General features: G+C 32.9%; 5 protein-coding genes, 3 long non-coding RNA genes and 1 pseudogene across 17 annotated transcripts; 5 read left to right on the top strand and 4 right to left on the bottom strand.

Moving 5' to 3' along the window:
- Positions 1–8,249: 8,249 nt before the first annotated feature.
- LOC148599263 (uncharacterized) lies at positions 8,250–10,255 on the bottom strand. Its single transcript, XR_015917951.1, has 2 exons — positions 10,138–10,255; positions 8,250–8,744 (listed from the first exon to the last, which is right to left on the bottom strand). It is a non-coding gene; the product is annotated as an uncharacterized LOC148599263 (long non-coding RNA).
- Positions 10,256–26,922: 16,667 nt separating this feature from the next.
- Positions 26,923–37,034, bottom strand: LOC148599262 (uncharacterized). The gene is made up of 2 exons (XR_015917980.1): positions 36,672–37,034; positions 26,923–27,990 (listed from the first exon to the last, which is right to left on the bottom strand). It is a non-coding gene; the product is annotated as an uncharacterized LOC148599262 (long non-coding RNA).
- A 10,787-nt stretch (positions 37,035–47,821) lies between these two features.
- Positions 47,822–60,996, top strand: LOC148599261 (CD209 antigen-like protein 2). Of its 2 annotated transcripts, none has more exons than XM_088559774.1 (6): positions 47,822–47,987; positions 58,494–58,582; positions 59,346–59,436; positions 59,552–59,676; positions 60,155–60,270; positions 60,913–60,996. In XM_088559774.1, exons 2-6 carry the CDS (start codon positions 58,508–58,510, stop codon positions 60,938–60,940), a joined length of 435 nt encoding a protein of 144 aa, XP_088415900.1. In that variant the 5' UTR covers positions 47,822–47,987; positions 58,494–58,507; the 3' UTR covers positions 60,941–60,996. The 2 variants fall into 2 exon arrangements, with proteins under 2 accessions (XP_088415900.1, XP_088415899.1); XM_088559773.1 differs by lacking the exon at positions 47,822–47,987 and adding an exon at positions 57,594–57,752.
- LOC148599260 (uncharacterized) lies at positions 60,991–65,298 on the bottom strand. The gene is made up of 5 exons (XM_088559769.1): positions 64,971–65,298; positions 64,266–64,404; positions 62,968–63,104; positions 62,693–62,870; positions 60,991–62,053 (listed from the first exon to the last, which is right to left on the bottom strand). The coding sequence occupies exons 1-5, from the start codon at positions 65,177–65,179 to the stop codon at positions 61,427–61,429; spliced, it is 1,290 nt and encodes a 429-aa protein (XP_088415895.1). The 5' UTR covers positions 65,180–65,298; the 3' UTR covers positions 60,991–61,426.
- Positions 65,299–68,862: 3,564 nt separating this feature from the next.
- LOC148599259 (outer dynein arm-docking complex subunit 2-like) lies at positions 68,863–93,598 on the top strand. 4 transcript variants are annotated; one of them, XM_088559767.1, is made up of 20 exons: positions 68,863–68,965; positions 69,908–70,160; positions 70,860–71,032; positions 71,542–71,791; positions 72,312–72,418; positions 73,071–73,213; positions 73,668–73,781; positions 74,200–74,471; positions 75,196–75,352; positions 75,735–75,881; positions 76,414–76,623; positions 77,082–77,315; positions 80,021–80,131; positions 80,566–80,781; positions 81,391–81,572; positions 83,036–83,150; positions 83,672–83,860; positions 89,204–89,227; positions 92,115–92,336; positions 92,884–93,598. In XM_088559767.1, the coding sequence occupies exons 2-20, from the start codon at positions 69,931–69,933 to the stop codon at positions 92,995–92,997; spliced, it is 3,210 nt and encodes a 1,069-aa protein (XP_088415893.1). In that variant the 5' UTR covers positions 68,863–68,965; positions 69,908–69,930; the 3' UTR covers positions 92,998–93,598. The 4 variants fall into 4 exon arrangements, with proteins under 4 accessions (XP_088415893.1, XP_088415891.1, XP_088415892.1 ...); XM_088559765.1 differs by lacking the exon at positions 89,204–89,227 and adding an exon at positions 85,299–85,346; XM_088559766.1 differs by lacking the exon at positions 89,204–89,227 and adding an exon at positions 84,421–84,453.
- A 3,058-nt stretch (positions 93,599–96,656) lies between these two features.
- On the top strand, positions 96,657–107,599 carry LOC148599258 (23 kDa integral membrane protein-like). Its single transcript, XM_088559770.1, has 7 exons — positions 96,657–96,984; positions 100,436–100,624; positions 101,367–101,441; positions 101,960–102,043; positions 102,625–102,732; positions 103,806–103,889; positions 104,960–107,599. The coding sequence occupies exons 1-7, from the start codon at positions 96,922–96,924 to the stop codon at positions 105,023–105,025; spliced, it is 669 nt and encodes a 222-aa protein (XP_088415896.1). The 5' UTR covers positions 96,657–96,921; the 3' UTR covers positions 105,026–107,599.
- Positions 107,600–113,566: 5,967 nt separating this feature from the next.
- Positions 113,567–117,765, top strand: LOC148599257 (complement C1q tumor necrosis factor-related protein 3-like). 2 transcript variants are annotated; one of them, XM_088559772.1, is made up of 4 exons: positions 113,586–113,715; positions 114,793–114,991; positions 116,518–116,758; positions 117,175–117,765. In XM_088559772.1, the coding sequence occupies exons 3-4, from the start codon at positions 116,632–116,634 to the stop codon at positions 117,594–117,596; spliced, it is 549 nt and encodes a 182-aa protein (XP_088415898.1). In that variant the 5' UTR covers positions 113,586–113,715; positions 114,793–114,991; positions 116,518–116,631; the 3' UTR covers positions 117,597–117,765. The 2 variants fall into 2 exon arrangements, with proteins under 2 accessions (XP_088415897.1, XP_088415898.1); XM_088559771.1 differs by lacking the exon at positions 114,793–114,991 and having other exon boundaries at positions 113,567–113,715.
- A 1,053-nt stretch (positions 117,766–118,818) lies between these two features.
- Positions 118,819–124,333, bottom strand: LOC148599256 (uncharacterized). Of its 5 annotated transcripts, none has more exons than XR_015918277.1 (4): positions 124,176–124,333; positions 122,486–122,655; positions 121,598–122,179; positions 118,819–121,436 (listed from the first exon to the last, which is right to left on the bottom strand). It is a non-coding gene; the product is annotated as an uncharacterized LOC148599256 (long non-coding RNA). The 5 variants fall into 5 exon arrangements; XR_015918280.1 differs by having other exon boundaries at positions 122,042–122,179; XR_015918279.1 differs by having other exon boundaries at positions 122,042–122,093.
- Positions 124,334–125,476: 1,143 nt separating this feature from the next.
- Positions 125,477–127,329, top strand: LOC148599255 (uncharacterized; annotated as a pseudogene).
- Positions 127,330–144,179: the final 16,850 nt, after the last annotated feature.

The raw sequence follows: 144,179 nt of genomic DNA, 5'->3' as shown, positions 1-144,179 counted from the left end.
GACTTGCATCCCTCCTTTTCAAAGTGTCTGGATCCGCTCATGGAACTAGAGTTGGAATAATGTCTGTGAGTGATGTTACATGCTTATGTTATGGTTGTTTCTTCTGTCAACTTGCGCATAAAGTGACTAGTACAAAGCAATGTAAACAGTTTAAAAACTATTGAACTTTAATGTTATATGGTAATGTTTCGGACTCCACTAAAAACTGGGAGCATGGACCTGGTGCACAAACGAGGAAAGAAAAACTATAACCCGTTGAATAAATCAGTTTTCATGGTGCAGATGGATACATCATAACGATCCACGAGTTCATGTTGAATTCTATAAAGCAGGCTTGAATCTCACCATCTTTAATATTATAATTCAAAAGTATAATGAGAGAAAAAAAAGTAATATACCTGATCTGGACTATCAATTAAGTTCGCAACATGAATTTCTAATTATTAGTTAATAATATTCGAATTTCCCTGAGCACCGAGGCTTCTATCTTTGTATTTACCATACAATAGCATAGCTCCTTTGACATTCTTTGGTAGAAATGATCGGAACCCTATTTGCATACATTATAGATTTAAATTCTTCTTGTTCATAGTTTATGTTATCTTCTGACGTATTTGGTTCTAATACAGCTGATTTCATTTTGAAAGATATGTACAGCATGTCAAAATTTTCAATATGTATATGATTAGTATTTTTGTTTTGCCTTTACACATGGATACTACGAGAAACGTATTCTATACTAAGTTGGTTATCAGTACGTTAAAGTACCGGAAGCACCAATGGAATGCTACAGATTTTGACGTCTTAATTTCAAATTTGTATTCCATCACGAACGGCCGTTAAACTTGACAAGGGCAAACGAGGTGAGTTGTCAACTGTGATGACGGAAAAACTGTCAGAAAGACCAGGTCAGTAGAACCCAGAAATTCAATTCTTTGAAATTTTCATTGAAAGCTTGCTATGTACTTTTTTTTTACATCAGTTAAATATTAACCATAAGTGTTTGCATTCTACTTCTAAAAAAACATTCCAAATCAAAATAAATTTTCAATTTTGAATGATGACATATTCCTTGCAAGATTTCCAGTTACATTACATGTTCCAAAAATAAAATACACTAAGTTCATTATATGTGTTTTATTTGTATTATACAAAACAAATCATATAAAAGAGAACATTTGAAAAATAAAATCAAATGAAAAAAAAAACTGGAATATTGTGTTCGTGTGTTTTGTTCAACGGTGATTCCAAGAAAATACAATACATGCAGTTAATCCCCAATAAAAGGCAACCATCTCTGAAAGGTGAACAAATAAAATAAAATACAACCCAACCAACGAAACGTCCTAGAGTTGACTCTAACCCTCCTCCGAGAGCATAGGACTGCCTAAGACAAAACTGTACCATTGTTTTTGACACTGTAGCTCTTAATAATATTCCTTTAAGTGTCTCTAATGATACAGATGTTACACCAGATAATACAAGTAATTCAAAATGTTATATAAATGAACAAAAGATTCCATGTGTAGCAAAAATGATAATGACTTATCAATTTCTATCATCAATAATGCTGATTATCCGAATTGTCTCAAATTTCCAAGTTTGTCTACCCCGGACTTGACTTTTTATGAGCAACTCGGCGGGTGTTTCTAGAAAAGCAGAGGACGCTTACCCTACCGGTGCAACTGGTCCATGCACCCAGTTTTTAGTGGAGTCCGAGTTGCTCATTTACTTTTGTTACTTTGTATGTATGATTTTAGTTACTTTATGTTCTTTGTTGTGTATGTCTGTTTTCCATGTCTGGTTCTTGTCCCTGGATTGCATTCTTTTGATTACCGCTATAACCTTGGTTCCCTTGATTACTCTTTGAAATGTGTGGCCTACAATCTCGTTTGAATTAGTAATACCCCGAATACCTTATTTCTGCATATGATATTATCTGTATACAGGAAACAAAAATCCGATGATCTTGATTCTATAGAAATATCATAATATATTGTAGAGATGAAAAAACAGAAAAAAGATTTAAAAAAAATCAGGTGGTATAACTTTGGCATACAAGTTATCTTTAGAAAAGTACATAAACTTTATTGAAACTCAATCACAGTTTGTAACTTTGTTTTAAATGTCGTCAAAATTTACGATATTGAATGAGGATATTTAAACAGGAAATATTTATATTACACCTGAAGGTTCTAAATATTTCACAAATGATACGTTCAACAAAATAGAACATGAGATTCACTTCTTCTCACGTAAACATGGCCACATTTGTTCAATGGGTGATTTTAACTGTAGAACTGGATTAGAACCTGATTTTATAAATTATGATATGAATTTACATGAACATGATTATAGAGAGTTAATAGAAAACAACCTTGTTACCTTTGATGAACTTGTGCATTCTCCTATTGTAGCTACTTTTAACTTTGACTCTTTTCGGTTAATCGCTGACCCTGTTAACCCATGTTTTACTATAATAATTGAATAGAAAACTACAGCAAAATCATGGTAGCACTCAAAAAGAGTTTCTCCGCCGAACTATATGCAGGGATAAGCTTAACAGAATAGAAAATGTTATTGTCTCCCCACATTCAAATTATGAAAATAAAATGCGATAAACCAAATTAAAAGAATAGATACTTGCTTTCAAACTAATGCGAGAGAAACTTTTGGCACTAACAAAATTCAGAATTTTAAGATCCATTAATTACCATTAGCCAAACACAAAATGTGGTTTAGTACTGAATGTAGACGTACGCGGCAAAAATATCCCAAACTTAAACGAAATATTAAAACTTGACCGTCCCGTTCTTTTTTGAAATTCTTAAACCAAAAAGGAATGCTTATATAGATTTTGAAAAAAAAGCTTTTGATACGGTATGGAGAGATGCACTTTGGTACAAGATATAATTACTTAGTCATACAACTGCTAAAATGTAAAATGTTGTTCTAAATATATATACAAATGTAAAATCATGTATTGTGTCAGACAAGGTGAAAATCTCTCACCTTTTCTTTTTGCACTTTATCTTAACGATGTGCAAACCTTTCTGGAAAATGCAAATTTACCATGAGTGAACTAGATACCATTACCTTAACGACAAACAAGATATTTTTTTAAAACTTTTTATTCTCCTGTACGCCGGTGGTTCTGTCTTGATGGCAGAATCTGTCACAGGCTTACTAGTAAATGTTAAATGCATTTGATACATCTTGTGAAAACTGGAGACTCAAATTAATATTGAAAAAACAAAATTATGAAATTTTCATGCGGTAGACAGAGTCAAATTCTAAAGTTTTATTTGAATGGATCAGATTTGGACACTGTGAATGAGTTTAACTACCTTGGAATTTTATTAAACAGGACAGGAGACTTCAATAAAGCTATTTAAAAGCGGGAATAAAAGGCTAGGAAAACAAAATATGCAGGTTAAAAAAGAGGGTGAACGCATAATTTGTCACTTGAGTGTCAAATCAACCTTTTCCATAGAATGGTTAAACCTATTTTACTATACGGGCTGGGTTTTAGCAAATCAATATCATGCCTGGAAAAGGTTCAACTAAGGTTTTGGCAAATATTACTCGAATTAAAGTCTTCAACACCCAATTATATGATATATATTGTGAATTGTCATAATTTCAAAGTAAGAATGATATCTTTTTGGGCGAATCTATTAAAAGAAAAAGAAGAAAAACTTAAGCGTATTTCCTACGATGTCTTATTTAAATTATATATGGAAGACAATTATGACTTTTCCTGCTTTAAACCTGTAAAGAATATATTTGGACGATACTGGATACTCATATATATATATGGTTATATCAAGCTGTTTTAATACGGATTGGTTAATAGTTCCATTAAAAGCCAAATTGAAAGACCAATGTATTCAAGAGTGGCATGCTATGATAAGAAATACCCCTAAAGCGGTAAATTATAGGTTATTTAAAGAAGATTTCAAATTGGAAAATTATTTAACAATTCTTGAAGACAAGGATTTATTCGCATTTTGCGCTTTCAGAACCACAAATCACAAATTGCCAATCGAAATAGGTCTATGGAATGGGATCTAAAGAAGTGAACGACTCTGCAATAAGTGTGATGACTATAATTTGAGACGAATTTCATTTTATTATGGAGTAATAAATAAGTAATAAATTAAGAAATACACTTAATAATAAAAGCCTGTCAACACCACCTAATTTCTTAAATTACCGACAAATTCTGTGTTCCCAAAATTAAATAAGCTTTGAAAAACTATGTAGATTTATAAAATGATCACAAAAACATATTTTCTTTAAGTTTAACGGTTAAGTGTAAATATTTTCCAGGAGTATGAATGGGTGACAGTGTGAAGTAAACTGGAAGTGTGTGTTTTCTGTTGGATTGTTGTTTTTGTTTGGTTTTTTGTTTGGTTTTTTGTTTGTTTGTTTGTTTGTTTGTTTGTTTGTTTGTTTGTTTGTTTTTGTTTTGTTTTATTTTTTGTTTTTGTTTGTTTTTGTCTTTTTTATCATTATTATGTAATGTCTCTGTCCCATTGCATTTATGGTTTATGAGAATTAATAATATCTATCTATATACCACGTACATTATAAAATAATAACTACTCTCCTCTTTTCCCTGTCAAGAATGAAAAAAAAAACAAAAAACAATCTGAAAAAAGTTATTCTTAGTTGGCATTCAAAGGTAAATTGCAGAATACAGAAAAAAAGCAAAAATAGCATACTTTATAATTAAAAAAGAGGTTAATAATTAATCCATTTCTCACTTTGTGATTTTTAGTCAAAATTGTGTGGTTTTTAGTCAACATTTTGTGGTTTTTAGTCAAAATTTTGTGGTTTTTAATAAAATTGCTCAAATGGAAATAAAACTATAGTATGACAAACAGGTTCCCATAATGTCATTTTTATTGCAAGAGTCTCACAAGACAGACTAAACATATTTTTTTTAATTACTCTTAAGTTTTAGTGTTGAGATATTTTAAGAATGTTTTCCAGTTTTTTATATTTTTTTAGCAATGGAGACCATTATAGTTTGATTAGTTTTGGCACATCTACTTTGATGGTACACCTAGATACAAATATATAGTTCTTGGTAGAGAGTCCTCATACTTCGTAAGAAATAATTCCAAATCATCTATCAATTATACAGAAGAAGATATTTACAAAATGCTGGAATTTTTAATCGTCCATATTTGTCCAATGTGGTGGACGCGTTTTTTCAACAAACGGTCGGTATTCCAAAAGAAACGAATTGTGCTCCTCTACTTGCTGACCTATTCCTTCACTCTTATAAGGCTGACTTTATAGCTGATCTGATCCGAAAGAAAGAATATCGTGTAGCTAGATCCTTTAATCTTCCGCTATATAGATGACGTATTATCTTTAAAGAATCCTAATTTAGGGGATTTGATACATTGATACATTGCATCTAACCCAAAGAACTTGATATAAAGGATACTACAGACACATATCTTGACCTACACTTTGAAAGGGAAAACTACTGACCGAACTTTACGACAAACGAGATGACTTTTCATTCAGAATTATCAACTTTCCTTCCATATGTGGGAATATTCCTTCAGCACCTGCGTATGGAGTGTTCATATCCAGAGCTTTTTATATCCCGTTAGACTTCTAACAAGTAGGCTTCTGGAACAGGGTTACGTTGCTACAAAATTGAAGTCATCACTACAGAGGTTTTATGGTAGTCATCATGAACTCGTGAATCGTTACGATGTATCCATATGCGCCATGAAAATTGATTTGTTCAACGTGTCATTGTTCTCCTGTCCTCTTTCGTCTACCCCAGACCTGACTTTTTATGAGCAGCTCGGCGGGTGTTTCTAGGAAAGCATAGCTTACCCTACCGGTGCACCTGGTCCATGCTCCGAGTTGCTCATTTGCTTTTGTTACTTTGTATGTATTATTTTATTCATGGACAGTAAATGTGTTCGCACTCACACATTTGCAGGAATATGACATTTTTGAAGAATTTTGACTCAAAGTAATGTGTCGCAGCCACCCACTTGATAGTTATATTGACAAATTTAGCATTTTAGTCATTAATTTTAGACCCTCATGGAAATTAAGTGTGGACATTCAAAATATTTGAAAGAATATGATATTTTTAAAGAATTTTTACTCAAATTAATGTGTCGCAGCCTCCCACATAATAGTTATATTGTAAAATTAATCATTTAAGTCTTTTTTCTTATACTCTTTGGAATTCGGTAATAAAAAGAATGTAATCCAGGGACAAAGACCAGACATGGAAAACAGACATACACAACAAAAAACATAGAACACCGTGTAGGGTGTATTACATTGTATAGGTATGGTTATAACATCAGAAGAGGGTGTATTATATTGCATAGGTAATTGTATAGGCATGGTTATGACATCCGTATGCGCTGTATTATATTGTATAGGTGTGGTTATGACATCCGTAGAGGGTATATTACATTGTATAGGTTTGGTTATGAAATCTGTAGAGGGTGTATTACATTGTATAGATATGGTTATGAAATCTGTAGAGGGTGTATTACATTGTATATGTATGGATATGACATCCGTAGAGGATGTATTACATTGTATAGGTATGTTTATGACATCCGTAGAGGTTGTGTTGCATTGTTTAGGAAAGAGTAATCAAGGGAACCAAGGTTATAGCGGTAATCAAAAGAATGTAATCCAGGGACAAAGACCAGACATGGAAAACAGACATTCACAACAAAGAACATAAAGTAACTAAAATCATACATACAAAGTAACAAAAGTAAATGAGCAACTCGGACTCCACTAAAAACTGGGAGCATGGACCAGGTGCACCGGTCGGGTAAGCGTCCTCTGCTTTTCTAGAAACACCCGCCGAGTTGCTCATAAAAAGTCAAGTCCGGTATGCTTATGACATCCGTAGAGGTTGTTTTACATTGTATCGGTAAGGTTATGACATCCGTAGAGCGTGTATAACATTGTATAGGTATGCGGGTGTATTACATTGTATAGGTATGGTTATGACATCCGTAGAGGGTGTATTACATTGTATTCCAATGTCTGGAGATGTTGGTCATTCATGTGCCTTTGTGTCGTAATATTACATTTTAGAATTGTCATCGTTCTGTTACCGTGGATTGTATTAGCTAGGTTGTCAAGGCATTTCAAAGTTAATTAAAAGTTTTTTTACGCTTGTTGAGGACCTTTTTATGATCTCTGTAAGCATTTACTATTTTATATTTTGGATATACGCTGCTGTATTTTTCACACTTCACCATATCCGTTCTTTTTTTTTCTAGAGTTTAACTTAATATCATATATTAGATGATAAGCATTATTGTTCATTTAAAGCTTATAGAAAATTTTATTTTACTTTGAACAAAGTTCAATCACCTATATTGTGTTAATACATTATTGCTTGTAGTTGAGATTCCGTCTCCCGCTTACGGGTTAAATCGCTGTTATTTATGATCTCTGTCACGCCTGTTATCAAATCATGCTACTATATGTAGATTCGCACAGTATACCGGGAAGATCCATGCAGATTTTGTAATTAGTAGTGTTCATGCCTTGTGGAAAAACTTAGCCGAGTGATACTGAGTAAATCAGGCCGTCTTGCTTTTGCTTTTTTTGTTTTATGGTTCTTTTATCAATTTAATTATAATTTAGTATTTTACTATTTACGGTTTACTATTAAAGAACTGATGTGTAGTAAATGTGTAGTACTGTACTATTGTACTCTGTATTTTGTTTTGGTTGTGTATACATGACTGGTTCACACTGTTAGTTGGAATTGTCAAAAAGGAATGACTATTCATTATGTATATGCATTTTGACTTACAGAACATGAGAATGCCTTTTATTTTTATGGGTGTCCATTCTTATTTGAAGAATGACATTTAGACCATAATACTTTTACTCATTCTTCATCCTGTTATTCATTGTTCTAAAATAAAACATGCTGCAATATTTCCTCTTGAAACAAAGTGACCAACGACTGTATTTCTAAACCATTCGGTGAATAAACTAAAAAAAAATTTAAATTGGACATAATAGTAAATTTGATGAACATATGTAAACCCGATCACCATACTATACCGGACAAAATTTTCTGTTCAAAGGAATTTTGGTTCGGTTTATAAGTTTTTAATCTACTCGTTATTGTTGTGTATTCAAAACTTAAAATGTGTTTTTTTTTCTTGACACAGAGTGGTTTTGAACATACCTTCTAAATTTGAAAGAAGAAAATAACGTATTTTTAAAACAAAAATTTATTTGTCTTCTCATTTTCTCACATGTCTTACAATGGTCCATATTATTGTCATGATGGGAACGTATATAATATTTTCGCATACTACAACTCAAAACGTCCTTAATAAAGCTTTTATCAGACTAATGTACATCATTTAACCTTGTTTTAAGAGTTTGATTTGTCCACCTTCTCTGATTGGCTGCAGTTGAGGAGCGCCTTCTACTTTTTGTCCTGCCGGAAGTAGAATTTTTCTCAGGAGGACTTGTACGGGTTGTTCCTTTCGTCTTATACACGAGCTACGACAGGCTAAATCCCTTCGTTTGCAGTGATCTTCACAGTAATAAAACTTTGCATAAGTCGGCATCCATGAGCATCTAAAAGCACAATGATCGGCCATTCGGTTACACTCGTGACATTCCATTTTACTGAAAGTGGCGTATGATTCCGGTATTAAAAACATTGCGACTACCAGGAATCCTAGAATCTTTACACAAAACTGTAATATAGAAATAGAAATATTTCGTTATAATATGATTTTAGGCTATGCTGTTGCGAAGGTGGATAGAAATGAAGACCAAAACGGACGTCAAAACGTGCATACTTCAGGTCTTTCCTGGTCTTCTCTTGTCTTTATTTATACAAATGTAGTCATCTCATGTTGCTATTCGGTGAGGAGAATGTTTTAGACTTTCTTCTGGGATAGCCTAATACATTTTTACACAGCTAATAATTTTCAAATCATAAATATTAAATAAATAAAAATAAAATCGTATCCACCGACGCGCAATCATCTACACTCCTTGAGACTTTTAGGTTTCCCGCATACACGATACCTAAACGCACTCTAAACGCTTACTTCTATTGTGCGTTTTAAAGAACGTTTCCATCGTGCGTTTGAACGCATGATAAATGAATACTCTTAGCGTTCGTTTAAACACACGATACACGAACGCTCTAAGCGTGCGTTTAAATGCACGAAACACGAACTATCATAGCGTGTGTTTAAACGGACGATAGACAAACGATGGAAAATATTAATGTTGACAAATATTAATGAAGAAAGTAAAAATCGAAAATGGAATTAATAATAGAACAAAAAATAATAGCAAAAAATATTAGCGTGCGTTTAAACGAACTCTTTGTTGTGTGTATGTTTTTCATGTCTGGTCTTTGTCCCTAGATTACATTCTTTTGGTTTCCGCTTGAATATTGGTTCTCTTGCTTATTCTTTTGAATAATAGTTGACACATGATATTCATGTCTTACATTGTGCATTGTAGAAAACAAATCCAAGGTCTAGATAGCCTGATACAAATACTTGATAAAGTGGTGTGTAGGTTTCCTCGTCGTTCATTGTCTCTTTGACATACCCACTTTATCCATTCTCCGTATATTTGAGTTATCTTAGCGTTTCCTATTCCTAATAATGTCTAGATTCTTACCGTGTTTTTTCATCCATCAAAAGCCCGAGCAAAAGTAAACAGTAAAGAGTATGTCTTTTGCTTCATTTGCTGACAGTGACCCTGAGTGAGCAAGCTTCGTTTTATAAATCTCATACTTGTATTATTTCGGCAGCAGTCAATACTTATTCGCAAAAGATGCCAAAAGCTCCAATAGAACGCAGAGATCTTTTATGTACCTTTATTTAAGTATAAAATGTTTGTATTTTGTTTTTTTTTTCCCTTCAAAATACAGATTTTATCAATCGTGTCTAATTTTTACAGATACCTACACTTTAAAACCTCACCGTATTAAAAAAAGTTTTGACATAAGTAAAAGAAAACGCTTACTTCCTTTATTTAATCTACTTAAGGTACAAATGGAAATATATGTAACTTCTCCATGTCACATGCTAAGGAAAATATTTTCGTTCTTATAACAAGTCTTACCATTTTTCAAGAAATTAAAATCCAACCTAGTGGTTCAAAAGCCTAGTGTACTAGATTTTGTATATTGTTTCACTATGATCGTATCTTTAAACAAAGAGAATTAGGTTGTCTGTATTAGATTAGTTAAATTGTTACATTTTTGTGTAACCCGGAGTAAATTAGGGATAAAATTGATAGGCTGTCTGTATTCCGTGAGGCTGAAGTGCTGTATGATATATATACATTGTTTTAAGGAGGTTTTTGATAGTTGCATTTATTGATAGTCACACGTACATGAACATTCAGTATCCTTATCTAACCATTTAGTTTCTAGCTTGCTCGTCTATCAGTTAATGAGAAGAGCTGGCTTCGTATTATACGATGGATATCATAATTTTATATTTCGTGTCGAATGACGTTGGTGCTTGTTAGATAAACATAAAAAAAATGCATGTATACGTACAATTTTTAATGAAATATCTGCAAAAAATATCGATTGGTCAAAAACAGGAAAATTCAGAGACATACATGTACAAAACATAAACGTAAAAACAAGAATCTACATTAACAATCTACATTAACAATCTAACTTAACAATCTACATTAACAATCTAACTTAACAATCTACATTAACAATCTACATTAACAATCAAAAAAGTATTACATTTAAAAACTGAAAATAATATTTAAAGTGTTACTAAAGCGTATCACGGACATGCAGAAAAAAAAATGTTAATTCACCATGACGAGTTACCACAGTGCGCATGCATGTTGACAACAGTAGGTTCCAATGCATCTACATGCATAAAAAATGGATTTTGGCTTCAGTGAGATATAAAAAGAGGCCAAAAATACAAAACTTTTACAGGTTATTTTTTGGAAACAATGGGATGTATTAGGATACCTGAGAATCATATTGGAGTTTATAACGGGTGCTGTTATCTCAGCCTACATATTCTAATTAAAGAAAAATGGTATGTTAAAATAGACACTGAAATGATAGGGTAGATTCAAGATTCAATATATTAAAGAGTAATCAAGGGAACCAAGGTTATAGCGGTAATCTAAAGAATGTAATCCAGGGACAAACAGACATACACAACAAAGAACATAAATTAACTAAAATCATACATACAAAGTAAAAGTAAATGAGCAACTCGGACTCCACTAAAAACTGGGAACATGGACCAGGTGCACCGGTAGGGTAAGCGTCCTCTGCTTTTCCACCCGCCGAGTTGCTCATAAAAAGTCAAGTCCGGGGTAGACAAACGAGGAAAGGAAAACCATGACCCGTTGAACAAATCAGTCCTCGTGGTGCTGACGGACTTACAGAGTTGATATCCAAAATAATACTTCGTTTACCTTTTAGAAAATGTGTATTTTGTTTTCATTGTTTTGGGTGCATTTGGTGTTTTGTTTGTTAGCTTCAATTTTGTCGCTCATGTGGCATATTATCTTAAGTCAAAGCTACTTAGACTATGTGGACGTCAAGCAGATACGGAACCTGCATTTTTCCTCTTAAAATGCATATTTCCATTTCATAATGTTCAAACTGAATCTGGATGAAACAAGACGAAGATGTATTTTGTTAATTTTAAAGCTATCAAAATAACGATCATAACAAGAACCACAACATCTTGGCATTATCTTATCATCAAACTGTAAATGGTCGATCCACATTGATTATATCTGTCTGACCGCAACCAGACAACTAGGTGTACTGCGAAGGCTCGAGTTTACTCGGAGTCGATCAAATCTTGATAAAATTAATCATACACGAGTTACCATTACTTGAATACGCATGTGAACTTTGGGATGGATATGCAGAAAAAAACTTGAGAAAATACAACATGAAGCTGCTAAAATTGCAACTGGCCTTCCTAGGTATATGCCAGTATAGAATCACTGTATTTTGAAACTGGGTGGGAGTCAATAGCTGACCTTTGTCGTAGACGAAAATTGTGTCTTTTTCATAGAATTCACAATATTAAAGTACCCGAGTACTTATCTCATTGTTTGACACCAAGTGTAAGTAATACCACTAGATATACCGGTAATTTGAGAAATGAAGCTAATTATGTTTATCCTCCAACTCGCATTGAAACTTATGCAGGTTCCTTTTTTCCTTCCACCACAGGCCTTTGGAGCATTAGACATTTGGTTACGAAACATACCTACATGTTCAATTGTAGATATACTAAAGAATCGAAACCCGATTTTAAAACCACATGCGTACTATGCTGGTGGTATACGGAAACTTCTCAATACTAGACTTCGTCATAGCTGTCCAGAACTGCACCTTTGGTTGGCCTGCAGAGGATAGTATTCATTTTTGTTTAGAGTGCCCATTATGCAGCGTCAAGCTTCCAGACACTGGTGAGGACAAACTTACTGTCATTCTCTTCGGTAGTTCTATACTAGACACAAACTTAAATATCACAAACTTAAAAAAATACAACATTTCATTCACCAATCAGGTCGTTTCAGGATTTCACTTACTCTGTTTTCTCCTTTATATTATTTTTCAATGTATGCACGGCGGTCCGTTACCTTCTCCTTACCTCATCCTGCCTGCACAAAAAATATGAACTGTGAGCATTACATCCACAATATGTAGTTAGTTTTTATTATATTAGTTAATATTGTTATTTATGTCAAGAAGGAGAAATATAATGTAACATTCACAATTTGTATTCATGATATACCTAGTACATGTATATGTATGCAGACAAGTTAATAATCAGTTGCATAGCTTTGGTCTTGCTGGTTCATGTGTGGAGTCCTTGATTACTATTGCTAATAATGTTCAAAGGTAAACCCCGAGAACATCAGAACTTTCATTAGCATGTGAGAATCTGTGAAATATTATGACGACCTATTAGAAATATCCAGGTTTTCTTGGAAGAATATATATTTTAACATATTAACTTTGATTTCCTACAGAAAACAAGTAATAGCTTTTTCCAAAAATCTACCCTCTCTTAGCTTTAATTGTAGTTTAAGATACGTAGTATATTGAATATAACGATATTGAGACAAGATTTCTGTTGGTTACATACTTGCTATTTAATTGGAGATGCGGCTTCAAGTTTTCAAGTTTTTTTTCTACTTTGTTTTACTTATTTAAAGAAGTAAATATTACGTTTATAAAAACTTCGGGAAATACGTGGATGTACGTACGCGTATTTCCGCTGTTCCACTGTTGCTGTTGTCAAGAACCTAACCCGCCTCGGAAAAAAATATAACTCCGATCAAAGCACAGCTTTTCTAAGATAGGAAAGGCAATCATTATCTTGTTTGGAATTTGCAGCTGTCGTCTGAATTTTGTTTACGTCCCATGATATGTGTAAAATATCCCACCATCCGTGGAGAACTGTAATATTTCCGGTGTCAGTACAGATTGATCTGACAGGCCAAAACTGAAATGGATGTTGCTACAAATGTATGGCAAGCCAAAGTGGATAAAAATGAGTATTTTCTAATATTAAAAAAATGATTTCTAAATATTACAAATTCATTTTCTGATATTACAAATTAGATTTCTTATATCACAAAACAATTTTTAAATATTAAAAATCATTTTTTGATATTTAAAATTCGATTGAATTTCTAAAATTAGAAAACTATTTTTTAATATTACAAATTAATTTTTTAATATTAGAAAATGGGTCTGTTGTATTCAATTACGATTTTTTAATATTAGAAAATCATTTTGTAATATGAAAAATGTGACTGAATATTTTGCAATATTGCAAAGTGATTTTCTAATATTAATAATTCATTTTCTAATATTACAAATTCAATTTGTAATATTACAAAATGTGTGATGTTTTATAATACTACTAAATCAGGAATTTGTAATATTAGAAAAAGATTTTTTAATATTACAAAATGAATTTCTAATATTAAAAAATGGGTCTGTTGTATTCAATTACGATTTTTTAATATTAGAAAATCATTTTGTAATATTAAAAATGTGACTGATTTTGCAATATTGCAAAGTGATTTTCTAATATTACTAATTCATTTTCTTATATTACTAATTCATTTTCTAATATTACAAATTCAATTTGTAATATTACAAAATGTGTGATGTTTTATAATATTACTAAATCAGGAATTTGTAATATTAGAAAAAGATTTTTTAATATCACAAAATGAATTTCTAATATTAAAAAATGATTTTGTAATATTAAAAATTCATTTTCTAATATTACAAATATTGATTTTTGTCCACTTTGGCTTGCCATAGAAATGCCCTTAAGGAATAAAAAATGTTAATCATCGCGAAGTGCTATAAAGTTATTGACCATTGGGTTTGGAACTTTGGGGGAAATTGTTCAAGTTATTCATTTATTGAAAAAAAAACTCCCCCATTAATTAACAAGACATATTTTCAAATAGAAATATTGATTTGCTTGCTGGTTAAATATAAATAAAAATATTGCACTTGCGAAGCAAACATTTTCATCCGGGTCGACTCCCCACCCACGCCATGTATAGTAAAGCCCACGGTGCTCACTGATTTAGGCAATGCCTACTCCATATTAATATGCACCTTTAATATCCCACTCAATTAGATACTGAGATAAACATGTAGCGAACAAAAGAGAGAAAAGGAAGAAACTTTTTTTTAATTGATAAATTTAAACGCACAAAAACTCTCAAATATTAACATCAACAAGAATGATGTAGTTTCTTCTGTTTTCCAAGTCTATTTTAGTTGTGGGTAAACACCTAAACTTATAGATCAATGCAGTAACTATTTTACCCATATCAATATCTTTTAAAATATTTTGTTCAATATTTCGTCTTTCGTATAAAAAAAACCGTCCCGTTCGTGAATCTCTTGTTCTGTTACGGTTATCTCACATTCTTCGTTACGGTCATCCCGCCGATTTTTTACCATGTAATTTCTTATTAATCATACATTTTTCCCATATGCTTCCCGCTTCAAATATCAAGTATTGATGAATGACTAATATTTGTCATATTTATTTTGTTGAATAACTTGAATAGAAAACTTTATTAAAGAAAAATATTCAGACCCGAATTTCTATCCTCCATCTTGGGATGACCGTAACGGCCGCTTTACCCCAGTGATAATTGAAGAACAAATAAAACAGTAACGGCCGCCTAACCCCAGTGATAAACAAGCACCAAAACACATTGTAAATTCTTACATATATCACGCTTTTAAAGAAAGTTTACAACCTTATTGTAATAGTACTGGTTCAAGTTAAGGAAGGACTTCGGTAGATATCTTGTCGATGACAATGACTAGCAATACTCAGGACGCGTCAATGAATAAAACAACTAATTTTATAAGCAACTATTTCAGAAAAAAAAAATTGACAAAAAAAAGCTAAAAAAGCTGAAATTTATACGTCTTAGATACATGAACAGAGTTTCAAAATTCACTGGACATCTCCAGATGGCTATTTTCGCAAAATAACAACTCGTCTATAGCAAGGAACTTGCATGTTTAGCTGATAACTTATTTCTAGATCTTTGTTTGCTCATGAGATTTTTGTGTCTTTTTGTAATATTTTTTGTTACTAATAAAGTATGTTTAAACTGAAAAAATACCTCTTTGCAAATAATATCATCTTAAATTTTCTACCGTCAATTATTATCTTGGGGAGAAACACTTACGTAGATTGTTTACTTATTATATTTTCATCTTTTTAAGTGCTTGTGATGCTTGATGTTACGCTTAACATTCAATTTATTATACTCAGTGGGATGGGAACTGAATTTTATTCCGTCATATTCTTTTCATCGCTTTAAATTTTCATAAAGTACCTCAAGTTCAACGCGCTCAAGATCCTCAGGGAACATATAAAACAATGTCCCGTATCAGTATTTGATTTACACTAATGCATTACGTACGCCAGTACGACTATTATGAAAGTACTTATCAGGTATTAATATGCATTTTCAATGAATATTTTTTTTCGCAGAGAAGCGTAAATACAGGATCAGAACCGGGCTGACGGTAGAAAATTGTTGAGAGTATAAAGTTAATATGTAGTGTTTAAAAAAGAACATTCATCATGAACATCCCAGAAATGGTGTGTCTCCACCATGAATTGTACGTCTAACTGCACAATGACATGAACTCATCTAAAGGAGTTATAGGTTGTGTCTGCACCAAGGCATGAACACGATGATATGGTGCGTCTTCATAATGTAATTGACTTGTCCAATGGTCTGGCAAGTCTACATCATGGCATAAACCCGCCCAATGTTATGGTGTGTCTTCACTTTGTGAAGAACTCGTCCAATGATCTAACTTGTCTACACCATGGCATGAACTCGTCTAAACTCAATGATCTGAAATGTCTGTGTCTTGGCATGAACTCGTCCAATGATCTGGAATGTATGCACCATGGCATGAACTCGTCCAATGATCTGGAATGTCTACACCATGTCATGAACTTGTACATTGATCAGGGATATCTGTACATGTCATGAACTTGTACAATGATCTGGCATGTCTTCAATATATCATGAACTCGTACAATGATCTAGCATATTTGCCCTATATCATGAACTCGTACAATGACCTAGCATGTTTACCCTATGTCATGAACTCGAACAGTTACCTAGTATGTTTGCCCTATGTCATGAACTCGACCAATGACATAGCATGTCTTTACTATGTCATTAAGTCGTCTAGTGATCTGGTTGTTTGCACTATGGCATAAAATTACCCAATGGTATCCTTGTTCTAGTCGTACCCTGTACATGTGTGCGCTGTGTGGAGTCTCATAATGACAATCTACATTACTGGTTGTGTGGTTACAAGAAATATAAATGCAAAATTGTTAAATATTGCATTAGTATTTTGCCAAAAACAAAAACAAAAAGACCACCACTAAACGAACCAAACTGTCTATGAACTTTTTTTCCTGGAATAGAATTATTCATTTACGGTTACATTATTTTCCGTTCTCCGTCATAGATGTTTGTTCCTAGTACATATATCTGGATTGTGACCTCTTGACCCTGGGAACCAAGATCCTTGCTTCCAGCTCGGTAAACAAACAAGTCTAAAGTACAGGTCACATTACATTGATTCGATTGTTGCAAAGACTAAGTGTACATAAATTTCTATTCTTTTCTGAATAATTAATGAGAAATAAATTAAAAATAATTCCGAACGTCTTTTATTTTAGCCCTAATCAATTTTAACAGCGTACGCTTCTCAGCCAACATAAATGAGTTCATTGCACTTACAATACTAATGGTAATCACTTCCAGACAATATGTCCTCCTTGAATTTATTTTGATGAAAATGCCACGAAAATGCCTCTAAATTTAAATGTGAAAATTGTATGTATACGTCAATTTTAGGTTTTAATTATTCATAATAAAAGCACATAGTTGCTCGCATAGTTTACTATAGGGACTGCTTAAAAATTTTATAAATCCAACATACATTGTTCATTTGTTTTTCATTATTCGTTTGATATTCTTGAATTTGTTATATACTGTGGGCAATTTCAGAAATTTCAAAAGGGGAGTTCAGAAAAAAGGGACGTTCGAGGCTATTATTCGCTCAATAATGCCACAATTTCTCATGGTATTAGCACAGTTTTCATATAATAGAAAAAGAAAAACAGATAAGATGGAACTCAACAAATGCACCACCGTATAACCCGTATCGTTTAAGTGATAAAGTCACTAAAATGAAATAAGGGTTTCCAAGCTAGCAAGTTTTGTGCGTCGTTTCATGTTGGTACTCTCACTCTGATAAATAGATTATTATTCAAAGGGACATAACTCACACAGACTACTTGACTGGTTTTCTGCCCCAAGAAGCATAGGAAGAATGGCAGACAATTTTTTTAGAAAGAAGACACATCAAACTGAATGAATTGGAAAAATGTATTAACAAATCAGCAAGTTATCAGGTAACTGTACTGTTTACTTAATCTACCCCTCCTTTATGTGACAGTCTTTCTACCCCTCTTTTATTTGGCAGTCTTTCTATCCCCTCTTTTATATGGCAGCCTCTCTACCCCTCCTATATTTGACATTCTTTCTACCCCTCCTTCATTTGGCATTCTTTCAACCCCTCCTTTATTTGACAGTTTTTCTACCCCTCCTTTATTTGACAGTTTTTCTCCCCCTCCTTTATTTGGCAACCTTTCTACCCCTCCTTTATTTGGCAGTCTTTCCAGAGTGTGATCTATCATAATGTATTCTTTGAAATATTTAAGAATCAGCAACTGGGAAAATAGGAAAAAAGTTATTGAGTATATCCTGCTTTTAAAATAAAATCGGGAACAAATATCATTATCAGTGTATTAAAACGGAGGAAATTCATGGTCAAAGCATGAAAACAGGTACATACATGTATACATAATGTAGATATCAGAATGAAAGGCAATTAGATGTACAAATGAAAACTGACGATAAGGAGAACAAGAACGCACACAATAACTATAATAAACTCGCCCCCATACAATCCACACAGGGAGTGACATCACGACATGTACCATTATATACTCCTTCATCCTTATTGCAGGGAAGTTGATTAACATGACTAGTAACAATATATACCCCCTTTGTCTTTATTGCAGGGAAGTTGATGAACATTAATGTATCATTATATATTATACTTCATAATAAATTCTTGAATTTTGATTGGATAAACGGATAAATGGTATTCCAGTATACCACCCTTCCTTTGAGTACACCACCCGCTCCGACCGGAAATGTATCTTGTCCTTACCGTTGTGCAGTCCGGTATTACTGTACATTTTTCTAATTTTCGCCCAAAACAAAAAGACCAGATGACAGTTACAATGGCTTTTGCCGAGGTTAATGAAGATGCAATTAATGAACTTATAGCGAACAAGGACACCAAAGCAGGGGCGTAGCTAGGCCTGTTTTAGTTGTACGCAAAATTACGGCGAGGGGTCCGGGGGGGGGGGTCTCTCAATGCCCCCAGTGAGTCCGGCAAGGCAAAGCCCTGCGGGAAACTCCTGAATTTTAACGATTTTGGAGCCAGTTTTTCAGAGCCTATACTACGTTCATGGTATGCATATGTGATAAATAACCTTTATTTCATCTTTAAAAAGTGTGTTTTTATTTTTGTTACTTTTTCCGAAAGTACGCAACAGCGTATTTGCGTATAGGCAGCTACGCCCCTGCAAAGGATGGTTTTGCAGAGGAAAAAAAAACACTTCACAATGAGAAATATTAAGTCAATGAATCTTTTGATATTTGTTATAAATAGAAGGGTGGTATACTGGTTAAAAAGATATTCAGTGTAATTTTGCACATACTGCCTGCAGTTGAGGGTGGCATACTGGGTCACCACACCTCGATTACGTCTCTTGCGATATTCTTCCTTTGTGTGGTAATCCAGTATACCACCCTCAATTGCAGGCAGCATGTGTATAATACCCCTTTGTCTTTATTGCAGGGAAGTTGACAAAAATGACATGTACCATTATATACCTTTTTGTCTTTATTGCAGGGAAATTGACGGACAGGATGTGTACCATAGTTGACCCTGTTGTCTGTATTACTGGGTTGTCGATGAACGTGCGATAAATATAAATTTCCACGACATAGGTATTGGTCAATTTTCTACAAACGTTTCCAGTTCATGACATGTTTTGTAAGTTACCGGTAATAATGTGAAAATTAAATTTTAGTATGGGTGGATTTGTTTTGTTGTTTTGTTTTATTTTTTGGTGATGTCCATGCATGAATATTAACAGTACAGCTCGATCCTAGCCCGATAATCAAAGGCTGTATTCTACATTTCAACAAAAAAGTAAAATTACATCGTTAATGACCCTCCCAATCTGATTTTAAAAGATTTTGCCAGATCAATTTGTTCAATAAAAATTAATTCACACACATTATCTTCATCATGGAAATATTTCAGTTCCATTCAACATCCGGTATGCGTGACTGTCTGTTTGAACATTTATATGTTGTAAAAAAATAACTTTTCAACATCCAATATCAATATGATATCACATTTCATGGCTATTGTTTCTCATGATCACAAGGCTGCAATAACAGAATAATGCAGATATGATGTGAAGGACTCTTACAGTTCTTTCCAAAGAACAGGCAAAGAAATAACTTTAATGGAACAACATATCTAAACACCCTTCTTAATTTCCAAACTTACTTTTAACAATATGCTTGAGCTTTCATAATCATATCATTCAAAGTTTTTCTCCAAGACTGGAATTTCGAGCCAGGTTACAAAATTTTCCAATTTATTAACACATATGTTTCGGTTAGTATTATTGGTCAAGTTGACAGGTAGGACAATATCAATGTAAGGCATATATTAGTGTAAAACATCAATAAACAGTCGTGTACCGTCTTCATGGTTGCTCTAGCTCATGAATGCCTCTGGTCTTTTCGATGATACCTGAGAATTCAGAATGGTAGATTAAAAAGTCAAATGTCTCATCAATCTCCTCCGTGGACTTATTACCACTTCCTGATTCATTATATATCACTCTTCTAGCTTATATGTGTATGCTCTGCTCTGCTTAACGTGATGTAAAAGCATTCGCACTACTCATAACAAATCCGTGAAGCTACTACTGTTGTAATGTATTCATTTCATAAAGTAGCAGGGTAAAGGACCTTTAGAGCTTTGAAATAGTGAGTATAGTGTATCTTCAGTGCAGGAGATTGATGCTACATTTCGTAGAACTCACTCCCCTTTCAAAATAGTGATTTATCTACTTTTAATAAAGCTTTTCCTTCTTTTTATACAGACATGTATTTTAAGTGGTCCGAAAGTAGATTGATCATGCCAATTGAAAGGATCACGGACGATTTGTTAAGCTGCGGCAATATTTGAACAAGTAATTGTTCCAATACAAAACAATAGAAGGGCAACTGAACACGTGCAGTTTTAGTAATTGATACATTATGAGATGAATGGTATCGCTTTCAAAAGCTAAAGTCTGCCAATTTGAAATTGTTGAAGAGGTATAGTAAATATCAGATCCTTTTGATGTTTTATTCATTATTGCTGCAATCTGAACGAGAACTTTAATGGCATAACAATGCCAGACACTGTTTTACTTGAAAAAAAATTAATGGATTTACTTAATGTGCAAAAAAGTGGGCATTTGGGACCTTACACTTCAGAGACCTGTAGGAAGAACTATAGATAATGCATAGAATTTATTATTTATTAAATCCTGCAACATGTTTTAGAGCATTATTTATACTAAAATGAAAATGACTTTTGAAGATGTATTTATTTCGATGAACCTAAAAATGTAATTTCATCTTTATCAAGGAGTTCTTTAAGAACGAACTTTCCAGGCGGGACAGCTGAGTTGTCTCCCCGGCGCTTCCGGGTGTGTCACAAACACGTTCCACTTCAATTTAAAATCTGAGAAAAAATATTGTCAGTCCGGAAAATGTAAGCTTGGTGATCAGTTTTCTGTCTCGCTATTGATTTGATACAAAGTCATAAAAATCAGATTGAAGGTTAAGCATAGTCAATGTGATATCACATATCTAATTTACTTTTTGTACAAAATAGAGCAGACAATATTAACAAGTACCATCTTTATTACAAGACATACAAAGGCCAGAATTTCCTGATTTTGGAAAGGTGAAAACAAATGCGGCGGGGTTAAATTAAGTACTCCCCCGTTTTTAAGTTGCTAATATTGTTAGCGACTTCTTGCACTCGTTATTTCAGTACTTTATATTCGCGTATGATTTGCATAATTATGTATCCATACTTCACGTTATGCTGCAGATCTGTGTCGTGTTTACTGCCATATTGTCATTCATGTAGTTCTAGCTTCATACGAGATAAAAATGTGCCTCTTAAATATCATGCACGTGTGTTTCTTGCTTGTATACGAACGGGAAGTTTACATGACAAGATCGGTTACCATTACCCAGTTTCCGATTCAAGCACAGGCGCTTGTAACAAGACTATAAATGCATATAGGTCATATACATTAGAACGGCCCCTTTATCTATAAATATTCATTTCCAGTTGTTTAATCTGGTACCTAATCTGGTTCCCTGGTCCATTAGGAACCCAAAGATGCTAAAATATATCATACACATGTCATATACACTATTAGGACCCTGATTTATATATATCGGGTAACCAATTGTTTTGATTGAAAACATTCGGGTCATCAGGGTTACGAAAGAGTGCGCAATCGTAATATCAAGGGAACCAAGATTCTAGAGGAAGTCATCCGATTCTATAGCTGCCATTTCGAATGTTGATCTAGTAAGCCAAAATCAGTGGCTGAGAATATTTGACGATTAGTGACTATGGAGACTTCAGTCTTTAATCTAAATCTGTGCGAAAAAATACACAATTAAAAACATCTAAAATCAGTTCAAAAAGGTTTGAGTCCTTTGTTAAAACAGAAATATAAAAACTAACAGTAAATTACACAAATTTATGTTACTGACTGATTTACCCTTTATAATGTAGTCATTTAGAATTGTCGAGATGCTGCATCATAAATGACATTGCCGACATAACTTTCAGTATCTATCTCCATAACTTACACGACAGCGATCTATTGAACATTATGTTAGGAGGGAAAATTGACTTCGACCTTTCAACAGATGACGAATTAAAGTTTCGAATTAAAGCAGTGATGTACTTATGAAACTGTTCAAAGCTGTGTTATACATAATATGAGTTTGATTTGTTTATATGTCATGTTCTTGCTATGTTGCATATACGCAATACTCTTCTTAAATGAGGGAAATAAAGACAAATATAAATATTGTGCTATGTTTCGTATTCCTGTTAATTATTTAATTAGTTCAATATAAATATGATTGCTAATCATGCATTCATTAACCCCTGCTGGTGCCCACAGGTCCACGAGGGTATTCACCAACCCAGTACTTAGGCTCGTCTGGCCCCAAATTATATCATATAACAGTATTACAAAATTAAAAATCACTAAAATACTGAGGCATCATTCCCTGTATTGCATATTGTAGAACATCTTATAGGGTATTTCGACTTCCTAATTCGACATTTGTTTTATTTTGAGTACTTCTTGTATTCAGTTAAATGTTAGATATAGGTATTTCTATGTATTTGGTTCTAATGCCGTTGATGAAAAGTTTCTCCTTGAAACATGTGTACAGCATATCGAAATCTGCAATATCAAAATAATTTACTCTGGGTACGACAAAAAATTGGAGGCATGTGGGATGATGTTCTTATACCTTCGTTCAGATTTTTAATTTCGTGCACTAAGACGTGAAATGGTGGTTTAAGCATGATTGTAAGCTAAGTGATGTATATATAGTGCATGTAGAATGTACATTTGGAAAGCTTGAAAAGAAAAGGCCTGTCTGTAGTTTTGATACTTACTGGTTCTATTTATGTACATAATTTATATGAACACACATCCGTTGATAAGGGCATTTGTACGACAAAACTTACAGTATATTGTACAAGTCTACATGGTGTTCTAGCTAGAAATAAAACGAATTTATTTTCCACCTTACGGCTTCAGGAATTTGAAAAGCTGAGTGGATGAACTTTAGTTCGTTAGTAATGAAATGATATTTAAATTTCTTTCTTTTTTTCCTAACTTTATACATAAGAGTGTTGTCAAGTATAGAACTAAATGCATACACCATTCCCAGAATTGGTTCAATATAAAGAGAAAAGACACCACAGAACATAAATCGTGACATTGTTGAGTACTTATTCCCGCTTGCAAGACGGCAGACTATCAAATCGCTGATTCCTGACAACTGAGCAAATATCTCTTAAATTATGCACCGTTTCCGTAAAACTAGCTGATTTGCATGTAATCCATCCGAAGTAAATGCGTTCTTAATAAAAGTTTACATCACGACCATGTACTTACCTGCATTCAAATGTGTCGGCTTCCGGTGCGTCTGGTATTATTACGCCACAATCAGTGCTGTGCAACATCTCGTTCTATGCAAATTATCGAGAATTAAAAGATTTTCACTTGACGATTCATTGTTGTTTTAGTTTGTTTTATTCTACTTGTTTTGAGTGAGTTTGTGTTTTATTATTATTATTTTTTTTTTTTTTGTAATTTGTTTTTTGTTTTTTTGTTTTATTATTATTATTTTTGTTGTTTTTTGTACAGTTGACAAAGGCAAGTAAGTATAGAAACTTCATATTGTCTAGTTTCAGTAGGTATGGTTTTGAGGTGAATCTTGTTGAGGTTCTCTTCTCCTTAAATTTTCGAGTACATTATTCTATTCATTTTTCCATTTGATCAGTTTATGCAAACATGACACTAGTTATTTTTTCTGTGTTTGTTTTTCTACTTAGTTATTTATGGCCTAAATAAATATAAACAAGACTTGTTTTAAAAAACAATCAGAAGTAAAAAAAGAATTATCCGCTGTAAAACTTTGAAAAAAAAATACTTGTATGTAAATGCGTCATGCAGTTCTGCTTTGGCCTTGGTTTTGTTTTATTATGCTTTGTTTCAGAGATATTTTTGTTCACGGAAATCGCTTCGAAAGAATAATTTCAGAAATAAAGTTTACTTACAATAACTTTTCTCTTAAAAAATCGATGGAGTCAACAATAAAATCAGCTTAAATACGTCATATTACAATAACATCTTTACTTTTCTCTTACAGTTGTGCAAACAAACTATTATTGAAGACGCGATGGAGATTTGAATCGATATGAAAATCTGTGAAGGTTGATGAAATCAATTACGGACTTTTTCATTTCACACAAATACATTTTTATGATACAAGTAATCCTTGTTTGAACTGTGTGGCGGAATTCGTCTGCATTTTGTTCCAGGCCCATTTAAAACTCGATCACTTCTAACATCTCTTTAATTCTGTCATAATCTGTCAGGAAAACTGTTCTACGGCAGCAAATAGAACAAAAATCCTGACAGATCCCTACAGGGTTTTTCCTGGGTCAGGACACATTTTGCCCTATTCAGCGACAGATCCTGACAGAAACTGTCCTGGATGGTGACAAAGAAATACGAAAAGCTGTTCTAAACTTTCATACCCCTGGACAGTACCTGACACTTAATCTTTCTATTATGTGTGACGTAATTTGGGGCAGGAAGTCCGAGTTTAATAATTGAAACTGTGTGATACAATCTGATTAGAAAAAAATCTTGATTTCAAAATTTACATTGAATGATTAAAATTTCTAAATACATAAGACTCGTCGTGATCATCATAACTTAATCACTCAATCGTGCTTCATTTCCCAACATTTGGCGCTACTCATCATTCAAAAATTATCATTTTTAACATGTATATTAATTTAATACATTCTGTCATAGACCTAGACGTGTTATTGAATTTCTATGATTCTGTTCTAGGTGTAAAAACGATAACTTTCAGATGTTTGGTAATTTTCACAAATTTCAAGATTGATAAATTAATATTTTTTATTAAAAGTACTTTTAAAAAAATTACCTTTGGATCTCAATTCATTCTATAGAATGTTAAACTTGACAATTTTAGCATTTAATAGGTGACTGCTATCTCTTTATTTTGGTCAAAATTCTTTAAATTGCCATTTTGGTTAGCAATACATATGAGTGAGCACTTCCAATTTACCTAATGGTCAAAATGTAAAACTTGTTAATATTAGTTTCATATTAGTGACTGTGACGTCTGTATTTCATTCAAACTTCTTCGAATTGACATATTCTTGCTAAAGTTGTGAGTGCGATCACTTTTAATTTTCATAAGGGTCTAAAATTGTTGACTATTTAATGCTAATTTTTCAGTATAATAACTGTCATGTGGATGACTGTGGAACATACATGTATATTATAGAGCTACATAGAGAAAGGAACTACTTTGACTCACGAATTGTTCGATTTTCAACAACTATTATAAAAAGTCTCCCGTTCTGTATACAATATTGTTTTCTTAGTGTACCGGTAATGCTAGCTAGTATACAATATATTTGTAGTTCCGGTTAAGATGAAACCTACTTCAGGAAATAAGGGTAACCAAAAACAAGTACTATCTTTAAAAAAAGTTAGTCGACCCAGTAAAATTTTACTTCTAAGTTTCTACATTTCTTTCAAGAAAATAACACATGGCACGCAATTTCGAATTTTGGATACAGTTTTCGAACGCAATTTCAAATTTTCTATATCTGTTTTTTGAACTCCCCTTAATTATCAGTATTTGGCCAATCGGGAAACAGAATTGTTATCATGTGACTTGCGTTTCCATAGAAGAGCGTCCTTTAGTAAAAAGCGAAACTAAAAAATAAATCTGGCAAAATAAACACGTAAGATTGAAAAACGCGCCCAGGATACCGTCGTACGAAGCTGATACCCGACTTAAGGGTGAGAAACTAGAACACTAAAATAATATATATTAGAAAAAAAGAACGGATATGGTGAAACTCAAATGTGCCGGTGTATAATCTAAATACAATATGTATGCATTTATATAGAAAATAAACAATACAACTGTCGAATGAAAAGATGCATTAGGAGCATCAGTAGGTTCTATCCTTGGCCCATTTTTTCCTGCTACCCTACCTACCCTACTTTTATGCTATGTTTGCTCAAGAACTGTTGAAGTCTACATTGTTTGCATATTAACTCGATATACAAAATGCTATTAAAAACAAAGTAAATTCTTAGCCTACATGTACCCACCCTATTTTGGTCTTCCTGGAAGCAGGAAACAAGATTATAATTTTTTGTTTGGCCTTATCTAGAATCCACCACCTTTAACATAGGATAGTGAACAGTAACCCTACGGTACAGCTAAAGATTCATGTACAAGGCCAACTATAATTAAAACAGCTTTAGAGTTTTATTACTTTTTTATTTATTAAAAGGGTGAAAAGGAAATAATGAAATTAAACTTAACGATAATAAAATTGTAAGTCCAGATACAAATACATGCATTTCTTTGATGAAGCGATTTACGTAGTGCAGATGAACGCTAGGTCTCGATTTCACAAAAAGTCGTAAGTGTAAAGTTGATCGTAAGTAATGACGTCATAAACTAAAACAGCATTGTGACGTCATGATTTACGATCAATTTCACACTTACGACTTTTTGTGAAACCGACGCCTGAGCACCTGCTAAAACGTTCAAAGGCTACCAAAATATCGTTCTGAAGAGGATTGCGTTTAAGTGAGAATCCGTTGAGCAGAGAATTTTGAAAGTCTAAGCAATATTAAATAGAGTCAAAGGATGATTTTAAAGAAACCAAGATATCTACCCTACATATTCTACCTCTAAAATATGCTCTTCTCAATGTAGCGTCGCATTCGAACACACATCTTCATACTTTAAAAAAATATGAGAAATCGGTCAACATGTACAATATCGTTTGTACGTTATTTAATCTTCGAGTTGTGATTATGTTCCTTTCTAGTATGATAATAGGGCAAGTTCTAAACACATTATTTATGGAGTCACATTAATGTAAAATGTTGATTAACAGTGAGCAATTGAAAAATATGGCACGAGTTCATATCTCGATCACTTTTTCCATTCATATTAGATACAAATTAAAGTAATCCATTTATGCTGTGTCCGTCTCTATTCAAAAGAAATCAGTTCACACCTCGTATGACGTAATACATTAATTCAAAAGTTCGCATTTATTTTGAATGTTCTCGTAACACGCCGATCAACTCCGTAATTTTTCCGTCTTCATCTTCCAAAATTAATCGTAAAATTCTTCCTCTTGAAAATGGATATTCGCATACTTCCTGTTCTGCATTTTTGTCTGCGTCTTTTCTAGCCTCTTCAAGGGAGTTGAACCACTCGCTAGTTATCTCCTCCTTGCACATATAGCCACCAGTTCCTGCCATGAATTCTGCTGACCACCTGCACTTTGGCATGATCACTATTATTGTTCTGAAATAAAATATTAAAATAAAGTTTAGATTATCACACAAAATGCTTCTAATGGCTAAACTACACAAATAAGTCATGTTAGTTTCATCTTCCTGAGAAAAATATATCACTACGGTCTTACTTAGCCTTTTAGCTCTATTTCCAATAATGTTTCCTTGACTTGCTTGAAACTCCAGTCTTATTTTTATTCCATGTGGAGTGCCTTCAAATCGTTAGACAAAAAGATAACATCTTAAAGAATAGTATATTCTTTTCATTCGACTGTTTTAATTATTTTCCTTGATATTCGTAAGTATATCGCTTGTTGCGCATCACAACTCAAGCATCTTTGAGTTATTGATTCAATGAAATCTGTCGTTTATCGAAAAAATTCAGAGACGTAGTGACACGTTCTGTTCGTGTCAGGAACCCGTTCTTACCTGTAATCAACCAATCAAAAACCTTTTACGACTTATCTGCAGTACTATTTGTTTCGGAAGAATATTTCCGTGTCTATTTACTACAGTTTAATCTTGTCATGGACAGATTAAAATTTCCCGTAATTATTCTGAGTGTCATGATTAAAATCAATTAATCCTGTTCGTCTTCTTCATCACGAAGCACTGTACTGTGTACTGACGTCAACAGGGGTTTAAAGGGGAAAAAATCTTTCAAGGAAAGATGAGAAATGGGTGTTTGCTCTTATAGAGAATTAAACAATGAAGGAACATCGGTTGTAAGAGATCTAGATCAAGACTTGTGATATAATGTACGAAATAAAATCTCAGACACATCATCACGGTTCATCGAACTATTTGTCTTATTCTTTGTGATCAACATACACATTTATCAGAGCCTGATACATGTAATTACAGTCAAACTTGTCTTACGTGACATTAAAAGTATAATTATGTAAAACCTAATCCACATATGACAGGTGATCTATATATACATGTATAAGTTAGTGTTACATGTAACGAAAATAGAAATGGTGAACATCTCAAAGAGGCAACAGTCGGAATGAAAAATGTCATGCCAAGGTCACACATTGGTCTTCAATGAATGACGAAGAAGAAAAATGTCAGACCAAGGCCACCCATTGGTCTTCAATGAATGACGAAGAAGAAAAATGTAAGACCAAGGCCACCCATTGGTCTTCAATGAATGACGAAGAAGAAAAATGTAAGACCAAGGCCACCCATTGGTCTTCAATGAATGACGAAGAAGAAAAATGTCGGACCAAGACCACCCATTGCATGGTCTTCAATGAATGACGAAGAAGAAAAACGTCGGACCAAGGCCACCCATTGGTCTTTAATGAATGACGAAGGAGACAAATGTCAGGGCAAGGCCACCCATTGGTCTTCAATGAATGAATGAATGAATGACGAAGAAGAAAAATGTCAAACCAAGGCCATCCATTGGTCTTCAATGAATGACGAAAAAACTCTCGCACCACAGAGCAGGCTGCAGCTGGCCCAAAAACATCATTATACATGTACACAGGTACGGTTGTCCCTAAATACTCAAGCAACATAGACGTAAACTGAAGTTCATTGTACATACGAATATTTCCATTTCAATTTTCCTGTCTTTTAAATGAGGTTATCACTTTCTCTTCTAAGTTTTTATAAGTACTTGTAGTTAGTGTGTGTGACACAAGAATAAATGTGTACATACATGAATGGTGTAACGTGCATGTAACATACAGAATATGATAATTAATAAATTATGTAAAAAAAAAATTTCGGTAGACCTATAAACACTGTACATTTGACTTGAAAAAAAGAATCTTTTTTTTAAATTATGGCATTTATGTTTCAATTAAACATTCGTACTGTAATCCCAGTGAAGTATTCGGAATACTAACAAAAATAAGGGTAACAACAAAATTACCGATCACTAATCCGATCCATAATCAAGTCAAGTCCAAAATAAATCTGACAAAATAGATATTACACTACCGGAGCAGCTGGTACCGCAACGATCCTGACTTGGTAAAGGCATTTGAAACGAAATGATGGGTTAAATCTAGGTTTTACAGCGCGCTAAACCTCCGTCATAAAAAAACATAGGAACAGTTTCAGACATTGTTTTTTACAGACGTTTTAACCAAAGAAGGAATGAATGTAGTTTAGATACTTGATAAAATGAATTGATTTTGGAAATGACAAATGACAATGTTTCCATTTTTTTGTCATCACTGGCGTCCGTCGTCGTTGTTGTCGTCGTACGTCACAGCAATTTTTTTTTACTCTTCTTCTCTGAAACTACTTGACCAATTAGAACCAAACTTTGTATGAAGGTTCCTTTTGGGTATTCCGTTTAGAACTTATGTGGGGATTTTCGACACGTCGAGAAACTTGACCGCCGTTACTAAAACACACAAACTGGTCGGATATGTATCTCCAAAGCCCTTAGTTTTAGCCAAATTATGACAAAGGGTAAATCTGTTAAGCCATAATGGAATAATTGCCCTTTTTCGACGCTATTTCCCTATATTTAATGTTAATTCTTTAAAAAAAAACTTCTCTGAAACTAACGACCAATTAGAACCAAACTTGGTCTGAATATTCCTTAGGTATTCTGCATAGATCTGACATGGGAATATTTTATCTTTCGCAAAAACATGACCGCTGTTACTTACAGTAGAACAAAGGGGTCAGTCAGAATTTTTATCTAATACATCTAATATAATATTTTCTAATATACCCTTGGAAGGCAAAAATTTAACAGGTGAGCGATTCAAGTTCCATTGAGCCTTTTTTTTCACTAAGGCGCCAATGTGATGATGATTATTAAAACAAATGATTTCTCTCGTAGTGTGATATTCTATCGTATCATTTTTCAGATCAGGTAAAAAAAAGCAGAGCATTCAATGTATTGATTAACCATCATGCTCAAATTATACTTTATGGTCTATTGTTCAAACTTAAGCATTTGTAGGAGAATGAAAATGGCTCTATTTTCCAATAAACTTGATAATTATCATGAAATATTATGACAGTTTTTTAAAGACAATTACTTCTTGTATTATCATTTGATGAGGACCAATTATCATGAGGATGGAAACAGTGCGTGGTTGACAATAAAGGATATGACTGTGTTAATGGAAGGATTGGCTTGCATGAAAATGGTTGGAACCGGAAGTCTATATTCAGGCGCGTGCTAAGAGATTACCACCTTGGGTTTGTATTAATTTTTTTTTACATGTTTTTTAACAAAGAACCTGAAAGTATTTTAACAATAAATTCAAATTTAATTCTTAAAATTGTAACAGTTTAGTCCTAATTAACATCAACATAAAAAAAACTGTAACAAAAATAACAAACAAAAAAGAAAAAAACACGGCCTCACTACGAGAGCTTGATGACCTAAATCTAAACACAATCTATTGGAGAAACGAAAGACAATATTTTTGGGGGTTAAGAGTTTTGCTTTTTACGTAATTTAGAGTATTTCAGGTTAAAGACACATATTTAATTCGAATGAATTCCGATTTTAATTTGATCTTATTTTTCTATAATCAATGGAATCAGGATTCGAACGGTAATCATATAATCTGATTATAAAGACAAGCAAATAGATATAGACACATGAAACAACAAACCAACATATGTACAAAGCAAATGTGCATCCCGCACTCGAGTGAAACCTTGGAGCATGGACCAGATATATATATAAAACGTAGTTACACCTTGAAAAGTAGGGGTATTATGACATTGTTTACAATTTTTTGTCAATTTTACACATGAAAAAGAATGGGTAAAAAAGAGGGTACTCCTAAGTCCACCATATGCAAAACCCGGTACTTTTAGTCGTGCATTCAAAAACACATTCGTGATAAACTTGTTATATGTTTATTAAGAAAAGATGGAAATAAAAATAAGGCACATTTTTTTTTTGTCGAGATCCACATACCGTTGCAGATACTGTAATAGAATATGCAGACACATTCAATAATTAAAGGGTTTCAACAAATCATTTAACTTGTTCAGTTCACACATTAATTTTTAATATTCATGTGTTGCAAACATACCACATTCGATTTATTGTCGGTGAACAGAACTGATGGTTTGTATGTTTTGTGAAATAGTAATATGAGTAATTGAAAGGTGTTTTTATTTTATCGCCAAAGTTTTGTTTGTTTGTTGGGGTTTAACGTCCGAGCAGCAATATTTCATCTATATTCAGACGATGAACATGAAATGGATGATCAAATGAACATGAAATGATGATGAAATAAAAAAAAAGGATGGGACACAAGGACAAACGGGTCGACAAATTTTGATTGCCACTAGAAAAAGGGGGATGGGTAAGGTCGGGCAATTTTGCCTCCTGTGGCGGAGCGCAAAGGTTCCTACTCCTATCGAATACCACAGCAGGGTTCTTTAACTTGCGAGGAACGTGATATCTTTCCCAACACGGTGCACCACTATGGTTAGCGGTCAGGTTTTCTGTACTATAACTTGACAACCCCAGCATGTAACATGCCAGGGGTACCCCATTCCACCACCTGGGGCACACATCCCAGTTGCTCTGTGGGCAGAGCGCCTAGCCCCCGGCTAGGTTCCTGAGCACTATTTAGTCGCCTTTTATGACAAGCTTAGTGCTGCTGCAGGCCTATTCTTTTGACACCCGGACCTGCACGGGGCTATCGCCAAAGTAAATTGTTATATTTTCAGCATTGAATTCTATGGTATGAATGATTGCTTTAATTAACAAACATATTACAAAAATGAGTACAATGCTATAATTTTGTCATTTTTCATGTTACACGGCCATATATGCTTTAAAAATAGAAGTATATAAATTTCTAAACATCTACATCTTAGACAATAAAGTAATACAATGCATAGTATGAAATTATCTCTAAAATCGGTTATTTGTTGTTACTTTTATGACAGCATCGTTATAATTATGTTGAAGCATATATAAAGCAAAAATTCTTTATTTTGTTGAAGTTTGATTACATGTATAAAACATTTTGGGATGTGAAAAAAATCGCGCGCGCTCGTGCATACCATATTCTGCTAAAACAAGATGATTGTTTTATCTCTATTTTCTTTTATTCAAAGAACTTTCAGTTAATTATGAAAATGAACGTAACTTTTAAATCACATTTCACCAACATGCACACAGGTTAGTTTTGAAGGTACGCGCTTGACAAAAACTTGCCAAAACTTGCGCTTCGAGAGCAAACACATTTGGATAAACGAAACAACTCAAATTATGTTACATATGTATACATGTGCATGTATGTTTACATTGTGTAAAAGGGGTGCCAATGTTAACAGACTTACAATTTTTGTATATTTTTCAAAACACGGAAATGTGCAAAAACACATAAAAATCTACAAAATTATCATTAATTGCACGAATACGTCTTTATCAGAATTAACGACCAACATTTAAATAAAATAATTATCGTTTTAAGAGTACAATTCTCCGTTTTAAAAAGGATTGCTGTACATACCTGGTATTTAACGTATCGTAATAAACAATAATAAATCCTTGCAACGCAATTAAATGACTAATAATTTCACATATCAAGTTTATTGGTGCTGCTGAGCCTGATAAGGTTTGAAGTAGTTTATATATTCAAAACCACAAACATCTATATAGTGCTGAATAAAATATGCTACTTCCCTTCTCCTCTGACGTACAATAGACACAGTCAGGTAAAATCCTTTTATTTTAAATGAAAATTGGCGATCGATTTGCCTGATGTTGTATTTATGAGCATCAGAGTTTAAATGACAATAAAGTCTCCCGTTGTCGCAGGGAACAATTGGTACGTAATTGAATTCTGCGACGGACATGAACTTATCAAGGGTTAAAGAAACGGATTCCGATCAATTAGGACTTGCTTGTGCTAATCACTGTTACAGAAATTGCCAATCGGTCAAATAGTTAACTGCTCTTATCGTTATTGTTACTTTTATATACAACTTGAAGTTAATTATAGACTGATTAGTCTTTAATCATAAGTTTGGTGACTTCCTAGCAGACATGGGAACTGCATGAAACTATAAAGTATTTGCACTTCGTGAGTTATCATACCTCTTTGGTACTAAGGTGTATCTGTAAATCGTGAGTTCTCATGCCTCTGTGGTACTAAGGTGTATCTGTACCTAGTGAGTTCTCATACCATTGTGGTACTAAGGTGTATCTGTTAATCGGAGTTTTCATACCTTAGTGGTACTAAGGTGTATCTGTACCTCGTGAGTTCTCATACATTTGTGGTACTAAGGTGTATCTGTACCTCGTGAGTTCTCATACCGTAGTGGTACACAGGTCATTCGTTAAATTCGTATAGATTATCGTTTTGTGGACTTCGTCCAAGAAATAAAATAGGTATGGACTTGATTAGTGATATAGCAATGGGAAAACTTCTATACCATGCTCGATATTTTCCAGTTCGATACATATATGTATTGTAAGTTCCTATACATGTGCAATTTTATGTATCTGTATGCTTGTTTGAAGTTACATTGTGATGTATGATCTACGCCGGGAACCTTTTTATTTCTAGGGGTGGGATAGGATCCTATTTTGTGTCCTTGATTTTTTTCAGTGTAATATATACAAAACAAATCTCCTTTGAGGTCGATAACTTGCGACAAGTCAAGCGAATACACACATCAATAGTCTATTGTGCCTCAGACTTTGTCAAGGCAGTTATCAAACTAACGAAACTCCAAAAGGAGCATTGACAATTGGCAAGCTCTGCTCCGTGTTATTTATTGATAGTTGATAGATGGTTCATTTAAATGGTCAAACCAATTTCAAATGAATAAATATTATAAACATACATTTAATTATATTATTCAAGGCCTTACCAATTGTTGAACTGAAACTTTGGGTGATTAAATAGTGAATAATGGATTTCTATTTCTCTATTGTCCAACTAAGTCATAATCTCTCAGACAGGGTTTATATGTTTATATAGGTCGGTTCTGCTTGTTTATCGTAATAAACTTGTATTAAATAGCAATAAAACATTAAATACGTGAATTTATAAAGTTGATGAACGTGACGAATTCACGGGAAAATGAAAAACAATATGCCAATTCAGGTCAGGTAGATCATACCTAATATTTTTAGTAGATAGATTTTTTCTGATTTTACTCAATGATTACCTTTAACGTACATACTGTAAACAACATAATTCAACGAACTTAATTTCGAGATAACTGAGCCTAAATATTTAGGCGATTTTCACAACATATTATATAGATTATGTAAGGAATTTTCAAATTTCGCTTACTATTAAAAAAAACTGGGAGATAAAATTCTGCACGATTTTGCAGAATGTGAGACATGAATGCGCCGTGTAGTAGGTTTGGTCTACTTTAAACAAAAACAATTAAACGGACACAATTTAAAGACATCGTAATCCCAAAACTTGAAATCAAGAAACACAGAAGATCTGCATACACAATGAAGCTATCATGACAAAATACAATTGCTTTTACACTTAGTACAGTCGTGTAAATGGAGGCGGGGTGCACCAATCGATTATGTGACAGTGTTATCTGCGCACAGACTCAGTTCAGTTTTAAAAAATAAAGCAATTTTGAAGTTCCTTAATGTCCCTACATGTAGCTTTACCTCAAATCTAAAATTCGAACTATCTTAATTGAGTAAACTTAATTATGGGAATAATTTATGGAAAATCTAAATTTGAAGTCTTTTTTATGAAACCGCAGTCAGGAAATTTAAGGGAACCTTGTTATGGTCAAATAAATGAACACTGAAGTCTAACGAATACAAGTACTTGGGTGCCGTCTCGAAATAACACTAAGGTTGAGCTAAAGTCAATATCTAAGACATTCCTTAATGAAATGTTTTCATTCATAGTTTTAATAATACATTAAATTTAGAAACATTGCTAAATACATTTTATATGAAATTTATATAAGTGAAACTTTGTAAACATGTTTTATAACTTCTATATAACATTAACAACAAAAATGTAAACAACATACTTAAGAATAAATCTATAGATAGGTCAAAAACAAGATTTGAAGTCTGAAATTCAAATATTCCTGTTTCTAAATGTATTGTGAAGTGTAAGCTAGCATTCATTTTCTTGAACATTTAAGGCAAAGCAAGTACATTCACATGAATTAATTGTGAAGTTATTCTAACCTAGTAAGTCTTGGTAAGTTCCTTAAAATCGAGCAAACATAGCAAAATCTGAATTAACATATTGAATCATATTGCTTATATGTAGTAATTCTGCCAACTTGCAGGTGTGAATGAATGCGTGTTTAGTACAGTGTATACAGTGTACAGTGACGTATTAAACGAAAAAAGATAGAAGTAGTAATAGCAAATGTTCAAACTATAAGACATTCTTTGATAAAACACACTACACAGGAAGCAAAAAAGTATAACACGAAGAACAAAATATGTACAACACAAAAGAAACGAAAATGCACATACAGAAAAATAAACAGCATGAACATCACGTAAATCGGAGTACAATCAGGTGCTCCGTAAGGGTAAGCAGTTCCTGCCTCTCGCACGCAAATCACTGGTCAGTCGTGCATTGATTACTGTGCAGAGGCAGGACTGGTCTTTAAAGTCAGAAGTACAATTAAAATATCATAATGAATGTTTCTGAGAGTCATGACTGTAAAGGATGCTTATAAAGTGTATGCATTTACAATAGAGCAGATATCAACATCTCCTACCTTTGTAGATTTTATTCCACTACAATCCGTGGGTTTTATACTTATTCCAAGTGTAAAGATATAACCAGGAAGCTTGCCCCGTTACATGTACATGTATGTCCTATTACTGTACGTGTATATCATACCAAGGTAACCTGATTAAAACATACGACAATTTGACGACTCCAGACTAACCATTTAAACTTGTATTTTCTACATTAATCCAGAAGTTTAAAAATCGATTTATCTTTTAGATTTTTATCGAAACAATTTCACGCCACTGTGTTAATGACACAACAATCAATTCTCATGGTGAATTTCTACATCTATAATGAAGTATCGCTTGGAACATGCCGAGTCATTTCATAAAAAAAAAATAAATGCTCATTCTTATGAAACCAGTTGAATACCTGCTGTGAAATTCTGCGAACTAATGACATCGGATTAACACGACGTTCTACTGGATGAAGATTTGAGTTTACAAGGAAATCTCTACCACCATTTAACTGGCAGATTAAAAACGCTATGAAACAATTAGGCCTTGTTTTATTAATGACTTTTGTGCAATAAATGATCATGAATAGTGTTTTATCAAACTTCTTTTAAGCTTGTCTTACTTATTTTTTCCGAAAATTTAGTCTGTACCTTTAAGGCAGTGTGTGATTTACACACTTTGAATAATTTTACTGTTTGAAGAGACTTTGTATATATATATACTCATTTGCTTATCACTACTCGTCGTAAATTTAGTTTCTTAGTGTTATAAACCTCATCACAGAAATCTGCGATTGATTAGCCAAGTTTTGCGACATTTATTGAACTTTTCAATTAAAAACAATTACCTTACAGATATTCAATGAAGCTTGGGTAGAATTTACATTGATCTATGTGTTTTTCTATGTATCGTGTGAGATCAATGTTTTCTCTCTTGCAAAGTACAAAGCGTTGTCCGGAAGCAGCGGAACAATGACTTCCGGTATGGAGTTTGTCAATAACAGTATGCATTAATGGGCTGTAGAGTTGGCAACAGTGCTATAGGGTTATTGTAGCTATGTATCCAATTTAAAACACTAGTAATAATGAAATTTGTTGAGACAGTAGATATCAAATCGATTGTTTGTTATTATCAATACCTGGTAAGTTGAATCACACATCTCAAAAAGACGAAATGTTTTGTAGCACTCGCGCCTATATGAATCGAGGGTTGATAACAGGGAAAATATAAAAAAAAGCCATGTATATTCCGTTCACAATTAAAAAAATATATACAAATGTAGCGTATTTGTAATACGGGTTAACTTCTGAAGTTTACACTCGTCTAAGGGACCGTGCAATATTAAGCGGCTAGTTGGTGCCGGTGCATATAACAATAGACAGATAAGAAAAAAAAACATATGTCCCATGGACTTCAAATAAAAAACAGTTGTGTCCCATGGTATTTTTTGGTTAAAAAGGTGTTTGTCCCATGCCCATGTAAAGGGTATATCATCATTTCCGTGCACTAATTGTACATTGATTGATAGATGATCAAGCTCCTTTGAAAGATCCTCCTAATAAACCTACAGCGTTGAACATAAATCTATACGAATACAGATGAGATATATCCAAATTTTAATACTTCCTGCAAACTGGTACAACAAAACAATTACACAAATTGATAGTATTTCATAATTTGAATGCAATCTTGTACTTATTCCATAGTACAAGCCAAATTCTTCTGATTTATGTGATTGATGGACCTATGCCATGTAAATACCAAGGACAAAAATTCTATAACTATTGTACAAATAATCTTAACCAAACAAATATAAATCTAAGATCATAGATCATAACAACAACTGGTCAAAATGTGAAAGAGTGTCCCGGCAAAGCTTTTAGATGGACAAATTACAAACAATTTCTCCAGATGAAATAAACGAGAAAAAATAATTAATTTTTAGGTCTAACCTTGTACAGCACTTTATGCTATAATACATCAATACGCCGCACTACTATAATTTGACTTTTCTTAATTGTTTTCCACATCTAATTCATTCTAGATTTTGATAAAAAAAAAAAAAAAAGAAAAAAAAAAACACCCGTTCTCGTTTTAATTTAGATTCATTATCATTTGTTTATGTGTGCCTTTGATAAAGGTACAATCACCCACAGCGTAATTCAACTTTGAAGCATCAAAAAAAAAAAAAAAACCCGTAAAAATGGATTTTGCCTCAATGAGCTATACAAAGTAGCCAAAAATACTGAAATGCTTCAGTTTATTTTTTGGCGACAGAGTGATTCGTAAATGGGGTATATATGAGTGTTTGATAATCATATTGTGGTTGATGAGTGGAGGTGTGCACGGGGGTTTTCTCGGCCCATGTACTGAAAGTTTTTAACTAATCTACACTGATACATCATTTCGTCCCATACACAGTCTATAAATCATACACATATAAATCACTCACCCATACATAGGATCCTACATGTATTTAATTTTCTCACCTGCATTGTAGAAGGTGCTGCTGGAGTAGGACATTTCTACCGTATCCAGAACAGACTTTTTGTTTTCTTGCATAATGTCTTGTTTCACTTGTTTTATAATCAGTTGTATTTGTTCTGTTCACCACGATTTGTATGCATCTGTGCTTCTTGGCCTTGAATTGTTCTATTTTTATCGTGCAAGTAATGTTTGCTGATATATGCTAGTATATGAGTAATGAATCTTTGGCCGAAAGTACAAAGAGTGTTAGATTCTAAATTTACTCATAATATTGGAAATCATGCAAATAATCCATTCCTCTCCCATTTTTCACAGGAAACAATACCCTTTTTAATTTCCTTGATTAGTACACATTATAAACGCGGTTCATTGATTATGGCATAGTTTAAAATGTGATATTGGATTGTTGTGTGGTCTCTGGATCGGTATCCTGATAAACTAGAGTTTAAACTTGAACATTGAATGATACTGACCTCGTATTAAATATTGAATTGTAACATTCTGGTAAAAAAAGAAATACAACATTTTAGTTCTACTTGATAGTGTAGATTTAGATTATAGCATTTTTAACCGTAGAAAAAATCACATCAATGAACATGCACAACTGCACATCAATTTATCATCATGAGTGGGTAATAATTCAGTATTTATATATATAACTTCGCTTGGGTTCATTTTTCTTAAGAATCGGATACGGGGAGGGACTGAATTATTCTGGTTACGTGAGTGGGGTACCGTATGTTATTGTTAAACGAATCAAAGAACACATTATCAGACTATATAATTCGGGATTTTATTAACGTGAACCTACGAATACGAATTGGAAAACTTTATTTAGATTCGGTACAAACTTGCTTAAATACAGTCTGGTTTCGTTGTAATCATAAGTTAATATAGTCGGATGAAGGTAAACGCGCAGTGACTTCAAGTTGAAGCCAAGGATATATAAACGAGTCGGCCCCGTCACAGCGTAAATTAGATCTCGAAATAAAAGAGGAATCAACGTCTCGCTTTCAACGTGGGAATAAGATTCACCCTAAGTAGATCGAGGGGAATGCATTATTAAGTATTTAAAAATATGTACATGTATATTTATTCACTGAAAAAAAAAAGTAAATTTCAATTAACGCACATTGATCATACAGTCGATTTGCACCATGATGTGTTTTACATTATACCACATTATTTTACTATCGACATAAACTAAAGAAAGTTTAAGGTGAGGTGGGTTTAATGCGATTACTTTTCAATTACAGAAAAAAAAATGGAAATCGTACTTGGTCAATTTTTACTAATTAACTAAGATCAGAATATAAGACGGCTGTTTATGGCTTCTGATAACGGATTATTACATGATATTTCTACAACAGAAACATTATGTTATTTGTGTTTGCGTACTGAGAATTTTAGTTCAAAAGGTACATTTTTTGTACGTGTTCATATAATATTGCTAAATTAAGTCAAAATGAGTTTGACATTTACAACATTTGAAGTGCAACGGTTGTTCCTTACTCCCAATCAAATGAAGTCCGTGTTTAAAACTTGAAAGGTCAATGGAGGTTTTATGTTTTTCTAAGTACATAAGTTACTAGCTTTTGGATCGCATTCAGCTTAGATTCTGTAACCCTAACCCATCCAAATTAATAAATTAAGTAGAATTTTAAAATAGAAAGGATCACACTTCCCGTTTTAGGTAGTAGCCATTTCATTTTTTGGGGGTGGAGGGGGAGGAGAGGGGCTAGAATCAAATTTTCTCTCTTGCCATTTTATTTTTAGAAAATATAGGTCCTGTTTTTTTTTTCTTTTGGCCTGTCCTGCCTTTTCATTTCAAATTTGATCCTAGTCCCCCCTCCCAAAAATATCAAATGCATGTAGTACAGATGAGATCAGCTCTATCCTCTCACAAAAATGTTCCAGAACTGTCAGAAGAACAGTTCTTTGACAAATTTAGAACAGTTTTCGGACAGTTCTATAGCCAACTCTTCTGACAGTTCTAGCAGGGTCGGCTCTACTAGATCTGTTATCGTAGCGCCGACTCCAGTAGTAAAACTGTTCTCATAGAACAAGCCTTGCCACATCTGTCAGCAGAGCTGGCTCTAGAAGTAGAACTGTTCTCATAGAGCAAGCCTTGTCACATCTGTCAGAAGAGCTGACTCTAGAAGTAGAACTGTTCTCATAGAGCAAGCCTTGTCACATCTGTCAGAAGAGCTGACTCTAGAAGTAGAACTGTTCTCATAGAGCAAGCCTTGTCACATCTGTCAGAAGAGCTGACTCTAGAAGTAGAACTGTTCTCATAGAGCAAGCCTTGTCACATCTGTCAGAAGAGCTGACTCTAGAAGTAGAACTGTTCTCGTAGAGCCAGTTCTGATAGTAGAACTTTCACAAGAACTGGTTTTAGAACTGTTCTATGACACTTTTAAACTGTTCTAGAGTCGGTTCTTCTGACCCGGAGAGGTTAGAACTGACCTCATCTATAGTTCCCTTACCAACTTCTGGTAGTTTTACTTACTAGTCTCATAATAAATTGTCTCGTCCCAAAATAGACCCATGACTAAATTCCAGACGAGCGGCCCTAACAGGAATTTTTTATGCAAGTATTAAACAAGGGACCTAATACTTCGTGTCTACAGACGCGTAGAACATTTGTATATGAATAATATCCGCTCTTTCGTTTTCAAACTTCACATTATGCTCCCCCCCCCCCCCGAACAAAAAAATCCGTTCCAATAAAAGTCAAGTCCTAACAGAGAGGGAAGCTAATTCAAAACTAAGAATATTTCATGCTTTTAAGTTAAGAATTTTCTCCGATTAAAGTTTTCACTTTTGTGGCGCGCCGGGTAAGGGGCATTTATGGAATTTTCGTTTTTATTTTGTTTGATGACCATATGGTTCATTCTATAACACTTTCAAGTAACTACATTTATTGGTACTCCGATCTATATGGGTATTTTTTTTATGTCGCAAATGGTATCGAGATGTTTACACATCCATTAAGAGACTTTATCAGATTGCTTTTATACGCCATAGACTATTGAGGAAATATTCTAAAGATGAATGAACCGATAAAAATTATTTCTTCAGAATTATACAAAATATTACAATATAATGCTAATGTATTGAAAAATACTTCAAATCAAAGATAAATCGGTAGAGAATTAGAATTCTCTAATATTCACGTGATTGTGCATGATCGCGAATGGACCTAGTCCGCATACCATACACTCATGTGCAAGTCCCTGTACTCTCGCGATGGACTGGTGTGGCTTTCCATAGGTTGGTCCTCCCAAATGTTATGTTGGAGTGAAACATAATTCAAATTTGTGTTCTGAAAAAACAAGTCCATAAACTACCAATTATTGCATAGTATGATATTATATTGTTATAACATACATAATGTGTACCTTTTTTTATATCTCATATGATACATGCGAGTGAGCGCTTTTTGAAAAATGAATCACTCATGCCATCAGGACGCCATGTTTTTTTTATTTGTAAACAAAGCGTTCCATGCATTTGCTGCCTGTCAACAATGTGATATGAACCGGTTGTGTCAGTGGCTAAAAGAGAAACATCATCTGTTAGCTTCAATATCCTAACGAATAAATGGACGGAATACTATATATATTAGAACATGAAACTTCATTTGCATTAAAGACATCGAAACACAAAGTATTATCTGTGATCTTCTAACACAATACTCTTCTACATGCCTGGACACGATGAAATCATAATAGAAATGCTAACCTTTTTCAGTGCTTAAATACCATTTCAATATCCTTTATCGTTGAATGAAGCAAACATTTCTTATGGGATAAGACTAAATTCGAAATAAAAAATCATAATCTCTATGAAGTAACATTTGGGACTGAACAACTGTTTAAAGACAGGGATCACACAACCACTACATTTTTTATCGTGTCCGGTAAATCAATGAACCAAAGACAGGACCCTTTAAGCTGGAGTAATAATTAGAATATATGAGAGCGGAAACTAAAACAGATGTCAGGATTTAAATTGTGATCCTTCAATGTGAAATAGGTAAGCCCCTAAACCCGACGGCCCTCTATTATCGTTAGAGCACTATATTCTTATCTACATGAACTTATTGAAAATTTCTTTGCCCACTGAATGTGACAGTAATACTTGTTTGTGTCTTAAGAGACGTATCAGAAATGAAGCTTTTCTTTGTTATTCTAAGCGTATTAGCAGTTTGCACGGGTAAGGATGTTTTGTAAAACTTCCTAAACGTTTCACCATGGAAATAAGAGTTCATATTTGTTTCCCCATTCCGCACATGAAGCGATTGATCATACATGCTAAACTTTTTGAGGAAATACAGATACGAGATTAGGTGTCGGTTGACTAATCGGTTTCATACTGTACAATTATAATAAGTTGTTTATAAGGGTGGTTATTTAGATGTAGTATAGGATGTATATTCATATTATTTAATGTAGGAATGTCAACACGAATTTTAAGTAAGTAACGCTTGTCCAAAGTTTAAGTTAATGGAGATCGGTTATTAATTACGCATCCGTGGTTTTGGGTTGTATTCATGAATGATCTTTATTTTCCTTGGTATCATGAGCTAAAGTTATGTAATATCTTAAGTTTGGAGACAGACTGATAGTATAAATTATCATCACGAGACAGGACTGATTGTATAAATTATCACCACGAGACAGGACTGACAGTATAGATTATCATCACGAGACAGGATTGGTAGTATAAAGTATAATCAAGAGACAGGACTGATAGTATAAATTATCATCAAGGGACAGGACTGTCAGTATAGATTATCATCACGAAACAGGACTGACAGTATAAAGTATAATCAAGAGACAGGACTGACGCTATAAGTTATCACCACGAGACAGGACTGACAGTATAAAGTATAATCACGAGACAGGACTGACAGTATAAAGTATAATCAAGAGACAGGACTGACAGTACGTTATCATCAAGAGACAGGACTGACACTATAAGTTATCATCATGAGACAGGACTGACAGTATAAATATCATAAAATTGCACCCGTCGTCTGTCGTCATCGTTGTTAATAATTTTTAAGCCATCTCCTCTGAACGACTACATAGGTTGTTACCGAGGTTGGTCGACTTTTGGAACTGCGTTAATCATGCTGATAAGGCATAAGACATTTTTTTATTTTCTTTCTATTTCTCCTGTAGTAACTACACGTAGAATAAACTTTCACCCGATGTAACGATTCTTATAACAATTACGAATAAATTAATTTGAGATAAATACTGTAATCTGATTGGTTAAAATAATTTTGTTATATCTCAATGGATAAAAAAATATTGACACGCCCCTATTCAGTTAAATTCAGAGCTACTTTTCTCATTTTTAAAGATAATATATGTTTTAAAATTAATTTATAAGAATTGGCTATGATAAAAAAAAATTGTCTATTGAAAAATAACAAATTTTCCATGTGCATATTTTGTGTATTGCACTTAGCGCAATAAACAATATGCACATGGAAAATTTATGTTATTTTTCATTAGACAAAGTTTTTTTCATAGCCAATTCTTAATTAAAGTCCTAATGTTCAATGCAAAAGCAAAAATTCAACTTCAGTTGAATTAATTTTAATCCAGTTTCAGAATGATGTATGGAAGGATGGGTAGAGCATAATGGGATATGTTATTTCCTTTCACACAATAAGGCAACATGGTATGAATCGCTGGTTAGTATAAAATATATATATATATATCATTCTACTATAATCAATACCCAGCAGCAGATTAAATGGAATGTCTGAAAGGTGGGCGCTATGAAGAAACAAAGCCCAAGAAAACAAGGATATCCCCACAAAGAAATATTCTGTTCTGTTAAAAAAAAACACTGTAAGATCTCATTCATCCAATTTTATTTTTCACCTGTATAACCTGAATTTTCAAAACGTTGAATAAATAGGAATGAACCCTTTAAATACCCATTCTCATAAAAACAATTTGTATGATCCAACTTGTATGTTAGTATATGTGAAAATTCCACGTTTTCAGACAACAGTTGCGGATCCAGGGAGTGGTCCCCAAACATTTAAATTTTTTCACACCACAGACTAAAACAACAATCAATCAAGGCAGGGGATTAAGAAGCCCATTAAACGGTGGTTTATAGCACATGTATTCATACGTATAAACTACTTGGTAGTGCTTCAATAGGCTGAAAAAATACAGAAAAACTGTCAATTGTCCCAGCGTGCCAAGATGTAATATTGATTCTAACTTGTGCCAAAACATGCAAACTGGCAATAGGCGATATTTGTTTACATTACTGATTTTATTTTTTTAAATTTTTCAAACTTTTTCGCCTTTTTGATCAGGCAGGATCTTATTAATATCTACTTCTTTTTTTATATTTGTATGGTTTACCTGATAATTAACTATGAAAACAACCTCGAGATAGTTACTTTTCCATAAGGTTCCATGAGCAATTTAGAGCAGGATGTCAAACGTGTTGGAAAGTCACAATTTTTGAATTTAGTTAATTTAGCAGAAGTCGAGGACGCTCATCTTTTCAAGAAATCACTTTAAAAATAATATTAAACCATCTTAACAAACACTGTCGATTCCTGCTAAATATGATGTTGGTACTTTTGCTTGCAAACAACAACTCGGCTATGAATAGAAGTACCATCTTTCACCGGTGATTCCTATAGTAGAGTTTGAAAATCCTTGCTTCAAAGGAACTTTTTCATTCTGAACCATAAATAAATTAGTATTCCTTGTTCCAAGAGTGATTTTAGCGGAAATCAAAAGAATGTAATCAAGATACAACGATATGGAAAACAGACATACACAACAAAGGATATAAAGTAACTAAAATAATACCTACAAAATAACAAATATAAATGAACAACTCGGACTCCACTAAAAACTGGCAGCATGGACCACGAGCACTGGTAGGGTAAGCGTCCTCTGCTTTTCTAGAAATACACGCTGAGTTGCTCATAAAAACTCAAGTCCAAGGTAGACGAAAGAGGAAAGGAAAACTATGACACGTTGAATAAATCAGTTTTCATGGTGCAAATGGAAACACCGTAACGATCCACGAGTTCATGATGACTACCATAAAATTGTGTAGTAATGACTTCCATCTTGTAGCAACATATCCCTGTTCCAGAAGCCTAATGGTAAGAAGTCTAGCACGATACAAAATGGTTGCGTAGTTACGGCAAGCTCTTGCATAACGTATGAGTTGTGATATGAAAACTCCATACGCAGGTGCTGAAGGGCTGTTGCCACAGATAAAAGGAAAATTGACAATTCTGAATGAAAAGTCATCAAGTTTGGTCAGAAGTTTTCCTTTATTATCAATTTTTAAGTGTAAGTCACAATGTCCGTAATATCCGATATGATTCTTCTAGGAAACATCTCTGTGTTTTTGATCAAGATATGTTGACCTCATATGTCTTCCTTCTTACAATTTCTGCTCTAACAGTTACATGTTCTTAATTTGTACACGTGTAATCGATCCATTAATTATTATACATGGTCCGTCCACACGACCAGCTTACAAAGCATTTCTCGGAAATGAAAACGACCCCCCCCCCAATAAAAAACACGGTAAAAAAACAAAACAAAACAAAACAAAAAATGCAAATTTAGAAGAAAGAATTTTAGGTACTCAATTGATGGTAAGTATTTAAAATTACATTATTACTTAAGCAAACACGAATAATGCGAAAACCCTGTCGTTTGTTGTTGTGTTGTTTTATATTGAAATTAAAACTTGCTTTAACGATGTTATATAATAGATGACTTATTGACATGCCGTAAGTGGGGGCTAATTTTGTTTGCTATGACTCGGGGATAAAAAAAATTAAACCAATTGAAGTTAATTTGGGACCACCCCAAATTTTGTTTCTGGATCCGCCATTGTTCAACAGTATGTATACAGTTTGATTAGCCGATAAGTATACAAGTCGATTGCCCTGTTGAGGGGTTATAATGTATTCCATTTGGCTTTTTACCTGGATCATCCTATGATCAAGCCTTTGTAATGTGTACTTGTAACCCCTCGTATATAATATTATTGTTGACATTATATGAAAAGGGAGTCAACTCTGTGTGTCATTGCATAAGAATTACTATGGGCATGCATGTGTTATAATACTGTGATTCTGACCCAGGGGAACCAAATAATCAGGTTCACAATATTTTGCAATTTAAGTTCTTCTCTAAAAAGCTAAATTTGAAAAAAAAATCTCAAAGAAGGATTACCGACAGACAGACAGACAGACAGAAACACAACTAAAAAAACAATAGAAAAAATAAAATAACTTTAGCAGCTAAAAGTGCAAAAATACTGAGAAATGAAATAAGATAAGCAACAGTAAGTTTCTCATTCGATCAGGAACCATGTGATTACCTACAGGAGTGTTATACCGATACATGTATGTACCGAAACTGGGTGCAGAAAATACTTAGGACCACCCAATTGGTACACATAAATCTCTGTAGAAGGGTATGGTAACTCGTCTAAAATATGTTATAAGCGGCTATTTAATGTTTAAAAAATAGATTCGTCCAGGATTCACCTGTCCTTTATATCCATTATCGTACATGTACCTGGTATTACATACTATACATGTGCTTCATTATGTAATAAGTCGTAGTCAAATGTATTTAAACGGATTCTCTAGGTTGATAGTGGAGTAGATAATTCCGATGAAGACTGTGTATTATTTAACTGGGATGGTAAAGGAGCTTGAAATGATTACTCCTGTACAGCTAGACATCTATTTATTATTTAACTGGGATGGTGAAGGAACTTGAAATGATTACTCCTGTCCAGCTGGACATCTATTTATTTGCCAGAAAAAAGTAAGTTAATGTTGTTACAAGCTCGATTGATAAACATAGATAAATTGTGTTCAAAAGTTTTCTATAAGTAAAATCCAAATTTATTTAGCCCTTGCTGAGAGAATGCCAACGCTTGTTAACCTTTCTGTAAAAATGTAACATCTATACTCGTACTCTGTTTAGTTTATTTATTGCTTGAAGGTTATTTGATATGACTGTAGAGAACAGTATACCGAACTTGATCTGTGTAAAATGTTTTGGGACCAGATGAAGCCTGTTCTGTGGTGTGAGGGTTTGCTCGTCGTTCATCGATGACCCATGGATGACCTTGACCTGTTCATCACGGTTGGGTTGGTTGTCTCTTTGACATATCCATTTGCGCCATATGTCGAACAACAGATGCTATTCGGAGCTTGTTAAGAATGGACAATAACGACTTTGAATCGCGTAAAGACGGTTCTCGATCATTAGGAATATGCTAGATTTCCTAGAACATCCGTACTGCGCCTGCGTTAAAAATTGAAAAAAAAACTTCCGAATTACATGTACATCATTTTCGACATTACTTACAAACGGCTTCTTTTCATGTGTCTTGTAAAGAAATCTGAATTGTGTAAACATGTATATTCCATCACTTTAAACAATATATTTGACTACAACGATGACGAACCACATTGTACCATATCAAAATGTGGTATAAAAAATTGCAAAACATGCAACATTCTTATAACCGACCCTTACTTCTCCAGTTCCCTTACAAACAAAACCTTCCATACAAGAAGTCACGATGACTTAAGTTGCAAATCAACAAACTTAATATATAGATTAGAATGCAACTTATGTGGTTTAATATATGTCGGAGAAACGCAAGGACGATTAAATAAAAGAATGTGCGGTCATCGTTCGGGAATTAACACCACCAAATTCCCGACAATTTATAAACACTTTAATCAACAAGATCATTCAATCGTCTCCATGAAAGTTCGTATTTTAGAAAAAATTTCCCATCCTACGAACAGTCCCGTTCTAAGTAAAAACTATAGTAGGGAAAGAGAGGAGTACTGGATACGCAGACTACGTACTGCAATACCTTACGGATGCAATGACAACATCAAAAGTATAGGAAACCATTCAAGCCAATATAACAATAACATAAATGTGATGAATTTATTTGACAAAAATCCAAGACGGGAAAGGAGTCATGGCCATCGCCACTATACGTCACCTAAGTTACATGATGTCTCCATAGATGGTCTCCTTCCTTTCATACAAAAACCTCTTGGACTTCATCGCATTAGAACCAAACTTTATTCTATACCTCTCACTCTACTACACTCCCTTTACAAAACAAGTCTTGACACTCCTGTTTCTGACCCCACCTCTTCATTATACAGACTTGTTGCCATCATTTTGGATATTGGTTTCCCCAGACTCTTTAAACCAGTTTGTGTGAAAAGTCAAGATGAAGAAAAACGATCATTTCTTCCACTACCGTTTGTCAACAAAGGTATAGATGCAATTAATTTGGCTAACATCCTCCATCACAAAAACGTTACCAACAAAATTCTCCATACCAATTATTTCATATTCCTATACTTCACCCATCGCATCCAAAATTTTCAATTATAAAAGGCTATTGCAGAACCTCGAGATTGAGGACTTCAAGGCTAAACCACCTGACTGTTCTTGCAAAACCTCTCCATTCAAATATGGTGATTATCGAAAACGAATCTCTGCGTAATATCCTTTCTAAATGTCCCAAGTACCGTGAACCACTCTCCATAAATTGGAATTATAACTTTAAAGTTCTTATGGATGCCGTCGAGGACTATGCAAGAAAATGGATAAAACGAGAACAAGACTACATTGATTCTCTGTCAGAGTGGTTGAAGGCCGTGAGGTCTTTAATTTTGAAACGAATGAAAGTTTTAAGTAGGTCAATGAGTGCCAAGGCTACATCAGTTTTCAAAGACCCCGATGTAGCAAAAACAGTGTCTACTATACATGACAAATATGTTGTCGTACCAGCAGACAAAGCCCAAAACAACATTGTTTTTGTCTGCAAAACGTTTTATATCCATTGTTTATTATCAGAGGTAGACGTAGAAAATAATAGAAGTGATAAGACCTACACTCTTTCCAAAGAAGAGATTGTGGAAAACCATAAATCTGTGCTATCCTCTTTTGGTCTCTCTACCAAGGACGATGATTGTGATTTACCGTCTATGTACTGGATTCCTAAACTTCACAAGAATCCATACAAACAACGTTTCATAGCTGGATCTGCAAAATGTACCACCAAACCTCTTTCAAAACTTTTAACTTCTATACTCACAACTGTCAAAGAGGGTCTACAGTCCTACCACAACACTTGTTACTCCCGTAGTGGTATTAATTCAATGTGGATCTTGAAAAATTCAAAAGATCTTTTGGAGACAATCAGTTCAAGACTATTATCTGAATATAATAGCATTAAAACCTATGATTTTTCAACACTGTATACTTCTATTCCCCATACTCAGTTAAAATCCCGACTTAAAAACATTATACATCGTTGTTTTTTCCAAAAAAGATGGTACACCTAGATACAAATATATAGTTCTTGGTAGAGATTCCTCATACTTTGTAAGAAATAATTTCAAATCATCTTCCAAATATACAGAGGAAGATGTTTACAAAATTCTGGAATTTTTAATCGACAACATATTTGTCGAGTGTGGTGGACGTGTTTTTCAACAAACGGTCGGCATTCCAATGGGAACAAATTGTACTCCTTTACTAGCTGACCTATTCCTTCACTCTTATGAGGCTGACTTTATAGCTGATCTGATCAGAAAGAAAGAATATTGTTTGGCTAGATCCTTCAATCTCAGTTTCCGCTATGTAGATGACGTGTTATCTTTAAACAATCCTAATTTCGGGAATTTGATACATCGCATCTAGCCAAAAGAACTTGAGATAAAAGATACTACACTGTGAAGTCAGCCTCATATCTTGACCTACACTTAGAAATCGATGGTAAAGGAAAACTATTGACCAAACTTTATGGCAAACGTGATGACTTTTCATTCAGAATTGTCAACTTTCCTTTCATCTGTGGCAACAGCCCTTCAGCACCTGCGTATGGAGTTTTCATATCACAACTCATACGTTATGCCAGAGCTTGCCGAAACTACGCAGACATTTTGTATCGCGCTAGAACTCTAACAAATAGGCTTCTGGAACAGGGTTATGTTGCTACAAGATTGAAGTCATCACTACAGAAGTTCTATGGTCGTCATCATCAACTCGTGGATCGTTATGGTGTATCCATCAGCACCATGAAAACTGATTTATTCAACGGGTCATAGTTTGCCTTTCCTCGTTTGTCTACCCCGGACTTGACTTTTTATGAGGAACTCGGCGGGTGTTTCTAGAAAAGCAGAGGACGCTTACCCTACCGGTGCACCTGGTCCATGCTGCCAGTTTTTAGTGGAGTCCGAGTTGCTCATTTACTTTTGTTGCTTTGTATGTGTGATTTTGGTTGCTTTGTGTTCTTTGTTGTGTATGTCTGTTTTCCGTGTCTGGTCTTTGTCCCTGGATTGCATTCTTTTGATTACCGCTATAACCTTGGTTCCCTTGATTACTCTTTAAAAACTTGATTATTTATCACAATATTTTTCAAAAATGTTCAATGTTAACTTTGATGACATTACCTTAGTGCTCGTTTGTAAAAGCTTTTAAAATTTTGTTGTCTGAAAGCACATGATCGTACATTTCGGTATCTAAGTAGTCTGTCTCTATATGTTTTATGAAGATGTTCCAATAAGTCTCGAGGTCTTCAGCCAGACACTTTTTCCTATTTTGGATAATTCACATGCTAAACACCATCCTTTTTAATGTCTTGACAAATTTCCTGCTCAGAAGAAATATTTGCTATACCGTCAATAACAGCTCTTGCAAATCTCGCCAGATGAAACGAGAACGGAAATGGCGCAATTATTTTTTATATAGTTATGAAAAAGAGTGTGTGATAATTTGCGTGGATGACATATTAATACATAGGTTTGATTTGGTTGTTTTCAAATATGAAAATATAATTGCATCTATTTCGACTTTTACGCCATTTTCTAGATAAACGACGTATCATCAGCTGATTTTATCCATGTAATCTGTTCTGCCACTTCACTCTGTAATTTAACACTCAACGATTAACCTTTTTGGATGATTTACACCAGCAAAAAATAATACAATTGATGTTTAGATCGGTTTTTGGAGTTCGTTGCCTGATATTGATAAAAAATACCTCGAGAATACCCTATGTTTTATATTGTGCGTCTCGAATGCGTGGCAGTCGCGAATTAATGCAGGTCCGTCCTCTAAGAATGTTTCTTTTACCAACATCAAACAAGTTAAATTAACAACACACTGTATTAACATTAAATGCGTTTACCGATGTTTGAAAGAGAAGGAAGCTAATTTTGGTCAGTCGAGAATGAATTGAAACAACTTAGGTCACGGCATATCATAATAAATACACAAATGTTAGATTATTCCCTGATTCTAAGTTAAAAATTTTCTCCGACTGAAGTTACAACATTTGTTGCGCGCTGTGTAAGGGACATCAATAGTAGTTTCATTTATATATATTTTTTTTATTATGTTGGGCGTTCTATAACACTTTAAAGTAAATACATTTATTGTTATTTGTTTAGGTACTCCAGTCTATATGAACCGATAAAGATGTTTCCTCCAGCATTATACAAAATACAACAATATAATGAAAATATGTTGAAAAATACTTCAAAGATTAATTTGTAAAGAATCAGAATTATCTAATATTTATGTGATTGTGCACGGTCGAATGGACCAAGTCCTCATACCTTACACTTATCTACCTGTGTAAGTCCATGAACTCTCGCGATGAACTGGTCTGGCTTTCCATAGGTTGGTCCTCCCAAATGTTATTTTGGAGTGAAACATAATCCAATTTTTTGTTATGACAAACAGGTCAATAAAATACCAATTTTTTCACAGTGTGATATTAGACTTTTTAGTGTAAAATACATCATGTGTACCTTTTTATATCTCATGTGTGATACATGTGGTTGAAAAATGCATCACTCATGCCATTTGGACGCCATGTTTTTTATTTGTAAACCAAACGTTCCATGTATTTGCTACCTGTTTATATAATGTGATATGAACTGGTTGTACACTCCTTGAGACGTTTAGGTTTCCCACACGCACGATAAACGAACGCTCCTAGCGTGCGTTTAAAGGTGCACTATACAGTTACATTAAGGCGCACTGTTTCGCACACCAAGTTACCCCGGTCAAATTTTGTAAAACTTAAAATTAAAAGTTGAAATTTGGGGGATATATTGATTAAATGTAGATAAGTATTTATACATAGACACATGTAATATATGTTATGGTAAACAGGTGTAATTAAAATGAAAAATGGTATCCGGAACGTTTCAGTCCCCTGCCGTATTAGGTTCTCTCCTCAGCATCAGATGGCTGATTTTCAAAATACCTTATTTCGCACGAACATTTTGGGACTAAAATTGTGAGAGTATGAATCGAAAAGGGTCTAATTATCTTTACCTTTTTTCCACCTACTCCATGCATGCTTTCAACCTGTGGTAGTGTCCAAGTGCCTGATATTTTATAAAACGTAGTATTTGGCTGTTAGTTTTGGAAAGGCACCCCTAATTTGTACTAAAACTCAGTAATATTTTTTTCAGTATGTTACCATGGCTACTGGATTTTATAAGAATAATCACTAAATTACTTATAAATGACTTGAACCTCCACACACCAAGGATTTAGAAAATATGCACATTTTTATGACAAAACACTAGACATTTCTGTGTAGACTGCCTCAAAACAGCTTTATTTCAACAAAATGAGACCAGTTTTCAGAAATGACCTAACTGTATTGTACTACCTAAACACACGATAGACGAAGGACGAAAAATGATAATATTGACATATAATGAAGACAGAAATAAATAGAAAATAAAATGAAAATGAAATTATATAAAATAATAATAGCAAAAAATATAAAAATAACAGTTAAATCAAGGAAATAACCGAAGTACAAAAATAAACGAATGCTCGTATCGTGCGTGTAAACGAACGCTTCTATCGTGCGTTTTAAAGAATGCTCCTAGCGTGCGTTTAAACAAAGGCTTCTATCGTACGTTTATCGTGCGTTTAAACGTACGCAAAATGATGTGTAAACGCACGAAAAACGATGCACGAACGCTAAAATAAGAAACGTAAACATCTCAAGGAGTGTATTAGTGAGCTTTAATATCTGCACTTACTTAACAAGTTGAAAAAATGTCCGGAATACTACATATTTCAAAAGATATATATTCCATTTATGACATCGAATCAAATAGTTTGGTTTATAAGTCTTATATGTGATCTTCTAACACTATAGTCATCTACAATGCCGTCATTTCAGTGGTTTAATGTCATTTCAATATCTCTTATTATTGAATGAAAATAGAATTTCTTATGTAATAGAACCAAACTCGAAATAAGAACCTCAGAACATTTAAGACTGGGCACCTGTTTGAAGATAGGGAGTACATAACAATTACCGCGATTTTTTTCCATCAAGTCACGATAAGTTAATGTACCAAAGACAGGGGCACAATAATTCTTAAAATTCTTTACGAGCAGAAACTAAAAGATATCAGGACTGAAACAATGATAATAAACGAAAACAACTGAAATAGGTTAATCTAACGGTCCTCCATTATCGTCGAAGTACTATGTCCTTATCTACATGTACATGAACTAATTAGAAATTTCTTTGCCCACTGAATGTGACAGTAATACTGTGTATGTGTCAATAGAGACGTATCAGAAATGAAGCTTTTCTTTGTTATTGCAAGTGTAATTGCAGTTTGCACTGGTAAGGATGTTTTGTAAAACTTACCTAAACATTTCACCTTGAACATAATTGTTTCATATAACAATTATAACCTTGGTTCCCTTGATTACTCTTTCATAGCTGTTACTCCATTCCGTCTATAACCTATTTCGACTTTTACGCCATTTTCTAGATAAATGACGTATCATCAGCTGATTTTATCCATGTAATCTGTTCTTCCACTTCACTCTGTAATTTAACACTCAACGATTAACCTTTTTGGATGATTTACACCAGCAAAAAATAATACAATTGATGTTTAAATCGGTTTTTGGAGTTCGTTGCCTGATATTGATAAAAAATACCTCGAGAATACCCTATGTTTTATATTGTGCGTCTCGAATGCGTGGCAGTCGCGAATTAATGCAGGTCCGTCCTCTAAGAATGTTTCTTTTACCAACATCAAGCAAGTTAAATTAACAACACACTGTATGAACATTAAATGCGTTTACCGATGTTTGAAAGAGAAGGAAGCTAATTTTGGTCAGTCGAGAATGAATTGAAACAACTTAGGTCACGGCATATCATAATAAATACACAAATGTTAGATTATTCCCTGATTCTAAGTTAAAAATTTTCTCCGACTGAAGTTACAACATTTGTTGCGCGCTGTATAAGGGACATCAATAGTAGTTTCATTTATATATTTTTTTTTATTATGTTGGGCGTTCTATAACACTTTAAAGTAAATACATTTATTGTTATTTGTTTAGGTACTCCAGTCTATATGAACCGATAAAGATGTTTCCTCCAGCATTATACAAAATACAACAATATTATGAAAATATGTTGAAAAATACTTCAAAGATTAATTTGTAAAGAATCAGAATTATCTAATATTTATGTGATTGTGCACGGTCGAATGGACCAAGTCCTCATACCTTACACTTATCTACCTGTGTAAGTCCATGAACTCTCGCGATGAACTGGTCTGGCTTTCCATAGGTTGGTCCTCCCAAATGTTATTTTGGAGTGAAACATAATCCAATTTTTTGTTATGACAAACAGGTCAATAAAATACCAATTTTTTCACAGTGTGATATTAGACTTTTTAGTGTAAAATACATCATGTGTACCTTTTTATATCTCATGTGTGATACATGTGGTTGAAAAATGCATCACTCATGCCATTTGGACGCCATGTTTTTTATTTGTAAACCAAACGTTCCATGTATTTGCTACCTGTTTATATAATGTGATATGAACTGGTTGTACACTCCTTGAGACGTTTAGGTTTCCCACACGCACGATAAACGAACGCTCCTAGCGTGCGTTTAAAGGTGCACTATACAGTTACATTAAGGCGCACTGTTTCGCACACCAAGTTACCCCGGTCAAATTTTGTAAAACTTAAAATTAAAAGTTGAAATTTGGGGGATATATTGATTAAATGTAGATAAGTATTTATACATAGATACATGTAATATATGTTATGGTAAACAGGTGTAATTAAAATGAAAAATGGTATCCGGAACGTTTCAGTCCCCTGCCGTATTAGGTTCTCTCCTCAGCATCAGATGGCTGATTTTCAAAATACCTTATTTCGCACGAACATTTTGGGACTAAAATTGTGAGAGTATGAATCGAAAAGGGTCTAATTATCTTTACCTTTTTTCCACCTACTCCATGCATGCTTTCAACCTGTGGTAGTGTCCAAGTGCCTGATATTTTATAAAACGTAGTATTTGGCTGTTAGTTTTGGAAAGGCACCCCTAATTTGTACTAAAACTCAGTAATATTTTTTTCAGTATGTTACCATGGCTACTGGATTTTATTAGAATAATCACTAAATTACTTATAAATGACTTGAACCTCCACACACCAAGGATTTAGAAAATATGCACATTTTTATGACAAAACACTAGAAATTTCTGTGTAGACTGCCTCAAAACAGCTTTATTTCAACAAAATGAGACCAATTTTCAGAAATGACCTAACTGTATTGTACTACCTAAACACACGATAGACGAAGGACGAAAAATGATAATATTGACATATAATGAAGACAGAAATAAATAGAAAATAAAATGAAAATGAAATTATATGAAATAATAATAGCAAAAAATATAAAAATAACAGTTAAATCAAGGAAATAACCGAAGTACAAAAATAAACGAATGCTCGTATCGTGCGTGTAAACGAACGCTTCTATCGTGCGTTTTAAAGAATGCTCCTAGCGTGCGTTTAAACGAAGGCTTCTATCGTACGTTTATCGTGCGTTTAAACGTACGCAAAATGATGTGTAAACGCACGAAAAACGATGCACGAACGCTAAAATAAGAAACGTAAACATGTCAAGGAGTGTATTAGTGAGCTTTAATATCTGCACTTACTTAACAAGTTGAAAAAAATGTACGGAATACTACATATTTCAAAAGATATATATTCCATTTATGACATCGAATCAAATAGTTTGGTTTATAAGTCTTATATGTGATCTTCTAACACTATAGTCATCTACTCGAAATAAGAACCTCAGAACATTTAAGACTGGGCACCTGTTTGAAGATAGGGAGTACATAACAATAACCGCGATTTCTTTCCATAAAGTCACGATAAGTTAATGTACCAAAGACAGGGGCACAATAATTCTTAAAATTCTTTACGAGCAGAAACTAAAAGATATCAGGACTGAAACAATTATAATAAACGATAACAACTGAAATAGGTTAACTCCCAAATCTAACGGTCCTCCATTATCGTCGAAGTACTATGTCCTTATCTACATGTACATGAACTAATTAGAAATTTCTTTGCCCACTGAATGTGACAGTAATACTGTGTATGTGTCAATAGAGACGTATCAGAAATGAAGCTTTTCTTTGTTATTGCAAGTGTAATTGCAGTTTGCACTGGTAAGGATGTTTTGTAAAACTTACCTAAACATTTCACCTTGAACATAATTGTTTCATATAACAATTATAACCTTGGTTCCCTTGATTACTCTTTCATAGTTGTTACTCCATTCCGCACATGAAGCGATTGATCATACATGTTAAACGTATTGAGTATATACCAATATGAGATTAGTTGTCAGTTGACTAATCTGTTTCATAATATACATTAATAATAGCCTGCTAATAAGGATGGGTTATTTACATGGAGTACAGGATGTATTCATATTATTTAATGTAGGCATGTAAATGATTTAAAAAATAGGTAATGCCTGTCCAGAGTTCGAATTAATGGAGCAGACTTCAGATCTGAATTTATTAATTACGCATCCCTGTTTAATCATTAGCTAAAGTTATGTGATAGCTTAAGGTTGGAGACAGAACTGACGGTATAAAGTATCATTATTTTGCGCCCGTTTTTTGTCGTCATCGTCGTTAATAACTCTCCAGTTTCTCCTCTGAAAGACTGTATACTTTGTTAACAAGGTTGGTCATAAGCTGCCTTAATGAATTGCGTCAATTATGCTAGTTACGTATGAAACATTTTCTTCTATTTTTGTATCTCTACTTTGCAAGCTGTAGTAATAACATGTGGAATAAAACTTTCGACCGATGTAAGGATTCTTATAACAATTAAGATTAAAATGTTTATGTACAATAAAAAAGCAAAATTCAACTTGAGTCGAATCAATTTCAATCTAGTTTCAGAGTGCTGTATGGAAGGATGGGTAGAGCATAATGGGATGTGTTATTTCCTTTCACATGATAAGGCAACATGGTACGAATCGCTGGTTAGTATAAAATATATATCATTCTCCTTTAATCAATACCCAGCAGCGGATTAAATGGAGTGTCTGAAAGGTGGGCGCTATGAAGGAAGAAAGCCCAAGAAAACAAGGATATCCACACAAAGAAATATCCTGCCCTGTCAAAAGCACTTTAAGATTCTTCACTATTAAAGTCTTGTGCATAACTTGTCATTGTGAAACAAAAAGATAGGGAAAATGTTATTTAGCTGATAGATCCATATACTATTTCGACTGTCATTTGAAGGAATTAAAATTAAACATTTTAATCGGATTTCAACTCGATATTTTTTAATTATCAAGTTTTGTGTGTCGATTAAATTTGAAGATAACCATTGAAACTTTTGAGTCTTGTAACATTTCCCCCCATCGCATTTTTCTTTGAAAGGTACTTTATTTCGTGGATACCAATTTTCGTGGGTAAGGGAAGAAACACGAGTGGATTCTTGAATTCGTTAGGAACCAGGTTTCGTCGTTTTGTCTACCCACAAAAACCACGAAAATTGCTACCCTACGAAAAATTGTACTTTCACAGTACCTTAACACATTATTGAGAACGATCATAACTTACTAAATTAAAACCTCCCCAAAACTTTTATTCAATCCGTATCGGACGAATGTAACGTACATCAATGACCTTATTTCTTTATGAAATTGCAAGAATTGTACATGTTTTAGACCGGCTTTATGTTCTCTGAGCGATTTGCTTATCATTTTATGTTTGATAAGTATTATTTTATTATCAAAGGCAGTATGCTCTTCGGTGTATGGAAACTTGGCCGAGCCTGATTCTCCAGATGTACAGAATTTCTTGGTTAGCCAGGCTAGACCGAAATCAGGCAAGTATTTGTATATTGCCAATTGTCTTTCTTTCGCGGTCGGCAGATAGAAACGTGACAAATGACAGATCATGCATGGGTTATAATACTGTGATTCTATTTAATTGTCTTGTAGCAACTACTGAATATAAGTATTGGATAGGAGTTTCCGACATCTTCAAAGAAACCAAATGGATATTTTTGTCAACACAGCATGCTGTCCAGACTTCTTACTGGTACCCAGGGGAACCAAATAATCAGGTTCACAATATGTTGCAATTTAAGTTCTTCACTTAAAAGTTAAATTTGAAAAAAAAAACATTCAAAGGATTACCGACAGACAGAGAAACACAACTAAAACACAATAGAAAAAAACAAAATAATTCCAACAGCTAAAAGGGCAACAAATACTGAGAAATGAAATAAGAGAAACAACAGTAAGTTTCTCATTCGATCAGGAACCATGTGATTACTTACAGGAGTGTAATACCGATACATGTATGTACAGAAACCGGGTGCAGAATATACTTAGGATCACCCAATTGGTACACATAAATCTCTGTAGAAGGGTATGGTAACTCGTCTAAAATATGTTATAAGCGGCTATTTAATGTTTAAACAAGTAGTTTCGTCCTCTTCCAGAATTCACCTGTCCTTTATTCATTATCGTACATGTAACATTGCACTGCCTACTATACATGTATTTCACTGTCTAACAAGTCATAGTCGGATTCTCTAGGTTGGTACTGGAGTAGATAATTCCAATGAAGACTGTGTGTTATTCAACTGGGATGGTAAAGGAGCCTGGAATGATTACTCCTGTACATCTAGATACCTATTTATTTGCCAAAAAGAGTAAGTTACTGTTACAAACTCCATTGATAAGGTTTGAACTTTTAGTTATTATAATTACTTGTGTACAGTAATAAAAGAATCCTTGATCAATTTTACGATTTTGAGGCCAACTATATACACCAGCAGCCGGTCGTTAACTCGAAATGGGTTTCATGTGTATTGTTTCGTTTTCACTTTAAGTTTATTTTTATGTGGCTGGTATTTAAAGGGGCAACTACTTCCCTGTATTTGTGTATATTGTTGTTTTGAGGCCAGATGCAGAGGGTTTCCTCGTTGTTCATCGAAGACCCGTGGATGGCCCTGAGCTGACATTTTTCATCATCCCAGTGGGGTTGTTGTCTCCTTGACATATTCACCATATCCATTCTCGTTATATTTCGGACGTGAGCTGATATTTGGGATTTGGTGCGATTGGAAAATAATTTAATCAAATAATGACTTTTGATTAGGTACCGATGGTTCTCGATCATCAGGAATATGCGAGACGTCCTATATCATCCGTACACCGCCTGGGTTAAAAATTTAAAAAATCACTTCAGAATTACACATATATACACTATATATTGATTAAACGTATTGCACATAGAAAAACTTGAAATCCTAATTGAAAGGCAAGATTTACTGTTTTCTTTTTGTTTGTAGAAATGCAGATGTAAACATTGTCGGCTGACTGAATTTGGGAGTTGTTAAATATTGATATTACAATAAACAACATTATTATTTTGATGTTTTTATTTTAGTTCATATTTCCATCATGTAGACCACTTTATTACTTATGTGTAATGTTACGTTTGCCATTTTTTCCTCTTGACATACATGTACATTTGCAAGATGGCAGAATGCACTGCATAACAGTTGCATGTGTAGAAATTCCAACGTTGGCATAAAATATCACTAGAACATACTCATTCAGAAAGGATTGTTAGTATTTGAATATACACCACTTTTACGTGAGTATAATGACGTACATGTAATTTAATTACTGTACACAGAAAGAATATAATCGGACATTGAATCAAGAAAGCTCATAAAACAGATTATCAAGATATCAATTCAAGTAACCAAAATTATCTTAAATGTTTTAAAAACTTGATTATTAATTATATTATAATTTTTGACAATGTGCAATGTTATTTTCGACGACGTAATCCGAGTGCTAATTTCTTAAAACTTTTAAAATTTTGTTGTCTGAAAGAACATAATCATACTTCCAGTTCTCTAAGTAGTCCATCTCTATATGTTTTTCGAAGAAGTTCCAAAAAGTCTCGAGATCTTCTGAAAGATACTCTATACGTCCTATCTCGGATAATTCACGTGCTAAACACCATTGCAATTTATTCATGTAGTGATACTTTCGACCGTCGCAGTGGTTTTCGGTCCTACAAGTCACATCCTTTTTAATGTCTTGACATATTTCTTGCTTAGAAGGAATATTTGCTAAACCGTCAATAACAGCTCTGGCAAATCTCGCCAGATGAAATGAGATCGGAAATGGCGCAATTATTTTCCATACAGTTATGAAAAAGAGAGTGTGGTAATTCGCGTGCATGACGTGTTTATACAAAGGTTTAACTTGTTCGTTTTTAATTGATATGACATTTCTTGACAAGAAAGGAAACTTATAAGTATATCCGGTGCAAAATATAATTACATCTATTTCCACTTTCATGTCATTTTCTAAGATCAACGAAGTGTCATCAGCTGATTTTATCCAGGTAATCTTTTCTTCCACGTTACTCTGAAATTTGACACTCATAGGTGAACCTTTGTGGATGATGTACACCTGAAAGAAACAATATAATAAGCAAGTAAAAAAACAACACACTGTATTAACTTTTAAAAAGAACGTATCTATAGATGAATGGACCCGATACCGGCAGAATATAAGATTAGCGATAAATAATCAAAAAGTAACAGTGGGTAACAATTGGTAAATTATCACATGCCTCAAACAATTATACGCCACGCAATCTTTAAGAAGTTGTTATTTTTGATAAAAAATATTTTCATGGATTGATTTGCAATATTCAATCAGCACTTCAAAGTTCTACAATTGCACTATGAGCTGTTTTAGATTAATGTGTCTCTCTGCCACCTGCAAAAAAGTCGACTGATTGACCCCATTTCTTCCACTAGTTTTTTAGGACTTAGTATGCCACGTGTTTGAATATTCTGCAAAATCATCTGATGTATACCACCGGTTTCTTAACGTGTTTGTAGTTACAGTCGTCAAGGTTAGAAATAAATAAGTCGTCCAATGAGTAATAGTTTCACTTAATTTCGCCAGCGGCTTTTGTATAGAGATAATAAGGCAATAACACTAGAAAAGACATTGTGATTTTTCTATCAAAATTATCTAAGCATTGCTGAACCATCTTCCAATTATCCTCAGAACTTAACAACCACGTGCCTCTGATCTCACCTTCGTAGCATAGTCAGACAGCTGTCTACCAACATCTTTTCCAGAATAAGAAGCACCAAGAACAGCCACCGTTTTGTCTTTGAATACATCAGGTCTTCTGTAATCTCTGCTGTGGAGTACTCTCCCTTCAAATCTGTTCAGACAAGCAATCGATGGCATGTTCGGAAACACACTATTTCTGATAAAAAAAAAAATAACCATTCATGTTAATTCTGAAAGGTTCGAAAATCTTGATCATGAACCATTTGGCACCTTTTAAAATCGTGTATGCTTACCCATTGCAGACAATTACGGCATCAAATTCCTCGGTTGTTGATTGGCTAGGACATCTGACATCACTATAAGTAACGAGCCATTTTGTTCTATTGTCTGATGTATCACTGGGTTCAAGATTCAATACTATTGTATTAAACTGAAATGTAGTGGGAAAATGAGTCAAATGATTCATGAATACTTAGTACATATGTACCAATCATATATTACAAATTTTGATATGCTGTACAAGGAGTAACCTCTCGTCAGCAGCATTGAAACAAAATATAAAGGAAGACCTAAATCCCTACATAACTTGTAGGCCTATACAAGAAGTTCTCAATCGAAAAGTATTGAAATAGTACATGTAAGCCAAATCCAGCACCATGAAGCTCTACAATGCGCAAACAGTACCAGGAATGAAGCCTTGGTGTTTTATAAATTTTAAAATTTGTTCAACTGCAAATTGTGATCAGTGATATATAAAATGATTCGTGGTCAGACAAGTTGGTGAGTACTCTCGAGGACCTTTGGGCCACCAGCAAGGGTGTTTGCCCAGTGGTCAGACAAGTTGGTGAGTACTCTCGAGGACCTTTGGGCCACCAGCAAGGGTGTTTGCCCAGTGGTCAGACAAGTTGGTGAGTACTCTCGAGGACCTTTGGGCCACCAGCAAGGGTGTCTGTCCAGTGGTTTTTTCAATATAGTACCAATCATATGATATTGCAATATGCTGTACACGTGTTTCAAGGAGTAACTTCCTCATCAGCAGCGATATGCTGTACACGTGTTTCAAGGAGTAACTTCCTCGTCAGCAGCGATATGCTGTACACTTGTTTCAAGGAGTAACTTATTTGTTTCAGTATTTATTTTGAACCCATAAAGCTTTCATTTCTATCTACTTTATCAATTAGGGAGGCAACGAGAGAGCCATTTCTCACCATAGCAGGGAGGCAACAGTGAGCCATTTCTCATCAAATCAGTTAGGGAGGCAAGAGTGAGCAGTTACTCACCATTGGCAAATGATAAGTCTACTTCTCGGCATAAGGTAGTGTTATTTTCCAGGCCCGAAACATGTCTTGAGAGCTTTTGTAAAAACAGTCTTAAAGACATAAATGTCACTAACATTTCACTAAACTCAACCGTAAAACAATGTTAAAGCGTTCAGGACTGCAATTGTTCATTTATTTTTTATAACATACCTACATAATACTTCTATCAAATCACTTTTAACAACGGTAATCACGTGAGAATGTTTACTACGGAGGGACAGGCGGGGGTAACACCATGTAAACCCTTCTCAATCGGAGCAGGAACATCTTACTTTTATATACTTCAGAAGATTATATTCCTTGACAAATCTTTCTAAATATTCATATATATCTTCCCTGGTAGAAAATGTCGGTAGGTGAGGGTGGTGAGGGAAACCTGGAAACTCCATCAACTGCTTTGGGATGTTTGTTCTGCAACAGATATATTAAAATCACATGTGTATGACAAAGTCAAATCAAGAGTAAAACTGAATTAAACGCAATGTAATAAATGTCAATGTCGCTGAATAAAAATTTAGCAGCCAACTGAAGTTATTTTTTTTTAAATATCGACTAGTTTACTGCATCTAACACCAGATTCTAATGAGCGATTTTATTCTTTTGTGGAAACATGATTACAGTTGAGTAATATGAGGAAAGCATACCTAGACTAAAGTTATAAGTTAATAATTATTCAGATATACAAAACAACTAGCATTCTCAAGCTGCATAGACAGATTAAAGGAGATGACCTATGATAAATTTGGATTGATATATAGAAATGTACTGGAGGTCTTGGGCCATTTAGTCACCACCCCCAAGCCATTGATTTTAACATCAGTGAGTCTGTTAAAAAAAACACAATAAAATCCAACGATAGTTAATAAACAATGACACCTAAAGGTATAAACATCACTAAGTATAGTGCACATTTTCTGTATCTTTTATTCTCTTGTGTGGCTTCATCTTAGTTTTGCATTTCTTGCAGGTTAGTTTACCTAAGGCCACTATATATTGCTGATGATGGTGGATAACCAAATTGATCACAAGGTCCTGCTTCTGTAAAATTCCACTGGCCCCCAAATGAAGACGATCTTTCAAATGCCACTGGTTCAATATCTCCGACCGGGTCTGTCAGGTTTCGAAGAGCAGCAATACCACATACACCAGCTCCGATAACTGCAGCCCGTTTTTTTAAAGATTCCATGGTTTGTTAAACTGTCTAATTGGAAAATAGATGTTAAATATTAATTATACTTAGGAGAAAAAAAAATGAATATTCTCTTTGCATGTTTACTGCTGCATGGTTAAAATGAGGTTTCTTATGTAATCAAAGGATAGATAAACATTGTGTTACCACAGGTCTCACTAACCACTTCCGGGTCAAATGCTCCCCCTCCCCCCTATGTAGTACCAAAAACACACTGAATCTAGACATATGTATTGTAAGTGCATTATTTGTGTGTATTCTGGTTAAAAGTAATCGAAATAAAGCTGAGAGTGTGTACTTTAAAATCATATATGTAATTTACTACAAAAGTGTATGAATATTGTTTACATGTGTGAGTAATTGGCCTCCATGCTGTCAGTTAGCAGAAAAGGTAAAAATGTTGATTTTCAGTATTTTTTATTCAAGTAAATTTTGTGAAGAATTTCTACAGTCATTGTTTCATTAGAATAATGATTTTGAAAGCCTTATTTTTCAAGCTTTGCAATGGTATACAACTTTAAGGAGTCATCTGTCCTGGGAATTCACAGAGAAACACTGAAAATTACTTGTTTAACATGTAAGTAATGGAAACGTTAGAAATGGTTAGGTCTCACTAACCACTTCTAACGTTTCCATTACTTTACATGTTAAAAAAGAAATTTTCAAAGTCTCACCATAAGTCCTCTGCAGGTTAAAGTTAAGGTAAAGTCCAGAGAAGCCATTGAATATTGTGAAATTAGCATAGAAGCCTATGGGAAGTGGAATTAGTGGTTTCTAGCCTTTATCGAACAGACAGCAATTTTATCGGATTTGACCGAAGGTCCGACGAGTTTCGTATAGACTGGTGTATCAAATAATTTCTTAAATAAATAACTAAGGTAACTTGTCTTTTCTTACCGTTATTATAAGAATAAATTTCCACTCATAACTAAACAACTTCTTTGAATGTAATACAACAGTATAACCTCGTAAATAGTCGGTTAGATGTAGAACTATCACTGGACATTTAAAGTTTACAACAAGAAATATTTTAGCGTAAGTATCATGTATAATCCTAATGAGATTTGCTGTCCGCATATGTATATGTATTTATCAGGTCATTGACTATGACCTATGCAACCAGGCACTGTCTAATTTTACTACACTTCTAACTGTAATAGTTTAATTTCTTCTGTTGTCTTATTGTGTATGAGTGAGTTTGTTTAGAAAAAGTATCGAAAATTATCGGATCGATGAATGAAGACGAAATTTAACTTGGTATTAAAATTTTGACCCGAAACATTTAACATTTGAAAGCCGCAATTTTCGCAAAAATTGATATATAGGAAAGTGCAATAAATGAGGTGATTAAAAAATTGGCAACATGTCCGGAACTTAAAAATGTGCTAAGAACACGTGTTTCAAAATATATGCATTTTTAAAAAAGTTAAAGGGATACCCGTGATTTGTTTTATACTTAACACTGCAAAAATCTAAATATTTTTTACAGTACAGTAAAACCATTTTTATCAATAAAATCAAAAATTGGGCAACAAAAATTGTATCACTTGAAAACGACAAAATTATTAGTGATAACGAAGATGTTTGTAATACTTTTAATATTTTTTTGTAAAAGTTGCAGATTCAATTGGTAAAGATGTTTTTTGATGAAGACAGCCCCCCCCCCCCCCCCAGCATGCACAAAATTAAAACTTTGGGGCATCAGGATACATGTTTAGAATTCAAGTCAACAGACGATGGCACTGCTACTTAACTACTTCGTAAAATTAATATTAAGAAAGCTACAGGTGTTGATAATATCTCATCTAAGCATCTACATGTTGGGGCTCCTGTTCTTAACAAAAAATATTACATCTTTATTAAATAATACTATTTGTAATTGTAATTTTCCAAGCAGGCTTAAAGCAGCACAAGTTGTATCTTTATATAAAAAAAGTGATCCACTGGACAAGAAAAAGTTATCGTCCTGTCAGTATTTTACCAACGATATCTAAGATATATGAAATGGTTCTGTCCGATCAATTGACAAATTATTTTGAAAACATTTTTCATTCCTTTTTATGTGCTTTTAGAAAAGGGCATGGGTGTCAGAATACTTTGTCGAAGCCCCTTGAAGATTGGAAATCTGCAGTCTTGATAAAAACCAGTATGTGGCAGCTATATTAATGGACCTTTCGAAACCTTTTGATTGTCTGTCTTTTAAGTAAACTCTCTGCTTACGGCTTATCATCTAAATCTGTGAAATTACCGGAAAAGTATTTAACAGGTCACAAGTAGCAAATCAAACTTCAGGAAGTAGTCAGTGACTGGGCTGATATTACTAATAAGGGTGTGCCTCGCGGTTCTATACTCGGTCCCTTGCTTTTTAACATACCTATAAATGATAGATTTCGTTTCATTGGACATGGTACTTTATATCATTATGCTGATGATAACACCTTGTCTTATGCTGATCATGACTTTGATAATTTAATGTCTGTTCTTTTAGAGGAAAATACTGTACTGATAGAATAGTTCAAAATAAACTGTATGCAGGCCAACCCTGAAAAATTTCAGGCTATTGCTATTGGTATTAAAACTCATAATAAGAAGCCTGTTTTTAATATTGAGTCAGCTGTAATAACCTGAGATGATGTCAAATGATTTGGGATTGATATAGACTATCTACTGAATTCCAATCAACATATAAAAAAACATGTCGTAAGGCCTCATTGCAGCTCAGTGTGCTTAAGCGCATTGGCTGCTATCTCTCCAAATTAAATGAACTTACCATATTTCACACATTTATTATTTCGAACTTTAGTTTTTGTCCTTTGGCATGGCATTTATGCACTAAAAGTAATAGTTCTAAATTGAAAAAATACAAGAGAGAGTCTTGCGATTTATATATGGAGACTATGAGATTAAATACGATGAACTATTAGATAGAGCTGGAGCACCATCGCATCAAAGATCAGAAGAATGCGTACAATGGCTATAGAGTGTTTTAAGATTTTAAACAGTCACCGCCATGTTTACATGATCTTGTTGTTTTTAAAAACTCAAATTATAGTTCAAGATATTCAAATATTGTACATGTACCAAGAATACGAACAACTACTTATGGTAAGAACTCTTTTAAATGTGCTACAGCTGTTTTATGGACCTACCTGATGAATTTAGAAAAAAATATAAAATTTTAATCCATTTAAAAACATTATAAAATCTTCGGATGAAAAAAAAAACTGTAAATGCACGGCATGTGCTGACTCCATCTAGGTCATTTCAAGTATTTATTTATACTTTTTGTTATTTTGCTTTAACGCTTTTGTATTGCTTTTATCACCTCAGTTTTAGTTGCTTTTAGTACTAGTGCTATTTATTCATCTACTTTTATTTGGCTTTGTTTTCCAGCTCTTATCATATATGTATCTCTTGTATTGTCCATTTTTTATTTGCTTGCTTTGTTGTTATATTATATCGGTCAAAACTCAATAGAGCTTATGTTTATTATGACTAATTTATGTATTTCATGTCGACTGTAAATAAAACTTATTTATTCATTTATTTATTGTCCGGTCCACTGCTTATACACGATCAATTTTACTGAGTATTTTTTTTAAGATATGTTACATTAATTATTTGTAATTTAAATGAATTCATAAAATCAAATTTGCGGGGAAATATTATGGTGTTACCTCCCCTGTAGTAGTTCCGATGCGTCTGCGCAATAGCCATAGCAACTGATACAACTACCATTTCCGATTCATCGTACACATTTCCAAATCAAAAGATTTGTTATCGGTAAGTTAATGTATTGAAATGCCACAATTTCGTTAAACAGAATACTTGTTTTCAAAATGATAATATGTTAATGACATTGATTGGCATAAAGATGCAGATTTGAGATTTTTTTGTCGGATGGAAGGATAGTCGTAATCGCTATCAACCTCTGTTGGAACTTGGAAGTTTCTTGGTCAATTGAAATTGATATTTACAAATACGGCATCCTTGTTAAATATATTCTTGAACATCATTACAAAAAAGGAAGAAAGAAATTTGGTCGCACAGTATACTACAATTACAAAACTATATTACAGCCTACGCTACAGGTCTGTGCATCAATATTGACAATAAGGATTCAGGCCAATCAGGGAATTTGTTGATTGAAGAAGTACATAGCCATATTATAAGTCAGCACACCTAAGGATATGTATATTTAAATATTTGCTTAAACAATATCTAGATACGAGACAGGTAAAAAATTGCTCCCAGAGAAACATAATTTCATACCACCTTTCATTTGGTCAGCCCTGTTATATTATTCTAATTCGCTTCAAATATGGTTTGAATTGTCGTGGTCCAAAAAATCTTTGGGCCTAATTGAGCTGCATGCATTAGGCTGATAACATCATATACATTTTTGCACCATACTATTCTAGTTTGGCCATTCCTTTTTTGAAAAAAAAAATCATTTGTATTTAATCATTGAAGCTAGGGAATGTTTTCCAAGACAGGTTTGGTTCTAAATTGTGCCGGTCCTCACTGTATTTGACATTGGAGCTTCAATTTTTAAGCACTTGAATGTAGCCTGAAGGTACAAACAGGATATTGATACTATTTATAGTACAGTTGACCCAGTCATTTAAGCTTGGGGCGTAGTAATATATATTGAAATGAAATGTGTGTTTGTTATTTGCAAGTTTATGTTCCTTTGTAAGTTATACTTTATATTTTAATTTGTAGGCCATTAATTCCCATTCACCAACATGGGACAAGCTCTACAGAGAGCAGCTCAGTGGACATCTGCAAAAGGAGGCTCCGGTGGAAAACTAGAATATACCAAGATCAACGAAGAACTTTTAAACAGTATTATTGCTTTTGTGGATGGATTCAGTGCTAAATATCCAGATGAATCAAAACTTGTCTTTAAAAAACCACTAACATGGCAGTCATCATTGAAACCAAATCAAATCAGAGGTGCTGGTATGACAGAAAGGTAACATTAATTTACATAACTAATGCTGGTACATGTAGAGGTATTACAGAAAAGGAATATGGTGAAGCAAAATGCACCAGCATATTTTTAACCAAAATCAAAAATTACTAGTATCTCCAAAAGGACTTCAACAAGTGTAAACACACCTTTAAGTAAGCTATGGTAGGCCCTAACAACAACAGAATAATGAGTAAAAAATCGCATCACTTTTTTGTAATTATGATAATTAGTCTCTTTAAAAAAGTCTGCAGATTATTTGTGCTCTAGAATTAGTTATACTAATAGTAGTAGAATTTTACTGCTATGTCACAGTATTTCTTTTACAGTCTCTGGGCCGATCCACGAGCTATATATTGTAAATTTTTTAATTTCTATTGGAACATATTCAATAAAATATCTTATTTAATTTACTTTTAATTCAGGATATTAAATTTACATAGTGTGCATTGTAAAAATTAAACAAACGTCAAATAAAATTAATTACTTTTTATAGATTTGTTTACAATGGAACAAGTGAATCTGTAATACATATTTACTGTTCAGTGGTCACATGATGTGATCACAAGTTTAATAAATCTGACAGATTTATGACTTATTGGAATCTGATTGATGAATGATGATCAATTGCATCTCTAGTTGCATGATACTGTATGTCTATTGGTTCTTGAAATTGATATTCTGTGTTATAATATTTTGTAGAGGAGAAGATTTGGTATCAGAAGAGAATGCCAGTAAAGATCAGCCACTGTTCTGTCTACAGAAACATGATCAGATGACATACAATGTTAGTCTGATGACCATGCACTATGCTGAGGAGGTACTCCGTGCTGCAGGAGACAAGAAAATGCATGAAGTCAGAGCTTGCTTAGAAGGTTAAGATCTTGAATTTTAACTTATTTGAAGACATGTTTTTTTTTCAACAAATATAAATCCAGGGGACATTTAAAATATGTACAGTGCCCTTCCCATACATGTAATGGTATTGTGGTCACTTGTGATATCTCAGAAAGTTTTGATAATTGTAAAAGTAAGATAATATTAGTTTTTTACAACAAACAATAAAATCATAAAGATGTTTATAAATAACTGTTATGTTTAATTGACCTTAAACTCACCATTTACCAGCAAACTACACAGTAAAAGGTCTCAACATACATCATGTACATAAGTTGACCTGCTTGTCTTGGACATCAAAGATTTTCAAATATAATTTTAATAAAAAAAATTTTATTAAATCTTTCAGTCTTCTCAGTGATGTTGGAGCAGTGTATTTGTCGCTAGTATGTTTAAGTTAGACTGGCATTAAGTACATAAAACAGTGAATTGTTATTTTAACTGAAAAACATATGATTGATATAAACAAAAAAATCAATATTGACAGCTAACAGAGATCCAGTTGCTAACATGCTTGGTGATAGATTTGCCACAGTTGAGGGTGATGACAATTCCATCTTCAGATACATGGAAGAGATCGCCAAAGAGCAAGAAATGCTGGCCAAACAGAGCGCTGAAGAAAGAAACGAAGAGCGTTCTGCTGAAATCGAAGAAATGAAAAGTGTATTGAAATTGAGGCTCTGTCTACAAAGATTAGATCAACAACTGATGGACCAGAGCATTTCACTGATATCTAAGTAAGTAAACTATTATCTAAGTCTATGTTAATACAGTCAAGTAGTTGTGACTATATTTCTTAGAGATACCTTATATTTTTTTTGACGGACACTTTGTTATATTTTCTTAAGGAATCTTACTCTTGATAAAATTAATTATAGTGATTTTTTTTTCATATAAGCCAAAGATGGTGATGTTATGAATGGTGATTTTGAGATCAAGCATTCTTAGATAATATTAAAAATTCTGTAACGTTTATATGTTTATTACTGCAATTGTAAGTAACATTTTGTGCATTACTATAAACTATAATTTCTAAATTAGATAAATCTTAATTTAGAATTTTACCCAAATTTGACCTTTTCATTACAGCATTTCTGGACTGGTACAATTTTATTGAAAAGTTGTCTCACATATTCTGATGAAATATCAATAACTTTATTGAATGTTTGAGTTTAATCAACAATTTGTGGAGAGTAAAACAATCAATAAAACTTATATCTTTTTATTTTATTTATTCATCTTACTCTGCATCTTTAGAGAGGTCCGTTTGACTCCAGTAACAGTAGATGGAGAAGTCAGCATCCTCAGAGAACTCTGTGGAGACAATGAAGATTCAACTGTTCTTGAAAGATTAGAATACTTTGGTAAATACTAAACATATACTTGTATCATGTGACCATGCTTGTTTACGTGAATGCCCGGTAGACCTAAAATATAATATTCTGTACTTTACTTGAGCTGCCATACCCTCATGATAGAATCCACTGGTTAAGGGGTTTATTTTTCTCGTGGGTATAAATTTCAAGATCTAAGGTGAACAAATATGGAGAAAAGATTTGCCTTTTTGTTTAAGGGTTTATAAATTGGATCAAAATATTTTCAGTGTGAGATCATCCAAAACTTGAAAGAGAATTATATAATTATTGTGTTTGCATGTAAACAAGATTTTATTCTTCGAATTTTAATCTTATCAATAGGATTAAATTTTTAAATGCCATAATGTTACAACCCATCCAAGCTTTATATTTCTTATATAGGTATTTTTTTTAAAAATAAAAATGGGAAAAGACAGTAATACATGTAATGACAGGTGTTCACATTACACATTTTTATTTGTACACATTACACATTTACATTTTTACACATTATTTTGGATGACCTTTCTGTTGATATTAAGTTACAATGTATGAAAATGTCATAACTTTTTAGATGGTCAAAGGGAGATAGTTATTTTATATCATGATATATTTTACCTCATGGTGAGACTTGTTTTTCAATCATTTATTTATCTTACAGGTGATAACTATGTTTTCAAAAATGGATGTCGAGCCCAGCCAAAGAGACAACTCCATGGTGATATATGTTACCTAGAGGTCAAACCTCACGATGGCCAAGTGTTCTATGTTACAGCTAATACTAGTGGATACTATTGTTGTAAGGTGAGGTCAAAAGGTCATTGATAGAGGTTTTTAGTCAGGGAGGAGGCTATTTTTTCTAGGCATAGTCATAACCCCTTCATTTGGTAGAATGTCAGGGTTGTCTGTTTTCAAAAAACAACTAAGATTCTTGCAAAGGACAAATCTTTCCAGTGTAATATTGTAATATATACAGTTTTTTAATATGTTCTAATTTTTACATATTCCAAAAGTCAATAGAAATAGGTAATGTGTGTTTTCGTTTGATACCAAATTTATAATAAACCCTCAATCCTCATATAACTGGTTGTTTTGTTTCATCTTCAGTTTAGGAAGCTTGCGATCAGGTTGACTGTTTATTAGAACTGATCAGAAAATCATAAAAAATTTTTTAAACCATTTCTCAAATAATAGCTACTGTTTTGTGTTGCTACTATTTAAGGAGTATGTACTGATTCCCCAAGGCATCTTATTTCAGGGACCAGATAATCAGGGAGACTTTGATTATGAAAGAGAAGGTGATTCCTACAGAGAACTTGTCACCCTGTTGAAAGATAAAAGTCCCAAGTTTGCCGAGATGATAGACAAACAGGTAACTGTTCTAGTGCATGCTCTCAATACTTATATATCTGCTGCAAGAAGAGAAGAGTTCAATAGAAAAATAATGATAATATTCATTGCTGCTTTACAGTAGGTGAACAGTTTTGATTTTGGATATGAGTTTTGGATGATTATAAATTTCTTTAAGATGTTTATGTTGATGCTTGTAAAGTCTGGTTTTTGTTAACTATAATTTTTTTGTTCTGAACAGAAAATTACTTAGACACATGGTCTTCAGTAATGATAGGGATTTTATTGATTCTTCATGTGTGAACACTTAACTAGCATTTTGTAAGATACAAATAAATGATATTCAGATTTTCTATGTTAACCTAAGATCCTGCAGAAAAGACTTACTCTTAAATTGAAAAAAAAATAATATAAATTAATCTTGGGAATTGTGTCTTTAGGATTTTGCCCTGAAGGTTCAGGAGAAAGATGACAAATATATGGATATCAAGATAGAGCAACAGGATGATGAAGACATGGGAGAAACATACAGATCTGAAACACAGAAGCATAAAAAACAAACAGATGATCAGGAGAAAGAAAAGAAAACCAAATCGCAGAAAAAGAAGAAACTGGAACCTTCACTGAAATGGAGAGCTCTTGGCATGGAGGAATACAGTGTGGAGAAGATGGATAGAGAAAAGAGATTAAAGAAAAAGAAACCAACACAGAGGTATGACATCATTGTATATGCCTCTTTCTAATGAAGATTTCATTGTTTATCATTGTCTGCATACCTTAAAGTAACCAAGGGTGCACTTTATTGAGGTCCAGTCCCCTTAATTTCTGATACAGGACTATTGAAATGTCATTAACTTTGGTCCTAGTACTAGCATACCTTACATTAACACCTATTGAGGACCTTTCCCTTTCTGCTGATGGACCTGTCTTAGGATGCAAAAAGGTTCAGGACATTTTACTCTTGAAATTAAATTTGAATCCCTGATACTCTAAAATGCTTTAGGAATGTAATTATTTTTGAATACATTGTTTGCCTTCTAAGATAGAAGATCCTCTGCACTTTCCTTTTATTTTCTCTATGAAAAAAAAGGAAATTGCCATATCATTTGCTTCAGTGCCAATTTTCACTTTCATAGTGATTTGTTCTTTAAGAAAGTAGGTTTGTTGGTTGGAATTTCATGCTTGGTCTGTAATAGGTGTGTTCATTCTTTTCATGGAATACAAAAAGAATAACAGAGCTGTGCTTATAAAAATCTTTACAAACTCATTGTTAAAAACAACAGCATTTGTAGAAGGCATGTTGTCTATAATCTCCTTGATTGGTAAAATTTCTAATAAATCCCATGCATGTTATCTTCTGTATGCAAACTATTACCTTTTTTGCAAGAAGATCTATTGAATGACTCCCAGTTTATATTTACTACTTGTCTTCGCAGAACCAAAGCTAAGACCCCAGTAGACGCCGAGGACAGTTTCAGTGAGAGTTCTACAGAGAGTGAGGAGGAAGAAGAGGCTGTTGAGAGGAGGAGTGAAACAAATGCTGACCTCCCATCAGAGTATTGGCAAATACAGAAACTCGTCAAATATCTCAAGGTATGTAGTAGTCCTGGTATTTATCTCATGAATTACGAAAATTTAATTCTTTTTCATAACTACATGATTTGGTATAAAAACATTAATTTCAACTTTGAATTAGAATAATTTTTTGTCATATCAATATCCATCATCTAAATTGGATTGAGCTGATAATAAAAACTAATGTTAGATGAATTTGAAATATGTATAATTCCAAATATTTGTAAGACAGTTGATTGGTAACAGAGGTGTTTATTGCTTTCACTATTTAACTTTATAGTTTTAATTAATATGAGAAAGTGAACTGTTTAGCTAAACATGAAAAATGCCTATTAATGTAACAAGTTTTTCAAGTAGCTTCTCCCTTTCTGACTTCTATCATTTTGTCTGATTATTAAAGGGAGGTAACCAGACTGCTACCATCATTGCTTTGTGTTCTATGAGAGACTTTAACCTAGGCCAGGAGACATGTCAGCTAGCCATTAGAGATGTTGGAGGACTGGAAGTTCTCATCAATCTTCTTGATACAGAAGAAATCAAATGCAAGGTAGACCTAAAGTTTTCATTTCCTCTATTTATCATAGCAGTTCTCACCCTCAGTCAGGGGACAGCTAGGCTAGATCTGACAGAACTTTGTCCTACTCTATCACGGGACAGCTAGGTTAGCTCTGACTGAGCTGTCACCCTCAGTCAGGTGACAGTTAGGTTGGCTCTGATTGAACTAGTCACACTCTATCGGGGACAACAAGGTTAGCTCTGACTGAACTTTTTTTTGACTGTTATTTGTGTCTAAATATCCTCCTCTAACAGTCTGTCTTTAAATATGCAATACATGTTGTACCTGTAAACTTCAAGAAAATTCTACAAACAGTATGCCTTTATCAGAAGTTTTATGATAAAAATATTTTTATACCCCCACATTCAAGATGATATTAGTATGTCATCAACCTGAAAGAAAAATCTTTAAAAAATTAAGAATCTGATCTCTATTTATGTGTATTTGATTTGTAGGAGTTGATCATGTTAAATAAGTTGGGGTTTAATTATCTGCAGATGAATAGTTCTTTTTCACTTTGTAGATTGGAGCTCTTAAAATCTTGAAGGAGATTTCCCGTAACACACAGATTAGACGTGCCATTGCAGATCTTGGTGGATTACAAACCATGGTCAAAATTTTACGTGAACACGATAAAGAACTTAAATGTCTGGCAGCAGAAACTATCGCCAATGTTGCTAAATTTAGGAGAGCAAGAAGAACTGTCAGACAACATGGTGGAATTAAAAAATTGGTATGTTGGTGGAAAAAGTTGACTACTACCACATACAAAAACCTAAAAAAATCTGAAAACTCTGTATATATATTATCTTGTTGATCATATTACCTGGTTTTCATTGGTGCTTTTTAAAAACTTGATTTGATATTGGGTAGAAAACACATGGTACTCAGGCATTCTACTGCACATTCATTAAGCCATGTTTTTGTTTCAAATTTTTTACATAAGAATATAAAACAAATTTCTGTTAATTGAAAATTTAAAGATTTTCTGCTCTGCTCATATTGTTATTCTTTTCTTCAAAATTTAATGGTTTTCAATGCATGTGGTAATTTTTTAGCAATGAAGAAATTCTATAAAGATACTATATTATGTATGATGCATACTTTTAGTACATCTGATCCCTAAAGTCCATGTAGTAGAATAATACAATACAAATACACAAAAGCATATTTGATCTTGTAATTTTGCAGGTTGGTCTTTTGGACTGTGGTAATGTCAATGGTCCTATGAATTCTGAGATCCAGAGAGACGTAGAGGTTGCCCGCTGCGGAGCCCTTGCCTTGTGGAGCTGTAGTAAGAGTCGTAAGAACAAGGAGGCCATGAGGAAGGCTGGTGCTATCCCTCTGTTAGCCAAATTACTTAAATCCACACATGAAGAAATGTTGATACCTGTAGTGGGAACATTACAAGAGTGTGCTTCTGAGGTATGTTAGGGGAGCTTCTTGATTACGAGAAGTTGACTCAGGGGTTAAAGTTAGTGGTGGTCTGAGATTAAGGTCTCTGACTTAATGACCTAAGACCTTTGAAACTTCATTTATCTTGATCTTGGACCTGCAACCCTTTTAAGTAGCAGTCTTTATGGAAATCAGACAGGAGCCTTGCTCTGGATTCATGTCAAAAACCATCTAGATTTACTTTAATTTCTTGTTCAGAAACAGTTACAGACCACATTTCTAGTCTTAGTATTTCATTTGGTTCTTGTGCTTTTGAGATAAAAATTATTTAGATTGTGTGTGAAATTGGCACTTTGCAGGAGTTATTGTTCTTGATTTGGTTGTTTATATTGGGAGATGAATGTTCAATTTCCTCCAAAGTGCAAATAAAAATACAAAAAGGACTATTGTTACATAAAAATATAGCATATGTAGACAGAACAATCATTATTTGTTTGTGGGTTTTTCTACACCATGAATCACCTCTACAGTGATTAATCTAGCACTCATCATTTTTGTAATTGACGAAAGACTTTTTAGGATGACCAAAATAATCTAGTCTCATTACCTCACCTGAAATCTTCGAAAGTACAACAAACATAAAGAGTTGTAAGCCCAACATTGGTTCAAGTGGCGAAAGTGACAATTTTATTACCCCAAGCTAATTACAACTCTCAACAAACGTTAACATTTTATGTAAACAGTAACTTAATTCACCAATTACACTAATCATGCATGTGGAGTAAATGTTGATATTTGGATCACCCAAGTGTGACTTAATGCACACAATTAATGGTTTGTAAAAATGCTGGTAAAAATTTCTGCTGGGAAAATTTCTTTACTTCTCTGTAACTTTGTGTCAAAATGGCATAAAACATTTATCATTTATTTGTGTGCACCAAACTTGAGTGTAAACTAAATGTGGGTAATTTGGTCACTAAGCCACTGTCACTACGTTATGTAGTTTCATGTCAGCAATATTAAAGATCTTGAAAATGATAAATTTATACTATTAATGAACTCCTCAAGGACCAATACTAAATATAACTGTGAAATAATGGCATAAAATTGTCATTTACTCGGTCTGGAGTTGAAATTGTGCTAAAGATAGAATCTCATGAGGCAAGACAGGGGAGATACTTATTTGAAAATATTTATATAACTCTACACTGTGCTAGATGTGTTTTTGTGTTTCTACAAAGTTTTGCCATGCAAAACATACATGTAACATTTTTCAATATTAAAAATGATATTCATATTCAATGTAGATTTAAGTTTTATCCAATGTTACAGAGCAGTTAATAACAGACAATACTGAAATATCTTCTTTATGTCAGATGCAAATCCTACTTTAAAAATTATACTATTAAAATGGTCCTCATTTTCTCATGCAAAAGTGACTAAAGCTTTAAAAGTCCTGGAAAAAAATCTGCCTTTCAATAGGCAGTGTCAGGATTTTATATGGACTTGTTATTTCAATTGATGCTTTATGGTAGACCTGAGGTTTTCCTACAGTGGACCAATGGTTTTGGACTTGCACTTTTGAGTGAAGTGTTACAGTAGGATGTGTGAGACACACAGAACTTAACAAAAATCATTTGCCTAATGTCCATTTATTAAACTCAAACACAGAATGAGTGTTTTAACTAAAGGGCTTCCAACAATGTTTTCTTTTAAGTCATGAAATGAATGAAAAAAAAAACTGTTTAAATATGTAATACCATGGTATATGTGTTGTGATTGTTATTATTTTTAAAAGCATTTCCATAAATCAACTTCCATTCTTTTTCCATATATTGATACCCTACTGGTGCACCTGGTCCATGCTCCCAGTTTTTAATGGAGTCTGAGTTGATCATTTGCTTTTGTAACTTTGTATGTATGATTTTAGTTACTTTATGTTCTTTGTTGTGTATGTCTGTTTTCCACCTGATCTTTATCCCTGGATTACATTCTTTTGATTATTGCTATAAGCTTGGTTCCCTTGATTACTCTACAAAGTCTGGTCTTTGTCCCTGGATTACATTCTTTTGATTACCACTGTAACCATGGTTCCCTTGATTATTCCATGTCTAGTCTTTGTCCCTGGATTACATTCTTTTGATTACCACTGTATTCTTGGTTCCCTTGATTACTCTTCCATGTCTAGTCTTTGTCCCTGTATTACATTCTTTTGATTACCACTGTAACCTTGGTTCCCTTGATTACTCTTCCATGTCTGGTGTTTGTCCCTGTATTACATTCTTTTGATTATCACTGTAACCTTGGTTGCCTTGATTACTCTTCCATGTCTGGTCATTGTCCCTGTATTACATTCTTTTGATTATTGCTATAACCTTGGTTCCCTTGATTACTCTCTTCCATGTCTGGTCTTTCTCCCTGGAGTACATTCTTTTGATTACCACTATAACCTTGGTTCCCTTGATTACTTTTCCATGTCTGGTGTTTGTCCCTGGATTACATTCTTTTGATTACCGCTGTAACCTTGGTTCCCTTGATTACTCTTCCATGTCTGGTCTTTGTCCATGGATTACCATGATTACATTCTTTTGATTACCACTGTAACCTTGGTTCCCTTGATTACTCCATGTCTGGACTTTGTCCCTATATTACATTCTTTTGATTACCGCTATAACCTTGGTTCCCCTGATTACTCTTTTACTTCTTCTGATCATGTCATTTGGTGTCTTCTCCAGCAAAGTTACAGATTGGCTATCAGAACTGAAGGTATGGTGCAGGACTTGGTAAAGAACCTTAACAGCAATACAGATGAACTACAGATGCATTGTGCTTCAGCAATATTCAAGGTAAGCAGGCACTCTTTCAAACAATGCAAAATGTATCTCAATAGGAAGGCTTTTTCTTTGTATAAAAAACTCAGTGTTCTCAGTGAAATTGTTAAGAAAGACCTCTACAAAACTACAATGAATCATAAAATAAATTTTAGCCAACAGACAGAGTTATACGCTCAATGGTTTTGATGCTGCATTCATTGTTGGATCTTTTATATGTATCTGGAATTCTTGTTTGTATGTTCTCAGAATCATTTTTGGCATATTTTCTACAAATAGGCTTTTTAGATTCAAGGAGGTAGAAATTATGATTTCTATGTCAGATAGCTTTTGTAGAATTTCAAAACTGTAAATATAAATATAATTGCTACATTTTCAATGTGAAAACTGTAAGAAACATAATTTTATTTTACTTATGTCATTGTAGTGTTATTTCATTTCTTTTTCAGTGTGCAGAAGAAAAAGAAACAAGAGATTTAGTGAGACAATATGGTGGTTTGGATCCACTTGTGAAATTGTTAGAAAAAACTGAGAATAAAGACTTATTGGCAGCAGCCACTGGGGCCATATGGAAGTGTGCTATCAGTACAGAAAATGTACAACGATTCCAGGAATTAAAGGCAGTGGATAGACTTGTAATGCTGCTAAATAATCAACCAGAGGAGGTATGTCAAGGGTTTTCTCCCCTCATGAATGACCTGTCAAGGGTAGTCAGGAGTATTCTTCTCTTTTTTTTGGGAGAAAGTCTTTCAATTATAACTGTAGTTTTAATTGGTTGACTTAAAACATTTTTGTGACTATGAATGTGACTGAATACATACATTACATGTAGGTAAAACTAGTTATTATATGGGTGTATGTAGCTGTTGAGATGTATTGTTCCCATATGTTTAACTGTTTAAAAAAACATTAATCTAAAATTTGACATTCATGAATTATAGGTATTATTAAAATCTTATGACATTTGTTAGATTAAAGAGTTTTTAAGGCAGGAAAGTCCTGAACAACACTTTAATGAGACATAACGATCTATGCAATTGTGAAGACATCGTACGGAATTCAAGATTTCATATTCATTCTAATGTACACCTAGTATCACACACAACCTAGATTGAACTAATGGTTAAATTTTACAGATTTTGATGGCATAAAGCTAAATTTTACATATCATATAAGTCTATGATAGATAGCACACTAAAATAATACTGCATTTTAATATAGGATTTGATTTTATGATGCCAGATTATTTATTTGTGAGATTATCTTAATTTCAGGTACTTGTGAATGTAGTTGGAGCACTGGGTGAATTAGCTAAAGACCCTCCCAACAGAGCTCAGATACGTAAAGCTGGTGGAATATCACCATTGGTCAACTTATTAACGGGTACCAATCAAGCATTGTTAGTTAACGTTACCACAGCTGTAGGGCAGTGTGCTGAGGAACAAGATAACATGAGGTAAATAACAGTGTCTATGTGTAAACAGCACTAATTAATAGTGTTGTGTTAACAGTACTAATTAAAAGTATTGTCGTGTTAACAGTACTAGTTAATAGTGTTGTGTTAACAGTACTAGTTAATAGTGTTGTCGTGTTAACAGTACTAGTTAATAGTGTTGTTGTGTTAACAGTACTAGTTAATAGTGTTGTGTTAACAGTACTATACTCGGCGTCACATAAATATGATACTGTCAAAATTTGAATAAAAATATTTTCTACGACTTTATTGACACCTACCGTCGTTTAAATTGTCTTAAATGACTTGCTCATTCGTTTAGCCAAATGGCTTCTCCCTAAACATTGAATCGTTAAATTCCGGTCAGATTTTAATTCTCAGTCCAAATATTTACGTTGTCAAAAGTTGGCCATGTTTACAGTGATCGGGTTGCAAGGAGATGTTGTTTACGTTTAAATGGTTTGTCCAAAAACCGAAGAACCCAGAATGCATTTCAGCGTAAGTTCGGATATCTCGGATTTATTTTACGCAAACAATGTACAATACCGAGAAGTTGATCAAGCAGACGATTGTCACCGGAGTTCGATGGGAACTTACGAACTTCGTTTGTAAACAAATCATCCCGTAGAAACCAACATGGCGGATATTAGTATGGGATTTTCCCGTAAGGATTTGTTACGCACGATTTAAGCCAATAAGCAACTCATTGGTACTAACACGTCATGCATATATGTGAACTATCTTCAGATTAAATAAAAGAGAGACAACTCTAGCGGTAAGTCCCGACGGTTTAAAAAATAGAGCTTCAATTCGAAAGTGTGCTGTATGTGACATCGAGTATAGTTAAAAGTGTTGTTGGGTTAATTGTACTAGTTAATAGTGTAATTGTGTTAACAGTACTACTTTATAGTTGTGTTAATATGTTAATAGCACTGGTGCAGATGACCAATTTCATTTTATTTGTTAGGTGTAAGTACAGAATTAAGTTCTTAATGAAAATTTTATTGTATTTTGGCTATTAGAATACACTTATTCATAATTCCAGAAAATTAAAAGTTTTACAGGACCCCAAAATAGTGCTAGATAAAATGAAACATTAAATTTTACATTTCAGTGTTTGGAAATAGCAGTATTATAAAAAAAAAAAAGACACACTTTATTTTTTGGTTTTAGTAAATCTGTGGCACATATACTTCCATAATACCGGTTGTTTTGACAGGTGTAAAATTTTGAGATTTTGAAGCAAAAAGTTATACAAAAAACTTTGATGCTTCTAATTTTAGCTAAATGGTAAGTGGTGCACTAAAAGTCCAAAGTAAATATTTTGTGGAAGTTATTTGGTATTTTTAGACATGTAGCTAAAATATACCAGAATTAAAACCCCGCAAAAATTACCCACTGTATAGTATATATTACTAGTAATGCTTTCTGACCCCATTCTCTAAATGAGAATATTTGTCTTTCAGTATTATAGATAAATTAGATGGTGTACGATTATTGTGGTCTCTTCTGAAGAATCAGAATCCTGAAGTACAAGCAAGTGCTGCTTGGGCCATATGTCCATGTATAGAGAATGCAAAGGTTTGTATAATAATCTAATCTTTCTGAAAGAAGGAATGTTAATTATTATCTGTATCTTTTTACTTAATTTCCACACATTCTTTCTGGCAGCATGATGATGGATTGATGTTTCTAATGGAATATAAACTCATACATATGCATGTCCTAAATTAGGAGTGTATTTTCCTCAATTCACACTTAATCTTTTTTTTCTTGGATATTGAATGGTGTAATAGTCTTTTAAAACATAATGCTAATGATACCTTGTCATCATTGAAGATGTATGATAGTAGTTACTTAGGATTTAATGTTATGGGCCAATTCACAACATTTGTGTAAATTTTTTTTTTTTTGCTTTCCATGACTTTTTAAATTTACATTTAATTTCATGATTCCCCGACCATTTTTCTTTTTTTTTTCAACAAAGTAAAAAAGAGTATTTCTTGAGGAGGAGGAGCACTTTTTATTGCTAGAAAAAATGTTTAGAGAAGTCACTTCAAAGAAAGTTGTCCTAAAGTAGTAAAAGTTTACTTTTATTTCAGGACGCTGGTGAAATGGTCAGGTCATTCGTTGGAGGTTTAGAATTAATTGTAGGTCTGTTGAAATCAGAAGATAAAGAGGTCCTTGCTAGTGTATGTGCAGCCATAGCAAACATAGCCAAAGATGAAGAAAACTTAGCTGTAATAACAGATCATGGTGTAGTCCCAATGTTAGCCAAGTTAACTAACACAGTAAGTGGACCATGTTATTGGTGTCCTTTTTTATGACCTCCATGGAAAATTAATAAGTATTGTTTAAGTTTGATTGTTGATAATGTTTTGGGTAAGGTCAGTGTTGTCTTGCTTTATGTGTATCCATTTTTAACTAAAGTGTAGATGTGATTCACAGATATTGTTGTTCTAAATCTTTGCTTTCTGTTGTCCTTTTGTACAATAATACCCTGCACTAGTAAATAAAAAACAGCACTATAGGTTACTGATGGTCATATCTAATGGGAAAGTGAAATATCAAACAAAAATTCAATGTGTTGTGGTGTACATTTGGAAGTTGTTTTGATGTTTTAAAGATTCATTTTAAACCAGGCTTTTCTCCATTTTCACCATGTTCATATTGAATTTTAATTGTGATAAATTTTTAAATGTTTTCTTGAAAGTTACATTACATCTGGAAAAAAAGGGGGAGGTGGAAAAACACCATTCTAGATTGGTTTCATTCACTGAACTTGCATTAGATGTTACTTAAGTCATATGTTGGTTAAATTACAACCTTATTTTGTCTTCCATTGTTCTAGTTTGCATGGCGGGGTGTAAAATCTAATGCCCAGGTAAAAACAAATGCTGTTTGTTTATAAACTGTTTGTTTCACCGTCATTCAGTGTTTGACAGTTACTGTTACAAACTTTCACATCAATTTCATTGATTGACAGCTGTTAAGGTCCTCATCAAATAGTATTATCATTTCTTTTTGGTGTTTTTATATGGAGCTCTGGCTCTGGCACCACTAATTTTTAAAAATACTTAAGTGTGAGAATATTCTAAACTGATTGTGACCTCATAAAATCCCAAGACTTTGATTGGTGGTGCCATGGGAGTTAAGAATATTCTTTTACACAAGTTATTTACACGTTTTGTGGTGACAGGGCCTAAGTTTCTTTACAAATAAATGAATTGCCATTATTTCATAAAAACTGTAAATGTAGTTGATAATAAAAGCATGTCACTTTCATTTGACCCTTTTTTATTGTTAATTTTGCATTTTGTCATGCGAGTTTTCAGAAAGTTGAAACCTCTTTAAAAGTATTTCAGAGACTGTACCTTTCTTGCAGCTCAGTGAAAAAGGAAGAGCTGAAGTTTTATTATGCTAAATAATTGACAGATTTTTTCAAGTATAAAAATTGGCAGTTAAACTAAACAAAAACAACCTTAAAATTTTGGAGAAATCAGACAATTGAATGTTGACTATAAATTTTCATTCTGTAGTCTGCAGTGCTATTCACAAAATGTTCACATTTTTAGAGTGGAAGTCATTGTCATACACATTCAGAACACCATTTAACTAACTTGGCCAATGATGATTAAATTGATTTTCAAGTGACCAGGACTTGTTCAGTTATCTCCCCTGTGACAACTATATAGTACTTATGTTTTGAATTTTTTAATCTACATTTAGGTCAAGGAATTTATTGATTCAATACCAAAACTCAAGAAGAAAATTTTTGTAAGGCATACACAATTAGAAAATTACTTGATGTAGAAATTGGTTTAGAAAATTATTCAGTAAGAGAGGGAAAAGGTTTCTAAATTGTTGCATCTTTTCTTCTACTTCTAGCATTAAAACCTAGTATGAGATTAGATGGATTTGGCTGATATTAATATTTGTTGGGAGTCAATTGTCTTCATATTTTAATTGAATTTGTTATGATTTATTAGTATAGGGATCTATTGTGTTGTGAATCTGTCAATAGCAAGAATTGATCAACTCATTTAGATGTTTTGAATACACAGATTTAAAGTCATCTAATATCATGTGACTGATTTAAAATGTATAGAATATCTGTAAAGAAACTTCTAATCCACTGAAATAGTAGTGACCAACCATTTCTATTGCTGGTAATAGTGACCAACCATTTCTAATGCTGGTAATTTTGATGGTTATTTGATATGTTCTGACATCTGAGCTAAGCTTATAGTAACTGTGAGCGTTCTTTGTTTGGATATCTCTTTTTATCTATATGGTGCATGTTGGGGAATTCCATGAAGGAGAATTGAATATATTACTGAGTGAATTTCATGTCTTGTTAATTTGTTGTTTCAGTTCATTTTTAACCTTACATTAAAGGGGGATGGTTAAGGTCTTATAAAACTAGTTTAAGCCCACCACAGTCAGGAGGTGTTGGTCATTAATGTATTTTAGTGTTGTTGTTTGACTTATTAGTTCATTTTGAAGAATTGTCATCATTCTGTTACCATGAGTTTTATTACATTTGTTGATCAGGCCTTTCAGAGCTTACTTAAAGGTGTGTTTACATTCGTTGAAGATCTTTTAATGGTTTCTGTAAGTATTTACTATATTTATCAAGGGTATATAACTATGCACTATATGTGTTCCCTTACTGTACAAGACAGAACTTTTTAATGGGCAGTTTGTGTTAAGACAAAAGTTTTACTTTTTTTCTAAGATTCTAAATAACTGCCAGTATATTTAGTTTTCATGTGCAATTTGAATGTTTTGGTTATTGACCTGAAATATTTTTCCTTCTAAATAATTGACACAAAGATATTATTACTAATTAAGCAGGAAAATATTGGGGCAAATGTAAATTTAAGTGTAGGAAGAAAACACTCTTTGTTTGATAGGCTAGTTGAGGAAATATTTTCAATCTTGACAACACAGAAAATTTATGAAATCAATTTTAGGTTCCCAGGTAAAAATAGAGTCAGGTAAATACCAGTTTACATAGGTATTATTTCTGCCTGTATATGATAAGATTGATTGTGATTTAGTTTATGCTTTAAATTGGAAAGCTGGTCATGGAGTTGTCATGCCTGTTATTAAATTATTGTTATACCCTGCTACACAAGGTAGCAAGGTTTTATTCAATGCCCTCCAAATATTGTTTGTACATCAGTCTGTCTGTCCCTGAAGGTTTCAAGATGATAACTTTGGAAGATATTAAAGGGTCTTTGTCAAATGTTTTATCAGTTTTTGCCTGTTATTTGGAAAACAAAAGCAGATTGATGATTGATGTAAATTGACAAAAAGTTCAGTATTTCAATATCTACTTTTGGTACAAATTTCAGCAAAACTGTTGACCCTTCCTGGAGTTATGGCTTTTGATGGTTGCAGTTTTTAATGTTTTTTTGCACTTTTAGCATGTTCTTCAGTTAACTGTTAAGTATCATGACAAATATCATCTGTGTATCGAATATTTTTGAGTATTAAACTTTTTATTTTTAAAGCTATTTAACCAGGTTAGGGATTCAGGCATTTTGTTGTAGAAACATTTTTGATTTTATGCATTATCTGAATGAAAATGAAGGAATGAAAGCCTGAACCCCCCTTTTTTATCAGTTTCTGAATCTCTCACTGCCTTTACGTATGGGACACAAACTTTAATGTCAATGCTATACAAGATAAATTGATAATTGCCTTATTTTCATGGAAGACTTAAATTCTGGTATTTTTGTACTAATTGATCTATCAGACGATATTATGCTGACAATCATCATACAGATGTGCTTTATTACATTAATATATAAATTTGTCCTGTAGCTGAATGTCGATCAATGACAATAACTCAGTCATTGAACAGGGAACAGATAACAGAATTATACCTGTATTAAATCAAGGAATATTTACACTAATCTAAACAATAATAGTATTGATAATAAACACATATGCTATTGATGATCTACCTATCCCTGTGTGTATAGAACACTGATATCATTTGATGTCTGATCAAGTTAAAAATTATAAGATTTGAACATGTGACAGATGTCTATTACTCTGAGATAATAACCTTGATTTATACTGCCAGTTTATGACAAATCCTCTAGGTATTTTTCTATACCGTTTTCGTCAACAATTTGCAAGTTTGCACATTCATATAATGTCAGTTGCTGTATCTTTTTCCAATGGAGGTGTTGCTCATAAAAGCCTATATATACTGGTAGTATGTACAGGAGATTAAACCTTATAAATTAATTCTTTACTGACTAATTTACAAAAGACTAGTTCATATTTCCTCCTGTAAATATTCCTGGTATCTGGGTTTCATGAAAATCCCAAATAGAGAATTTCCTGAATTTTTTTATTTCAATAATTCTGATTGTTTGGAAGTATTCACTTTTATTTGTTAATTGATTGTTAGATTTTGGGACTGAGAGTTAAATGTGATGTTGTTTCTCTTTCCTTATACATGAGCATGTGCCGGTGTATTATACATAGTGGTTGTAATACTAATGGTCTCTGTATTATGTCAATAAACATAAGTTAACATACATTTTCCCTACTTTGAACCTCCATCTATAGTTACGTCAGTAGATGTATGTATTTCTAAATAATTCCTGTTCATTTGTTTGAACAAATACTTAATATGTTTGTTTATTTTATTTCCTGAAGCTTATTATACTAATCCTGGTAATAACAAAATAGGGAAAAGTGTTGTATGCAAACATTCATAATATCATATCCTCATGTAATATATATATTTGACAATGTGTTATTATACCTCACATGTTTAAATGGAATTGTTTCATTATATTTTTAAACTTTTCCTTCCTAAAAGGAGAGGAGTATATTCATGTTTGTATGGCTAAGGGAATTAGGTTCATTAACTAACACATTAGGCAAGGAAGCTATTCCCGGCTTTATAGCAGGTTATGATGATAAAGGTGTTGTCCTATACCCCGCGACAAGTGAAATCACCATTTGGGCTGTAGTAAAAGTTCTATAACTTTTGCCTAGAGGACAACCAAATTTTATTCACTTTTCAACATTCATTTAATAAAGGAAAATTTGGGCAAGTAGAATTTTCATCATCTTGCCCGATAGGACATTAGGTTCATAAAATGTTAATATCATACCCTGTATAGCTATGACATCTGTATAGCAGTAAGTCTACAATTAAAAGACATTTGCAGACATTCTTAAAGATAAAAGTATCTATCATTAAAAGGGAAGTATAAGAATAGATATTAAAGCTTGTTCTGTTTGGTACAACACACTGTGTTTTGCTTCCACTTACCACATACATATGTAGATCCAAGGAAAGGCGTGCAGTGTATCCCCTCCTTAACATTGATATATAATCTTCTTTTTTGTTTTTTGCATGTATTCTAGATTTTACACAATTTACGCCAGTCCTCCCTCATCTAAGTTTGCTGACCTTGTTTGCTTAACCTTTAGTTCTATTTACAGCACCCCAAACCTGGAATCCAGGATCTGCACCCGACATTAGTACCCTAGATGACTAGGTGTTGATTTACTTTTACTTTTTGTGATATACTTGTTTTTTTGTCTTTTGGTTTTTTTTTTATCAAAAATTTAAAAATTAAAATGTCATGATTTTACAGGGGGTGAAGGCATTTAAAATTAGAGTAAGTTACTTGATCATCATTTGGTAATGGTTTTTCTACTAAAGGCATTCATTTTAATATATTGTTTGAGAGGTGTGTGTAAATTAAATGTTTCTATTTTAAAAATATTTTAACCAATTTTTGAATAAATAATATATGCATAAAACTCAATTTCATTGCATGTTCTACAGACATTTTACTGATACATTCTTATTCTATTCTGTCTCCTCCCACTTTGGTGTGGAGACTTGTTTTTGGCTTGTCCGTCTGTTTGTCTATGTGTCCGTCACAGAGTTTGTCAGCACAACTCCTCTGAAACTACTGAACTGAATTCTAAACATGGTATGTAGCAAGAACATCACATGTAGTTGTGCACTTTACCAGGAAATTTTGATCCCACAATTTTTGTAGGAGTTATGCCTCTTTGAACTTTGAATTTGCCAAAAATCTTCATAAATAACCTTGTCAGTGAAATTCCTCTGAAACAACTGAAGCAAATTTTACGAAAGTTGGTATGTAGCAAGAACATCATATGTAGTTGTGCATATTACCTGGAAATTTTTATCCCCCAATTTTTGTAGGAGAAATGCCCCTTTGAACTAGGAAATTTGCCAAAAATCCTCATAAATTACCTTGTCAGCACAACTCAGAAACTATTGAACCAAATTTTACAAAATGTGGTATGTAGCAAGAACACCATATGTTGTACATATTACCAGGAAATTTTGATCCCCTAATTTTTGTAAGAGGAATGCCCATTTGAACTTAGAAATGTGTGTACCCTTTGAACTTAGAAATTTGTCTAAAATCCTCATTATTTTCTTGTCATTTCAAGTTCTTGGGAACTACTGAACCATTTAGCACAACTTTTCTGCAACCTCTCTACAGAATTTTATGAAGCTGTTCTGTGGATATGATGGATACTGCAAGTGGATCCAGTTTGCAGGACGCGGGGAGAACCATATGTTTTTGCAGACAAAAACAAACTTTGATTTTTAAAGATTTTTTCGAAAGGCATATTTTAGGCTTGAAAATACCAATTTTGATTCTGTTTTATGTTAACAGGAGTTTACATGTATTAATACTTCAATAACAAGTTACCCAATAATTTTTTACCTAAGTGTCATTAAATTAATACAAATGTAGTTATATTTGCTACAATTGTCACCCTGATCAGAAACCATTTGTTTTTAATTGATTTACATGTTGTCTGGGAGGAGTCAGGTTTTCTGATTCATTGATGAAAATGTAATATCCTTCCTTTATGATTCTGACATATAGAAAACAAGGAAATGTGTTGTAAAGTCATTCTTTTAGTTATGGAATTCTTATATGTGTCACTTTAAAACTTCAGAGAGTATAATTTGGTGCAATATATTGGGGCTCAAATACTGTCAGAAAATGAATAACTGGAATAGGACCTTTCAGTAATTTGTCATTGCCCTGAAAAAACAAACAAACAAACAAACTAGAAATCACCAAGCAGATTTTGTCTGATGCTGAGAATTCCCTTTCCGATCTGAGTTTATAATAAACAAGAGAATTGTTAGTTTTGTTGTTTAGCAACTTCAATGTGGAATTTCCTACCAATTAATAATGTAGTGTGTCGTTGAAACAAAACTTCAATAATCCATATCTAAAACAGACATAATAGAATTGATTGTGTCTCCCATGGGTCCTGGTAGAAGTCTAGCCCATGTCTATAACATTAATGTACGCCATTAAAATCATATTATCATTGATTGTTGTTAATATAAGGTCACAACAGTTAGATGTCTCATGATAATAATCACTGATTAAATAATTTGTGTGTGAGAGGAAGTTTGTAAATATGATAAATATAACACAGGATAAGATAAGTATAGTGTGTCGTTTACCCACTGTCACATACAGATGATCAATTATTGAACTTTTTTAAGTATAACAGGATATCAATGTCAATTTTCAATAAGAAACAAATTTTAAAGTACTGCAGATGGTTAATTACTCAACATTATAATGCATAAAAGTGCTGCATGAATCAAATTCTGTAATGGGTAAAATTGATATGGTATAACATAAAACTAGTCATTCCTTCTCCAAATAAAGAAAGAAATCCTATAGTGAGGAGGTGGAGAAATTGGTAAAAATGTGAAATTTCAGATTTTATTAGTTTTTTCTTGCAGAGAGGAATCGATTAAGGACTCATTATGTGCTTGACCAAAAAGAATAACATGCATGGTGTTTGATTGCCTTAAAAATTTTAATTTGTTTCAAAATGCATTTATATTATTCTTTCTATGGAAGAATAATATTGTGCCTTAATTCGATATATATATTTTTCCTTGTATTTATTTCTTTCATTATATATGTGACAAAGATACCAAGCCTAATGTTTCTCTTACCACATATGTTAAATTTTTAGGTGAGAAAATACATTATAATCATAAATAATTTGTTAGAGTGTTTTTGCCTGTGGTTTTTATCATTTAATAGGCATTTTGTCATAAATGTACAAGTTTTAAGTTTGAATAAGCAATCGAATCATATTTTTAAATTTGAATTTTATGTTTTTTGTGAAATACTCGTTATAAATTATCATCAACTCATTTTAACCAAGGTTGGTTTTGATTTAGTATATACTTGGAATAACTTCTCTTACACCTGGCTCTTCTTGATTCAGTCATGAAAAAAGATCTAAATTTAAAGTAATATAAATTGTTTTGCTTTAATTTGTTGTGCATGCTGTGTGGACTATTTGTTTTAGCTCAGTCAGCATTTGGCCTTTTTGATTAATACAAAAGATACTATAAATGAGCATTTTGTTTATACTTAAATGTTTGGACTAAGATATTTTTTATTACAAGACTACCAAAATTTCCATGTGATTTGATAAATTTGTATAATTGACCTTATTTCTCTCTAACAGACAGATGATAAATTAAGACGACACTTGGCTGAAGCCATAGCAAGATGTTGTAATTGGGGTAACAACAGAACTGCATTCGGGAAGGAAAATGCTGTGGCTCCTCTTGTAAAATACCTTAAATCAACAGATGAGGATGTTCATCGGTCAACAGCTCGAGCTCTATTCCAGCTATCTAAAAATCCAGACAACTGTATCACCATGCATGAAGCTGGGGTAGTCAAGGTAATGAAATAAGTTTGATAAGACTGATGTGCCCATAATTTAGGATTTCATGTATAACTTCGTAAAAAAGTCAGTTTATAATCCATTAAGTTTGGTTAAGTTATTAACATAATTTAACAGCCGTTTAACATAACAGTTGACATTACGTTGAGTCTGTACATCAGATCATGTGCTGAATGTTGAACGATACATCTAGTTAGATCTATGAAACTAAACAAGGTCTTCATCACTTTTATTGAACCTTAATTAGTAGCAGTACAAAAATCAAAATGTAATATATCAAGGTCCATTGGTTATTCAATCATCAGTAAATGTTTCTCTAAATATGAGCTGGTACAGAAAGAAAGCAAAAAATTCATATATCATATTAAGCATTGTCAAAATTGCAGGTACATTTCAGGATATCAGATTTAAAGTTGTCTCGATTAAGACTGCCAACATTGTTAAATTTGTACAGCTTTTTCTTACTGACTGGTCTGAAGTGAAGATTTTTAAATATCGAACTACATTATCATTGTTTTATATGCTTATCTTCTGTTTATTTCAGCCTTTGATGAAGATGGTTGGTTCTATGGATGAGGAGTTACAGGAAGCATCTGCAGGTTGTATTGGAAATATCAGAAGACTTGCTCTGGCCAATGAGAAAGCCAAATACTCATAGTTATAGACTCTCTGACAAATAGAATCCATTGTTACATGACAAATCTGTGATACAATTATAATGCATGTTACTGCCTGTGTAAAAAATTTGGAAAAAAACTGTAACATTTATGCAACAGGAAATATGTACAAAAACTTGATGCAGTAATCTAACAATGCTCGATAAAATATTCTGTTTTGATCAAAGTTTTTTTGTTTCAGTTTTGTAAGGACTCTTTATAAATTATATATTTTTGCCACTTTTAGTTAAAACTTCAAATGGACTAAAAATGTTGTTCATGTATATTTTGGAGTGGAGTAGAAATTGTTTATGATATCTGTCAAATGTGTCAGAACATGCATATTACTATTCAAAGCTTGACTTAATCATAGTTTCCTTAAAATTTCCATCCAAAAAATTTTTTAGAATTCTGTCCTATGAAAAAAATTATATTTACAGATTTTGGCCTTTACTAGTATTACAGATTTTGGCCTTTACTAGTATTACAGATTTTGGCCTTTACTAGTACTATTTTGTTTTGTATGTTGCAGGAATATATATTTTAATAATTCCCTGTGAAGTTTTTACACCTGTTAAAAAATTAATAAAAATGTGGAACTAATTTTGAATTTTTCATTTACTAATATTGAAGATGGTTCATCAGTATTAGAATTTATTTCTGTCTTAATTCTGCCCTTCTGAAACTCTGCCATAACGCCATGGAGAGACTTACTAATGGTCTGTGTTTATCTGTCCTTTTGTCTCAAGTCTGACTGCTTGTCCATCCATCCTGAGTTATTTGACTTCAAATTTGGCCAGAATTAGGGGGTGTAATAATTTTATACCTGCCACAAGATGTGTGAGGTATTATATGATACCCTCCTAAAAATTGGATGTCAATCCGTCTGTCTTTCCGTCTCTTGATGGTTTCCAGATGATAACTTGAGAAAATATCAATGATTTTTTTCTTAAACTTTGAACAGTGTAGTACCATAAAATACAAGAAGTTAAATTTTTGATTTTCGACTTTTGAACATTTTGCCATCCCCCTTTTTATGGCTGGGTGTTACTTATTGTTCCATTAATGCCCTATTTTTGTGGTACGTATCATCCTTACTTATTGGAATTCTGAATTGTCCAGCTATGTAATTAAAATGAGTGTCACTGTGGTATGAGCTAATAATTAAACACAAATAGCTAATATAGTTAAAATTGAACATCCAGTATTTCTACAACATAACATCATTTGCTTCTGGGGGAAAACAACATGTCAATGAGAACATAAATTTCTTGTGAAGATTATTGATTTGAAATTTTCAATATTGAAATAAAATTATAAGGGTATAAACATTCCAAAAAATGTCTTTCATTCAAACAAAAAGCAAAACATATATATATATATATATATATATGTATATATGTTGACCTAAGTTGGGAAAAAAAACCAAAGTAAAATGTTTTGGGCGGATGGAAAAATTGGGTCAGGAGTGTATGAGAATCTAGGATATTTTTTTGTTGTTGGCCTAAGCTCTCACTGCATGGATTGTAATATACTGCAGTGGCAGATCGATCAGAAGTTGGTTCAAGAACTTTATAGTTAGTTTTATATTGTCCCTGTTCTATTAATGCTTATGATACAAGTGAAAAACTAAAATGGTAAAATGCCTTTACTAGAATAATGTTAGTTAGCTATAATGTACTTCAGGTATTCTTTCTAAGGCTTGTTTCGTCCAAGGAGATCCCTCTAAATTGTAGCATATAGGTATTATTTATTTAGTTCTATGCTATTTCCATGTGCTTTGATATGTAGTATGAAGTGAATTACATTATACTGATATAAGCACTTGTCAGGACTTCAATAACTTAGATAAATATTAAAAAAAATATATAAATTGCTGTTAACACAAGAAAACATGTCTATTATGGAGAAAAGTGGTGAATTTATTATACATTCTTTTGACCTGAGAAAAACAGGCCTTGATGTTGTTATTATGTGATATCTTTTTTTTGTTATGACTGATCTGACAGAGACTTCTTGTGATGTAATGATACATGAATGCTACTGTATAATGGTATAATGTGTTATTGTTTACTTAATTACATTCTAGGCATCAAGGATGTAGAGAAGTTTTAGTAATTTTTTTTTAAATATATTAACAATGACATTTTGGTCTAGATGTAATCTATGCAAAAACTTCTCAATGTTAAAGAGAGAGGTGAGCACAAGGAGATTTTCCTCTTTCTCATTAGGCCCTGCTGTATTCTATTTTATGCAATTCTCTTCTAATTCTACTCTATTCTCTATTCTAAGTCAAATAGACCAAATCAGAATGGTGGTCTAACCTGCAGTAGCGGATCCAGAAGTTCTGAAAACAACCCACTTACTGGTTCAACAGGTAATCCCTGTGATCTTCTATATATAATCATGGAAGTTAAATAACTAGTCTAGAAATTAAATTGTATTTATATAATCAACCAACATCCGGGCATTAGGTCCGCCTGTATACATTTTGTACATGTAGATGCATTTGTTTTAATATATTATACCGGTATGTGAGCAGACTACTTTTGTCCAGTTGATAATTTTTAATTTCAACAGAGGGAGCGAATAGCGCATTAAAATAGAACTGAACACACATGTTCGCAAGTAATATAAAACACAAATACACAAAAGTGACAAAGATCAGACAAACGGTTATAATCATTACTGTATATGCATGGAACGCGTATAACCAAGCTTTCCTCTTCATTCTGAATATATTCAAGTAATATAGACTGTCCGTGAAGTGAAGAAAAACTCATTTTTTTTAAATATATCCCAAATCCAAAATTCAAATAAACTAACATTTTATCGAAATATACACATGGATACAAACGAGGAAGCTTTGTTGATATTTTACAAAAAAGATCAGAAAGATCCTCTCTTTGCAATATTAGAATCAGTAGCCATAATTTGGAAATAGAAAAAGGCCATCATCTATCAATTCCTGCAAACGAGAGATTATGTGAAGTTTGCAACTCTGGGGAGGCTGAAGATGAATTACATTTTTTGCTAAAATGTGAAAAATACTCCAAAGTTAAAAGTCAATTTATGTCCAAATTATCAAATATCCTCAAAAAAGATATTGATTCAATCAATTACTACACACTGAAACAATGTATATTCAGTGATTCATATACTATACTAAAGATTATCACTAATTTTTTAGATATTATTTTTTCTATCAGAAAAAAAAATTATTTCATAACAAATAGAGATGCTATCCTTGATATACCCAAATAATAAACGTATGCAAAAATCTAAGATAGGAGATAAAACTACTTGTGCGGATTACTCATTTCGTTTCAAAAAGCTTTTACTGATGTTAGGTCACATGTTGTAAAGGTACAGCATTGCGAAATATCCTGACCATTGCTCAATATATTAAGTACATATTTCTCTATTTTCACTATTATTGTGAGGGGTCAGAAATTGGAATAAGTATGTTTTTTTTCAATTAATACATCTATTCACGCAGGGTGACTTTGTTATACTAACAAATACTCAACATTTTTCCTTGGCTTTAGTATAACTTCACGAAATATTTCACGAAAAAAAAATTGCTTATGAATACCCTTTCTGATCCCCGACCCTGTGACGTGACAACGAAAATAAAATCACATGACGCTGAGGCTTTACCATTGTGATAAGGCGATAAAATAGTTCGTTTAAGACGAGAGCTCGTTCAGTTGATAAACATTTAAGGATTTATCCAAAAAGTGATCGTATATTATTTTATTGTCGGAAGAATAAATATACATTCAATTATAACTGTCTTCAACGCGTGTTAATTAATATTTTGGTGCGTTGACTTTAAATTCATACTCGACAGGTGCCCGTAGTCGAGAAAAGAGGAATTGGTTAAACCTCAATTATTTGAAGGAACATAATTTAGAGCAATCAAAATGGTTGAAGGAGGGATGAAATGTATTCGCGTCTTATTATTTGCGTTTAATGTATTATTTACGGTAAGTTTAGTAGAGTAGAAGTTAAAAATCTGTTCCTAAATTAAAATTGAAAGTAGTCCCTATGTCTGTCGGTATTACTATATATTGATAAGGTTTTTTTTCCTGCAATCTTCTCGGAACGTAAGTTAATGTTATTATTGTCGTCAAACGTTTGTTGATTGTCAAAATTTTGTTCGAACGTGTGAAGCCAGTCATTATATCTTCTGTACGGCCAAGATTCCGCTTGAAATTAAAAGGGGGGTCGATTAATTATAGTTGGTGGACGCGGGGAATTTAATAATTGCACATTTTCTTAATTTGACGACCTGACAGTGCAATGTAAGATTGAAACGATCGTATGAACATAAACTGTGAATGTAGGTGTGTTTATTTATTGTAGAAATTTTAGTCACCCACTCAATTTAAATTGCTCAAACGATTTAAACCAAAAGATTAACACGTAGACTCATCATATTTACACAGTAAATGTCCCTGACGCACATCATATGTATAAGCAAAAGAAACGTGAAATATCCCTACCTCATAAACACTATAAAATTTTGGTCAAGTACATGTAGGTGTGCACTACAAATGTACATGTACATCTGTCCTATAACATTGGACTTCATAGTTGTGTAAGTTATTTTTTATTTGGATTGTCCATATAAACATCCAAATAAAAGATATCCCACAGCTACTAAGTGTTGTGTTATAGGACTAACCCAGTGGTAGTTTATATGTATCAGGAAGGAGCTTTGCATGATCAGTAGAAATTGGAACTAATGTACATTTCTGTAACATGTACAGTTGAAGTCTACTGAACTTGTACAGAATAAGACTATGAAGTTTATTCATGATGAGCAATGCGATCAAATTCAGTATATTATATATATATCAGAGTTTTAAGCCAGCTCAGGGTCAGAATAGGTAAATCTGTATGGAACATATTTACGGACACTAAACTTTCCTGGTAGTAAAAAAGCAATAAAAAGAGTAGTTTGCCATAAGCCATCCATATTCTCATTGGTCATAAGCATACTTAATTTTAATTGTGAATTTGTTCACATTCTGTAAACTACATTATGTAGCTTATTTTTGTGAGGGATTTAATTTGATGAGCAGGAAGAATAAAACCACAAAAATAAATCATGGCCTAACGGTCTCTTTATACAATATATATTACATCTTTGAGAGGTTGTAATTTTAGAAATTACATTTAAGTACCAGTCCATATAAAATTCAGACACTGCATATGGTAAGGTGATTCATGGTGTAGAAAAACCCATGGATCAAATGATTTTTTAATCTACATACAATAGTCCTTTCTGTATTTACATATAGGTCTGTTCTTTGGAGAAAACTACACTTTTACCTTCCACTGAAATCAACCAAATCAAACCAAATCAAGAACGATAACTCTGGCAAAGTACTAATTCCATGTACAATCTATATAAATTTTATTTCGTAAGTGCAACCTTTGAATGAAAAACTAAGACTGGGTATGTGATCTATGATCTGAACAAGAAATAAAACTGAATTCTATGGGTTTTTGACATGCATGAATCACCTGTTGGATTTTTATATTTAAGACTGCTACATGTACTTGTATAAATACAAAGTACATTGTAGCTGGAAAATTTTTATTGACATCATTTTGCAAAAATAGATTGTATCACAGTTAACACTTGTACATGTATCTGTAAATGTACAGTATTTACAAAATGTGCATACATGTATCTGTTAATATACAATATACATGTACACTATTCATTTCCTCATTTTTACCAATAAATACTTTGTTTTAATACTACATTCTCTTTTTCATTAATTAACAGAATAGACACTTAAGCTGTTGTATTTTATTGGGGAAGGGGAAGTATGGAGCTGAATTGAACGTGTACATATTTATACGTTAACCAGTAGAGCTCTGCTGCATGTAAAAGATTTCTTTTTTCAGTTTCTTTGAGAGGACCAAGATTAATTTCATGCTTCAATGACAGTCCTCCTTCTCTTATACAAATGTACATGTACAGTACAGAAAGAGACATGTTGTTCCATGACTGATCACTGATATGGTGGTACACCACCGTGTTAATGGTGACCCAGAATTTATACATCTAAATAGAAAATTCCCTGTTTTTTCAGAAATTTTAAATGGAATGTTATGCCCAACATCTTCCAAAAAGAATTTATAAGAAATTTATGAAATGATGTTATTGGCCTCCACTCTAAGAGTGGTGTATGTATGTCAGTGATTAGTCACGTTATATCTCTTTCTGTACTGTACATTGAAATTATTATTATAACTTTTTAATAATGAGGAGATGAAAGAAATCTTGGTCTTTAGTTTAAATAACCAACAAAGCAACAATATGACTATTCATGAGAAACGATAGGAATTTTGGGTTTATGGTTTAACAAATACCATAGTAGTTGAAAAATTAGGTTGATCTAACACAATAATGTACATGTATAACAATTTAAAAGTTCCCTGACTAGATCCTAATTTCATCATTATTTGAAAAGATTGTATTGTTGTTGGAGGAATGTGAAATGTGACTGTGTTAGATGGTTCTCCTATTCTATCAACAACAGATAAAGAGAAAAGAACATCTCTGACATTTTAACTGCATTTTTACACCACTGACTTGAGTTTTATTTTGTCATTCTAAATCCTGATGGTCATCTGTAAATAAGTGTGTCCTTTATGACCTTTGTATTGTACAAGCTAGAGATGGTAAATGGGATTTAAAGTAAAAAATGCTGTTCATATTTGTTTACATGTACATTTTGTATACATTCTATAGATAAGGAATTAGGTTTCAGCTCTATTAAATTCAGAGAATATTTTTTTTAAAGTAGTTGAGATTCCTAGTATCCTGCTTGTGTCCCTACATGGTTAGATACTTTCAAGTACTGAATAACAGAATATACTACAAATTGAATTAAATAAAGAAATAAAAAACATAATATTAGGCTTATATGATAATGCAATAGATATATTGGACTATCTGGTAAATGTAGTACAGAATGAACTCTATATGACCCATTGAAGTGTATTTGATTAAATACAGACAAACATTTTATATGATTTACTGACTCAACAACTCATTTTAAATTTGGAAATGTCATTATACACTGTGCATTTGTACATGTTTTTAATCCAAGTACTGGTAGTCTCACAGTTACATGTAGTCAAGATACACAATTAAATTAACATTTTTTTACCCTTAGTTAAAACAAATACATATACAAAAAATGTAAAAATGTATTCACCACAAAAATATATGAATGTAAGGACATTCAAAAAGCAATATAATTTGTTTACATGCAGATACATGTATGTCGAGAAATGTTTTTTTCATATTCATGCATATACATTTGTAAATATACATGCATACTAAACAAAAATTAAACTTGTTATACAATGTACATGTACATTTGTACTTAAACAATTTCTTTTCTATTACAGATAGTTGGTATAGGTCTAATAGCTGGGGGAGCTTACGTTCAAATTAACCTCAAGGGTTACACAGAGGTCATAGGTGGCCATTTTAGTGCAGCGGCAGTTTTTCTTATAGTTGTGGGCGTGCTTATCTTTGCCATAGCAGCATTTGGATGTTGTGGTGCATACAAGGAGAACTATTGTTGTATTATGACCGTAAGTATATGTATATATATAAGCTTTGATTTTCTGCAAAATGGGTAAGGTGCAGTTATTTTGAAAAGGAGCATATCAAGGAAAGGGTGGTTTTCCAGACTGTTATATTCTTATTTTAGCACAGATTTTACATTTTTGCACAAAATTAAAAAAAAATTTCAATAAGGAGGATTCCAAACTTGATCCTCCTCGATTTGCCACTGCTGTGTCCTTTGGCCTTAAATTTAATATTTATTACCATGTATATGAATAATGGGAAAAGGGTAGTCAGTGAACCCATGGTCTATTACATGTATATAAGTTTTCAAAAATAAGAGCAAAAACTTGAACAAAGAGAATAGGAAAATCAGAAATACAATGTACAACACACATGTACAATGTACATAAAGCAGTGTCCGTGTACTTATAAATTTACATATACAATGTACATGTACTTACAAATGTACATATACATGTTTGTTCGTTCATTTCAGGGACAACATACATGTACAAAGCGACTTATGTTAATGTCCAGTTTCATTTGATTTTAGTCAGATGTTTTATATAGTCAGTTCAGTATATTGCTATTACCTTATGCAATAATTATTTAATGCTCACTTCAGTCTTAGAGAAAATGTAAATCATTCAAATCCTTCATTTAATATAGTCTGGAAATAAAAAAAAATATTCTTGACATACAATGATAGTAGAACAAATTATGTACATTTCCATGTATTGAAATACATTATCAATTTTGTTTTAGTTTGCTGTCATTTTGGTCATAATATTCATTTGTGAGTTAGCTGCTGGTATTGCAGGATTTGTTTACAGAAATCAGGTAAAGCATTAAATAATTCTGTATTTCTTTTCCCAACAAATCAATTGCTTTATTGTACCTAGCCATCTCCTGTAAGTCCCAGTTGCTCATTTACTTTTGTTACTTTGTATGTATTACTTAGGTTATTTAATGTTCTTTGTTGTGTTCGTCTGCTTTCCATGTCTGGTCTTTGTCCCTGGATTTACATTCTTTTAATTTCCGCTGGAGTCTTGCTTCCCTTGATTACTTTTTCTGTGTCACTGAATCTTAAGAATTTCGATGTCACAGTCAAAGTATACATTGTAATTGTTCTATGTCACAATCAATTGATAATGTAGTATTTCTATGTTGTTGTCCAAGTTCTATAAGGAAATACCATGATAACATAATTACATCCCCTCGACTTCTATTTTATGTTTTTTTTAGTCACTCTTTAATTTGTTGTCATGTTGTTCATGTTATGTTCTAAATGGGCCCTTAAATTTAGAAAAAAATAAAAAAATATTAGTTTATTACAATCTGTTGATAATTTATTACAGCTAGATGAGGAAATTTCCAAACTGATGACTGAGTCTCTTACAAAAAATGCTGCTAAGGATGATTGGAATAATATACAAAAGGAGGTAAAGCTACAATACAAGGCCAAAATTAAAAATTTGTTTGCTTGCCATAGCCCTACTGACCCTCCAGAAACCTGACTGAAAAGTGTTAATTGGTGGTCGTTTACTGCATTTATTCAAAAGCTGTTTCTTTTTTTTTATTGATAGATAAACATAAACAACAGAAAACTATAAGTAACTGCAATATTAATGTAACATACATCTTACATACATTAGGGGAAAAAAACTTTAACTGGACTGCCTCTAAAATGTAATTTTTTTAACACTTTAGTTATGGTAAACAGGAATAATTATGATTGGGCCTGATATTTAACAAGTTTGACAATAGGTACATTTATATGTATTTCTAAGTTTATCTTCTATCAATATATGTATGGTTCCAGTTGCTCAACCCACCCTAGTTTTTACTGCAGACCTTTTTTTAAATTTTGGTCAAAAAATGTATTAACTCCCTATCCCTTCAGGTAACCCTATTTTTTTTTCTATACCTCATTGGCTCAACCCAGATGCTTATGTAAAATTGTGTAATGTGATATGACTTGGTTGAAATTATGCTGATTGTTGGCTGTCCTCCTTCATTGTAGTTCAAATGTTGTGGTGTAAACAGTACAGATGACTGGAGAGGAAATGTTCCAGACTCATGTTGTAGTGATGGTGGTACTGTACAAGCTGGTTGTACGAAATATTCAGAGGTTTGTTAGTTTCATTTTGAGAAAAATGAGGGACTTGTAAAACCAATATGAACTTTGTTTTCTATTAAAACTTAAGCTGGTATTATTTCTGTTGGTGAACAGCTCCATTTTTTATAAAACATTCAATGAAAAATCGAATTACAGGTTGTTAATTGAATTTAAAAGGAAGTTACCTGTATAATGAAATACAATTGTAATAACAGAGTACGCGAAATTTGTCGGTCCTGCCAGTCCTGACCGTTAAAAAATGGGGTTGTCCAATGTTTTTATCACGAGCGACAGTCCAAAGAATGTTGGTAAAAATGGCCGTCACAGTGCTTTGTTGGTTTCATTATTTTGTTTGGCATTAGATGTTGAGTGGTTTGCGTAATTCCATTTCCGGTATAATATAGGGTACCAGATTGTTGACATCATGCTAATGACTAATGTGGCCTATTCAACACTTTACCAGTGCCATTTCTGGCATACGGCCAAGCAACTGTCATATGCCGTTCAGACTAATAATACAACGCCTATAAAAGATGATGATCATTGGGAAATGGCTGTGAAACGTAGCTCATACTATTATGTTTGTGATTTTAACGTTAGATCACAAAAATAGAAAAAAATCAAGAGCTACGATTTAGCAGCAGATGGGGAAAAGAACAGTGGTGATGAGTTTGACTTTGAGCAGACTGAAGCAGAAAACTTTTCATGGATTAAAATATACGCTGTGGAAGAATGATAATGATAAAATAAAATTATTGATATTCAGATAATTATATTGATACAAACTAAAGTTACTGAACTAATCATATGCAAATTGGGAAATAAATAAACCGGTATTAATTGCCATTTCTGAAAACAGATTGAAAAAAAAAGCTTGACAACCAAGTCAGTACAACAAAATGAAAAGCAACTTGGCATACCATAAAGTCATTAAAGAATTGTAATTCGCTAACAGTAAATTTACAAAAATGAGTGGGACTGACTGCAAAACAAGTTTTCGTAGACTCTGTATTAATTCCATTCCTCAATGTACATTTTCCATTTCAATATTAAGTTTATTAATGAGAATGCACAATATTTTTCAGGGATGTTACACTAAACTGAAGAATTATGTTGAAGACAAAATAGTGGTAGTGGGAGGTATTGGTATTGGATTTGCCTTTGTTCAGGTAAGACATGTTGATATACATGTACATTTACATAGACAGGTGTAAACTTAGAGAGAACATAGTGAAGAAGATTTGTGACTTTGTTGTATATAATAGATGAGGAGTGCATAATATTTTACACCATATTGCAACCACCTTGTCCATCAATTCATTACACTTTTCTGTAACAGGTCTATCTGCTTCTAATGAGTCCAAGTTCCTTGGTGTTGCCTCTATGGTACTTTTGTTTTGTTTGTTTGTTTGTTTCTTTTGTTCTGAACATACTGGGTATTGCTAAAATAGTGACCGTGTATTGGAAATACACCGTCTTCACGTGATCAAAATACAGAGCACCGATTAGTTAATTTCAACTGATAATTATCAGAGGTGGGGTAATAGGTTTTCCCAGAAGAAAGTCTCACACATTCTCCTCACCAAATAAGATTTCACCCATAGCAACATGGCGGTGCACCAGAAACAAAGAATGAGTTCTGTTCATCATAGGCATATGTCACAGTATAAATATTTATATATATTTTGGTATATTTTTGGTTGTTATATTGAGGTTGTTATACATTTATTTAATACCCAAATATACTTTCGTTTATTATCTTATTTACTTTTGAGTATATTCCTATACATTCCATCTTCATCTTCATCTCATAATCATAATCATTGTTATTGTAATCATCATGTGACGGTTGACTGGACCGCTCTCTGCTAACAGGTTCCCGCTGCACGGACTTTACTTTTCTTTTATTAAATTGTCATTTTGCACATTGACTTTCACCAGAGTGGATTGTCTTATCGACATCTTTTATTGCAGGTTAGTCAATTGTAATAATCTTTGTAAAATATTTGATATTTGAATTTAACGTCGGAATATTTCATATATTATTCATTGTTTTCATTCCATTTATAATTCGTGTCCTTTATTGCAGAATTGAATATCGTTGATGATTTGCAATTATACTTATTTTTGCCTTGCCCAACATAATCTAATGGTGAGCATAATTTCCGGCGACACATAGCCTAAAATCATATTATAGTACATGTATAATATTCTATAGTATAGTCATCTATCATTTTAGGTAATTGGTATCCTGTTTGCCTGCTGTCTTGGTCGTGCTGTCAAGAAAGAATATGAAGTTGTGTAAAATCCTATAACTAACTGTTTAAGGACCAAGTTAAAATGTTGAAAAGGGGAAAGGGTAAAGACTGAATCTGCTTTGTAGGCCAAGTTCAGCGCATATTTTCTATTCCTGTGTATATTGTGATCTGTTATATTGATGTTTAGGAACTGGGCCACCAATGTCTCTAAATGGCCCGACTTTTTCTTTTTTTTATCAGTATTCCTAGATATAATAACTTTACAACAAAATTATCAACTTTTTCTAATTTTTATGATCTTTTGATCAGAATTTAATCAATACAAACTAACTGTTTAAGGACCAAGTTAAAATGTTGAAAAGGGGGAAAGGTGAAGACTGAATCTGCTTTGTAGGCCAAGTTCAGCGCATATTTTCTATTCCTGTGTGTATTGTGATCTGTTACATTGATGTTTAGGAACTGGGCCACCAATGTCTCTAAATGGCCCGACTTTTTCTTTTTTTTATCAGTATTCCTAGATATAATAACTTTACAACAAAATTATCAAGTTTTTCTAATTTTTATGATCTTTTGATCAGAATTAAATCAATACAAATTGACGGAAGCCATTTATTGGACTAGTAGAATTTATGCTTAAACAAATATTTCATGAAGGCTTCTTAATTTTTTGTAATGATTAGGAATTTAATAGAATTATTCCTGTGTACTGTTTAGAGAGATTGATGGCATATACAATTGTTTCTTTACCTTTTGGATGTTAATTTTTAGTGTTGACACAAACTTTTTTCTTGTTGACATGATTTGTTATATATATATAGTTTATTGTTGAAAAGTCCAAGTGGGAAAGGGCTCTGATACAGGTCTATAAGGAACACACACATACACAATCTTAATTTATTTTTTTCAAGTTTTTGTATCATTGAATTTATGTTTTTGTTGAATTTGTGTTGAAATCAGGTAAAGGAGCATGATGGGTAGAGACTGTATCATTATACCATGTTAATTAATAGAAAAACAAAGAGTTTGGGGAAAGCAATTTCAATATATTTATCATAGTCTCTTCATTGTCATAAGTAGTATTGCATGAACCAATCAGATTTGTAAATACTTGTATTATTTTGTATTTTGTTGATTATTCTATTTTTCTAAATCAAAATTTTCACTGAATCAAAGAAATGTTTATTTTACTCTGTAAAGTGTCATCTTATTAAACAGATTTCCGAATATTACCTATTGTAAATAAAAAAAGGTTATGTTTCTAACTATTACACAAAATTGCTTTTAAACAATTATTTTTCCATATTTGAATTCCAGTGGTACATTTTAGAAACTTTGAAAAATAATTAACAATCTTTTTGTTCTATTGAAGGGAAGTTTTGGACAAATTAGCTATTTCAGCATAAATCTTTCCCCCAAGTGACAGATTTCTTTTATTCTGTTAATAAATTGGAAAGCAGTGTTTTTGCTATAGAGATAGATGTTACAGTACAATATGCAAATTAAATGTATTTTTGTATTTTAATGAAGAAGAAGTTTAATTTCTCAGTTCTAACTACCTTAATTTTGTTGTTTCATTTTTCAATGTGACCTCATTGTGCTTCAATGGGCTTAACATTACACATTGGTCTGAATTGTGTATTAACCAATTTAAGTTGCCATGACTACAAGGACAAAAGAACAGACACACTTATCTGGTTGATGCTGAATTTCAAAGTTACAAGATTTAGATGATGACATTATGTAAAAATATCACTTTCTTCTGAAACATCCAATCAGTATTACTACATGCTAGAAGTGAACATGTAAACCTTAGTAATTTGCTATTTTAATTGTCTCCCCCACAAATATTGTCAAAATAGGAATTTTTCACACAGCAGTAGAAGTAGGAAACATTTTCATTCCATATTTTTATTTTAAAAACAATTAAAATTTGAATTTCACATTTAATTACAAATTATCATGTTCCTTTTATTGAACTCTCTGACAACTTAGTTCTATTTTGCTTTTCTTCAGTTTCCATTATCCTGAAGCAGGAGTAAAATATGTGAATTTCCTGTAAATGGCATTAAACTGTGTTAGATTCATATGGCTTTAGCATTATTTACACATGAAAACATTGTGAAAATTTATAATGACTGAATGTACAGAAATCTTTTATTTTTTCTTCAATATTAAATTAAATTTTTGATGTTGTTTATTGATTTCATTGGCTATAGTTATTTAGAGATTGTCTCTGCTGCTAAAACAAGCCATTCTAAAACTATAATTGATGAATGGGGTTTTCTTTTTCAGAATTGAAATTTATTTATAAGATTTGGACTTCATTCTTGAATTTATACAAATATCTATTTACCAAGTTATATTGAAATGTGAACTTTGACTATTAATTATCAGTCAAAACTCATGTTCCTACACTAGAAATTGCAAATTATGGTTAGTGTTTCAGAATTTGGTGAAATATTGGACAAGAAGATAAATAAATGATTACATAAACTTTTGGTATACTGACTCATTAGACAATGCAGTTAGGTTTAGATACTATACAATTATTTTGTAATGTAAGTTGCTAAATCATTTTTATTGTTCATCTATTTTTCTGTAGAATAAAAACTGATCTGGAACTTGTTTTATTTGCTATGCGTCTGTAGATTAAGTGAGCTATGCATTCAGTATAAGATTTTATGTCATCACAAACTTTATCATACTAGATTCAATATATTAAGAGTAACTTAAGTATTTAGGTAGTAGTCTTCATAAGAATCATGCAATTCTATAATATGTGATACACCTAAAAAGGCTACATATTTCTATTTTATTTTGGTTTTTGATTTCTTTTGTGGGTCTACATGTTTATGATGAAATGTGTTATCATTCATTCCAATCTGTCTGCTATTAGGAGATAATTCACCTTGAAAATCCAATAGTTTCTATTTTATTTCGATGTAATTTACATAGTTTTCTCCCGTAATTTTGAATTCTACAGCACATTCTATGTAATTTTTATCTTCTAAGAGCGCGGGTTATATGATAAACCACATGTTAAATTTCTGTTGACTAAAACATTTTAAACAAAATTTGAAAAATAAAAATAGGTAGGCTTTCCAACCATGAATCACATATTACATAATTCTGAGCTGGCGTGACATTTAAAATGATCGACTCGGCAAATAAAAGAAGACCAATACAAACACACGGTATTTCAAATAAAATACATGGAATGAAAATAAGAAACATAGAAAGTTGTCATGTGGGTCTTCAAAATATATTGTAGATTTAAGGTCATCAAAACTACAGAAGTATATCTAGTCCCCTCAGACATTGTCGACTCAATTGAAGTACGAGTGGAACTGCATCTAATTTGAAAGCATTCAAGGTCATCTAATACTAAAACTGAGACAAATTATCAAAGCAATGGAAGAAAATAAAACCGACAGAAACAAAGAAACAAAAACAATTATATAATTCACACTTCCACTAAACAGTACATGTATTATAAGTAAATTATGTGCAAAATGGAAAAACCCAGGTCAAACCCAAAACCAGTTTAATCAATGTATTTACTGAACTCTCACAATTTCATTTAATGGAGTTTAAAGCTCTACAACCAAAACGTGCAACAAATAAGTACGTAATCTGAGAAAGTCAGGTTTAACTGTAGCCACAACCAATAAGTACGTAATCTGAGAAAGTCAGGTTTAACTGTAGCCACAACAAATAAGTATGTAATCCAAGAAAGTCAGGTTTAACTGTAGCCACAACAGATAAGTACGTAATCCGAGAAAGTCAGGTTTAACTGTAGCCACAACAAATAAGTACTTAATCTGAGAAAGTCAGGTTTAACAGTAGCCACAACAAATAAGTACGTAATCTGAGAAAGTCAGGTTTAACTGTAGCCACAATAAATAAGTACTTAATCCGAGAAAGTCAGGTTTAACTGTACACTGTAGCCACAACAAATAAGTACTTAATCTGAGAAAGTCAGGTTTAACTGTAGCCACAACAAATAAGTACGTAATCTGAGAAAGTCAGGTTTAACTGTAGCCACAACAAATAAGTACGTAATCCGAGAAAGTCAGGTTTAACTGTAGCCACAACAAATAAGTACGTAATCCGAGAAAGTCAGGTTTAACTGTAGCCACAACAAACAACTACGTAATCCGAGAAAGTCAGGTTTAACTGTAGCCACAACAAACAACTACGTAATCCGAGAAAGTCAGGTTTAACTGAAGCCACAACAAACAAGTACGTAATCCGAGAAAGTCAGGTTTAACTGTAGCCAAAACAAATAAGTACTTAATCCGAGAAAGTCAGGTTTAACTGTAGCCACAACAAATAAGTACGTAATCCGAGAGAGTCAGGTTTAATTAGCTACAACAAATAAGTACGTAATCCGAGAAAGTCAGGTTTAACTGTAGCTACAACAAATAAGTACTTAATCCGAGAAAGTCAGGTTTAACTGTAGCCACAACAAATAAGTACGTAATCTGAGAAAGTCAGGTTTAACTGTAGCCACAACAAATAAGTACGTAATCCGAGAAAGTCAGGTTTAATTAGCTACAACAAATAAGTACGTAATCCGAGAAAGTCAGGTTTAACTGTAGCTACAACAAATAAGTACTTAATCCGAGAAAGTCAGGTTTAACTGTAGCCACAACAAATAAGTACGTAATCTGAGAAGGTCAGGTTTAACAGTAGCCACAACAAATAAGTACGTAATCTGAGAAAGTCAGGTTTAACTGTAGCCACAACAAATAAGTTCGTAATCCGAGAAAGTCAGGTTTAACTGTAGCCACAACTTGATTTATTAAACACAGTTACTGATGGCATGTTTTGATCTGTAAATAACATCTGATATGACTAACTACTGAACTTTCCATGATTTTCAGTAGATTGTTGTTGGGTAGTTTTCAATTCCATTTTAACTAGCATATGTTTCTTTCCAGTTTAATGAATATGTATAGATATATTCATCTGTATTTTACTTGGTGTATGTTTCATGTTTCGCGTGAAGGATGGTTTCACGTCTTTTAATTCTGACTACCCTAAATTTGTCTTGTTTTATGGTTGACGAATTTCTTCGCAAATATCACTCTTGACCCTAAGCCCTTGCTTCAATAAAAAACTTCAGGCATAACAAGCTCTTGATAAAAAGATATATTGATTAAACGTGAAAAAGAATAAAAACAAAAAAACAAAAAACTGGCCTGATTTGCGGAAGGTGACAAAATAGACACCCAAGTATTACTAATTTTCAGAGTTTAAATAACCGATTGTGTATAGGTGATGATTATGAAATGTAAGTATATTATAATATTGTTTTGTGAACAAGTTCTGTATATTAAACCTAGCGATTAATAGAACTGTATATTATAGGCATCTGAAACTAAGGCAGACATTAGAAAGCTCAAAAGAAACTACTAATGACTACTACGATTAATGCAGATAAATTTGTTGTCATGTTGTCGAACATTATAAACCTAAATACATTGGTGGACAAGGCTTAGTCGTTGAAATTGATGAGGTAAAATTTGGAAAGAGGTAATACCACAGGGGAAGAGCCGTAGATGGAAACTGTGTGCTAAATGGAATTTGCCGAGAAACGAAACAAACATCTTTGGCAAAAGTTGAAAATAGGGACAAAGAAATGTTGATTCCGATAATTGAAAGATATGTCGAGAAAGGAATCGTAGTAACCACAGATTGTTGGGTCATACAAGGGTCTTAATGATTCTTAAGGATACATACATCAAACATAAAATAATTCCGAAAATTTTGTAGATCCAAATACCGGTACGTGTACTAATCTGATAGAAAACTGCTGGTTTTGCATAAAAAGGCAACTCCCTACAATGCATACACGAGCAAAAACATTTGATAAACACCTACTTGAATATATATGTGGAGGATATCATACTTGGACAAAACATGACCGTTAGAAGCATTCATAGAGGGTGTTTGTAAAGTTCATGCTGAAAAGTAAATTAATAAAGAAGGTCAAATATTTTACATTTTTGATTTTACGTTTGCCATTAACATGATTAAGACACGTATCATTAATTTTATTGACCAGCTTATATTGACCAGCATGTCAATTTGAAAAGGACTCACCTTCAATATATGGAGATCACCATAAAATATTTTTCAACTTAGTCGAGTTTGACACTTTTTGCAGAATTAACAAAATGTGCACAACAAAATCAGAAATAGCTTTATTAAATCTGTTCGTGCTTTACACTAAATGTACAGGCTTGTCTATTTTCACATGCAAAATAGTGGTTGAATTGAGCCCAAATTTACCAAAAGAGTAATGGTGGACCTTACTATTTCATTACAAGTATTCAGTTTTATTTACTAGCTTATACTTTTTGGCTTACTGGGAGATGTCAATATATATATATACATATGTAATCACAAGTAGAACATTTACATTGTAATCTTCATTGTAGCCGATACAAGTTTGTATAAAGGCCATTTATTATGATATTTCTTAGTACTTTGTTATTCTAATATGATCATTTGTGCTCTTTCTGTTTTAAGGGAAAAGGTATATAACTCAAGTAGTGATATAAACAATATAATTCAACTGTTCTATATATCTGTTACTAGCCTTGGGGAAAGACTTTGATGCAAGGCTGACTATAATTAACATATTCTTCAAATCATTCACAAACTGCAAATTTGTTACCAATATGACACGAATGTATTTTGAGATCTTATAGAAAACTCTGTCTTGAAAGTATTTTTACAGACTTTTTGTCAAAATAAAATTAATTGTAAAACATTTTATAAATAAAAAATTGAGTGCTTAGTTGGAAAATTTTCTAAAACTGAAAGGTACAGGAATCTGGCGGTTATTGCGAATACAATATTGTATTTATGTACGATGACATTAAATTTGCCTTTAGAAATTGAGTTATAATGTAAATGTTTGCAAGTTGATACAGATCTATGTTTTTTAAAAAATAATTTTTGGTTGTGCCAGAAATCAAAATGTTATTATATATGAATTTCAAGTTCAGTCAAAAGACGTATTATTGTATTAAAGATAGAATTATTTAAAATAAACTAAACACGATATGGGGCACAATAGCAATTTTAAGAAGATCTCATACCCGTATATCAGTTTTATGCTTTGGAGATCAAAATTCAAGTTAGCTATTGAAAGAAAATAAAAGGCGGAATTGAAGTGCACTAATCAAACCTCTTTCAGACTTTTAACTTTTATACTCAAAGCTGTCAAAGAGGGTATATCTTAGTTCAGTATTAAGATGACATGATTAAAAAATAAGTAAAAAGTAACACTTGGTTTTACGCCTTGGGTCTCACCCACCAGACGAAGGCCGTAAAGCTGAAAAATTTAACCTTCTTTTCTTTTTTTATCATGACTTATTTGTATTTTGTTTGTATATAGGTTTTCGTATAACTTTAAAATCCAATCGTGTAAATGTTGCAAATTTTGTTATGTTTCACAGAGCAACTTCTCATCAGCAGCATAAGAACCAAATATTTAGGAAGTTGATGATTCAAAAGTAAATTGTACACAAGAAGTACTCAAATGTCGAAATAGGAAGCCAAAGCCAGCACCAATAAATTCTACTAGAGTATGTCAAAGGAGCCGAATTATATTATCCCCACATACATAGCTTCAGTGTTTTAGGGTTTTTATATACAACGTCTCAGAATGTGACGACTCTATTCGCTACACTGCTCCATCGGATCAAATTGATACAGGGAAGATAACGTAAACTTATAGAAAGGTCTGAAAAATTCTCAACGATGTTAGAACTATCAAATTTGCGAAGCAAATTTTGGTCGTTCTCTCCGCGGGACTCGGGACAGTTCATCTAGGTGTTATTATGCAGGATAGAGGATCAAATTAATTTGATCCTCTATCCTACATAATAACCTCTAGATGAACTATCCCGTACTACTATACATCGTGTACTAAGTTATCTTAACATCCTTAAGTTATTCGGTGGAATTAAACAAATATATCATGCCAGTAAGGCTCATATGTTTGTATATGTCAATTCAAAGGTTCAAAAAGTTTTCATGGTCAGTGGCTGTGTTTTTCTGTTTTTTTATGCATATATATATATGTGTGTGTGTGTGTGTGTGTGTGTGTGTGTGTGTGTGTGTACGAAAAAACCCATATCTTATATAAAATACAGCACCTTCATTCACATTGTTCAATAAATCATATATTGCAAATTTAATTGCATGAACAATTTTAAAGTTTTTACAGTATTGATAATATTTTTCATTTTTACGTTAATTGTTGTTTTTTGCATTTATAAGAAAAAAATGTTTTAACCAGTCAAATATGCTTTCCCCTGCGTGGTATCATATTGACATACACTCTTGTTTTGTTCAAAACATTTGTAGATTTGCTGTTATTGATAAAAAAAAGTATCAAATTAAAATGTAAAGCAGAGTGGTTTGCGGTCCTTAATATCCGTTTATATTCACAAACTTAGACTATCTATTATATCATAGGAATATTTCCCGCCAGATTGTCGGTTTCCCGCCAGATATACTTGTTTACAAAATAGGACAATATTTATCTTATACATTACAAATAATGATCGTGATTACCTTCACTGAACTTGCATTGATAACGTATTCCGTCTTGGTCTTGGAAGGAAAATGGAAGGAAGCCGTACTTTGGTGTTTTTGTTTTTGGGTATCATTCATTTGATACAACAAATTAAGTCATGTGAAAGTGATGATGTTTTGCGTAAGTATTGTTACATTGTGTTTTCTTCCTTTCGGGGTTTCAGTTTGAATTTTTTTCCCAGACAGCATTCCTACGTTGGGCCAACGTTGGTTCAACGGAGTCATTTACGTTGGACCAACGTAGGGTACCCAATGCTGGCCCAACGTTGTAAGTGCAAAGAGAGACAACGTTGGCCCAACTGAGGCAACCAATATTTGGGCTAACGTTGGCCCAACCTAAGTCCAACATCGACCCAATGAATCCCTAATATTGGCCCAGCAAAAGCCCAACGTTAACCCAACCATAATGTCAGACGATTGTATTCCTTAAGATATTAGAAAATAATATCATTTTGTATATCCTTGTCATGTCGCAGTGCTGATACTATGCAAATATAGTATAACATTAGCAGATACTACGAACACTGGTATACTAAATTTGAAAATTTCAATTTGTTTTTGCATTGAATAGACATATGATAATACTTGTCACTGTTTTGTGTTTGGGATGAATTTACATTGAAAGTATGCATAAAATGAAAGACAACTTGTTTGTAAAAGGTGTATTATGCTTTCAGTTACCAAGTAGCATAAGGGGGAGATAATCATGTACACTATTGTTATCATAAATTAGATTTGGTTATTCTTGATAATTTATTTTAGTGTGTTATTAAGTTCTAAAAATTAAACGCGAATACTTGTAGCATGAAAATTAAACATGCAGTTTACAGAAATCGTAAAAAGAGTCAACAATACTTTTTGAAAGAAGAAAGATTATATATATATATATATATATACACATGTGTGTGTGTGTGGTTCAACATTGGGCCAAGGTTGGACCAACTTAGTATCGCAGTATAAGATGCAACACAATATTTGCTTACATACATTCGGATTTGCTTCCTACTGTGGTTTTACTTTTCTTGAGACCGACATACATGTTTGCATCAAGAATAATATTAATTAACATGTTGGTTACCAAAGTCGTTTCAACGTTGGTTCAATGTTGGTTCAGTGTTGACTCACTGTTGGCTCTTGGCCAAGTGCAGAATAATTTAAATCATATAATCCTAGTTTTTATTTACAAATTTGAATTTAGAAAAAATCAAGAAGAAATATTTCCATAACTACGGACTACTTTATTGTGCCAACGTTGGGACAACATTGTCTTGCCAACGCCAACTAAAAGCCAACGAGCAAACCATCAGCCAACGTTGGCCCAACGGAGGCATGCTGTCTGGGTATTTATGCAAATCATACTCTATACATCAAACAACTTCTACTAATACATTCAAAAGGTATTTCCTTTGAACTCAAGCTCACAGATTTGAATCCCGTTGAGCAGATGTACATCACTGCTTCTCTTTACGAATTTATGCAAAACTGAATAAGCACAATACTACAAATTACCAGAGAATGACCACTCAAAGAAATCTAAAATGCTTACAAACTACAATTATTTATAAATGTTATAACTGGCAACAATGCTAGAATGAGTTGAGTCAATAAATATTCATATTTTTTTCTCAAACTTCAGTTTAGTCGTAATGTATATTGATATTTTCAACATGCAGTTGTCATCATAAATGGAATATTTTCAAATAAGACTTGCGACTGTAATTATATTTATTCATTATCTAAAGTCATAATTTTACAATATGTGTTTTGAATGGGCGTTTTAATTGAAATGGCGTCATTTTCTCCACCACGGAGAAAAATATTGAAATATGATATTTTTCTTTTCACATTAGGCTAGACATCTATTATGAAGAGTTTTTTTTCTTTATTTTGAAGATACATAGCTTATCTTTAAACCTCCTCATTGTTTTAAACAAAACATGTTTGAATGACACCATGCCTGTTCATTTTATGAACTATGAACTTATTAAGACACAAGGTAAGGTTGATCATGTAAACTATTTTTTTACACAAAAGTTAACCTCAGTGTTTGATTGTTATTGGGCAAGTTGGCGGAATGTGAGGTGTATGAAGAAATCAAATCGTCAATTTTTTCTCTTAGTTTTTTTTCCTTGTGTACATACAGTCCTTGAACCTATCCGCGCTACGATTTGACGGATCGATGAGCTTTGACTGATTGATCGCTGACCGATCGATGGCCGATGACCGGTGACCGATCTGATCGCAGTATTGTTATGTAAAATGGCGAACGATCTGTTTGAAATTAATGAAATGTAAAATAAAAGTAAAAAGTGATGTTTAAATCTATAACATTATGTAAATATGTGTAAAATTGAGAAAGAAAACAATAAAACCGTAAAATACAGTGACCGCTCTGTGGTCACGTGATGCGATTACATGTTTTATGGATCGGTTTGACAGATCGATGACTGATCGGAAACTGATTGGTGACCGATGACCGATCGCAATTGTTGTTGCACGGATTAGTTCAGGTGCTGAATTTTAGACTGGATATTACTGGTTAAGATAATTAAATTGTCATCGAGGCGTATATTTAAAACCAATCGTTTTATATGATGCCTTCAAGGATCGGCAAATAATATCTAGGCAATTATCACATTCCATGAAGTGGAACCATTCTATAAAAAATATTTTGAGACTACCTTTTATAATAACTTTTAATTTAATGAAATTGTTTGCGATACAATACCAATATCACATTAAAAAAACGCATACATGTATGAGTTAAGCTGTACATGCACTGTCTACATATTCCAAACGAGTATTTTACATAAATTGTAAACATTAACGATTGTAAAATAACATATTTTCATTTCGATCTTGTTTGAAATGGAACCATTAGCTTTGACGGTTAAAGTATATAAGAAGAGTACATTTCTTACAGATGAGATACAAGTTCTGCAAAAAAGCACGGCTGACTTAAAATCAAAATACAACACCATAACTCAAGAGAATATTGCACTGAAAAAAACAGGTTAAGTCAGTAATAGACGAAAGTATGATTTTAAAGGAAAGACTTCGGAAAATGGAGCAGTCACTACCAGAACCTCATACCAGAACCTATTCCTACCAAAAACAGAGGGAGGTTGAATCGTTGTTTCAGAAAAGATTCGACCTTGCTAACTGTAAGTTTTGCATTTACTTTTCAATGTTACTCTCATCACTGCTTTGTTGTTCGGTTATTTCATTATTATGTGTTTGTCGTTATTTATGATATTTCCTTTCCTAGACAGCTGTGTGTATTAAAAATCGAAAAGACAACTTTTTGGTTAGAAGTTTCTTAAAAGACATTTAAATTAGTCTGTTCATAGCGCATACAGTTTGCTAACTGGTATACGTTAATTGACTTCTTACTTCAACAAATAAAAGCCTACGTTTGTTAAAGTGTTCATAAAACGTTTGAATAACGTTTAATGATAATTTACATAATCAAATTCCTAAACATTTTCCCAGTCTTGTTAAACCAATTTGAATAAGTTGGCTTGCAATGTCTAATATTATTCAGTTACTTAACATGATATTTTGTATCATATATTTATAGCATTAAGTTTAGGAACTCCAGCTTCAAGAATTGCATTCTCAGCAGCACTAACTGGCAAGCATGTACACCACGGGGATGGTCAGGTTGTGGAATATAACCAGGTCTATACCAATGTTGGCAATGGATTCGATACTCGACACAGTCATTTTATCGCTCCGGTAAAAGGAATTTACCTTTTTGCTTATTCAGGTATGAATGCAAACTCGCAAGAAGTGTATCTTGAAATGGTAAAAAATGATCAAATGATTGCAGAAATCTACTTAGGGTCCACCGACACTAACATGGGAAGTCAAACAACGGTTGAAATTCTTGAAAGGGGAGATGTTGTGTGGGTTAAACATGGTTACTCTCCTCATGCAGCTACCTTGAATGGAAGCGGTCCGTACAACACCTTTATGGGCGTGTTATTATTCGAAGTATAATCAATTTCGTCCTAAAAGTTTTGCAGGACGGTTAAGGCCGTTTTAAGTGGAATTTCATAAAACAATCTTTTAAGTCGCTTTCTACAATAAAACTTTTTAAAAGGACTAAAATTGCTATTATACGTTTTCTATGAGGTTTGTTTGATAAAACAGGTTTTAAAGTACTCGATTTTCTATTTCGATTTATTTGGATTTTCCCTTGTGAATCACGTGATCATTCCCTGACATCGTTCAACTCAACTATAAAATGGTTTTGCCCGACTTGTTAAACCCAATCAATGTTAATCGCAACCAATGTTAATTGCAACCAAATTTGTTAAAATTTGGCAAGATAGTTTATATTAATATACTTGTCCTGAATTTTGCTGGAAATAGATAGAATTTATTTTATTTTATCCTCCACCGGAAGTGGATGTGTTTAATACTGATGTCTTTTTATAATCATATAACACATCATTATGTTAGTGGTTATGCCTCTCTTGCAATGCCATGGCTTTGCATATTCAAAAAGTCTTTCATTTAGAGGTTTAGTCAATGCTTAATTAACATAATGCTTTTAAAATATACTCTATATTCAGGGTACACGAATGTCCTTACGCTGATCTGAATTTTACAATATGAATTGGACTAAAATGGTCCCCAATGATCGGGGATGAAAACGACTGTTTGATTTTGTTTTCTCTTTATTATATTTTATATTTAAATCATGGAGAGAGAGAGAGAGAGAGAGAGAGGAGGAGGAGAGACCATTTTTGTAATTGTTCGGCTGCTATCTGTTTTCGCATTAAATACAATCATTATAGAATAATCAAGGGAACTAAGGTTATAGCGGTAATCAAAAGAATGTAATCCACGGACAAAGACCAGACACGGAAAACAGACATACACAACAAAGAACACGAAGTACGTACAAAGTAACAAAAGCAAATAAGCAAGTCGGACTCCACTAAAACAGGAAAACCCAGAATAGTACAAGACAAGAAAATAATGTTCTCTTTTGCACTCGTCATATGACGCTGTGAAAATTTGCCAATCATATCTGCATTGAATTTTTTTTTTATCAGGACAGTTTTACTAGGTGAGCGCATCATCGATTGACGTGACAATGTATTTGTTTAGAAGTCAAAGGTCAGCAATTTGTTGATAGAGAAATAGCTGTATTTATGATTGGTGGAATATGAAACCAAGTCAGACGTAATTAGAGAAGAAATAACAAAATATATTGCAGAAAGGTGAACGGTGTTTATTTTTTGTTCTGAATCTAATGATGCTTACATATATGATCAGTAAGCAATGGTAATCAATTCAAGGGAACGAATTAAAACCCGAGCAGAAATCAAAAGAGTATATTTCTAAAATAATGGCAAGACAAGGAATACAGACATGCCTTACAAAAACAAAATATAACCAAAATAACACTTACAGAAAAATATATAAAAAATCCCCCGAAAACTGGGAAGGAAAACTATAACACTATGAAAATGAGGAAATTACTCACTGAAATAGCTAAACACGGTACTTACTCACCGAAATAGTTAAACGCGGTACTTACTCACTGAAATAGTTAAACACGGTACTTTTAAATTAAGAAAATTACGGCATACAAAGATATTGTTTCAGGAAAAACTCGTCGATTAAATCCAAACACGTTAGGTTTACTTTCTTGTTTTTATTAGTTCGCATAACCCAATAGTTAAACACGGTACTTACTCACTGAAATAGTTAAACACGGTACTTTTAAATTAAGAAAATTGCGGCATACAAAGATTTTATTTCAGGAAAAACTCGTCGATTAAATCCAAACACGTTAGGTTTACTTTCTTGTTTTTATTAGTTCACATAACCCAGCTAGCACAAAAACGTAATAAAAATTTTATAGAAATGATTCCTTAAAAGACTGAAATATTGTTTAGAAATGTTTTTAAAACGTAACAAAATTATGGTTGCAGAAATGTTATAATAACGTATTCAATAACCATTCACTATAATGTTATTATAACGTTTCCTTAAAAAGACTGAAAACTTTTTTAGAAATGTTTTTAAAACGTAAAAATGTATGTTTGCAGAAATGTTATAATAACTTTTCAACAACCATTCATTACCATGTTATTATAATGTTTTTTTACTAACATTTTTTCAAAACAATCTAAATTATGAATATTTTAATGCAAAATCGCATACACATACAACAGGTTAAGCATGAGGTAAGAAATTTGTAGAGTTCGATATAGTTTGTAGATGCAGCAACAAACTAAACGAAATTTCAAAAATAGATTTTGTCAGTTCACTTATTCATCTTCAAGGATTTCAAGCAGAATCCTTTTCCGTTCTTTCAGATGTACAGGATTAATGATATAGTCACGATAAACATATCTACAGTAGTTAGAATTTAAATACTGAAGGAAAAAATGATACATTATAACAATTACATATTACTTGATTTCTTTTGCAACACGTTTATGTATCAATCATGGAAATACTATTGTCTGCTAGATTAAAACATGCTGTTATGCATAAAGATTTTATTTGCACATTGAAAAATCATGAACTGAGTTTTTAGACTGCAATAGTGGTGTACAGTTTAAAATGTATGTACTCTTCAAACAGGAAGTATATATCTGTGGAACACATGCATGTGTTTTATAATTAAAATTTTATTGAAGTTCAGCAAAAACAGAGGTGAGTCCAAGAGGGGCCCAGCTTCCCCCTCATATTTGAAAAAAAAAAATAATTTGATTTTTTAGAAAATTAGTGGTACAACACACGAAAAGACTAACAAATGTCATGATCACTTGCATGGTCCAAACAGATTTTCATTACTATATATAAAACTTACTTTGAAAAAAAAATGATCATCTTGGTTTATTGGGAACATTAAATCATTAGGTATGAGCTTCTTTTGTAATCCTTATTCCATGTGTATCTGAGATCATGTGTTTTTCTTATGAAGAAATAAATAAAAAATGACAAGCATTATTTAATCAAAACTGTGAACTTCATAAGCTCGATTCAAACCCCGAAGAAGGTAAACACCTTCAATAAACAACAAACAATTTTACAAGCATGAATACGCAAAAAAAACCATAATATTCAAAATTATTAGAACATACATGTATTCAATATTATGAACCCAATTTTAACAATATGTATAGTGTAAATGTTTCAAAGTTTCTGTCAATTTGGCTTTCCATACATGCAGTACATATCAACATTGGTAATTCTTCCAGCATGAAATTTACTTAAAGTGCAGCAAAATAATCTAAATGCTAAAAAGGGCTTTTACATTTTTGCCGCACTTGTCCTGAATTTCAATGAGATTGTTTTATTGTAACTTTGAAATCATAGGTGAAGGTGAAACTTAATTAGATTTTGTTTATATAACTATTCCATTTAATGAGAAATTGCTGACACAAAATATAAGGAATGTCAACACATTCTCTGCCTTTATATTCCTAATTAACTCCAACGTTGACATAAGTTGAATGAACCACGTGAAGTAGGCTACTAATCACCAAATGATTTTTTATATAATACTGTGATACAAAAATATGTATACATTTTTAATTTTGACTTAGTCAAATGTAGTAAAACACATAAAAATCCTACTTATGTATGTAATAGGAAATGTTAGTCAATGATAAACCATACACAAAAAGCAATAAATGAAGAGCATCAGTTAAATATCTCATCATGCCTGTACCTAAATTGATATTTAGTAATTTTATATATATATTATACATCATACAAAAAAATCACAAATGTCTGCATTCAAAAAAGGTATTCATAATAATATAGCATATGTTGCCAGCAGAAGATGATGATACGCCAAAGTAACAATCTCTGAAAAAAAAAAAAAAAGCACACGAATCGCAGTTCGGTATATTACCAATATTGGTATAATATGAATATACTCTTACGAATTTATTGGTTGATAATATTAAATGCTTGAATTATCATCTCTTTTTCTATATAAAAAGAACTTACCAAATATTACGACTTACCACAGAAAGAATGTATACAGAAAACTATATGCGTTGTTAAGTCAACTGCAGTTTTTACAGAAATTTCCAACAAATCGAAAGTAAATACAAGATGTACGTATAAACGTTAAAAATATTTCAAATATCACGCAGCTTACTGAGGATTTTCTATTTATAAATAGCATTTAGGATTTTGATTCGATTGTTCTTAAAATAAACAAATATCAAACATCAAAGACATCGCTGTTTATCGAGTTATTTTTGGACTTTGTAACAGACGAATGACATTGTCATAACAGCTGTATGCTATATATAGAAATATATTTTCTACGTGCTTGTTATCATTTCTATCTGGTTTCCTTACGATCTTAACATAAATATTAAATTGCACTTTGCTAAACAGTTCGGCCTGTCGACTGAAAACAGTATATCATAGTTAGTTAAAAACATAAGAACGAAACAAACCTTCATCGTATACGTTAACTGTTTTGGTCTTGTATAGTAGTCTGTCAATCTACTTTAAACAATAAGGATATCAAGTTTTATGCACAAACGAACTTTGGAATGAGTTAGAAGACAGAAACAAACCTATTTCGGTCATATCTATAAAAAGAAAGTTCCATTTAAGTGTTTTGTAAAACACTAGACAAAGTCTAGATGCTTTATTATACCTACAATTTCTTATTTTAGAACCACTATTCTTCACTCGGACTGTGCACTTACATAAAAAGTCAAAATCAATCCAACTGCATATACAAGTTATCGATTATTCAAGAATGAACTAATTAACTGTTTTTACCAACAGTTTCAAAATATCGACTTTTTTTATGAGACAACTGTAAGCAGACATTCGTTAAAAGTAAACTCCCTAAAATAACGAGAAGCATACAGAAATAAGCGCGTCATTACCGTTCTAGGACACAAATCTTGATAAGCTGGTCATGTAACGACAGTCACCATCGAATGTTGCTTGTTTTCAAATATGGCGACACCAGAAGGCATTTTAGTCTATATGTTCAGTATCTTTGTCTCCTATAGGTCTACTATCTTTGTCTCATCTATCATTGATTTACAAACCACTATAAATACAATATGGCTATTACCCACAGATTTAAAGATCTCAGCGACATATTGATACTTTTTTGTGGTCTTATTACGTCTTTCTTTATAAAAGATTTTACAAAATATAACGACTAGCCATACAAATAATATATCCACTAAAGTTTGAGTGTGCTCAATACGTGATGTGATATTATTTAATAGATAATCTCCAACATAACGAAAGTAACATATGATGCACGCATGAAAATTGAAACATTTCAAATAGCATGCAGCTAATGAGGATTTTCTATATATTGAAAACTGAGTATTTAATTACACTTTTGTGTCTACTGAAGGGAAACCCACCAATCTACTTTCACAGAATTTGAAATATGGCTTTCAGAATTATTAAGGACGACATAAGAAAAGCACAGAAAGAAAACATAGGATATAAAAATACTGCCAAAGTATACAATGACACAAGAATACAAGTTTATAAACTAACTTTGGTCCCTTAAGGGGCATATACAATACAAACAAATTAGTTATGAGCAGACTATCAATTATATGAAGTACAATGACATTATAAAGTGTTTGATAAATGATATCAAACTGTGAATTTATCAGGTTCCATAAAAGGACACAATATAAGGTATTGAGAGTGGAATATTCAGATATATGCAAGAAAAAGAGAGGATACTATCTATATAGAATATATGGTTTTTATTCAGTGACGTTGATAAAGTAATGCTTAATAATGAATTTGTTTCATTATGCATTGAACAATATATTAAAAACTTCTGAGCTTTTTTCAAAGATTCAACATAAAAAACATTCTACAAAATTTGTAATTTCATAATGTCCACGCTTGCATCCGCCAGTGATTTTTACAAGCTCAAAAAATGGCGAATTCTGCAGGACCATAAAATAAAAGTATGATTATGCCTGATTTTCTTCTGAAAAAAAAAAGAGATCGACATTTGTAAATGAAACTAAAGCCATGTAAAACAAGTATTTACAAAGTCAAATACTTTCACAATGGCAGGGCTTAATGAATTATACCAAACTAAATACAGAGTCAACCATTAGAAACTAGAATATAGTAAATGTCAAGAGTAATCACAGAACCACAATATCGAGAGGAATTATAAAAACAAATATATATTGAAGAGATAAATACAAGACAGAGACAATTAATGAAGGGAACCAATATTCTAGCGGAAATCAAGCCGCCGTAATCAAGGGACAACGACTAGACAGGAAGACAGGCATACACAACAAAGTACATAAAGTAACTAAAATAAAACGTGCAAAGTAATAGAAGTAAATGAATAACTTGGACTCCACTTAGAAATGGGAGCATGGACCAAGTGCATTGGTAGATTAAAGGTCCTCTGCTTTTCTAGATACTTTGAACTATGTACAGTATTTTTTATCCATATTGCTGACTACAAAAGAATAGGACGCTTGTTCATGTGACAAAATATTATGCAATTAAATGCTAGAAAATTAAAGGTTTATAGTATTTAAAAATCTTTTACAAAATAAAATAACTTACCACAAAAGTATATATTCAGGAATAAATAGTTATGTTGTGAACAGATGTGCTGTGCGCTTTAGAAAATTACGTCATTTGTTTTTCGAAAAATCACTAACAAACTGAAAGCAGATTAATGGCCATGACCTTGTGTAACAACTGAATCAGGGAAAACTTGATCAATATGTTTTTTACTATGAAAAAAGTCTGGCAAATTCTTGTCACGCAAACATTTCTCGAAATAGCTAATCTGATATCCAAGCGCATCATGTTAGGTAACAAAGAAGTGACACTATTAAGGGTGTTTTGGTAATTTGATGTTATCGTAAAATGACATAAAACTTAAACGTTATTTGTCCAACTTAGTTTGGTAAGTCGTTCGTTTGGCACATAATCTGTTATTTGTTCAAGTATATCATAAAGTATTGGTTACACTGTTTTCAAAACGCGCTGTAATACCTAGATTTAACCAACCATTTCGTCTGAAGTGCCTGTACCAAGTCAGGACCATTGCGGTACTTGCAGCTCCGGAGGCCATGTGAGCCGTCGTCGTCGTTAACAATTTTTCAAAACTGTTCTCCTCTGACACTACTTGACCAATTTGAACTAAACTAGGTATGAATGTTCCTTTGGGGTATCTTGCAGAGAACTGATGTGGGAATTTTTGATCCGCCAATAAACATGGCTGCTGTTACTAAAAATAGAACATAGGGGTCAGACAGTAGTTTATTTTGCATATATCTCCAAAACGGTTAGGTTTAGCCCATTCTTTTCAATAGCTGAAATGAACCTTATCATTAGAACTACAAAAGTCCCCAGGGATAAAAGTTGTCAGACGACTTGTTGTAAGAGTTATTACCCTTGAAAGGGGAAAAATGACGTTTTTATTTTTGTTTTGTATTTTTACAGTTTTCAGCCAAAATCTTGAAACTATAATAGATAGAAAGAAACTTTCAATCGCGGAAATAATCCTTATGATAAGTCATGATGGACAAATTCTTGTTAAATTCATTGCCCTTGAAAGGCAAAATTCAACCAGGTGAGCGATTCAGGCTCCTGGGAACCTCTTGTTAGAAAACTGAGGGAGATATAATTGCATTCATTATTAGGTTTCCTCATTTTAATTAATGTCTTTGATTAAAGGTATACCAATATGGTAAAGATAAAAATTCATATAGGAATATCATATATTTCCATAAACCTTTCTTGATAAGAAATACAATTATTTTAAGAATGTTAGCTTAAAATGAATAAAAAAGACCCTTTTATCATTGAGATTTAAAAATATAAACCTGATTTACCTTAGTTTTAATTATATGTTCTACTTCCTCTCAGAGACCACCATGGCAATGGCACTTCCAAATGACTGGCTAAAGCCAATTCACGTCTTTGCTCCAGGTGAAGATAATCTCCGGAAGAAAATATTAAAACAAGTTCCTGATTATCGTATACCTGATGATGAATGGGAAAAATACACCAGAGCGACCGAGGGGTTCCTTGAGAGACTAGGAGCAAACATTACGGAAGAGATGGAAAAATACAATGGAGAGATTGAATAAACACATGGAGGGTTTGTGAAAGACAAATGTTGAAAATAACTGTCCCGAACGAGTACGATATTCTACATCCGTTTAGAATTCTGTGGCTGGAATTCCAAAGAAGTGATTTAAAAAACCCCAATGGTGAAGTGGTCCCAGAATTATCTTGTCAAATAGTAAAGATTCGCAATGACCAAATCAAAAAGAAGTTCCCTAAACTGGCTGACTGATAAGGATGTATTTTTTACGAATGATCATGGAACAACTTACATTCACACAAAGAATTTCCCTGAATTGGTATGGATCCAAATTGTTGACAAAGCTGTGAGTAATTTTCTTCAAATACAAATCGAAAAGAGAAACAACCTTCCGGCAATAAATATACGGACTATCAACGAAGGATTTGTAACAGACTTTGACGTTGTTCCTGCGCTTCTAGAGAACACCGAAGAAATATACATCCCAGAGGCCATCATTGGAGCGAAGGACAGAACTGTTAATCTTGAAATATTTGGATTATTCAAATATGACAATCATAATCGTGATCAAATAAAAGAAAACGAACGTACCTTGGTTTGGGGGGAACGATATGCGTTCACATAAACGGTACATGGCCGACATTTGTCAAAATATTCCTGAACGTCAATATATAATGACGGCAAATCGTATTTTGAAAGCGGTGATTGTGGCTTCAAAAAGTCCCAAATTCCACTTGGGCAATTGGTTAGTTGATATCACCTGAAAACTATAGAATACTACTGTGTCCTCCGATTAACCATTAACAGTGGACGGAGTAAAAGATGCACTTGGGTATCAGATATCCTACCTATATAAATGTGTCAGAGAAAAGAACTTACCAGACTTTTTCCATGTAAATAAACACATTGACAAAGTTTTTCCTGGATCAGTTGTTACCAAGAATGGCAGAGAAGTCAATCTTTTTTGGAAAGAAAATGAGAAAATGGTAAAATATGCTGTGCATGGAATGTGCAATTTAAGGGAAATGTTGGTGGACTGTTACACTACATTTGAGGACATAGATGTTGCCTTTCTATTTAGATGATAATGTAATGATATTGGTAATATCCATTGCTCCTCCAAACTTAACAAAAATATTCACAATATTCAAGCAATATTGTATCCTTTTAATGGAAGGATTTTCGGAAGTCTTTCTGTTTTCTCAGTTGTAATGGATTCAAATCTCTAAATTCAGAATTAAATCTTTCTATACTAATTGATCAATTTTCGGTTATACAAAAAGAAAATGATTGGGCCTTTATCTCCCCTTCTACCTTTTGACCCTTTGACTTTTTGGCAAGGGCGAGATACAACGCGTTAAGTTATTTTTTCACTTGTATTTATTCGTATTATCTTAATGATCATTTTGTATACCCATCTTCTGAAAGGCTTATTAATTGTTTCAAACCTTTACACATCTGCTTGAGTTTGAGTAATATATAACCCTATAGACGTGTCACATATCTCTATGTAATGCATGCTTGTTTTGAATTAATATCAGTACTATCAAATGTGTTGTTACTTTTCTTCTGCGGTACGTAGATGAAATAAACCACAAAGAATAATATATTCAGGGAATAAACGGCAATATTGTAATTGTCTACAACAATATGTGTACAGCAGATGTGTAGTGTTAATCTTGTGTAGATATATGTATATTACACATTTAGTATAACATTAATACAGGTAGATTTATTGACTAATAACCCTACTATAAATAATACGATTCAATGTCGCCTTTAATAATCTCCTTTTCTCTTTTATCTACCCCGGACTTGACTTTATATGAGCAGCTCGGCGTGTGTTTCTTTGAAAGCAGAGAATATTACCCTACCGATGAACCGGGTTTATGTTTCCAGTTTTTAGCGGAGTCCAAGATGCCCTTTCCTTTTTGTTGCTATGTGCATATTATTTCTGGTTATGTTATGTTCTTTGTTGTGTTTGTCTGTTTGCCAAGTCTGGTCTTTTTCCTGAATTATATCTGGATCTACCATTCTAGATCACTTGTATTGTTTTTGAGTTTGATATCATTTACACGGGCAGATATTTTTCACATGAAATTGACATGATTTTCATGTGAAATTCATTTAACATGAATTGCACGTGAAGGCTCGATTCACACGAATTTCACGTGAACTCTGACACAAAATTTATTTGATCAGTTCAGGTGAAAACCACGTGAAATGTGTGTGAAAATTATGTGAAATAATTTTGCCTGTGTACGAAAACCTTTGATATTGTCATTGTACTTCATATAGTCTGCTCATAGTTATCTTTATTTGTATTGTATATGTCCCTTTAGGACCAGTCGGTGGCTGATTAACTTGTATGCCAGTATTCTTGCATACTTTGGCAGTATTTTTACATCCCTTTTTGTTCTTTCTGTGCTTTCATTATACCGTGACGTCCTTAATAATTCCAAAAGCTATATTTCAAATTTGGTGAAAGTAGATCAGTTGGTTTCCCTTCAGTATACATGAAAGTGCAATTAAATACTCAAGTTGTAAGAATGTTAGTATAGTTATAGAACATTGAAATTTTCAATATATAGAAAGTCCTCAGTTAGTTACATGTTATGTGAAATGTTTCTATTTGCATGCGTACATCTTATATTTAATTTCGTTTTGTTGGGATTATTTAAAAAAATCAGTTGTCTTTATATCACATCAGATATTTACCACACTCAAACTTTATTGTATATATTATGTGTGTGGTGAGTCATTATATTTTGTAAAATCTTCTTATAAAGACAGAAGTAATTCAACCATATAGAAGTCTCACGAGCCAATTTAATCCGTCCCTGAGAGCTTTGAATCTGTTGTAAATAGCAATACTATATCTATAGTGGTCTTTAAAACGACGATGGGTTAGACAAGAATGTGGATCTATAGACTAAGAAGTCATATATGATGTCGCCATATTTGAAAGAGCAATCACGGGAACTAAGATTCTGGCGGAAATCAAAAGTATGTAATCCAGGGACAATACCAGACATGGAAAACAGACAAACACATCAAAGAACATAAAGTGACTAAAATGATACATACAAAATAACACCAGAAAATGAGCTTCTAAGAATTCACTAAACAGGGAGCATGGACCGGGTGCACCGGTAGGATAAGCGTCTCTTGCTAATCTTAGAAACTCCTGCCGAGTTGTTCATAGAAAGTCAGGTCCGTGGTAGACGAAATAGTAAAGGCAAACAAATAAAATAAACAAATCAAAATTGTGTCTTTGAAAGTTATTGACGCTCATGTTCGTGGTGCATCTTAATCGGTAGTATTTTATAGCAGTTTAATTTAACGGATTTGTACTACAGTTGCTTCATGACAATTTAGTCGATAATTTGCAAGTTACTTCTCTCTGTTTAAGAATTGATTTAATTTATCCGTCAATTAACATGCGTGGCTACAACTTCTTTAAACATTTGGAAAGAGTAATCAAGGGAACCAAGATTCTGGCAGAAATCAAAAGAATGTAATCCAGGGACAACGACCCGACATGGAAAACAGACATACACAACAAAGAACATAGAGTAACTAAAATCATACATACAAAGTAACAAAAGTAAATGAGCAACTCGAACTCCACTAAAAACTGGGAGCATGGGCCAGATGCACCAGTTGGATAAGCGTCCTCTGCGTTTCTAGAAACACTCGCCGAGTTGCTCATAAAAAGTCACGTACGGGGTAGTCCCTTACCATCGATTTCTAAGTGTAGGTCAAGATATGTGGCTGACTTAACAGTGTCTGTAGTATCCTTTATGTCAAGCTATTTTGGGTAGATGCGATGTGTCAAATCCCCGAAATTAGGATTGTTTGAAGATAACACGTCATCTATATAGCAGAAACTGAGATAAAAAGATCTAGCTAACCGATATTATTTCTTTCGGATCAGATCAGCTATAAAGTCAGCTTCATAAGAGTGAAGGAATAGGTCAGCGAGTAGAGGAGCACAATTTGTTCCCATTGGAATGCCGACCGTTTGTTGAAAAACACGTCCACCACACTGGACAAATATGTTGTCGATTAAAAATTCCAGCATTTTGTAAAGAACTTCTTCTGTATATTTGTAAGATGATTTGGAATGATTTCTTACAAAGTATGAGGAATATCTACCAAGAACAATATATTTGTATCTAGGTGTACCATCTTTTTTTGAAAAAACAACGATGTATAATGTTTTTAAGTCGGTATTTTAACTGAGTATGTGGAATAGAAGTATACAGTGTTGAAAAATCATAGGTTTTAATGCTATTATATTCTGATAATAGTCTTGAACTGATTGTCTCCAAACGATCTTTCGAATTTTTCCGGATCCACATTGAATTTGTACCTCTACTGGAGTAACAAGTATTGTAGTAGGACTGCAAACCCTCTTTGACAGCTGTGAGTATAGAAGTTGAAAGTTTTGAAAGAGGTTTGGTGGTACATTTTGCAGATCCAGCTAAGAAACGTTGTTTGTATGGATTCTTGTGGAGTATAGGAATCCAGTACATAGACGGTAAATCACAGTCATCGTCCTTGGTAGAAAGACCAAAAGAGGACAACACATATTTATGGTTTTCCACAATTTCTTCTTCAGAGAGTGTGGTGACAGTATAGGTCTTATCACGACTATTATTTTCTACGTCTACCTCTGACAATAAACATTGGATGTAAAACGTTTTGCAGAAAAAAAACAATGTTGTTTTGGGCTTTGTCTGCTGGTACGACAACATATTTGTCATGTAAAGTAGACAATGTTTTTGTACATCAGGTTCCTTGAAAACTGATGTAGCATTGGCACTCATTGACCTACTTAAAACTTTCATTCGTTTCAAAATTAAGGACTTCACGGCCTTCAAACACTCTGACAGAGAATCAATGTCTTCTTGTTCTCGTTTTATCGATTCTCTCTCCTAGTCCTCCACGGCATCAATAAGAACTTTGAAGTGATACGTTCAATTTATGGAGCGCGGTTCACAGTACCTTGGACCTTTAGAAAGGATATAATGCAGGGATTCGTTTTCGATGTATTGCAAATTTGACAGTTCTAACATCGTTGGGAAATTTTCAGACCTTACTATACGTTTATATATCTTCCCTGTATCAATTTGATATATAAGAGTCCAAAGCAAATTCTTTGGTCGTTCCCTCCGCGGGACTCGAATTCGTACCGCTGTGACATATATGGCAACATCGCCTGCTCTAAGTCCATCGCCCTAGACCACTCGGCCAGCTAGGCTATATAAAATATAGCTTTCGCTGACCGGGTGATTCCTCCTCGTAGGGTTAATTCTACCTTAGTACACGATGTATGGTAGTACGGGACAGTTCATCTAGGTGTTATTATGTAGGATAGAGGATCAAATTAATGATTTTATAAAATAAAATATAAAATATTCTTCAACTAAAACAAAATACGCTTTTATAAAAAAAACCATGGGGTCAATTTTGAGAAGTTGTTACTAATGATGATGTATTTAGTGTTATCCACAAATGTCCCAAATGTCCTCATTGACATGTTTTATTTGAAATGCCTTATTATTCCTTCGCAAACAATATGGCGAGGAGATATAATAACGGAACCGCCGGTCCATAATATATTTGTGAACACTCTACAATTAACGTCCTTCAAAAACTCCAAATTGCAGCATATGTACGTTCCTTCCTCATTTACCGATGCAAACACACTTTTCAAATTTCTCCGGCTTAATACCAAGCAAACGTGGTTTTACAATCGAATAATGATGGACACTTTAAACTGGATATAATTCTTGAACAAAAATGATAATTTAGATTTCCAATTATCATATTTGCTGTGTTAAACATTTTTATCTTCAAACTTACACAATTAATTCAACATATCAGTTTAGTAAGTAACTTGTAAAGTTCAATATTTACTGAACTATTTTCATTAGGAGGAATTTCGTTCAGAATATTACGAATTTTCATTGAGCAGTTATAGTTGTGACTCCTACATTTATCCAAGTATCTACCATAACAAAAGAAATATCAGTTTTGTTACTGTTTCATCAATTCATTTCTTCATTTGATCAATATGATTGTGGTTTTTCACAACTACAACAACATTTTCATCTTAAATCACATACCAAGTATGTAAACAACAGAAATCTTGTCCCAATGTCGTAACAGTCCATGTACTAAGTAACTTAAACTACAATTAAAGCTAAGAGACGAAAAGTTCTATGGAAAAAGCTATTACTTGTGATTACCTTTAGGGAAAAGCTATTACTTGTGATTACTTTTAGGGAAAAGCTATTACTTGTGATTACCTTTCATGTTTTATAGATTTTCTTCTGGAAGCGCTCAATCTTTCAGGACAAGATGCTGTCACATTTGCTTCAAATTTGAGATCAGGATTTTACTTTTCATATGTTGGGAAGATTATGTGTGGGATATGAGTCAGTTGGAACAACAGCCATAACAACCGTCCTCAAAGGAGGGATACCAAATGTAGTAGAACAATCAACAGAAGGAATCGATCTTCATATCTATAAGGCGGCTGTTGATATTTCATACAAAAAGTGGATTATAAGAGGTAAAAATAATTAGATGTTTATGAAAATGATACGTCCACAAATATATATCTTCAGTGAGCTTTTTTTTTATTTATTACATCAGACATGATGTGGTGGAGCAAATAAGTTCAGTTCTGTTACTGTATTTTTTTTTTGTTTGCAAAACATGTCTCCGAAAGATTTGTTAAACGGCATACCACAAAAACAAATAAGTATTTTTCTTCAAAACACGTCTTCTATTGTACTTCCTTAGAAAGAAAACTCTGTTGTAAATAGAAGTTTGAAACGCCGTAACTGCCTTAAGCCAGTTTGTATTTTATACATGTAGGATATTATTCGATCATATAGTATGAAAAGCCGACTAATGTTCATATTTCAGTGAAACTGCTCTTACGTATGCACATGTATTTCTTATATTTGATTCGAACACTTTCTACATATGCACTTACTGTTCAATATTTGTACATTATTTTCCTCAATATGCACATAGATGAATATTTTCCCGCGCATTTTTTGTAAATTTAGCTTTCCGCAACGAATAAAAATTTGGCATCATCTTAGGTGAACATCAGATGCCGTACTATTCAATTTATTCGGTGTATCATTATTCCTACCAGTTCTCTGTGCAGCCACAATTTTCCAGGTTGATAGAGGATTCAAATGATTGAAATACTCAGTTTTTATTTTGTTTTTTAGAGCAGTTTGTTTCTTTACGTTATAATTATACGGATAAAACCCGGGGGCAAAACATTTTATCACATACATAAAATATTAGGTTTAACATTGTATTCTGCTAAGCAACTAATTTTAAAAACTGAATTGTTTAGTGTACATATGTATATAAATATGTTGTAATGAAAATCATGTTTTGTAGTTAATAACAGAGAACCCTATGTAACGTTTTTTTTTTTTTTTTTTTTTTTTTTTGTTGCACATCGATTCAAGTAGATGGTTCAACTTCCTTAACGTCCTCCATTCACGGTCCAAATTTGGAACTTGGCTTATATCCTCGATCTTATTAATTTCATTTCGCCTGCTTGACAGTTTGGTCGAAATATTAATATTAATATCATGTTAAATGTACTACATCCAATAATTCTAATCATAAGATTTTTTATGCTTATAGCCGTTTTTGATTGTCGAGAACGTCTTTGCCAGAAAGTTCATACTTGCATGAACTTCTTCAGATCGTTCATACATGTATGAACCCCGGTCAACTTGAAACCAATATGACGGTCGTGTAGTTCTAAAGAGTGTGACAACGAACTAAATGGCAAAATATAGCCGAAAGAATAGTTTATTATATCCACATTTATTTTACTGGTAGAGTTTATTTACAGAGTAATTTTCAGCTCGGGGAAAGAAACATATAAATGCTTAATTACAAGTAAATTTGCTCCAAAATTAAATTGTCCTAGAACTAGATTCTATAAATACAAATTCAAAATGTCGGGATGGAATTATAAGGATTAAACTGCTGTGTTCGGTCGTTCATGGATGTATGAACGGATCTCTCAACTCCAAAGCATTACATGAACGGCTTCTGGGAGATCAGAGATCCGTTCATACATGCATGAACGACCGAAAATAGCTGTTTAACCCTATAATCAATTTCATAATATTGGTGTACAACCAAATATATTTTCGACATTTAACTTTTCAGAATTTCAGATAATCATCAGGTAAAGAAGTTAATTTGTTTCTCATGTGCATATGGATAAAATGTGAAAAATAAAAGGCGATCATTTTATACAAATTCTTAATTTTCAATATTTAAATACATTTTGTTAAATACATACTTTTAAAAAGAAATAGCCATGAACTTTTTCTACTTGATTTCATATTTCGGCTTGTTTTCCTCTTATTTGCTATTTCGATTTGCATCAGGTTTAGCTACTACAAGTGGTTTACACGAGAATTATATACAAAATATTCGTGACCTATTCGTTAGCTTAATACAAAGTGTTAAATATATATCTTTCAAGAACTTGACTTGATGGATGTTGGCTTTAGAGATCTTTTGAACAAAGAAAACACGATGGCAAAACTTTCGAAAGAGGAATATGAATATGGAATGGATTTGAAGGAGATGAGCGATGGTACCACCAGTAAGGCAATAGATAAGAATGATCCAATTAAAGAGCACATAGGTACATCGCCGCCAGATGTACAGAAAATGTTTACGTATATGGATCTGGTACGAACAGGACAAACGAACGTACACAAAACAAATCAGGAGTCAGTTTTTGATGACATAGACAGTTCTTAGTGGAGTCCGAGTTGCTCATTTACTTTTGTTACTTTGTATGTATGATTTTAGTTACTTTATGGTCTTTGTTGTGTATGTCTGTTTTCCATGTCTGGTCTTTGTCCCTGTATTACATTCTTTTGAATACCGCTATAACTTTGGTTCTCTTGATTACTCTTTCATAGATTTGTTGAATATTAATGAGATAAAACAAGAAGGGGTGAGGCGTAAAAAAGAGGTCTTCTCAAAATACACTTGCACCAGATAATATGATGGACTTTGGAGGGCAAACGCCATTCTATTCCACCCATCAATCTTTTCTGACATATAGAGGAATTTATTTTCTGGTCATAGAGGGAAGAAAAGATTTTGATGATGAAATAGAGACATACATGTTTATTCCAGGGCGCTACGGGAGTTCAACAACACAGGGTAATTCTACAAATACGCTGTCAACGTTTTTTTTATGAAACTTTCCCTAACTGACTATTATAATTTGAATCCATAGACTTGGCAGATACATGCACAATGTTTTAATCTGTATTTTTTGCTCTTTTATAATATGGCTTACTGCCTTAATTTTTCGATGGTATTCTTCTTCATATACCGGACTTAACCTTCAACGATTAGCACAGTGGGTTTCTTTTATGAAACAGATTATATTTACACGTCTGACACACATGAGGTAATCACCATGATTTTAAAGTGGTGTTCGTTTTACTGTTTGTATTTTTGGTTCTATTTTTTGTTTGTTTGTTTGTGGTCTTTTGGTTCCTTTGATTTGCCCGATTTATCATACATCTGTTGTCAAATTGTGGTTTTCTGCTTTACCCATTCCGTGTACCTATTGTAATTAATGTATTACTTCTCCTGTTTTATTACGTTTCAAGACACATATTGTCAATGAACTGCATACTATAAAGAACCTAGATATCAATTTTCATCAAAATAAAACAACTTTGAACTTGAAAATTCTTAAAACTCAAGCCATACCTCCTTTCGTTAATGGAGTATCTTGATATTCTACCACCCCAAGGATGTACAGCGAATCTGGGACTTTGATTGAATCCGGTTTATTCTATGTCCCTTGCCTAGTTAAAACTATTGATGACACAAAATATCTAGCAGATGCCTCAACATATAAAATACAAGGATTTTCTTTCAAATTCCATAGCATTATATTGCCAACCACCATTGGAAATAGATTGATTGCATCAGGTGTCAACATGTATGAAATAAAGAGATACAAAGGAAAACTGATGTTGTTTTAAGGTTGTTGTAATAGTATAGAGTAGTCTTGACCTGGTTGTTATCCTAAGATCTGATAGAATAGATATATTCCTAGTATATATGTTTTCTGATTTTGAGATTGTCAATGACACTGTTGCTAGTATAACGGATTGTTTAAAGGACATTTTGAATGGTATACTAGGAAGCTATAGAGTAACGTCATCCGAGGTTAAAGGTGAGCGAAAACTTCTTTTCCATATATAGTGTCCTTGTTTTAATATGGTCAAACCGTGCTATGATGAAGGCAAGGACAATTGGGAGTGTGATCATGGTCACCAAATGACAATGGAAATAAAAACCAACTGGACAGTAAACTAGGTTGGTGCTAGTTAAATTAATGCATTTGTTAGTTTTAAAGCATTCGCTACGCTGAGTTTCTCTTCAATGATTCACGATTTTTGTTTTCCTTGCAGATGATTTTACATCTTTCAATAAAAAAATATATAATATATACAAAAGAATCAATAGAATGAGGTGCTTCAGTTAATAAATATATGGTATATTGTTGTATAATATTTAAAAAATGGAAGGATCTATAAAAAGTCTCATATTTTTTTTCATCAGAAAATTGAACATTGTAAAACACATGAAAGAATAAATGAAGTTTTCGTCTTTGATCTTAAATTTGCATTTAATTTTTACTTCCAAGTATTCTTGGTTAAAAGTTTAAAATTATATCATGGAGAATATCAGCAGCATTAGGATATTTTACTTGATCACAAAGTGCGATATGTTTGGTAACACTTGAGAAAAGTGGTTGCAATTCCTTGTTATTCTTTTTTTTTGTTTTTGTTTTTGTTTTGTGGTTTTTCTTTCCCCTTATTCGTTGTCGTTGTTATTTATTTGTAATAATTTTTTTTAACGCTGTACTCATTTATTCATTTGATGGATTTGTTATCAAAAATGCTTAAGATAAGAACAGATCAAAGTATTATTTTCGTTTTTTCAGGCTTGTATGGTCATATGTTGAATGAAAGTCAATTTATTTAGCTAAACTGGCTATTTAGTTTAAATGGATTTGCACAAGCTCGTTGTCAGGCTTGGGCTTGAGAGAGAGAGAGAGTAAGAACCAATGTTATAGCGGTAATCAAAAGAATGTAATCCAGGGACAAAGACCAGACATGGAAAACAGACATTCACAACAAAGAACATAAAGTAATTAAAATCATACATACAAAGTAACAAAAGTAAATGAGCAACTCGGACTCCACTAAAAACTGGGAGCATGGACCAGGTGCACCGGTAGGGTAAGCGTCCTCTGCTTTACTAGAAACACCCGCCGAGTTCCTCATAAAAAGTCCGGGGTAGACAAACGAGGAAAGGAAAACTATGACCCGTTGAATACATCAGTTTTCATGGTGCAGATGGATACACCATAACGATCCACGAGTTCATGATGACGACCATAACACTTCTGTAGTGATGACTTCAATCTTGTAGCAACATAACCCTGTTCCAGAAGCCTATTTTCTATCGCGATACAAAAAGTCTGCGTAGTTTCGGCAAGCTCTGGCATAACGCATGAGTTGTGATATGAACACTCCATACGCAGGAGCCGAAGGGATGTTGCCACAGATTACAACATTACGTCTTCATTTTTAACAAATACTCATATCAAAGAAAGCGAAATGAAGTTTTAAAAATAGTTGATTTTAGTGTCAAAGTATGCACTATAACGTTTTAGTATAATTTCATCTTTCTTATTATTTTGAATAAGTGATACTTGCAAGTAGTTTGTAAGTTTGTAGAGCAAAATTGTCATGCATATTAACGGATTGTCGCCAAGAAACTTTTGTCATCTAATTATATAAACATACAATATCAAACAGCTTGAAAATCGTGTTTTCTCGTAGTGTGCTGCTCCAGAATATAGTATATTTTGGCAACATATCTAAGTTGTGAAAACCTTTTATTTCTCATATAGTTGTGACTATATGGGTTTTTGTTTGTTTGAATAATCTTAATACCACAACTTTTTTATCTGTTTTTATAGCATTAGTTACAAAGTTTATGAAAGGAGAACCAACAGATAAGATGATAGATTCCATACCTAAAGACGTCATCAACGAGAGTCTGGTACAGGCTTTACAAGTTGGTCATAATGCTTCATTGTGGCTTGAGATGATACAACAATGGCATCAGATTATACATATTAAAAGAGAAATGCTGACAAAATGGAGGAAAGAACATACTGATAAAAAACAAAATGAGAGACTTGACTCAGGCTCTCTGTAACATTGATATAAATATAACTGCCCTTCTACCAGATAAATGAGCAGTTTCTGACCGATTTGAAATTTCTATTCATAATGTTAAAAAAGATGTAATAGTTTGTTTTTAGACTACTGTAAAGTATGACCTTTGTTACTTACCTTGACCAACAGTTCGCATCATATATTGTCATAACTTTTCGTCTGCCATTTCCTCGAAACCTGCTCAGTACAACCAAATTTAAGCAGCAGCATATTTTCTTCAAACTTTATACATGTATCCAGTTTGCAGTACAATTGTTAAGAGAAGTCACCATTGCTACCAAAAACAATGGGGAGAAGTTATAAGATATACATTCAATAAAAGTGACCTTATTGTGTTAGCCGTAACATAGTGGTTACGAAATTGTTGATGATATAATCATTCTATGCACGTTTCGATGCAAATGTTTCTGAAACCAGACGACCATTCTTAATTAGCCTTTGTTGTGGACCTAAAACATATTTGTATATATGTATAAATAATGGATTTAATAAAACATTGAACACGTATTAACTGTTTGGAAAACTATGGGTTATACAACATAGCTTCAAGACTTGTACGTCATTTTCATTGTCAAATTTCTATGATGACATTTTTTGGAAGTAATTATCTTTAGCATTTTCGTGGCTTGTAGTTTAATGCTTGGAAACTGCCATTTACATAAATCAACTTCCAATTGTTGTCATTTTTTTACAGGTATCGCAAATAGAAGATAATTAGCATAAATAATTACGATTGTATCATAATTTAAAAAAACCGTAACAGACAGACAATGTCATTAAAGGTCTAAAAAGTAATAGACGTTAAAAGATTAAATGTATACCTCGTAGAATGTGACGACTATATTTGCTACAAAGCTCAATCAGATCATATGGATAGATGGAAGATAACGTAAGCATAGAAAGGTCTGAAAAAATTCCAACAATATGTCAGAACTGTCAAATTTGCCTAACTCTAACTCTGCCAGCTAGGCTATACAAATTATAGCTTTCTCTGGCCGGGTCTTTCCTCCTCGTAGGATAAATATAAGGATGTACCTTAGTACACGATGTATGGTAGGACGGGACAGTTCATCTGTGTTGTTTTGTAGGATAGAGGATCAAATTAATGATACATGTTACAACATGATACATAACAAACCTAGATGAGCTGTCCCGTACTACAGTACATTCTGTATAAAGTTACAGCCCTAGATATATCTTACGAGGGGATTAATTTGTAAACGATGTATAGTAGTACAGGATAGCTCATCTAGGTGTTGTTGTGTAGGATAGAGGATCAAATTAACGATACATGTCACAACAAATCAATATTATACATACGTCTCAGAATGTGACGACTCTATTCACATTCTAAGACTTATGTACAAATCATTATAAAGAATTGTTTTTAGTTTTAATTGATCGTATGTACTTTTGCATTTGAAATACTAAAAATATCGGATTTTGTGGCATTACCTTATATCCTGAACACAACCATTTAAAGATATTAACTTTTAATTTAAGAAACTATTCTAATGACAAAAGATGATAAAGTCCGAGTTAAAAACGGCTTTTTATACATTTTTTTTTTTTAATTTTTGAAAAAAATTGTTTTGACCAGGTAAGAGAATCACGCTCTAGACCCGTTATCAATTATTAATTACTTAAATCACTTAAAATGATTAGATTGGTTGACAATTGTTACCATATCTTGTTTGGTCTTCTGCGGTTAGTTGATACTAATTATGTAAAAGAGTAATCAAGGGAACCAAGGTTATAGCGGTAATCAAAAGAATGCAATCCAGGGACAAAGACCAGACATGGAAAACAGACATACACAACAAAGAACATGAAGTAACTAAAAGCATGCATACAAAGTAACAAAAGCAAATGAGCAATTCGGATTCCACTAAAACCTGGGAGCATGGACCAGGTGTACCGGTAGGGTAAGCGTCCTCTGCTTTTCTATAAACACCCGCCGAGTTCCTCATAAAAAGTCAAGTCCGGGGTAGACAAACGGGGAAAGGAAAACTATGACCCGTTGAATACATCAATTGGCATGGTGCAGATGGATACACCATAACGATCCACGAGTTCATGATGACGACCATAAAACTTCTGTAGTGATGACTTCAATCTTGTAGCAACATAACCCTGTTCCAGAAGCCTATTTGTTAGAGTTCTAGCACGATACAAAAAGTCTGCGTAGTTTTAATAAAATATGTAAAAAACTACTGTTTTGTCTTCTTATAAATGTGATGCATGAATGAGCATGAGTATAATATATGTTTTCAAATCAATTCATCATGAGTCAATAATTGGGCCAGTGACAAAAGAATTGTATATATTTTAAGATTAACCAGTAACGGAACAATATAAATCAAATTTGCGGGTACTTAAATTCTTCAAAGCAAATCGTTTCCAATATTGGGTCATCTTGAATTTATGTGATATAGATTTCAATTTTTTCAATTTGCGGACAATGAATAAGCAACAATCGGATGCCATATTATAACAGTTTTTGACACTATTCTAGGTATGTTCGATAGACTCTTATCAAAAAAGAAGGTTCGAACAATTCTGAAGATATTTATAGTGTATATACAAAATACACAGTTCCCAAGCGAAACAAATGTTATACTTAAAAGGATACTCAGGATTGTCTTGTTGAATTTCAAATGAAATAAGAAGAATTGGGTCCGTTTTTACATATAATATGTCATTAACATAAGGTCAGGAAGAGCAGAATCATAGAAAGAAAAAAAAACGATATTGTATCCATAGAAGAAAGTCATAATTCTTTAAGTTATACAGTAGTCCCCAAGGCATGATTGGCCGATATGGATCGCCCATTTTCTATATGCCCAAATATTACCATAATTCAATTAAATGTAAAAAAAAAAAAAACAGAATATAAATCATACACAAAAAGTTGACTAATGTACTTGCATTATGAACTTCCACAAAGAAGCATGAGTCATGTGATATTCTTTAAAAGGGAAAAGATGGTGGATGACATCTGAGTTTTACTACGCCCTAAGTCTCCCTCTGCTATTACTCATCATTTTAGAAGGAATTGAGTATTTTTTCAACCAAGGACTGATATTTAAAAAAATAAATTCGGTAAGAGACCTTTTGAGACGCATTTTCACTTATCCTGATTAAGGAGTGTGTTACGCATATATTGATCGCGTTCAAGGAAATCATAGTAAGTGGTATTTGCTCTAGCGTAGCAAATTAAACAAACAAAAAAAAAAAAAAACAAACAAAATTTCAATTTTATATGCAATTAATTTGGTTAACGTTATCAGCAAAATCCCTCATATTTCAAAGGCAAATCAATACCGATTATTTCATATTACTATACTTAACCAATTGCATCCAAAATTTTCAATTATAAAATGATATTGCAGAACCTCGAGTATTTAATTTTGAAACGACTGAAAGTTTTAAGTAGGTCAATGAGTGTCAATGCTACATCAGTTTTCAAAATCCCGGTGTAGCAAAAACATTCTCTTCTATAAATGACAAATATGTTGTCATACCAGCAGACAAAGCCAAAAAACAACATTGGTTTTGTCTACAAAACGTTTTACATCCAAGATTTATTATCAAAGGTAGACGTAGAAAATAAAAGCAGTGATAAGACCTATACTGCTACCACCCTTTCAAATATAAGATTGTGGAAAACCATAAATATGTGTTATCCTCTTTAGGCCTCTCTACCGAAGACAATGATTGTGATTTACCGTCCATGTTCTTGATTCCTAAACTCCACAAGAATACATACAAACAACGTTTCATAGCTGGATCTGCGAAATGTAACCTCAAACCTGTTTCAAAACTTTTAACTTCTATACTAACAGCTGTCAAAGAGGATCTGCAGTCATACCACGACACTTGTTCATTCAAAAGATCTTCTGGAGATCGTCAGTTCAAGACTATTACAAGAATATAATAGCATTAAAACCTATGATTTTTCAACACTGTATATTTCTATTCCCAAAACTCAGTTACAAACCCGAATTAAAACATTATAAATTGTTGTTTTTTTTTCAAAAAGATGGTACACCTCGATACAAATATATAGTTCTTGGTAGAGATTCCTCATACTTTGTAATAAATAATTCCAAATCATCTTCCAAATATACAGAAAGAGATGTTTACAAAATGCTGGAACTTTTAATCCACAATATATTTGTCCACGTGTGGTGAACACGTTTTTCAACAAACGGTCGGTATTCCAATGGGAATACATTGTGCTCCTCTACATGCTGACCTATTTCTTCACTCTAATGAGGCTAACTTTATAGCTGATTGGATCAGGAGGAAAGAATATCCTTTGCCTAGATCCTTTAATCTCAGTGTTCGCTATATAGATGACGTATTATCTTTAAACAATCGTAATTTCGAAAATTTGATAGACCGCATCTACCCCTAAGAACTTGAGATAGTGGATACTATAGACATTCTGAAGTCAGCCTCATATCTTGACCTATTTCGAAATCGATGGTAAGGGTATACTATTGACCAAACTATACGACAAACGTGATTCAGAATTGTTATATTTCATTTCATCTGTGGCAACATCCCTACAGTACCTGCGTATGGAGTGTTCATATCACAACTAATACGTTATGCCAGAGCTCTAAAACTACGCATATTTTAAGTATCGCGGTAGACTTCTATCAAGTTGGCTTCCGTAACAGGGTTATGTTGCTACAAGACTGAAGTCATTACTACAAAAGTAGTGGATAGTTACAGTGTATCCATCTGCGTCATGAAAACTGATTTGTTTAATGTGTCATAGTTTTCCTCTCCTCTTTTAACTACCCAGTACTTTACTTTTTATGATCAACTCGGCGGGTGTTTCTGGAAAAGCAGAGGACGCTTACCCTATCGATGCACCTGGTCCATGATTCCAATTTTTAGTGGAGCCCGAGTTACTCTTGCTTATGTTGGTTTGTATGTATTACTTTGCGTTTTTTGTTGTGTATGTCTGTTTTCCATGTCTGGTCTTTGTACCTGGATTACATTCTTTTGATTACCCTAGAAACTTGGTTCCCTTGATTACTATTTTATTCTGGTTTGTTTTATTTCAGACTATTTTTAAAGAGTATTGTTTGTTTTATGAGTATGGGCAATTATACAGAATCAAAAGGTTGCGCATACATATTGTATATACTTAAAAAAATCAAAGAAATAGCGTGAACTCGATTTGTGTAACCACAGAATAGTCTTATGATCAATTAAATAATGTTTGAATGTTCTGAAAATTGAATAAAGTGCTTAAGGATTTAAACAAGTATTTCTTTTTACTGACATTGCAGAAAAACCGTATAAGTGATGAGTAAATCCACGAATATTAAGACATCATACCTTGATACTGCTGTCTATCGTCTGTAATGCGACAGGATTTCTGATCCGGGTTGGATCTTATAAATTGATAAAGATATAACAAATATGCCATGAATAGGAGCAACGTGGAAAAGTAAGTTACACTTTAGGCGCAAATACCTTTTTTTGTACAATACCTTGATTTATTTTTAATTGTCAAATGACTCTACAGAGGAATTTATTAATGTACATTAATTTTATTTCTGTTTGTATTTGTGTTATTATGTTATATACATAAACATATACATGGGCCCAAGTCCCAGATAATAATAATTATAATGATAATGGGGTCTTGCCTATAATTATACCGATTTTGTTATGATTACACACTCCAATGTTTGTGCTAATTAAAAAGATGTATTTTTTAAACATGTCTAGCAAATCGAAACTTACAATATCTATCAGACTGTTACGATGTCACTGATGTTGGACCGAAGGTCGACACGGTATCCAGTTGTCAGTTATCGACCGATCTTTGCTGTAGCACATAACCCCTGAAATCATAAGGCTTTATTTCTAGTACAAAAGCTTGAACCTTTCTGTGAGAACTTATCGGTGCTGAATTTGACTTCCTATTACGATTAATTGATTGATTGATTATTGGGGTATTACGCCCGAGCAGCAATATTTCAGCTATATTCAGGCGATGAACATGAAATGGAATGATAAATTGAACATGAAATGATGACGATGAAATGAAGAAAAATGGTTGGAACACAAGGATGAAAGGTCGACAAATTTTGATTGTCACAAGCAAAATGGAGGGATGGGTAGGGT

Source organism: Perna viridis, chromosome 13, assembly GCF_037379345.1.
Source record: "Perna viridis isolate PV_CMFRI_1.1 ecotype Kerala chromosome 13, ASM3737934v1, whole genome shotgun sequence".
Taxonomy (NCBI): Eukaryota; Metazoa; Mollusca; class Bivalvia; order Mytilida; family Mytilidae; genus Perna; species Perna viridis.
This window is presented reverse-complemented; position numbering and strand designations above follow the sequence as displayed.

Excerpts from the sequence above, each read along its gene's own strand:
- LOC148599259 (XM_088559765.1), top strand. The coding sequence starts at position 69,931 with ATGGGACAAGCTCTACAGAGAGCAGCTCAGTGGACATCTGCAAAAGGA. Across the intron at positions 76,624-77,081 it reads ATGGTGGAATTAAAAAATTG|GTTGGTCTTTTGGACTGTGG; the intron begins GTATGTTGGTGG and ends GTAATTTTGCAG. Across the intron at positions 85,347-92,114 it reads AACTCAAGAAGAAAATTTTT|ACAGATGATAAATTAAGACG; the intron begins GTAAGGCATACA and ends TCTCTCTAACAG.
- LOC148599260 (XM_088559769.1), bottom strand. The coding sequence starts at position 65,179 with ATGGAATCTTTAAAAAAACGGGCTGCAGTTATCGGAGCTGGTGTATGT. Across the intron at positions 63,105-64,265 it reads ATCTTCTGAAGTATATAAAA|TTTAATACAATAGTATTGAA; the intron begins GTAAGATGTTCC and ends ACTACATTTCAG. Across the intron at positions 62,054-62,692 it reads TGTCTGACTATGCTACGAAG|GTGTACATCATCCACAAAGG; the intron begins GTGAGATCAGAG and ends TGTTTCTTTCAG.
- LOC148599257 (XM_088559771.1), top strand. The coding sequence starts at position 116,632 with ATGATTTTAAAGGAAAGACTTCGGAAAATGGAGCAGTCACTACCAGAA. Across the intron at positions 116,759-117,174 it reads AAGATTCGACCTTGCTAACT|CATTAAGTTTAGGAACTCCA; the intron begins GTAAGTTTTGCA and ends ATATATTTATAG.
- LOC148599261 (XM_088559773.1), top strand. The coding sequence starts at position 57,707 with ATGAAGCTTTTCTTTGTTATTGCAAGTGTAATTGCAGTTTGCACTG. Across the intron at positions 58,583-59,345 it reads CAACATGGTACGAATCGCTG|GCAGTATGCTCTTCGGTGTA; the intron begins GTTAGTATAAAA and ends TTATTATCAAAG. Across the intron at positions 59,437-59,551 it reads CCAGGCTAGACCGAAATCAG|CAACTACTGAATATAAGTAT; the intron begins GCAAGTATTTGT and ends ATTGTCTTGTAG.
- LOC148599258 (XM_088559770.1), top strand. The coding sequence starts at position 96,922 with ATGGTTGAAGGAGGGATGAAATGTATTCGCGTCTTATTATTTGCGTTT. Across the intron at positions 102,733-103,805 it reads GTTGTACGAAATATTCAGAG|GGATGTTACACTAAACTGAA; the intron begins GTTTGTTAGTTT and ends AATATTTTTCAG. Across the intron at positions 103,890-104,959 it reads TTGGATTTGCCTTTGTTCAG|GTAATTGGTATCCTGTTTGC; the intron begins GTAAGACATGTT and ends CTATCATTTTAG.